Source organism: Melanotaenia boesemani, chromosome 5 (assembly GCF_017639745.1).
Source record: "Melanotaenia boesemani isolate fMelBoe1 chromosome 5, fMelBoe1.pri, whole genome shotgun sequence".
Lineage (NCBI taxonomy): Eukaryota > Metazoa > Chordata > Actinopteri > Atheriniformes > Melanotaeniidae > Melanotaenia > Melanotaenia boesemani.
Genome location: NC_055686.1, coordinates 6,046,410 through 6,167,664, shown reverse-complemented (window position 1 = coordinate 6,167,664; position 121,255 = coordinate 6,046,410). Strand labels below are relative to the sequence as shown.

At 40.0% G+C, this 121,255-nt stretch overlaps 7 protein-coding genes and 1 long non-coding RNA gene across 11 annotated transcripts; 5 read left to right on the top strand and 3 right to left on the bottom strand.

The window, feature by feature from the left end:
* Positions 1–26,673: 26,673 nt before the first annotated feature.
* On the top strand, positions 26,674–29,750 carry LOC121639423 (the record flags this gene model as incomplete). The annotated part of the gene is made up of 4 exons (XM_041984635.1): positions 26,674–26,831; positions 26,940–26,996; positions 29,132–29,179; positions 29,265–29,750. Coding segments are annotated over exons 1-4 (660 nt in total), but the record flags the coding sequence as incomplete, so codon positions are not given.
* Positions 29,751–30,023: 273 nt separating this feature from the next.
* On the top strand, positions 30,024–33,443 carry LOC121639420 (serine protease FAM111A-like). The gene has a single exon (XM_041984629.1). The coding sequence runs from the start codon at positions 30,070–30,072 to the stop codon at positions 31,462–31,464; it is 1,395 nt and encodes a 464-aa protein (XP_041840563.1). The 5' UTR covers positions 30,024–30,069; the 3' UTR covers positions 31,465–33,443.
* A 1,104-nt stretch (positions 33,444–34,547) lies between these two features.
* On the bottom strand, positions 34,548–47,927 carry LOC121639415 (toll-like receptor 2 type-2). 2 transcript variants are annotated; one of them, XR_006010156.1, is made up of 13 exons: positions 47,787–47,927; positions 45,492–45,782; positions 44,014–44,170; positions 43,766–43,915; positions 42,983–43,189; positions 42,788–42,910; positions 40,634–40,784; positions 38,406–38,570; positions 38,157–38,336; positions 37,916–38,056; positions 37,328–37,836; positions 35,225–35,731; positions 34,548–35,111 (listed from the first exon to the last, which is right to left on the bottom strand). XR_006010156.1 is itself a non-coding variant. In XM_041984626.1 (12 exons), exons 2-12 carry the CDS (start codon positions 45,751–45,753, stop codon positions 35,338–35,340), a joined length of 2,439 nt encoding a protein of 812 aa, XP_041840560.1. In that variant the 5' UTR covers positions 45,754–45,782; positions 47,787–47,927; the 3' UTR covers positions 34,548–35,337. The 2 variants fall into 2 exon arrangements, 1 of the variants encoding a protein (XP_041840560.1); XM_041984626.1 differs by having other exon boundaries at positions 34,548–35,731.
* On the top strand, positions 44,253–64,043 carry LOC121639424. Its single transcript, XR_006010157.1, has 3 exons — positions 44,253–44,265; positions 45,789–45,795; positions 63,713–64,043. It is a non-coding gene; the product is annotated as an uncharacterized LOC121639424 (long non-coding RNA).
* Positions 46,750–55,040, top strand: si:dkeyp-75b4.10 (galactose-specific lectin nattectin). Of its 2 annotated transcripts, XM_041984634.1 has the most exons (6): positions 46,750–46,776; positions 52,344–52,666; positions 53,541–53,632; positions 53,720–53,854; positions 54,085–54,190; positions 54,806–55,040. In XM_041984634.1, the coding sequence occupies exons 2-6, from the start codon at positions 52,381–52,383 to the stop codon at positions 54,871–54,873; spliced, it is 687 nt and encodes a 228-aa protein (XP_041840568.1). In that variant the 5' UTR covers positions 46,750–46,776; positions 52,344–52,380; the 3' UTR covers positions 54,874–55,040. The 2 variants fall into 2 exon arrangements, with proteins under 2 accessions (XP_041840568.1, XP_041840567.1); XM_041984633.1 differs by lacking the exon at positions 46,750–46,776 and having other exon boundaries at positions 52,259–52,666.
* fgb (fibrinogen beta chain) lies at positions 57,196–64,043 on the top strand. Its single transcript, XM_041984628.1, has 13 exons — positions 57,196–57,341; positions 58,496–58,525; positions 58,620–58,726; positions 58,919–59,021; positions 60,142–60,210; positions 60,369–60,483; positions 61,046–61,152; positions 61,282–61,396; positions 61,698–61,817; positions 61,893–62,015; positions 62,103–62,197; positions 62,461–62,651; positions 63,447–64,043. Exons 1-13 carry the CDS (start codon positions 57,261–57,263, stop codon positions 63,676–63,678), a joined length of 1,488 nt encoding a protein of 495 aa, XP_041840562.1. The 5' UTR covers positions 57,196–57,260; the 3' UTR covers positions 63,679–64,043.
* Positions 64,044–66,166: 2,123 nt separating this feature from the next.
* On the bottom strand, positions 66,167–68,145 carry LOC121639421 (fibrinogen alpha chain). Of its 2 annotated transcripts, XM_041984632.1 has the most exons (4): positions 67,793–68,145; positions 67,257–67,440; positions 66,811–66,956; positions 66,167–66,728 (listed from the first exon to the last, which is right to left on the bottom strand). In XM_041984632.1, the coding sequence occupies exons 1-4, from the start codon at positions 67,844–67,846 to the stop codon at positions 66,378–66,380; spliced, it is 735 nt and encodes a 244-aa protein (XP_041840566.1). In that variant the 5' UTR covers positions 67,847–68,145; the 3' UTR covers positions 66,167–66,377. The 2 variants fall into 2 exon arrangements, with proteins under 2 accessions (XP_041840566.1, XP_041840565.1); XM_041984631.1 differs by lacking the exon at positions 67,793–68,145 and having other exon boundaries at positions 67,257–67,785.
* Positions 68,146–70,830: 2,685 nt separating this feature from the next.
* Positions 70,831–82,971, bottom strand: fga (fibrinogen alpha chain). The gene is made up of 8 exons (XM_041984627.1): positions 82,857–82,971; positions 82,101–82,199; positions 80,824–81,007; positions 76,470–76,615; positions 75,819–75,917; positions 75,162–75,311; positions 72,448–73,090; positions 70,831–71,872 (listed from the first exon to the last, which is right to left on the bottom strand). The coding sequence occupies exons 1-8, from the start codon at positions 82,905–82,907 to the stop codon at positions 71,163–71,165; spliced, it is 2,082 nt and encodes a 693-aa protein (XP_041840561.1). The 5' UTR covers positions 82,908–82,971; the 3' UTR covers positions 70,831–71,162.
* Between the last annotated feature and the right edge of the window lie 38,284 nt (positions 82,972–121,255).

Genomic DNA, 121,255 nt, shown 5'->3' with positions numbered 1-121,255 from the left:
CATACCATGTCAAACATGGGCCCCCCCCTCTTTTTTTCTTTTTGGGATGCCCCAGGTAGAACGGTCCTTCGGTCGGCTGTAACTCGCATAGATATTTACAATAAAGGCTAGATGTCTCATCCGTGCTGTTGGCCATCTTACCACAGTAAACTCGGGCACTCATAACATTTTTTAAATGGTGCATTTATAAATAACCATAACTTGCTCAATATTATAGTGATTTTCAAAAGGTTTGTTTCATTATAAAAGCCAGAGATGCAGCAATGAACCTAAAACTAAATATTCCATAACAGAGCTTAAACCATGGACTTTCATATGAAAATAAACTGATAGGTTCAATGAATACACATGCACAAGGTATTTACGTTAAATCAATATTTAGGCTACTAAAACTCAGCGTACAGAATGACAACATGATTATACGATATATATATATATATAGACATATATACTGAATTATTACATGTTTAGTTTAAACATGTAATAATTGAAATTCAGAGACACACAAATAACCTAAAAAAACATGGCTTGACTAAAATCCTTTGAACAGGACTGTTTTGTTGAGCTTCTGGTGCATGTTGTTTCTCTGTTAGCTAATTGGAGTCACCTTGACAATGTGGTGCAGCCCTACCTTAAAAACCAGGGACACAACTAATGTCAGCATATGGTGGTGACTGTCTATGTCAGGGCTAGGCAAGTTTGGTCCTAGAGAGCCGCAACTCAGCAGGTTTGTCATGTATCCCTGCTTCAACACACCTGCATCAAATTAAATGGATCTAACAGTCAATCAATTTCTGTACAATGACTCATTAATTTGCCTACCCCTGGTCTGTGTCATACCGTGTATACCAGCTGATGTGTTCCTTGAGCAAAAACACATCCTCCAACCCGATCCTCTTCCGTACAATGTACAGGACCTCCAGCAGTCTGATGGGCTGTGATTGTCTGGAAGTTGCTGATGCCTGGCGAAAGAGCCGCTCTGTTGCTCTGATGAGCCTTACTGTGCCTTCTAAAGGAGAACACAACTATGCTGCACGTTTAAGTAATTTTTTAATGACAAAAGCTGCAATTTGAACATGATCAAGTATCCAGAATTATAGCCACATTATTAACTTTTGTAAGAAACCAAACCATTTGTAAATCTGTCAAAATTTCAGCGAAATAAGAGTATTTATGTTTGTACAGATCACTCACCTTCCCTCACATACCACAGAGGATCCCACATGTTTTAGTAGGAAAGAGGAACGTGACCAAGCTGTGAATCTGAATTTAGAGAGTTACAAGGATTATATTTTCACCATCTACACAATCAATTAACAGATCAAAAATGACCCAAAGGCAGATATTTATATGACCAAAAACACTTTCATGTATCGCGGTTCCTCTGGTTCCCCAGTGTTTGACGCTTATGGCCGGGTCTTCGGTTTACATATTGGCAGCTTTTTCATTCGCTATCCAAAGCCTTAATGTGCTAAACACCATTCAGTGGAAACACCTGCAAATTGCAACTGTACTTTTAGAAGTTTCAGAAGTATCGCTTTTATTTTGTGAAAGACTGTAATGAAAAAGCAGTTTATGAGAGAGACAGTCATAGCTGAGTTATCAGATTCTGGGGAGACAATGGGCATGAGTTGGTATTCTGATTAAATCTTCCTCATGTACAAAATCTATCAGCCAGCATATTATTCCAAGTTATGAAGCAAATAGAGCTGTTAACACACAGAAACTTTTCAGATTTAAGCCTTTTACTTGCTCCACACATTAGAAGCATTCATTGTCAGCTGTAGATGTTTTACAGTCCTTAATTAATAAAGGTGGCATGGTATTTCTAAATATGTTTGCAAATGTTTGAATAGATCTTTGTATCTATGTTTTCCTGGATTCTATGATGGAATTTGGATTTATGCACAACAGAGTAAATCTTGAGTCTTTCTTCAGTTTTAATGTGACCTTGACCCTTTTATAACACCATGCCGCTTTACATTTAGTGTTCTTTCAGTAATTGTTTGTAGTTAATAATTTTAGCTCATGAAAAAGTAATTAACAATAAAAAGAACCAGGAACTCTGACCAACAACTATAAACTGGTGAATGAACTAACCTCATGGTTCCCAAACCTTTTCTGCATGGCCTCCTTCTGGTCATCATCACCTGCCACGTACGGAGAGATGTGTCACGAAATAATCTTTATTAGCTGCTACTTTATTACCTTGTCTTTTTTTTGTAGTTGAAATCTCTGTTGTTGGTTCATCATCGTTTGCCCTTATTTAGTCTTCCTGCCCCCCCATAACTCTGGGTGGGTGGCTGTAGCTCAGGAGGAACAGAGCTGGAAAGTTGTCTTTGGTAAGACACTGAACCCGATTCAGTGAGGACTGGACCATCCAAAGGCACAACAGGGATGTACCGTTACTGTTTTATAAGGGAAAAACTGGCTGTAGACCTGAACCCCATAGCATTAAGCCTGCTTTGTTTATCTTTTTGCCACCTAACATCGTTGACATGCAAGCCACGTGATCAGTGACAAAATGTGAGTATGGTCCATAGATTCTGTGGAAAAATGCTAATCATCTAATGACAGCAAAATCATCTCAAATAGATCTAAAATTATTGCAATTATTAATATCAATTAATCAAACTTTATTTATAAAGCACTTTTCATGCTGGGGCAACACAAAGTGCTTTACATGAAAAACCAATTCATCCATATTAAAACAAAAAGAAACTACATAACAGGAGAAAAAAAAAACAAAAAAAAAAATAAAACAAATTAAAAAGAAATTACAGTTGCACGCAGGAACATGCATATATACACACAAAGCAGATACAACCCCCCCGAACAACCCCCAACCCATATTCGGCACACAACTCTTTGACTTCTTTCTCTGTACTAAAAGTTGTATTAAACACTAAAAGTGATAACCATCTGCCTTGATGTTGCTGCTGTGAGGAAACAATATCATGGGGATCCATCCACACCAGGAGCCAGTCCACCCATGTCCTACAGAGGCCACCATCACGACAACCACCCGATCAGGGCAGACCGGGGTCCACACACAGCCATCAAGCTGCAGTATAGGGCCCCAGCCACCCAGACGCGGGCGATCACCGCAGCAACAACACCAGACTGAGCAGGCAGAACCCCTGGCATGGAGGAGCCCCATGAGGAAAACACTGGAGTAAAAACAAATATTAAATAACCTTAAGAAACAATAAGCTAAGAGTAAGTAAATAAATAAATAAACAAATAAATAAAATAAATACAGTTGAGTAAAATGACATTAAAATAAAATAAGATATAAAATTTAAAAGCTTAAGATCAAATAAAATTTAGTTAAAAGCTAAGCTAAAAAGGTAGGTCTTAAGCCTCTTTTTAAAAACATCAACAATCTCTGCAGCCCTGAGGTCCTCTGGCAGGCCGTTCCACAGACGAGGACCGTAACAACGGAAAGAGGCCTAAGTGTTTATTTTTTTACTTTTTTATTTTTTATTTTTTTCTTCACCTGTCTTGTCCAGCATCGTTGCAAACAGAATGAATGTCTGGCTGCCGTCTGGTGCCGGGCAATTTTACTCTATCAAGCAGGGATTTATACTACATGTATAAAGTCCCTCTTGATGATATGAAAAACTTTATTAAATCAAACTCTTAATGCTGGACTCGACCGGAGGGGACAGAGAGAGAGAGAGAGAAAAGAAAGGAGAGAGAAGAGGGAGGGGAGAGAGAGGGACAGAAAGGGTGTGGGGAGTGCAGGTGGGGACTTCAGACATCATACAAAAGACCATGTAATCCATACTACTTACAACATATATAGCTAAGATCATCCTAGCCAGTAGGTCATTACACAACTAGTTGGTAATAGTAACAATAATAATAATCACAATAATAAAAATAATAATAGTAATAGTAATAATAATAATAATAATAACAGAAATAATAATAAAATTTTAAGAATAATTATAAGAATAGAGAGAAAAGGTATATTGAAGAAAAGAAAAAAAAAATATATGATAATAGATATAAGTGAAACTGCTGTATTCAAGAACACGCGCAGAGAAACCTGTGTGGATGTGCTGGAGGACTCGGCCACACGGCGACGCAGAGACTGTGTCAACATACCGAATGTACGGAGTGGAGACGTTCAGGAAGGAGTGACCATGCAGAGTGATCATGCAGATGCCACCTCACCTGAACAGAGGCCAGAGTCAGGCCAGCGGTCCCGAGACCCAGGCCACCAGCCCCCCCGTAGGCAACAGACCCCAACCGGTCCACAGAGACGACCACTCGCCCGCCCAGGAAGACAGCAGCAGGAGACCCCAGCAGGAGCACCCCCGCGGACACAGGGCACCGGCCCCGGCAGGCCGAGGCCAGCAGTCCCCGACCCCCCCCCCCCCAAGCACCGGCCGCCCGGGACAGACGGGGCAGAGGGCCCGGGCCCAGGAGCGCAGGGACACCCCCCACCCCCACAGGCCGAGGGCCGAGGGCCAGCACGCCACCCGGGGGGACCCGGCCCGCCCAGACGGCCACCGCCAGAGGCCAGCCCCACACCCCAGTGCCCAGCCGCACACCCCGAGAACCAATCCTGCCCCCCCCCCAGACCAACACACACACAAACAATCACACACACACACACTCTCCTTCCACTCCTCCATTCATCCTCCCACGCATACACCATCCTTCCACCATACATTCTCCCACACATACCCCATCCTCCCACACATACATCATCCTTCCACCATTCATCCTCCCACACACACACCATCCTTCCACCATCCATCCTCCCACACACACACCATCCTTCCACCATACATTCTCCCACACATACCCCATCCTCCCACACATACATCATCCTTCCACCATTCATCCTCCCACACATACACCATCCTCCCTCTCATACACCATACATCCACCTTCACATACCCCATCCTCCCACACACACACACACTATCCTTCCACTACCCATCCTCCCACACACACACCATCCTTCCACCATACATTCTCCCACACATACACCATCCTCCCACACATACATCATCCTTCCACCATTCATCCTCCCACACATACACCATCCTCCCTCTCATACACCATACATCCACCTTCACATACCCCATCCTCCCACACACACACACACTATCCTTCCACTACCCATCCTCCCACACATACACCATTCTCCCACACATACACCATCCTCCCTCTTCTACACCATACATCCACCTTCACATACCCCATTCTCCCACACACACACACTATCCTTCCACTACCCATCCTCCCACACATACACCATTCTCCTACACATACACCATCCTCCCTCTCATACACCATCCATCCTCCCACACACACACCATCCTTCCACCATCCATCCTCCCACACATACCCCATCCTCCCACACATACATCATCCTTCCACCATTCATCCTCCCACACATACCCCATCCTCCCACACACACACACACTATCCTTCCACTACCCATCCTCACACCATTCTCCTACCCATACACCATCCTCCCTCACATACACCTTCCTCCCACACAAACACCATCCTTTCACCGTCATCCTCCCACCACCTTATGTCCCGGGGGGACAGCCTCAGCCAGGAGGCGAGGAGACATGAGCCTAACCCTACCTGTGTATGTAGTGAAGAGTGGGGGAGGGGAGGGGTCAGGAGATGTAGGTCCAGAGGGGAGTAGACCTCCCCCCTGGAAGACGACCCGCCAGCGGCTTAGGGCGCCCCCGTCCTCCGCCGGCCCCGAAGGGCGTCACAGGCCCGGAGCAGCCACCCAACCCAGGCACGCCACGAACCCCCCCAGGGGCCAACTACCAGCCCAAGGGGCCACTTTCCTCTTTCTGAGTGGGAGGGGGGCGAGGCGAAGGAAGGGAACCCCAGGCCCACGCCCCCGACAACCGGCCAGGGCGCCCCCCAGAGGACACGTCCTAACCCCTGCAAACACACACACCCTTCTTTTTTTTTTTGTTTTTTTTTTTGTTTTTTTGTTTTTTTTTCCTCCAGCCACTCACACACCTCTATACACAAACACCTCAATACATGCACATACCTCCACCCACACACCTCAGGCACATACCTATAAACACACACACCGGTGCCTCCATACACACACATGGAAGCTTTCATACACACACGCCCACATACACACACACTCATACCCCTCCATACACATATACCACTACACACACACTCACATACATACCTGCATATACACACAAACACCTCCATACATACTCACGCCTCCACCCACACCTTCACTCCTCCACACACACATCGACCTCCACATGCACACACTCACATATACACACCTTCACACACACACACACACACATCCCACATAGACCTCCACACATACACCCGCACACCCCTCACACACACACACATAGACGCACACACCCAGACCTTCATACACACCTACACACACGTACAGCACACACATCCCTCTACACCCACCCACACACACACATACCTACAGACACACACACACACACCCACCTATATACACACACACCCCCACCCAGGTTCTGGGGCTGCGACCAAGCACCAGGGCACGGACCAACCAGCCCCCCCTGCACGGCACATCCGGACGGGCCCAGCCCCCCCCAGCAGCGGCAGACCCCCCACCCCCAGGAGCGGGGGGAGACCCGACGCCCCAGAGCCCGGGGCCCCCACCCGGCCCACCCCGGGCCCGACCGGCCACCCGGCCAGGGGCCGACGGACACCGACCCAGGCACCCCGGCAGCCACCCCCCACCGCCACGAGGCAGTCCCACCCCGGGGCCCACCCAATGCCGCCCTCCCAGATCGGAACCCCCAGCCGACCCAACAGTGGAGCAGCCGAGATCCCCACCTAGGAGACAACCGGAGACCCGAAGCCACCAGGGACCCCCCCACCCACATCCACCGTCATCCCAGCGAAGCCGCAATCCTCCACCTACATTAAGTGATGTAGCCAGTCACAGGGGACCAGAGGGAATGAAAGTCATCTGATTGGTTCCTGGAGGAGGCAGACATTGTCTCAATGCTGATGTGATCTAACAGGAGATTTCTAAACTGCTGGATAGACAAATTATTCTTATCTTTCCAGTTCACAAGAATAGTTTTCTTTGCGATGCATAAGACTACGAGGACCAAGTTTATGGAGTGTATTCCTATGTTGGTGTCACCCAGGTCGCCCAGTAGGCAAAGTGTGGGGTTTGCAGAAAAACTGGTTTTAAACCATTTTGAGAGATCTTCACACACCTTAATCCAGAACCTTTGGACAGGTGTGCAGGACCACAGCGCATGGATGTAGCTATCAGAAGTGTTCTCAGAGCAGTGTGGGCAGATATCTGATGGTGAAAGGCCCATCCTGAACATCCTGTGTCCTGTATAATGAGTTCTATGGAGAATTTTGAATTGTATTAGTTGTATATTTGAATTCTGAGTCATTTTAAACGTGTTTAAACATATTTGTGACCATCTTTTCTGATCAAAGTTATTAGATAAATCATCTTCCTATTTAGAAGTTGGGAGAGATATCCTGTCTTCTAACTTTGCAAGTAATTTATATATTTTTGATAATAATTTTGGAGTATTAAGATTCAAGAATTCTGCTATTCTGACAGGAAGCTGCAAGTCTAACTGTACAGGGGTATACTTCTTATATATAATTGATTTTAGTTGGTGGTACTCTAAGAATTTATTACTGATGATTCCATACTGTGAGATTATTGTGCTGAAAGATACCAAGTTTCCATTTTCTATTATCTGTCCTAACTGTTGTATTCCTTTAGTCTTCCATTGAGTGAAGTTTATCATCTTTTTGTTCTGCAGGATGTCAGGGTTGTTCCAGATGGGTGTAAGTCTACATAGAAAGAGGGAAGATCTGGTTATCTTACAGAATTCCCACCAAGCCATTAAGGAAAAACGGATGTTAAGGCTTTTAAAGCACTTATATGGTTTAATGGTTGAGCTGATGAACGGCAGGTCAGAAATGACTAAGTCCTCACACAAAGCCTGCTCCACATCTAGCCACGGCTCATCCAGATAACTGGGTTTGAGCCACTTGGAGATGTACTGAAGCCTGTTAGCTATAAAGTAGTGATTAAAGTTTGGTAGGTCCAGTCCTCCTCTGTCTTTAGTCTGCTGTAAGGTTTTAAGACTGATACGTGACGGCTTGTTTTTCCAAAGAAACTTGGATATGAAAGAGTCCAGAGATTTAAACCAACTGGTGGAGGGTTTAGTGGGTATCATTGAAAATAAGTAATTAACTTTAGGTAGGATCATCATCTTAATGGTGGCAACTCTCCCCATTAGTGAGATGGGTAAGCGCCTCCACCGTAAGAGATCATCTTCTGTTGTTTTTAGTAGCTGAACATAGTTTAATTTTGTTAAATCTGATAATCTGGGGGAAATATTTATACCTAAATATCTAATGTTTCCTGTCTGTATTTTGATATTAGAGAGTGATGTTTGTGAGTTCTGAAGGAAGAGTAATACATCATCTGCATAAAGACTTATTTTATGTTCTATATTTTTGCCCTGGATTCCTTTAATTTCTATATTTTGTCTAATAGCAGCTGCTAACAGCTCTATGAAAATGGCAAAAAGTGAGGGGGAGAGTGGGCAGCCCTGTCTGGTGCCTCTCTGTAAGCGGAAGCTTGGAGAAGTTTGATTGTTGGTTTTCACACATGCATTTGGGTTATTATATAATATTTTAATCCTCTCTATGAAAGAAGGCCCAAACCCAAATTTGTCTAGTGTTGCAAATAGAAACTTCCAGTTTACCCTGTCGAAGGCTTTTTCTGCATCTAGAGAAATGATTGTGGATTCTAGATTATGTAAAGTAGAGTAATCTATGAGGTTATTTAGTCTACGCATGTTAGTAGATGAATGTCGACCTTTTATAAAAACCTGTCTGGTCCGGATGTATTATAAGAGGGGTTATTTTTTTCTATCCTTCTGGCAAGAGCTTTACTAATTATTTTCAGGTCTACATTTATTAAAGATATGGGACGGTAACTGCATGGAAGTGTGGGGTCTTTGCCTGGTTTTAGCAATAGTGTTATATTAGCTAAGTTCATATTTTGCGGTATTTTTTGTTTTTCCTGTATTTCTAACAACATATTATAAAATGTAGGAGCTAGCGTTGTCCAGAATTCCTTGTAAAATTCTGCTGAGTAACCATCTGGACCCCGGGCTTTATTGTTGGGCATATGTTGGAGAGCTTCGTGGAGTTCATCTACAGTAATAGGTGCATCTAAATTTATTTTATTTTCATTTTTTAGTTTTGGTAGATTAATGTTGTTTAAAAATTGTTCAATATGTTCATCTGTTGGATTAATCTGTGATTCATATAATGTTTTATAGAAGCTTCTAAACGTGTCATTTATCTTGTCTGGGTCATGGCTGATGTTTCTGTCTTGATCTTTAACAGAGGAGATTGTTGTTTTCTCCTTGTTTGTTTTTAGTTGATTTGCTAAAAACTTTCCAGATTTGTTACTATGTTCAAAGTTCTCCAAGCGAAGTCTTTGCACTAAAAATTGTGTTTTTTTATCTATAATTTCTTTAAGTTGCAATTTAGTTTTCCTTATATTATTCATTGTGTGCTCTTCAGGGGAAATGCGGTAAGCCTCCTCCAATGGTTTAATCCTGAGTTCTAATTCTAAAACTCTTGCTGTTTCCTTCTTCTTCTTATGTGAGGAGAAGGAAATTATTTTCCCTCGCATTACTGCTTTTCCTGCTTCCCAAAGGAGACACGCTGAAGTTTCAGGCATGTCATTTTTTTCTATATAAATTGACCATTCTTTTTTAAAATAATCAATAAACTCAGGATCTTTCAATAAAGAGGTGTTAAATCTCCAGCTTTGACCAATCGGTTTATTATTTTTGTTTCTCAGAGTGAATGAAACTGGTGCGTGATCACTGATGCTGATTGGATGTATCTGGGTCTCTGAAATGTCGCCCATTAGTGAGTTACTATTTAAAATATAATCTATTCTAGAGAAGGAGTGGTGAACTGAAGAGAAGAAGGTGTATTCTCTTAGTTTAGGATGGTGAGAGCGCCAAGCATCGCAAAGACCAAAATCCTTCATGTACTGTTTGATAGTTTCTGACGACTGCCAGACTCGATGACTGCCTGATGTGCTGCAGCGATCTTGTTCAGTCAAGACTACATTAAAATCACCAGCTAGCACTATTCTGTTATCTGAATAATTCTGGAGTGTAGCAAACAGGGAGTGGAAAAAGGAGGGATCATCTACATTGGGACCGTACACATTGGTAATACATAATTTGATATTGCAAATAGATAATAAAGTTATCAGAAATCTGCCTTCCGGATCCACTACTGTGCTATCTATGTCAAAATTTAGTCTCTTATTAATAAGAGTAGCTACTCCTCTCTGCCTAGAATTGTAACAAGCTGAGTAAACATGAGGAAACTGAGCTGTTTGAAGAAGATCTATGGTTGAGTTTGTTAGATGAGTCTCTTGTTGTAAGACAATGTCAGCCTGCAGCTCCTGTAATTTATTAAAGATCTTCAACCTCTTCTCCCTGGAACCGGCTCCATGTACATTCCAACAGACAATTTTTAACATGGTTATTGTGAACGGTTTAATGCTTCATGCGTGTTACTGATGCGTGTGTCTTTGTGCGCCCCTCTGCGTGTTCGCGCGTGTTTGCGTGCAGCCTGACTGGCCGTGTTTATCCATGTGTTAAATATCCGTATATGTACCTTAATGCGTGTTCTCTCATACATAAAACGCGAGTGTTTATATGTATCATGTATGGTGCGGCTGTGCGTCCTGACGGTGTTCGACCGGCTGCGTGCGCTGCTGATATTACGAGCTGGATTACAATTAACAGTGAAGGCGTGAAATAGAAAGAGAGTGAAAAGTGAGAGTGGTTGTGTGTAAGAGAAAAACAAAACAGAAAAAAAATACATCGATCTAGGTGTAGAGGCTGTGGTGAGGACGAGCGGTGTGTTCTACTGTCAGTGATCTATAATGGCGAGTTAAGAGTGATCATTGTGAGAGATTGACTTAGAGCACCTGGGATCAGAAGAGCCACGGCGTGATGTTGGGGTCCCGGTAAAGCTGGCCGTCAATAAATAATTTGTCCACTGCGATGACTGCTCGGGATCCTTCCGTGATGAATTTTCGTCTAATCGGGAAAAGGATTCTTCTCCGGTCAAGAATTTCCTTTGGAAACTGGTCGTTTACTCCAAAGTTGGTTCCCCTTAGTTCTCGGCCCTGGCGTTTAACTCTTTCCTTTTGCTTAAAATCCCCGAACTTTGCAACAATAGGCCGCGGTCTTCGGGCTTCGGGCTTCTTTCCTCCCAGACGATGGACTCGGTGAAACTGTATATCATTTGTAACTTCTGCAGGAAGTTTAAGTTTGGTGGATATAAAGCTTCTTATAGTGGCTTCAGGGTCCTCATCCGTCTGTTCTAGGATTCCCATAAACACCAGATTGTCCCGCATACTCCTGGCCTGTAGGTCTATTACCGTTTCTTTCATTTTTCTATTTTCTACTGTGAGTCGGGTCACTCCCTCCGTGAGGGATTTCACCGACTCCCTAAGGTTGACATTCTGTGTCGCTAGCGCCTCCACCTGCTTCTGGCTAAACTCCAGCGATTCTCGGACGGCCTGGAACTCTCGGTGGAGAATCTCCAACAAGCTCAGACGGGCGTCCAAGCTGGAGAGCTTGTTATCTATTGATATTAATACATCCGTTGAGTCTTTGCTCGGAGGAGAGATGGATCCAGGTGATTCTACATCGCGCTGTCGCTTCGCCGCTGAAGAGGTGGACGGAGTCGAAGTTTTGTTTGACTTCCCCATAACTATTAATTCGTAGCACTGATCTATGTAACTGGTCAGGCTAGCCAAATCCTCCCCGCTGTGCTCCAGAGTATCTCCTAATAAGTTCCTTTTTCCTTCTTTAGAAAAAACAATGTTTTTACAGGGTTAGTGAATTGGCGATGGTACAGAATTGAATAAATGAATTTGTTATTTAGCGCCTTGTCTCAGTCTGCCGTCTCTCACTCACCAGTGTCACTTACCTCATGTCGTCACTTACCTGCGACCAGTAGCAGTAGTAGCTGCAGCATTCTGGCCTAAGTGTTTAAATGACAGAGGGTCAAGCTGAACATGATGTGTAATAAATGAAACAGTGGAATAAATATTGGTTGCCATGGTGACTGCTGGCTGTGATAAGGGATGCAGGCTAGCTCCGCAGAATAAATCTCCATGGTCAAAACATATCACACTTTCCACTATCCAGCTTTTGTGGAACTGGATCACAGATGAGTTTATCCAGGATGATCAACACATCCCGGCTTAAATCCTTATCTTGGTTTGTGCTATAAGCCTCGTCTCTGTCCTTTCAGCTAAGGAAAGATTGGCTTTCACCAGTCTACGAGGAAAGATACGATCAAATTTGTGGTCTATGAACACATTCATAAATCTGACAAAGATTTTCATAGAAAACAAATTTAAGAAAAACTGTAAGCAGTTATTGGTGAATGAGACCTGTTGCTTTTTAAAATGTTTTTTACACACTATATTGTCAAACGTGTTGGCTCACAGCATCTCAGTCGACCCTGTAATCCTGCATTAAGTGAGGCGTTTCCTTGTCCAACCTTCTAGTTGCTGCTGTTTTAATATAAAATATGAACATATTGGACACAAGAGTACAAAATGACTGGTAGGGGCACCAGTGCAGGGAGACCCCACCATGGTTGGTTTAGAAGAGACTCGAAACAACTTTTCTCATCATGAATTTTATTTACAGCACAAAGACAGCTGCTCATTATCGGGATGCTGCCATCCGGCTCTGTTTGGGCACAAAATGATCATCTATAGCCACATCGCCCTGAGTGGGTCCGATCTCACCTGATCTTGGAAAACATCCTGATCCAGAAGAACAAAAACAACGAGTAAAATTACTGACTGCTTCTTTTTCTACTAGATGGATTAGTTTTATTTTATCACAGAAACTATACAAATCTCTTCGTAGGCCCATGTTCATTTTACTCAAAGAACAACATCCAACTGTTACTGAACCACTTCATTGTTACCCTGATGAGTTCTGAATTACTTTCATTTTCAGCCAATTACAAGCAAAACTCCCAAAACATCCTGAAACTGATGACCTGAGATGATCATGCTGTTGCATGTAGCTGTGATTAACTCATCAGATCCTGTTTGTGTTTCTTGTCAAAACTGACTCCCTCAGGCTTGGGCTGTGCAGCATATTGAATTTTGATTTCTGCTTGGCTGGAGCGTCAAGAACAACCTACAAGATGTCTCCAAAAATGTCCAAAAGAACAAAATGATGTCCTTTTCTTCTCCTGGTCTTGAGAACAAGAAAAAAGTTCTTGCTTCTTGCAGAGTGTGTAACAGCCTTTAATCTTCTCAATGAGCAGCAGTGCTGTCGTAGGCCCCTCCCCAATCCCAAAGCACTCACAGGAGGCCCAGTGTAGGAGCAAAATAAGTTCCCTGCCATGAAAATCACAATTATTATAATTAATAATGTCCATGTAGACTGTTGACACAAAATGGAAAAAGTTAAAAATGTTCATGTTTGATGGTTATAGTTTATTGTGATATTAGTAAGGAGCAACAGTAATACGGATTATTATTCTTCAATAACTGAGCAGCCGTCAGGTTATTAAAGGTGGTATTGAGATAATTGTCAGCATTGCATTACAGGCAGTGTGGAAGTAACGAGCTGATGGAGAAGATGGTCCAGTTTGATTCATGAGCTACTACACATACTTCATAGATGCACAATAAAAGGAGCGTCGGGCAGAGTCGGGTCTTTGGATCTGATCTCCCTAAACGATTAGACAGAATTCACTTTCTTATTGTTGTTATGTTGTTTGTGGTGAACAGTATTACATTTACAGTAGAGATTTTCATCACTTGAACAACAAAAACCATTAAATTGGATCAGTTTTCATTTGCTGATTTTTGCTGTGAACAAACTTGACTAGTTCCTGCCTGAAATGAAGAGACTCAGTGCATATCTCCCTATGTTTACCAACTGTTGGCCGATCATTGTTGTGTTTGCTCTTCTGCTTTTGGCACATTAACAAGTTCACGTTGCCGTTAGCTCTGTGCTGTCAGCAGTGTTGTGTCTAGTTCTTCTCATGGACGAGTTCAAAGTTCAGTTCATTTAATCTTTTTAGGTTAAAGTGAGAGTGAAAGACTGGATTTGGAAAAGAAAAGAAATTAAAGTGTTGCATCTTACAATGAAATAAATTACACTAGTTTTTAAATTCTGTCACATAAAATAGATCTGCATGTAGATCTTCAATGTAAAAGAAGTTCAGGTTTTGTTAAACAGCATTTTCATTTTACGTCTTTGCTAAAATAAGAAAAAATGCTGCAAAATGTCTTTTCTAATTAGAGGGTAAGCTGATGTTCTGACTAGTTTTTGAAGGGCAAGTAGACACAGGTGGAATATTCCCGTAAATAAGCACAAGCAGACTGATGCACACTGTGTCTGCAGCGCATCTCTTTTTTGTAAAAAAGGTCTACAGTTCATAGTATTCAGTCAGTGTTTAGGTGCCTTCTATTATCTGCTTATCAGTGTTCATTTGTACAAGGTTAGCCATCTCACAGGATGGTTGGATTGTGAGTGACGTCATCTAGCAGAGTAACCCTGAGCCAGCGTCTTCCAGCCAGCCCATTGCTCTCTCCAGGTCACTTTTCACCTGCACTTGTCCTGCTTTTAGAGCAGGAAAGCACCTGCATTTGTTCTGCTCATCACAGGTCACAGAGTGAATGTTTTAGCTGCCTTTGCTCCTAAAAACATTCACTTTGCGGCCTGTATATGATCTGAGCCTTGTCCTACATGGCTGTATCTCTGGCATCTCTTCCTCATAGAGAGATTTGTACTCTGTCAAATTAATAACCGTCACACCAAAACTAGAATCTACCTCTAACTGTAAAGGTTTCCATAAATGATTCCTGTTGGGATATGAAAACCTTCAGCTTTTACAGAGTAAACATGGCTGCATTTCTATCATTGTTCTGTACATCATCTTCCTCTTGACTGGTACAACGTGCGCTCTCAGCTTTTCCTTTCTTACTTGTGAACTACACTCCGCCCCTTTTCTCTTTGGCCGTCCCTGCTGTGTTCTGAATTTGCCCAGTTTTACCACTTTAACACATTTCATGGATGAACTTACAGTCTCCTGCTTTATGAAGCTCATTACTACATCTGTAACTACTAAATGTGCTTATTGTACACCTTTACAGACATTTTTCGACAGTCTGTAGTGATCTTGTCTGTGGGTTAACCAGTTCTAGTTTTACTAGAGCTATAATGATGATGTGCTGTGTAACAATGTTTTTTACTGTATATAATTCTATCTGTTAGTGGTCATGTTTTCCTTTAAGGTTTCATTAATATGATTATTATAAGTAGTGGATTTCTAGTAGCCTGCTATGTGATTAAAGAACATTTCTGTTGATGAGAGTAGATTGTACTGTGGTGTTGACAATACTGATGTGAAGTAAATATACAAACAGATGTCTAGTAAAATAACCAGATCTTCATGTCACTGAACAGAATATATAAACTTCTCCTTATTTAGATTTTCTATCCACTCAGTTATATGATTCTGCTAATAAACGCCTACCATAAGTGCAATAAAACACTCGTCTTGAAGGGGCTCTGTGGACCAGTTTTGTGTCTCTATCAATGTCAAAATGAAACCTATAACCTTACATGTGGCTACACATCTGACTGCCCACAGAGCTAAGCATTACAGCTTTCTGCATCCGTTATCTCATTAGCTTTACTCTTCCCAAGTTTTCAGTTTTCTGCTCCTTCTTCTGCAGGAACTTTGCAAAGGTATAGTCTGCCTTATGCATCCAAAGCTGTCATGCAAGGCATCTCCAGTACTTTATCCTCAGCTCCAGTTATGTTGTAACTGAGCCAACACTGATGTAACTTTCAATAGGTTTGTTACTCTGGCCATACACCTCATGCATTCATTCATTTCTTCTTCTTCATGAACATCCACACAAACTACAAGCAAGCGTACTGCTTCTTCTTTACAATCTGTCAATCATCACATAAAACAATGAGCAGCAACCTGAATGTCCCCATTACAAGCTGTTAGGAAGCTGGAGATAAAAACTGATAAACTTGGACGATATTGTTTCTTTAGATATTAAATTAAAGCTGTGTCTAGTTCAGCTGAATGGCCAAACTAACAATGTAAAGTTATAGAATCCAATGGCAAGAAATCTGAATAAAATCCCACTAAAGGTGCATGGATGGAAGTTATTGTGCATATTGTGAATATTTCTCTCTCCTCACCATCTAGAAGCTGTGAGATTCTCATCCTGCTTTCTGTCTGTTCACCTGATGCTGATATTCATCACATATTGTTCCTTCTGTGTTCACAGCTTTAAATTCATCCTGCTGACTTTTTACCTTTTAGTCAGTAAATCCTGAACATTTCATCCTTCTTTCTCATCAATATTTGATTTAGTTACATGATATTTACAATACATATTCTGTCACTGTGTGAAGAGACTACTGCTGTTAAAATATGTTTATTTAAGCGTTTACAAACCAAAAGTCACTGCATTTTCTTCATATTGCAATACTTTTAAAAGAGAAGTGTTGAATACTCCACTTTTGAATTTGAAACGTGGTTGAGACAAATTACTTTTTTGTTTTTTTCTTCTTTTTTCCCTTCCTTTGGCTTTTCCACTTCCTCCATAATAAAACCCGCCTGTATGAGTCATAGAGGAGAAATGAGTGAGTACAGGATGACACACGCGGTGCTGAGCGCTCATTTGTTCTTCCTCCTCCCGCGCTGCCATTTGAACGTCTTCTTTAGGAAAAAGAAAAACTGTGGATGGATCAGCAGCTTGGTCGTGGCTGTTTTTCTAGCAGCATCTTTTTTTTGCCAAGAAAACACGGTGAGTCATAAACGAATGTTTACTACAGACATTGGGATTAAAAAAAAAACTGGAGCAGAGTAGCCTAGTAATATGTATGATAAACAGTATGTCTCTCATGTCTCGCTGAGGACAGATAAATGTTCCTCTTCAGAGAGGCTGAGAGGGAAAAGTGTATTTTCAGTAAGTCACGTTGGGTTGGAGTGTATGGGTGTTAATGATGTGGAATACCCAGCTAAGAATTGACTGAGTCGCTTAGTGAACTTTATTTGAACGTATCATGGAGGCAGAATGTTTAGAAAACTTTCCGCGTACATTTGCTGAAAGTTGCGCCAACCCTTCGCGGAAGGTTTGGATTACGTGTGCTAGACCAATGTTACCAGTGTTGTGTCATAAAGTGATCTTATGCCAGAAGCTGATTAGATTATGGTAAGCCAAAGGGGCCATAATTGGCCACTTTATTGGTGCGTTTGTAATAAAACGGCTTTCTGCGGCGTTCAATGAACGCGCGTAAAAAGCGCCGTTTTGTCGCACTTTAACGCGCGTTTAAAACGGCGGTTTGTGCAACTAAAAACGCGCGTAAAAGGCGCCATTTTGTTGTTTTATAATAGTCCCTGCCCCTTTTTTGTACAGCCAGTAAAATTGAACCATGATCATCCCATTAGTAAAGAATAAGAGCAGACCACTCCAGTTCATCACTGATCTCTGCTGAAGGATTGTCTGCATTGTTCCAGTAACTATGTGGTCTGCTTGTGTGCTTACATCTCCAGTCATATTCAAATGCACTGCCAGGATACAGATTCAGATATAGATCAAATTTGTTTTATCTTTTCTAAAGAAAGAAAGAGAATTATTTCTTCACAGATGTTGTCATAAATACATTATCAATGAATGAATGAAATGAAAAATACTTTATTAATCCCAAAGGGAAATTCAATATTGTAGTAGTAGTAATTTTTTTTTTTTTTTTTTTTTTTTTTTAAAAAACAATCACATTAATTAATTAAGGGCTTTGTTCTTCAGCCTGATAGCTGCTGGAAGGAAGGATCTTCTGTATCTCTCTGTCTTGCATCGGACTTGAACAAGCCTCCCACTGAACACACTCTGTTGTTTCGTCACTGTTACGGCCCCTGGCCTGTCAGTCCGGTGTTGGAGCATGTCTGCATGATGATGAAGAGTGGATGCAGCTGTGCCTCGCTGAGGAGAAGACGATCTCCACCAGGAGCTGCTCTTCTCCTCCCCTCTCTCCCGCCGGGATTGGTCAACGGCCGTGCTGGGACTTCCTGGAAGGGGCGGAGCTTCAGGCACAAAAGCCGGCAGTCTCCGTCACTCATGGCGACTGTGTTCTTGGGCATGCAGTTCGCCGGCTTGGCTAAGACTATTCTATGTGTATCCCTGTGTGGGTTTGTACTGGCTGGAGTGTTAGAGTTTTGTACTTTGATATTTGGTTTATAGGTGGTTTTTGCATTTTTGTTTATATTGTTGTTGTTAGATAATACCCTCAGTAGGAGGAGGTTTAAGTTGGTTATTGGTAATTATTTGTTTTGTATAATATTACTGTTAAACCTGAGAAAGGACACTTTATGTTGATTTTGTAACCGGACATGGTATATTTTTGTTTGTAGAAATTCCTTTTGTTAGTGTTATTGGAACCCGGTAATTGTACTTTTGTTTATAGGAATTTTGTGTATTGAATAAATACGTTTATTTTATACCATTGTGGACGTCCGGTCCAGTTTTGTTACTGACCCTTATCCCCTGGACAGAAAGGGGTCATAACAAAGTGGGGGCTCGTCCGGGAGCTTAAACAGGTTATTGTGACAGCAATTATCTGTTTAAGCCTCATTTGTGTAATTGGTAGCAGCCGCGTTGATTGTGTGTGTGTGCGCAACAGGTAAGTCTTTTCTTTTTTCCATTCTGCATTGTGTGAGGACTGTGGTAAGTAGAACATGGCAAAGTTTGATATTGAGTGGTTCCGTGAGAACCCATCTTTGGTCCAAATAGAAGTCTGTCGCAAAGACGACTTGGCTGTAATCGCTGATCATTATGACATCCCAAGGCCGAAGCAGATTATTAAAAGGGATCTGAAGGCTTTGGTGGTGGCTGGCCTGGTGGAGAGACGCGTTCTGCCACTGGCAGAGGTTGGTGCTGTGGGTGATCCGGTTGTGCCTGTGGAGGCGGGTCCGTCTGGTGAGGCAGGGCCTTGCAAGCCTGAGAGTGGGGATCAGAGTGGCTCTGATACCCCTGGGGAGGAGGACGCCGGGGGTGATGACAGGCCCGTGACTCCTGTCACCTTGCCCCGGTTTGATCCACTCCTCTCTGACAGTGGCTCAAGTGCCTCTCCGGCTGACGTCCGGGTGAGGGTACGGTTGGCCAGGTTGCAGCTAGAAGCCCACGAGAAAGCCCAACAACGGCAAATGCAGCTAGACATCCGAAGGATGGAAATTGAAGCTGACAAAGCCGTCCGTTTGCGTCGCCTGGAGCTAGAAGCTCAGGCAGCATCTGCCACCAAGCAGAGTCCTGGGAATTGGGTTGGATCCCAGAGCTCTGCCATGTCTTCATTCCCCTTTGATATATCTAAATCTATACCGTTTGTGCCGGCATTTCGGGAGTCAGAAGTGGACAGTTTCTTTCCAGCCTTTGAGCGTATCGCCCTGGCGTTACAGTGGTCCCTCCTCGTACAATGTAGACTGTCTGGGAAAGCTCAGGAGGTGGTGGCAGCACTCCCCCTGTTGGACAGCCAGAGGTATGAAATAGTAAAAGCAGCTGTACTGAAAGCTTATGAGCTTGTGCCTGAAGCTTACAGGCAGAAATTTCGGATGCACAAGAAGGAGTCTGGCCAAACCTATGTGGAGTTCGCCAGCGAAAAGAGGCATTTATTAGATCGCTGGTGTACCTCGTGTGGTGTTGCTACTTTTGAGGCGCTACGGGAGTTGATGTTGTTGGAAGAATTCAAAAGGCAACTACCCGAACGCCTGGTGGTTCATTTAAATGAACAGAGGGTAACTGATTTGGCGTCTGCAGCTGTGATAGCTGATGAATATGATTTAACGCACAAAACAGTATACCAGCCCAATATGAAACCTGTAAAAACAGAAACGCAGAGAACTGTAAAAGGTCGGATGGGAGAAGACCGGGTGTGCTTTTATTGTCTAAAGCCGGGACATTTAATAGCACAATGTCACCGGTATAGAGAGAAAAGGCCTCCCTCTCCTCCCCACCAAAAGAAAATGGGACTCATTCACGGGGTAGGAAACGCACAACAGGTTAGTCACACCCTCGATCCCTGTTTTCAGCCGTTTGTGATGAAAGGAACAGTGTCACTTCCTGGCTGCCTGCATGAAGAACGACCAGTACAGGTAATGCGAGACACGGGGGCTTCCCAGTCTCTTATTTTGGCAGGCACGCTTCCTTTCTCGCAGGAAACAAATGCTGGTTACAGCGTAATCCTGCGAGGGGTGGAAATGGGATACGCGCCTCGACCTGTACACAACGTGCACATAAAAACAGATTTGGTGACGGGAGTGTTCCCTATGGCTGTTTGTTCTGAGCTGCCCATTGATCATGTCTCTGTTCTTTTAGGAAACGACATCGCTGGAGGCAAAGTTGTCCCAGCGTTAGAAGTGCTTGAACATCCGGTGAAGGATAACGTCAAAGAGGCGTGTGTGGTAACCCGTGCTCAGGCCAACAAAAGACGTTCAGACGTTGACGAAATTGAACTGTCTGACAGTTTTCTGTTCTCTCCTTTTTCAGACGGGAAAAGCGAGGCACTACAGGGGAGAAACGCTGGGATGGTGGAGGCGCCTGACGTAAAAGCTCAGACGGTTCCGCCTCCCCCAGCTCCTCCCCGTCTGTCAATCAACCACGAGCGACTGTGTGCGGCGCAGGCAGGGGATCCTACGCTACGCCGGTGCTTTAAAGAAGTGGTGAGTGCTGACAGACTGTCGACTAGTGACCGAGCATTTTATGTGCAAGATGGGGTGTTGATGCGACAGTGGTGTCCGGCTGTAATTCCAGAGGTGGACTGGAATGTGGTGAAACAGGTGGTGATGCCGGCGCCGTTCCGTCTGCAGGTTATGCAACTGGCTCACGATGACCACTGGTCGGGTCATCTTGGGGTAAACAAAACCTATAGAAGAATACTAAAACACTTCTACTGGCCCGGATTGAAAGCAGACGTGGTTAAACATGTCCGCTGCTGTAACATCTGCCAAATAGTTGGTAAGCCAAACCAGAAAATCCCCCGTGCTCCCCTGCACCCAATCCCCGCTGTGTCTGACCCGTTTGAACATTTGATTATGGACTGTGTAGGCCCATTGCCCCGAACCAGATCAGGGAATGTGTTCCTCCTGACGCTAATGTGCTCCGCTACGCGTTATCCGGAAGCCATCCTGTTGCGCCGGATAACGTCACGAGCAGTAACGGCAGCTTTACTAAAATTCTTCTCTGTCTTCGGATTACCACGGGTCATCCAGACAGACCAAGGAAGTAATTTCACGTCACGCATGTTTAACCAGGTTTTAGCGGACCTAAACATTCAGCACGTGACTTCTACCGCTTATCACCCAGAAAGTCAGGGAGCACTCGAACGATGGCACCAGACCGTAAAATCCATGCTTAGAAAGTATTGTAAGACGGAGGGAAGTAACTGGGATGAGGGAATCCCATTTCTCCTGTTTGCGGCCCGAGAGGCTCAACAGGAGTCATTAGGTTTCAGCCCCGCAGAGCTCATTTTCGGGTATGAACTGCGAGGGCCCTTAAAAATATTGAAAGAGAAGTTACTCGAAACTCCAGTGTCCATCAGAGAAAACATCTCTGATTACGTGATTCAGTTCAGGGAGTGGTTAAGACGCTCACGTGAGTTTGCTACGGCTTCATTAAAAACCGTACAGAGTAAAATGAAACGACGTTATGATAAGAAGGCAACAGTTCGTCAGTTCCAGGAGGGAGATAAAGTGTTGGTCTTGCTTCCAGTGACGGGGACAACATTAGAAGTGAAGTTTTCGGGACCCTACGTGGTTAAACAGCGCTTGAATGAAACAAATTATGTCATTGCTACTCCTGACCGTCGTCGTAAGACGCGTGTGTGCCATGTAAACCTTCTGAAGGCTTATGTGTCACTCGACTCGGGGGCATCGACCGAGACCTCACCCCCTGCGCTACCTCCGCCTGCTGAACTACGCTCGGTGCCGTGCGGTGTGGTTGTTGCGCAATCCCATAACCCCGTTGAGCGTGAGTCACGGGGCACGGTTGAAACTAGGATAGCGCCCCGGTTATCAAACACCGAAATGTTAGCTGCGCTTCCGGATGCATTACAGCATCTTTCTAATAAACAGCGCTTAGATCTTCTCACACTCGTCGAGAAATTCCGTGTCCTGTTTAAGGATGTCCCAACGCGCACTAATGTCATCAGCCACGACATAGAGGTCACAGACAGTAGTCCCATTAGGCAGCACCCTTATCGGTGTAATCCTGTGAAACGCCAGATGATGAACTCAGAAACAGATTATCTGTTAGAGAACGGCTTCACAAGGCCCAGCAGGAGTCCGTGGAGTTCTCCGTGCTTGGTGGAAACGAAGCCAGACGGATCTCCACGTTTCATAACAGACTATAGGAAAGTCAATTCAGTTACCGTGAACGACGCATATTCGATACCCCGGGTGGATGATTGTGTGGACACCATAGGTGCCGCCCGGTTCGTTACAAAACTAGATTTATTAAAAGGCTATTGGCAAGTTCCGCTTACAGAACGTGCTTCTGTAATATCTGCATTCGTTACACCAGACCGTTTCTTAGAGTACACAGTCATGCCGTTTGGGTTATGTAACGCCCCTGCTACTTTTCAGCGTTTAGTAAACCGATGTACCGAACTGCACAGCATATCTGGACGACGTTGTGGTGTACACACATACGTGGGAGGAACACATGACCGTTCTGAACACCGTGTTTTCTCGTTTGGCTGACGCGTCACTAACGCTGAACCTGGCAAAATGTGAATTTGGGCAGGTGACTGTTACGTATTTAGGCCGACAGGTGGGACAAGGAGAAGTGCGTCTTTTAGAGGCTAAAGTGGAAGCCGTCTCTCATTTTCCAGTCCCCGAAAACCGAAAGGCACTGCGGCGATTTTTGGGCATGGCGGGTTATTATAGAAACTTTTGTAGGAACTTTGCCACAGTTGTTAGTCCCCTAACTACCCTGATGAGTCCTAAACAGGCTTTCCAGTGGACCCCAGACTGCCAACACGCTTTTGACAGTGTGAAAGCCCTCCTCAGACATGCGCCAGTGTTAGCGGCCCCCGACATGGCAAAACCTTTTAAGCTGGAGATAGGATGTACAATCACAACCAGAGACTGATGCGGTGGGCGCTCATAGTGCAGGAATACAATCTTAAAATACAGCATAAGAAGGGGGTGGACAACCTGATTGCGGATGCCTTATCCCGTGTTTGAGAAAGAGGAAAAGAAAAAAAATAATAAAAGAGAGAAATTTGTACACACTGTGTGAAATGTGTATGAACGTGATTGTGTAATGAACATATTGTGTTTTCCTTCCTGAAAGAAGGGTGTTGACTCGGACGAGGGAGTCCAAGTCTTAAGGGAGGGGGTGTTACGGCCCCTGGCCTGTCAGTCCGGTGTTGGAGCATGTCTGCATGATGATGAAGAGTGGATGCAGCTGTGCCTCGCTGAGGAGATGACGATCTCCACCAGGAGCTGCTCTTCTCCTCCCCTCTCTCCCGCCGGGATTGGTCAACGGCCGTGCTGGGACTTCCTGGAAGGGGCGGAGCTTCAGGCACAAAAGCCGGCAGTCTCCGTCACTCATGGCGACTGTGTTCTTGGGCATGCAGTTCGCCGGCTTGGCTAAGACTATTCTATGTGTATCCCTGTGTGGGTTTGTACTGGCTGGAGTGTTAGAGTTTTTCCTTTTGACAGACGTTTGGTTTAAAGTAAAGACTGCCTGTGATTCTCGGTTTGTACTTTGATATTTGGTTTATAGGTGGTTTTTGCATTTTTGTTTATATTGTTGTTGTTAGATAATACCCTCAGTAGGAGGAGGTTTAAGTTGGTTATTGGTAATTATTTGTTTTGTATAATATTACTGTTAAACCTGAGAAAGGACACTTTATGTTGATTTTGTAACCGGACATGGTATATTTTTGTTTGTAGAAATTCCTTTTGTTAGTGTTATTGGAACCCGGTAATTGTACTTTTGTTTATAGGAATTTTGTGTATTGAATAAATACGTTTATTTTATACCATTGTGGACGTCCGGTCCAGTTTTGTTACTGACCCTTATCCCCTGGACAGAAAGGGGTCATAACAGTCACGGCGTTGTGTAGAGGGTGTGAAGGATCTTCCATTATCTTCGTCAGCTTGTACAGAATTCTTTTTTTGATGATCAACTCCAGCTGCTCCAGAGTTACTCCAAGCACAGAACCAGCTTTCTTGATCAGTTTGTTAATTCTTTTCAAGTCTCTGGTTCTGATGCCGCTGCCCCAGCAGATTGCTGCAAAGCTGATTGCACTTTCAACAACAGACCTGTAGAACATTTGCAACATTTTGGTGCAGACGTTAAAAGATCTCAGCTTCCTTAAGAAGTAGAGTCTGCTCTGACCTTTCTTGTAAATGTACTCAGTGTTGCTTTTCCACTCAAGTCTGTTGTCCAGCTGAACTCCAAGGTACTTGTATTCCTCCACCACCTCCACCTCCTCTCCCATGATGGAAACACTTCTATGTGTGTTCTTGTTCCTCCTGAAGTCAACAATCATCTCCTTTGTTTTCTTGGTATTCAAGATGAGATGATTGTCACCGCACCATTTCACAAACTGACCGACCAGTTCTCTGTACTCTGCTTCTTGTCCATCACTGATACACCCAACAACTGCTGAGTCATCAGAGTATTTCTGCAGATGACAGAACTCAGAGTTGTACTGGAAGTCTGAGGTGTACAGCGTGAATAGAAATGGTGAAAGTACAGTCCCTTGTGGTGTTCCATAATATTACACACACTGAGCACCAACCTATTGATTGCAATGAGACAGACTAAATTAATAATGTCTATATTTAATATTATAGATAATAAAGTGTATTTACTACTATAATTACTATAGTATATTGTACTTAAAGAAGAACATCATAAAAGATCAGATAAAACCTTATTAATCCCACAACAAGTAAATTTGTGTGTTATTAACTCAACTACAGAAAAAGAGGGAGAAAAGCAGATTAAAAAAATAAAAAATACAAATATTAAATACAAATGCAATAGAATGAAAACTATATACCACAGTAACTACCACAGTTAGGAAAGTGTGCTTTTGCAAGTGCTTTAACGGATTAAGTACAACTGCAGATGAAGAGGTGCTGTAATCAGAAACAATATTGTTTAGGTTTCATGTGCCTTATGCGTGTTTATTTAAAGTATGTAAAGTCCAATTAGTTTATTATATGATATATGATATTGACGATATATGAGTTGACTTACAAAGTTAAATTTCCACTTCACATTTTTTAATTGATTACAGTTAATTTCTCGTCAATAAAATGCAGAATCTACATTAAAGTGGTCTGATTTCATTCAGGAGTTACAACATACAAATGACTGGCCAGTAGTTCCTCACACCCACCCACATACCCTTTTCTAAGTGGAATTATTTTAACTCACCAAAAGCTGATCATAGGCCCTTTAATTGTCAATAAAAGAAAAAAAAAAAGAAATATTACACAGGATGCTGTAATAATGACCCTGACACCACCTGCTATAATAATGAACCTGGTACTACTGTTGTAATTATAAGCCTGTTACTGATGCATTTCTGGCTCAGAATCTCGGGAAACACTGTATTATGGTATTTTAGAAATACATGTAAATGTGTCCGATCAGATAATCTGATTACTCCTACTGTAGATAGCTGATTTTGATTTTCAAGTAGATACACTCAGTGTTTTTATACTAAGTATAAAATAAGTATAAAGTATAAATAATAAAAAATAATAAGTTACCTGAGAAATTTAATATTCAAGAAAAATAGATGCTGTTACATACTTAGCTGTAAATGAATTAATAATGAATCAGATTTAACCAAAATCAAATCTAAATAGGCTGTTGTGAATCGAATCGATTCAAGAAATTAGGGACGATACCCAGTTGTAATTTACAGGTGAATGTTATCCACGTTGAAGAATGAAAAGATCTGAATTAGACAATATTTCAGCAACAGAAACTGATTTTGGATGCAGGTGACACAGAAACCAGTTGTGTTTATACGGCAAGAATCTCACCGAGCCTTGATAAGTTACGCGAGAGTAGGGTCACATCAAGCTTCATTGAAATAGAGGACGTATATAACCATCTATCGGCAAGATTTTTGAAATATAATGAATTAAGTACATTCGAGTCGATTCAAATTGATTAACAAATTTTTGAAATCCCAGCCCTATGGAGGACGACAAAAAAAGAAAAGAGACAGGAGATAAGACAAGAATCAAGATAAGACTGCGTTTTAATGGCGGGAGAGAGTTCCCTGTGCAGGTAGGATGAAGATGGATGCCAAGTTAGACGTAGATAGCCGGTGCATCACTGAGAAAATCTGCTAAAGTTACATAGTGCAACTTGTTCAACATGAGTATTTGATTTCCTCCATTTAAACATAAATTTAACAAAGCTTGGTTTAGACCAGCACATTAATCATTCATTTTTCTGTTCCAGAAGACTTCAGCGTGATCCAGTAAAACCATAACATATATTTGGACAATAGAAGGAAAGGTGAGTTATCTGTCCTCAGATAAAATGTTTTAAAAATTACAGCAGCTCATGTTTTATCATCATTTTCTAACTTTTATCATTGCAAGATCAGGTGAAAATGGCTCCTAAAAAGCGAAAAGCTGAAAACATCACACTGGACATCAGAACATTTTATAAGAAGAAAAGTGTAAGTAGCTCAGTTAGTAATGTGGTTCTGTTATTGGTTTAAATTGATCATGTACTAGAATAGCCTGAATTATCTGCTGATTGGTGTGTTTGTGCATCCTTTCATCAGGACATTCCTGTCAGCGGAACACCAAGCACAAAGCCAAGACAGATGACCACTTCTCAGGTGAGCTCTTATGTCACTGGGAAGTCACTGCAGACATCTTTTATGTTTGTTAGTGCCAGTGCAGCTCAGCAGACTCCTATGATGCACAACAACTTTGGTTTAAAGTTTCTCCTCCTCCTTGGATGCTGATCAGCTCGGTCCCTCTCTGGAGTTTGGGCTTGGAGGTGAGCATCTGGTGGCTGGGCCTATGCGCATGGGATCTGATTGGACTTAGCCTGAAGGGTAACATGAGCCCACCTTTCTGTAGGCTAAACGCCTGTGGGAGGGGCTGTAGGAGTTGGGTGCTCTGTGACCTTGGTGGTGGCCTAAGGTGAAGACCCTGGTGATCCAATCCTTTGCTTCAGAAACTAGCTTGAGGAATGTGGAACATCAGCTTTCTGGCAAGGAAGGAGTGCGCAAGGTCCAATGGTTCTGGCTAGGCGTAGTTAGACAAAATTTTAATCTGATTTAAGGAAAAGACAGTACAATTACAGCAGCGCTTAAAGTATTTGATTTTATTTATTCTGTTGACAACTAAAAACAATGTACTGCCCTTTTTTATCAACCTCTGTAAAGCCTTTGACTTAGTGGACCACTCATTGCTAATGTGTAGCCTAGGTGAAGTAGGTGTGGCTCTTGAAACTCTGCTTTTTTGAGAAGCAGACAGAACAAACAGAATATTTCAACAAGTAATACTCTCCAAGGAACATAAGGAGTACCTCAGGGGTCAGTGTTAGGGCCACTCTTTAAAATTAAATTTTCCAAAATGTGTCCAAAGCAAAAATTCATTTATATGCTGATGATGCTGTGATGTATTGCACAGCTCCAACCCCAACCTAGGCACTCACCTTGGTGCATGTTTAATGCAGTTCAGCAAAACTTTACAATTTAAAACTCCTGCTAATTAAATATATAACCAAAGTCATGCTTTTCTCAAATGCCACAACCACGCCACAGAACCTGCCCCTAATTTTCACTTTGGAGGGTTTGCATACAGCACTTGTATCATGTTATTGAGTCCTTGGTTTTTTGATAGACAAATCTCTTTCTTTTACCCCACATATCCAGAAGCTGGTACAAAGGTTGAAACTGAAGCTGGATTTTAATTTCAGCTTAAAACCCTGTGTTTCATTTGAATTTAAAAAATGACTGGTTGCTGCTGCCTTGATGTCAGTCTTATATTATGGCAATTTTCTGTACATGCATGCCTGTTCTTGGATTCTACATGCTCTGAATACTCTGTGTCATAGAGCTTTGAGATTCATCACAAACTCTACATCACTTGCTCATCACTGTCTATTATACAAACATGTTGGTGAACCTCTTTGTCTATATGAAGGTTAAGACACTGGCGTTTTCTTATTTACAAAGCTGTCGCTGGTCTACTACCTTCCTACCTTTCAACTCTTCTCCAGCTGAAGCATTCAGCACCGTATAGTCTTCGCTCGCAGGAGTTATTATTCTAAGTCCCAAGGCTGCAAACTGAGATGGTCAAAAGTTTATATGCTATATTTGTTTATATGCTGCCCCCTTTGGCCAGAACGAATTGCAGAGAGACTTGAAACTTCATGACCTGGGGTCATTGGATCCTTTTAAGAAGCTACAAAAAAGTTAGATCTGATTTGAGATGTTCTGCTTGATTTTAGGAATTTTAAATTGTTATTTATTTCCTAATTTGTACTTTTTTGTTTTTAAACTTTTAGCCAGTTTGAATGTGTTTTGTTGTGTGGTTTTAAAGTTTTTAATTGCTTTGCTGCTGTCTTGGCAGAACACTTTTGAAAAAGAGATTTTAATCTCAATAAGATTCTTAGATGTTATTTTTAAGTGGTTGCTGATCCTTAGATGCATTCTCTGCTTGCTGTGAATAATTTGACCCTTCTTTAACAGACTGACATGGATGTGTCTTTCCACATGATTGTTTAAGGAGAAGCTACTCATTGCATCAGTTGGGGTTAAATAACTTGTTTCCAAGATGGAAAGACTGAAAGACTCACGCAGTAGTTATACAATAGGAGGGTCCTACCTAGTTGCTTAGTTAAATCCAGATGGCAACCTCTTTTTGGCCAGGATGTATATTTCTAAATCTGATAGGAAACCATGAAATGTAACCCATTCTGACAACCTTTCAAGATCTAAATTTGTCCTTTACTTTACAGATGCCTCAAATGAGAGTAAAGGAAGAACAGGAAGCTGGAGTTTTAGTGGTGAGTATATTCTGATACCCAACATGAGCAGTGTTTTTTATTATAGGTATTAATTCTGTAATTTGGCCACTCTGCTTTCCTACAGAATGGACACACACATCTCTTTAAAATGAAGTTTGGCTCAGAAGACCGTACATACAACATTTCCTGTGATCGACCACGAACATTGCTAGAGGCCATAAAATCACATTTAGGGGAGGAATTTAATGAAAAGATTAAGTGTGCTGATGAGAACATCATCATTAAGCGGGGCAAAGGGGATAATTCATCTCTTGTTGCAACACATTTCCCATGTTCTTGTCTTCGTGAAGGTGAGTGTCTGACCATACGTGCATCAACAAAGGTTGTAGAGGCCCAACGCAAAAAAAAATACCAAATCCAAGAAAAAGAGAGGTATACTGTCTTCTACATAGACAAGGAAGGAGGGAAAGATTCCAAATCCAAAGCAAATCAGATTTTTAGATGCAGTTATATTGCTGAGGAATTCAAGTATTTCTGTGTTTATAATAATAATAATAATAATAATGGATTAGATTTATATAGCGCTTTTCAAGGCACCCAAAGCGCTTTACATTGTGTGAATCCATTATTCATCCACTCCTCACTCATACCTGGTGATGGTAAGCTACGTGTGTAGCCACAGCTGCCCTGGGGCAAGCTGACGGAAACGTGGCTGCCAGTCTGCGCCTACGGCCTCTCCGACCATCACCGAACATTCATCCACATTCATACACCAGCGATGCCAACACTGGAGGCAAGGAGGGTTAAGTGTCTTGCCCAAGGACACAACGACAGATGACTGCGGGAGCGGGAATCGAACCGCCGACCTTCCGATCATTGGACGACCTGCTCTACCGCCTGAGCCACTGCCGCCCCATGCGTTGAAAGACATGACGGTGGAGGAAGCGCTGAAACAGGACGGCCGCTTTGTTGATAATCTTACAGGTTTCCAATTGTCTAACAACAGTGAGAACAATGATTTTACCAAATGCACAGAAACTGTCAAAAGACTTCACAGAGGACATTATAAGATATGTTTACCAAAGCAGGGACAATCAAAAGGAAAAAATCCAAAACAACAGACAAGCAATCAGCAACAGACACAGCAGAAAAACCAACATGAATTAAATGATTCTCAATGTACAGCCGTTAATGATTCTCAATGTAGCAGTGAAACAAGAGAAGTCTTAAAACTAGCACGTGAGAACAGTATAAGTCTAAAAATGGCCGCCGAAAAAACAGACATCAAAATCAACCTCAATGAGATCCAAGAACTTCTGCGTCAGCAGTTTCCACAACTGAAGGAACTGATGGAGAAAAGGTTCCCTGGTCAGTCCTTAAAGAAAGCACTGAATCTGCAGAGGGAAAACTTTGGAAAGATCCAACAGGCTTTTAGTGAAGTTCACAGAGTGAGGGAGCTGCTGGACCTCAGCAGGTCTGTTCGTCTGTTGATGGTACATGACAAAGCCTCCTCTCTATCAGTACAGGGCACAGGCTTTGTGCTGTTTGACAACTTCATCCTAACAAATGCCCACTTGTTCGACCCCTGGGCTAAAGACGGAATAGAGAAGTGGTGGGAACATGTTAAGATTTCTGCCGAGTTCAACTTTGAAAACCCTGCTACTGAATCAAGAAAGAATCTTGAAGCCAAGCTGTTTGGTGGTGATCTTGAACTAGATTTTGCCCTACTTGAGCTCGTTCCTGAGAACCTAAACACTGGTCAGGCAATAGAGAAAGATGAAGTACCTCCAGGGCTTCTGAAGAAATTTGGTCCATTGCCCATGGATGGTCATGCCTGTCTTATTGGGCACCCAGCAGGAGGAGTTAAAAAAATGGATCCCACATGTGTTATTAGGAAAGAGGAACGTGACCAAGCTGTCAATCAGAATTTAGACAGTTACAAGGATTATATTTTCACCATCTATGCAATCAATCAACGAATCAAAGATGACCCAAAGGCAGATATTTGTGTTACCTATAACAGTTTCATGTATCACGGTTCCTCTGGTTCCCCAGTGTTTGACGCTTATGGCCGGGTCTTTGGTTTGCATACTGGCGGCTTTTTCTTTGGCTATCCAAAGCCTAATGAGAGCGTGATAGAGTTCGCTTTTCCACTGCTTGCTATATTTGAGAAGCTTGTGAGTTCTCAGGAGAAAAAAGGAAATTATGTGTTTTTGAACAGAGTTCTGGTGGAAGCAGAAGGGAACAGATACCTGGAAAAGATAATAAAATCAGTGGTCGGGCCGAGAGAAAACGAACATGAGGTGCAGGAAAGTGAACCCTAGAGTTGTGCAAAACCTAGATATCCCATTCAGTGGAAACACTTGGAAATCACAATTGTACTTTTTCAAAGTTTTAGTTACTTTTATTCGAAAGACTGTTTATGAAACGCTACTTATGAGAGAGATAATGAAAGCTGAGTTATTGGATTCTGGAGATGATAGTGGGCATGAGTTGGGTATTCAGATCACATCTTCCTCATGTACAAAATCAATCTGCGTGCAGATTATTCCAAATTAGAAAGCGATTAGAGATGTTAACACAGAAACTCTTCAGATTTAAGCCTTTTACATGCTCCACGCATGAGAAGCGAGAGCTTTGTTCCTGTTTTCGAGGTCGTATGAACAAGAATAAAGTTTGGTCAGTTCAAACTCCACCAGAAGCTTTGTCCTCGATGGAGCAGGGATTAATATGGGGGAGGCAGGGGCCTGTTGGTTTCATGCTTTGCCTGTGGCAGGGCAGGGTTGTGCACCCAGCTATTTCCGTGTCTTTATATTCCATGTGTTGTAACAAATTTAGTACTTTCCCACTATATCGATCAGCAGTTAATTAAAACTATCCGTTCAAGCTTTTCACTAAACGCTTTTCTGCATTAGCCACGCCCACCTCAAATGTCCGATGTCCCAATGACGTCAATTTGTCCCCATGGCCTCAAAAACAAGACAAAGTTCTTGCCTCTCATGGAGAATGTAACAGGCTTTAGTCTCTGACACCTGCTGTTTGATTCAGACTTACAAATACAACTTTGTTATCTCAGCTATTCGAAATAGTTCATTTTTTAGTTTATGGACCTTTTAATTGCTTGATTTGAGGCAATGAACTGGATTCCAAAATGTTTTTTGGAAAATGATTTTTGCTGAAGACCTCTAAGGAACCGCTGCTTTAATAAATGATTGTTGCTTTTATTGATCTGATGCTCACATATTGTCACAAATGAGGTTGTTGTGGGACTTTCACTTCTCTGATCTTTTACTCTTTTTAAGTAACACTTTTGAACCATCTTGGTTGTTTCTCTTGTTTTTCCTTTTTTTTTTGTCATTTTACATCAATGACAAATTATAAAAATGCTTTTATCTGGACATAAATCATGAAATATAGGATCAATTTAGTATTGATTGACATGGAAAAGGGTGAAAATGTAAGTCTGTGTTTCATGTTGAAGGGGTCATGAATTATACAAAATTGTTCTCTTGGTTAAAGCAAATATTTACTATGAAGCTCTATGCACTTATCCAAACTCTTTCATTAGTTTGATTCTGTTTATTGCCTTATATTGTTTTTCCCTGACAGGATATTTCAAGAAAACTTTTACCAACCTGGGTTTTAAGTTGGACAGTGATTTTAAATTGGACAGCCAAATTAGAGCTGTAGTTAAGCCAAGCTTTTATCATTTAAGACGGTTGGAAAAGGTAAATCTTTTCTCTACAGGCAGCATTTTTAAATCGTGATACATGCTTTTATTTCATCTTGGTTAGATCTGTAATGGACTTTATGTAGGAGTGAGTAAGTCTGCAGCTGGTGCAGAACGCCACTGCAGGATTTTTAACAGGCACCAATAGAAGAGACCATGTTACCCTGTCCTGGCTTCACTCCACTGGTTTGTTTTAAAAAAAAATTTTATTTGAATTATTTGACAGGGACATTGTATTTGTACATAGTCAGAAAATTTTGCAGCTGATACCAAATCTCTAAATGGCCTCTCCCCGCCTCACCTCTGAGCTTCTTCATCCCTGCTCACCTTCTCGGTCCCTGAGGTCAGCCGACCAGCTGCTCCTGCAGGTACCAGGTCCAGGAGGAAGCTCAGAGGGGACAGGGTCTTCTCTGCTTCACAACTGTGGAATAATCTGCCTTTATACATCAGAGAGGTTCCTTCACTGTACATTTTAAAACTCTTTTTAATACACATTTTTGTTCTTGGGCTTTTAATCCCAGATGTTCTTATGTCTCCTGTTTTTATTTGTACTTTTATAATGATTGTATTTGTGTGCAGCACTTTGTTTCAGCTGTGGTTATTTTAAAGTACTTTATAAATAAAGTTGACATGGTATTTCCAAATGTTTGAATAAATCTTCGTATCTTTGTCTTCCTGGATTCTATGACTGAATTTGGATTTATGCAGACTAGAGTAAATCTTTCTTCGGTTTTAATGTGACCTTGACCCTTTTTTAACAGCATGCTGCTTTATATTTAGTGCTTTTTTTCAGTAATTGTTTGAAGTGAATAATTTGACCAAATGAAAAAGTAATTAACAATGAAAGGAATGAAGAACCATGACAAACATTTATAAACTAGTGGATGGTCTAACCCTGTGGTTCCCAAACCTTTTCTGCATGGCCCTCTTTTTCTTTTGTAGTTGAAACTCTTGTTGTTTGATCATATTTTGGACATTGGTAGTTTGACAAATTTGTCCATGTTTTGCTAGGAGTGTTTTATTTGGCCTCAGCAGAATAAAGACAAAATTAGACTAAAACTTCCTAGAATAATTTCACAGCTACGAGCTCTCTGTTCTGGCTGTAATTTAGTTAACAGCTCCCTCTAGTGGCCATTTTACCACACTACATGCAAAAAGTCAATCATACATGACATTGTTCACACCTAGGCAGATTTTCATTTAAATTAAACTTAATGTGAAAATTAGTGTATGCTGAGGCAATGTGTTAGAACATAAAACATTTTTACTGTTTTGATCCTAAAAGTCCCACATTCAAGATTAGTGGTAGAATTTATTTATTCATCAATGAATGAGCAAATTTAAATTTGCAAACACAACAATAATACAGTTCTTTTAACTGTCTTTTAAGTTTTTTATGTCTCTGATATAAGCGCTCAGCAGCACAGTAGCTTAGATGCTTGTCTCCCATATGATAGTTTAGCTCCACATAATCCAGATCAACTCCATCAGTCACACACCTTAATGAATAAAACCTGTTCAAATCTAAAACCTATAAGAACAAAACAAGTAGAATTTGTTCACCTGAAGAAGACTGAGCTCTAAAATTCCTGAGCACATCTGCTCCAAATAATTCTCACCTGAAATACTGCGTTCACCAAGGGAGCTTAAAATATAAATCACACCAAAAACATGCCATATTTTCAATGCTGAAACTTTATAGACTTAAACAAAGAAAACAAACATTTTGTATCATTGCATGAAGGAAAAGTAAATAAAAACATAATCAGCTGTACACAGATGGTACCACTGTAACCAGGTCATGTTCATGAAGTATTATGTTTGCTTCAATGTCAAGTTATCATCAGTTTGAAAAACATAACTTCTGCACAAAAGTCCATTTATGCTCCACGGCGATGATGGAAACGAAGCATTTCGTCTGTCTCCTCCGTTCTTTACATGTGTAATTTGGTCCACTTTTAGGGCCTTTGCAGATGCGTACCCTGATTAAGAAAACAGTATTTCCCTTAGAAACTGTGGGGCAGTGATGAGCTGTATAGCCAACATGTACCAGAAAAAGAAACAAACAAGAAGAAGGAACTACAAGGTTTTTAATGGTCATACAGACCACTGCCATCTACTGCATGTCTTCTTTTGTGTCTCTTTCTGAGAATTTACATTATCATGATATTTTTCATTGTCTCCATGTTTGTTGTCTGAAGCTGATGTTGGAACTTGTAGATCTGAACTCTGCACTGCCCTCTGGTGGACAGAATAAAAAAAAAATGAAATAAGATTAAAATAACACATTTGGTCCCCAAAAGTGCCTCAAGGGTTAATATGAACTAATTGGATCTGCAGTGGTAGACACCAACCTTCAAATTATCAATTTAATGCATCAACTTATTGAGGACAAAACGATAAATGTGTTCAGTAATGGCAAACTTGTTCCTCTCATTTCCTTCTGATCCTTTCTTTCCTTTTGCTCTCACTTATCTTCTCCTCTCAGAGCATTGCGTAGACTCCTCCAGAACTCCTCCCTCCTCTCCTCCTCCTGAGGCCACTCCAGGTAGGTGGTGGAGCTCATGAGTTTGCGCAGTTTGCAGAAACGTTTTGGGACGTCGTCCTTGGACAGCGGCTCCAAAAGGATCAAGATGGCTGCATCGCCTCCAGCGTCGAAGAGCCAGAAGTGTGAGAAGTCCAGCTCGTAGCGGCACCAGTCGGACTGGACAAAGTTTTCAGAGAGCACGAACACGGTCCGGCGGCTGCGTTCGATGGCGCTCATGATGTTGTCCACGATCCATTGACCAGGAAGGAAGTCCCGCTTGTGGAGACAAAGAGTCAACGGCTGAGGGGATGGTGGATTCCCAGAGTCGGCTTCACTGTAGCAGAATTAACAATGAGCAGATTATATATCCTCCTATTTCCTCTCTTTGTATTCTAGCACAAGAACTGCAGCTAGGGTAGTCGGTTGCTTCTGGGTAGTTCTTAAAAAACAAACGTGAACAAAGTGCATTAATTTTTTTTTCCTTCTAATGAGCCTTTTATAGTGTACATGCATGTATGTAAAATAAAGCGTTTTAAGAATTATCAGCACTCATAGAAGTTTGGCTGCAGAACATCTGATATCAACAGTCACTAAATGTTTAATGCTGCCATTGAAAAGCTTCTTGCAACCGTCTATAGATAGTTGATGCTTTACATTTGGGGAATCAAAAATTCTTTGAGTTATTCAATTGAAAAGAAAAGAAAATCCACAGTAAGCGTTACTTGCTTTGAGGCATCGCTAAATCTGAATAAATATTTTCTGCTAAGTGGTCAAAGTGTACGAGTTGTGTTAACATTTGCAATGAATTTGATTAGAAGTGCAATGGAGAACACTAGAGAAAATAACTGGAAGTCAGTAAAAAATTAAGAATAAAGAGTCAAAAGTTAAATCCATTTAAGTTACCAGAAACAGCAAAATGTCAGTGCTACAGCTTCTTAGTAGAAAGCCACCAGTTAGCTGGTTAGCTAGTTAGCTAATGTTTCATGTTAGCATTTAGATGTAAATCAGTTTGCTTGCTAGTCGTGATGGATGCTAATAAAAGAACATAGTCTAGCCGAGGTTGTAGAGCGGCGGTTTAATTTAGTCTCTCTGACCAAAGTCAAAACATAGACGTTACAAACGATTTTATTTTTTCCTGGTCCTTGGTGTTTCAGATGTTTCTGTACTTTAACACACCTAGGTGAAATGAATGGCTCATTTCAGCAATTCACTAAATCCGAATCAAGTGTGTTGCAGTTGGAAACATCTAAAACGCGCAGGGCAGGGAGTCCCGAAGACCAGGACTGAGAAACAGTGGGGTAAGATGTGGTCTTTACTGCTGTTATTGCAGCCTCCATTTTTTATTCATTGCTTATAACTGAGAAAAAAAGTAAATTGTTTTTTAACTGTTGACCTTCTTCTTGGTGAAACTGACTGGTGATTTCAAGCCTGGTGACTTCACTATGTTAAACTTGTGATGGACAACTATTTAATTTATTTATGCATTAATTTATTTTTTCAAGATTCAAGATTCAAAGATTCAAATATTGACTGGATTATTTATGCCAATCCTCTGTCAAACTATGTTAAATAAGAGTTTGACACTGTGCACTGTTCAAGCCTTGTTTTACAAAGCTTAAACTAATCTAACAGAAGTAAAAAGAAGCAAACTGTGTCATGAAAAGAAGAAAAATTGCATTTTTTTAACTGCACCATTGTATTAAAGACTGAAAACAAAACCCCAGATTAACATACCTATTCTCCTTTACTTCTATGCTCGATGTGTTTTCAGCTTTTTACCAACTTTCAGAGATTTCTATTATTTTTTTTTCTTAACACCATGTCCAAGAAGAACCTGTAAAGGCTTATTATGTCTAAACTTTTTGATAACATTATTTTTCAAGAAACATTCAGTTACTTTTTACAAAATGTATCAAGCTAAAATACTCACCATGGCTCCTCCAGCTCAGGTACCAAAAAGTTTTCCACCCAGCCAGCATCTCTTTCACTGTAGGAAACAAAGGCATCAAAGGACAGCAATGGTTCGCACCCTTCATCATTTCTACGTCGTTGACGGTGTTGGGAGCTTCGCTTAGCCTTGAGCCATGCTAAAGTCATCTTTAGGTACCAGAAGACGTGGAACCGCCACAGCAGGACGCTCACCACAATCCCCACAAACAGTGCACAACCACAGCTCACAGACACAAATAAAACCCGGTGGCACATGATGAGTGTAAGGTGGACTTGGCCCACTTTCTCCCCCTGCAGGCTGAAAGGGGAATCACAGATGTAGCTGTCCTCTCCATCTGTTAACGTCAAGTCACCTCCTCCTTTTAGTTGAGACTGGAAGAAGTTGACGAAATCACAGGAGCAGAAGAACTTGTTCTGACCCACTTGTAGGTTCTCAAGTCGTCCATATGACTGGAGGTCTGACTGGTTGAACATGTTCACGGCGTTTGACTGTGGAAAATAGTGAGTGTCACACTGGGGACCTCAGAGAGGACTGCAAGCAGAAAGGCAAAATGTGATTTTTTCTCACCTGCATGGCTAGCGTCTGCAGATTGGGGAAGAGCTGCCCATCAGGCAACTTCAGAAACTTGTTACCAGAGAGATGGAGCTCTCTCAGTGCCGGTAAGGGCAGAGTGAAGCCTTTGAGATCATTGTTGCTCAGATCCAACACCTGCACATAATGAAGTAAATATGAGTGAATACAATGTATGCATATGATAGGATGATGCTAGGTCATATGGGATGATTTCCTCATGGTCTTATCTCTCTACCTCCAGGGATTTGGGTAAACAGGGTGTGATGGTGGTAAGCTTGGCCCTAGAGATATTGATGTATCGCAGGGTGGAAGGCCATGGGCAGCTGGAAGGCATGGAGGTATAGCCGTTTCTGCTGATGTCCAGGTGGGTCAGTTTGGTGAGCTTGGATACCAGTCTGCTCAACTTGGACAACGACTGGACAGAGGTGGAGAAGCTTTAGAAATCTGAATACAGTGAAACTCTAGATTTAATTGTAGGTTTTACCTTCAGAACATTCCCGCTGATGTTTAAAACTCTGAGTTCCTTCAGTGTTTCATTTTTCTCACAGAGCGACTCTGCAAGAGTCAGGTCAGTCAGCAGGTTGTCCGTAACGTCCAAGTACTGCACGTTCACCAAGAGCTGGGACGATGGACAGGGCATCACATACACCTGAAGATTAAAGTCACAATTATATGAGGCAACTTGTCATTGTGCAGATGCTGGTTACTTACTGTGTTTGTCTCTTTTCTATAGTAAAATTATGTAATCTATGCTTAAAAATGTTTGTTTGAAACTTGTTTATTGTCTCATGAAAATTTTGGTCTACGTCATAGACTGTATATAAAAGATGGACAGAGCCTCTGTGATGTCACCCATAGGTTTCTGAAAAGCAAAAGTGAAGCTTGTTGGCCGGTTCCTACCATCGTCATTTTGGAAGCGTCACGCCTGCCGTCGCTCCCGGAAAACACAAAAATGGGCAAAGTGGCGGAGCTGAGAGGAGGGCTGTGAGCGTGGAGTGGATGATTGACGTCTATCAAACTCCGAGCTCCTTGTTGCTAAGAGCTAACTGAGCCAACTTGGATCTAATGTGAGCTAACCGGCTAATGAAGGCGCATTGTTAGCCGGCTAAAAACCATGTTTGTGCTACAGTCTCCTTTCTTGCTGTGGATATTGGATACCTGTCAATGAAAAGGACACACCTCTAATTATGCCGAATTTGAAGATTAAATAACATCAAAACGGATGAGTTAGAAAAAATTCACCCCCTCACAGTTGTCACGAAGGCAAAGTTGACCTATTAACCCTAAAATGGATTTTTGTACCAGGCTTTAAACATGTTTATTTCTGCTGTGAAGTTGGCCTTTTTTAACATGGGATTTGCTCTGTATCGGAGCCAGCCCCTTGCGGATGAGGGGTGAACTGCAATTTTTTGCACTTCCGCATAGGCTTCATATTTCACTGCTGGAGGTTGCTGCTTGGTCTATGTCATATGTTGATGGAATTCAGGTAAATGACAACAAAAGCGCTCCAAAATTACATTTGAGCAACAAATAAAGGTGTCACCATTAAAATAAAATAAGTTAAAATAAACACTTCACACCTTTGGAGCTCGGGCCTAATAAGAGTCCACAGGCAAGAAACTGAGAGATAGATGAAACCAGATTTAAAAAGGTTACTTCAAAAAACAGTTTGCAAGACTGACATCATTTTTTGACATCGTTTTTCCAAGAAGAGCTGGAAAAACCTCAAAAGTAGCTGGATTTCTGTACAGGGGACTTTGGACAATACCTCAGACAATGTGACATCCAACTGAACACAAAGTCCATAAACAAATAAGTTTCCATCCAGTGACATCTGTCTGGCCAGCCAATGATGGGAGAGTAGAGTCAATAATGACAAGGCCTTTGAGTCATAGTCAGAGGTCATCAGCAAAAACTCAGACCTCACTCTAAAAAGACACCAAAGTTTACAACCCAGGACCAAACCAAATCCTTCTGTTTGATGCAAATGTAATTATCCTATAAACTGATGTTAAAAATATGTAATTCTTGTTTTGCCTTGCATTGGATTAAATTTGGTGGAGAGTTGGCACATAAGCAAAGAAGTCTCATTATAGTTAGCAACTAATGCAGATTAAAGTCTTACAGAATCACAAAGTATTACAAAAAAAAAGAATTACAAAAAACCTAAACACTGTCGCACTGAGAACACACAAATAATATTTGTACACAGAGGATGCAGTTTAAAAACACAGAAGGCTCCGTCCATATTGTGTATGCTTATTTAATGCTGGGTAAAGTCCACTAGGACTCTTAGGGAGCTGGTGAGGTTGCTTGGGCTTCTGGTTTGGATGCTTCCTGGAAGCCTCCCTGGTGAGTTTTTCCAGGCACATCCCACTGGGAGGAGACTCTGCAAAAACCCAGGACACACTGGAGGGACGTTGTCTCTTGGCAGGCCTGGGAACACCTCGGGATCCCTCCAGGGCTTTCTAGCTTCGATGGCTGGCCCCGCAACCCATAAGTGATAATAGTAGCCAGGGTTAGGTCCAAACATGTCTGCTATCTGGGATGTGAAGTGAAAGCTGTTGTTCAAACCTTGAGTTTGGTTGTTTCTGTTTGTTACAGATCATGTTTAAATGTGTCAGTCTTTAGAGGATAAGTTAAACCTTTCTCTCTCTCTCTTTTATTTAGCAAAATAGCAGATTGGTGTTGCAGTGTTTTCTTTGATTTTACCATGGAGTTTATGACGGACACCCTCCTCGGGTAATTCAGTAGAAACTTCAGCTGTAGAAACGAGGTGAACTTGAAGACATCCAGGACCACAATGTTCCGGATGAAGAACTCATCGATGCCTTTGTGGTCAGTCCAGCTAGCTTTTTCCCAACTACCACCAACAAAAGAAAAAAAAAACTGTAACAGCATTCATGCAGCTGTCAATTCACAGGAAAGCTGATCATGTTTGCATTTCAGAATATTTTTACGATAGTTTTAAACAGTGTGAAATAGACTCTGGTTAGCAGTGTTCTATTTGCTTCTACTGTATGACGAAGGTGTTGGAACATTAACCATTTATTGCTTCATTGTTTTCATTCATTTATTCTTCATGTGTCACTTCCTGTTTACACATGACAACTGCTTGGTTAGCTACGACAGACTCCAAGCTAGAATTATTGCACTTGGTTACGATTAGGAAATTTCACAGTTTAGGTCTAGACATTTTCTAGTTTTTTACTTCAACATTTTGTTGGTTGACCTGGTTCTTCATGTTACTTTGTACACACAACTGTTGTAGATATGATATATTTAAAAGTAGGTCAAGATTTCTGCATAAACATGCAACCCATGTCTCATTTGTTTAAAGAAAACAGTCTTGACTAGCCATAATTTCTGGCCTGATTAGTCACAATCCTCTAATATAAGCTCTGATGAAATTTGAAACAGCATGTTGAATGTAAAATGACCACACAGATACAGTATAAGCCATCAACTTTAAAGATTATGTCCCAGAAAAAGATTAACTTTGAGGTTATTAATATCCACAAAATCCCTCTGTCATTTCTAGGTAAGGTACATATGTAATAGTAGTGTATATTTCAGAAAAAATATTTCAATATCTAAACCTCATACTTCATTTAATGAATTACAAAGGAAAGATATGCCCTTTTAAAGGCCTTCAAGAAATGTGTGTCAACAACCTGCTTTGTCACCATGTCTCTTTTTAGCAGCTAGTTTTAGGGTGGTTATCCCCAGTCCTGGTTTTCAAGGGCCTGTGTCCTGCAGGTTTTAGATGTTTGACTACTGCAACACACCTGACTCAAATCAATGGGTAATTTGCAGACTTGTGCAGAGTTTGATGTAAATCCTGAGTCATATGTGTTGCAGCAGGGAAACTTCTACAACCCTTGAGGACTAGGACTGATGAACTGTGTTTAGGGGGTAAAATGAGCCCATAGACTCTGCTCCACCCTTATTTTCCATAGAGTCTGCTTTGTTGAGATTTATCCTACTGCTGTAATCCACCATGAAAATACACATTTGGACAGAAATTACACTAAAGAATCCCAGAAAGACATTTTTTACTTTGTAAGAGAATACCGTACCTTGCCTAAAAGTTCACACTAGCACAAAAAGCTAAACCACACCAGCAATTTTATTCTAGAAAACCTAAACCTCCTTTGTTTGCGATTTCTCTGTAGAGCAGACTAATCTCAAGTGCAACTTGTTGTAAATCATGCATAAAACTGACCCAGGTTATTAAAACACTGCACCAGAGATAGGAATGTAAAAGAAACAAAACAGCCAGCCAGGTGATGGTAGATTAACCAAAATTAGGTTAAGATTTCTCCTCTACATATATGTACCAGCTTAATAGTTAATGGGCTTAATTTTCCTCTCCATTCCTCTGGTTAGTTAACATTTCTAGAGGCTAAAGTTAAGAACTGTTCATTAGACAGACAGTATTTAACTGATGATTTCAAGTTTATCTTTGTTAAGGTAGGTCCAGGTGGTGTACATTGATGCTGCACTTATTCACTAATGGGAAGTAGTGGTTAATTTGAGCTTTTCCAAGGTACATGGAACGCAACATGACTTGAAGTCAAAGTTGGGTGAAACAGAGATGGGGAGGTTGGAGGGGTGCTGGCATCCATGGGTTGATTTGGATGAGCCACACCTAAATTGACCAATCAGAGTTAACCACCAATGTTGATCCAGGAAGTAGTATGTTGTAGCAAGAAGGCACACCATCCTAAAAACCCTTTGTCTTTATAGAAACGATTAGGACCTTTATGATTTATTTCCAACTAATACAGAGTCAGAGGAGTTACAAACGGTGGGTCTAAAAAGAAACTATTGTTGACAGATCATGCAGATGTGCTGGTATCTCACCTGCCCTCGCCTGTCAGAGTGATGTCTTCAAAGTAAAGACGGGAGATTGGTACACCATCCATCACCACCAGAAGGTTGACCACAGACTCATCAGACGCAGATAAGTTACGGAAGGAAATGTCTCTGCAGAGTTTCATCACAGTAAATTAAGTATTTACAGTAAGAAGCCAACATTTCATGAGATAATGGTCAGACCTGATCCTCCTCCTGGCTGACTCTCTGAAGGGCTGAACAGACTCATTCGCGTTCAGATGGAGGTCTTCCAGAGTGAGCGGTGTCTCAGGGTATGACACGTCACTGAGCATCGCTGAGGCCAAGGTGACATTTTTAATGAAAGGACCATGGAGGCTTAAAGTAACATGACCCAGCGGCCAAATGTCAGCCAGCGTACCGGAGTCGTATCTGCAGGGAAAAGAGAGAGATGGAAGCAGGAAGATGTTTAACATTTGAGATCATTGTTTGGTTTATATAGAGGTAGTAATGGCAGTATCGACCTGTCGGCAGGTCGGTGCCGCCTCAATGAACATCAGCTGATTTGTACGTCACACACCGTTTAGTGGCACCTCTGGTGAAGACGGAAGACTACCGTTGAAACATGTCAGGTGTGCTTATAATAAAACTAACATAAGAGCTAAAACAGCTCTCATGTCTGCATGTTGACTGGGATTAAAAGGGTTGAGCTTCTACATGTAGTTCTACAGAAAAAACAAAAAGCTTGGAGTTTAAAGGGTTAATATTGGCTATTTAATAAGTTGTTATGTGTCGACACAACACTGGTTCATGTCTTCAGTTAGGAGCTTTTTTGTTTATTTTGTAATGATTCATATGTGAGTGCTAAGTAAAAAAGCAGCCAATGACCAAAGAAAAGCTGAAAAGCTGGGGAACTGTTATTCAAGACCACTTTAAAAGATCACAACAAAGTCTGGAAGCGAACTATGAAGAACCGAGGGCTGGATGAACACTGAACACAGGTCACACCTGGTCAGGTTATTGGCTTTCACAGTGAGATCCTCCAGCTGGGTGACTCCACTCAGATCTCCTCTCCTCAGCTCCTTCAAATCCGGACCTCCCAACGCCAGGTTCCTCAGTCTGACAAGCTTCTGAAACACTGGAGGAAAACCCAGGTGGCTGAAGAAGACCAAGGGAGAGAAGAAGAAGCTGCATTGAAACACACCTGAACATCAGGTTTAATGTGAGTGTTTCTGCTCAGAGGTCACACTCCTCACCTGTATGGGTTGTTGAGCAGGTTGAGCTGCTGCAGAGCTCCCAGCTTCCTGAACCAGGTATGGTTGAGAGCAGTCAGCAGGTTTTCAGACAGATCCAGCTCCTCCAGGCTCCACAAAGAGTCGAATGCAGACGGATAGATGGTAGAGAGTCTGTTACCTGGAGGAAAGTAGGATCTACATTAAATGCTGCTTTTAGTTTTTTTTAAAATTTTATTTAGCTGCACAAAATGCTGATGTATTGTTAAACTGCTGGTTTAAGATGGGTGGCCGTGTACAGACGAGGGCTGCAACAATCTACATGCATCGATTAATCATTCAGAGAATATCAAAACAACTGCATTCTGTTAAATCAGCATATGATGTAACCACACATCCGTCTCTGGAGTCAAATGACTCAAAATCATGATATGTGGTGGCTCTATTTTCCCTGTGAGTTAATTTATTATGCATAAAATAAAAATGCATAAAATCTATTCTGTGACTGACTGTAAGCCAGTGTAAAGATTTCAAAACTGGTGTGATGTGTTCAGATCTCTTAGTCCTGGTTAAAACTCTAGCAGCAGCGTTTTGGATGAGCTGCAGATGTTTAATGCTCTTTTTAGGAAGTCCTGTTAAAAGACCATTACAGTAATCCAGTCTACTGGAGATGAATGCATGGATGAGTTTCTCTTGGTCTTTCTGGGAGACTAAACTTTTAATGCTGTTGATGTTTCTGAGCTGGTAAAAAGCTTCTTAGTGACAGCTTTGATGTGGCTGCTGAAAGTCAGATCTGAGTCTATCAACACTCCAAGGTTACGAACTTGGTCAGTGATTTTAAGAGCTTGAGTCTCCAGATGTTTGCCAATGCTGACCCTCTTCTCTTTGCTACCAAACAGAGTAATCTCAGTTTTGTCTTCATTTAATTGTAGAAAATTCTCCTTCATCCAGGTGTTTATATGCTCCAGACACTGACACATTAAGTCTATTGGACTGCAGTCATCTGGTGACAGAGACACATAAAGTTGTGTATCATCAGCATAACTTTGATAATTAATGCTATAGCTCTGTAATATTTGACCCAAAGGGAGCATATACAAGTTGAACAGAAGAGGTACAAGGACTGACCCCTGGGGGACTCCACAAGTCATGGCCACTCGCTCAGATTCATAGCTGCCGATCGTAACAAAATAACTCCGGCCTTCTAAATAGGACCTGAACCAGTTAAGGACCGCTCCAGAAAGTCCAACCCAGTTTTCCAGCCTGTGCAACAGGATTCTGTGATCTACAGTGTCAAACGCAGCACTGAGATCCAATAGAACCAGGACTGATACTTGGCCAGAATCAGTATTCAACCTAATGTCATCTAACACTTTGACCAGAGCTGTTTCAGTGCTAATGATCTGCTTCCTGTTTGTCGTCCTGATGTGAATATAAACAGTAAATTAACTTATTTCAGACTTTTTCTTTTTCTTACAAAACTTCCACAAAATCAGCGTTACCATGGAGGTTGAGAGCCTTCAGTTGTGTGTGTCCCGGCAGGTCATTATCGGTCACCACGGCGATGCTGTTGAAGGAGAGATCGAGGCGCAGAGCCTGGCCTGTTACCATGGGAACACGGGTGAATCCAGCGTGGGAGCAGTTACAGGAGAGCTGCAGGTCGCAGCGACTGCAGGACGACCTCCCATCGTCTGTGTTTGACCTCTGACCCCGGCCCAGAGAGAGGAAGGTGAGGAGGAAGAGTAGGGTAGAGGATGACGCCATGCTTCAGTAGCACAGCAGATTTATTACGGCTGCAGAAAGGAAGTGAAAGTGACACAAGGAGGAAGAAGGACGTGATGAAAAGAGGAAGTTTCCTGCAACTTCTACTGCAGCATAATCCCCTCCAGCAGATTTCACATAACTCTTTCCTGAACTTGTGCCTCCAACAGTCAAATCCAGCTGCTAAAAATACCAACACAGACTTTCCTGCCCTCAACCTTTTTACTGGAATTTGGCTTCAGAGTTTTTGCTGCCATTCAACCAAACACCAGCGTTAAAGCTTCATCTTAAAGGCTCTCTGGCTTCCCATTCTCAGAAAGGTCAGAACAAATTCCTGCCAGTGTTGAGCTAAGCCACCAGCTGTTCATACAGATTTATTTCATCCCTGCAGATTAAAGCAGGTCCACTGCAGAGCTTTATGTCACTTTTATTTAAATGCTGATATGATGAACTTGTTGGAAGGACTTTCATGCCTGAAACGTATGGGAAATATTGTGTTAAAATAAGACTACACCAAATTATCTCCAGAATATTAAAAAATGTTCGTCGTGTTTCTGTTGCTGCACTCATGCATTCTTTGACATCTCATCCAGCCGTATTTTATGTGTAACCAGTAAATGTGTGGGCCAGGATCCTGCTGGACTGGTCATATTGGGCTTGGAGACTAATTTTATACTTATTTTCTGAGATCTAACTTCAGATTTCAGATTTCACATTGTTCCACATTTTTTTAGCACACTGGCTAAGCTCTGTGAACAGAAATGAGTCTCCTTATTCTGGATTAAATACTCTGTTTAATACAGAGTTATATTCACTCTAATTTATTTTTGGGAAGTGCTGTTTCTTCCTTATCTTCTCTCTCTTCTTTTCTTTACTTTCTCCTGTGAAGCGTCTGTTTCTCTCTTTGTTTGTTCTACATGTATCGCTATTTTTCTTGTTGCCCGCCTGGATTGGATTATAGCAAGTCTCCTGTGGGCCACATGTGGTCAAGATGTCAGTTTTTGACCTGGACGTGGATTACAGCAGGTATTTTGAAGTGGTCCTAATATGGTACCACTTCTGGCCCTGTGGAGCCAAATGTGGTGATCATGTGTTTTTGCAGCTAGGCTCACATTAAGTCAACGCTGTAAGTCAAAGGCAAGTTTAACAACTTTGTTTTTCTGAATTAATAACTCATAACATGCAGAGATTCCCTGCATCCCGTACCACCTGTAGTCCGTTGTCATCATTTCATTTCTATCTAAAATGTTTTGTGTCCACCAAATTTCTACTCTTGTTATGGATAGTTACATTGCTAGGGTGGGATTGTTCAGAAAGTGTTGCATAACAGGAAAGCCAGACAGGAGTTTTCAGGTGGCACAACGTCATCTAGTCTGGGGAGGCTGGGAATTACGAGACAACTGTAAAAAAGAAAACCATTGTCTACTATTTAAAGTACTGTTTCAATAATCCTTTCAAGAAGTTTTTAGAGGACATAATGATAATTTCAGACATGACAAAAAATAAAAAGAGGAAATTCTGGTTCTGTAAAACAAAAACATTTAATAATTTAACCATGACTGAGTAAAACCAGCGTATGTTGAAGCTGTAAAAACCGTTCATCATCATCTTGCTCGCAGACACAAAGCAGGAAAAATCCAACAGAAAAGACAAAAACATGGACTGAAATTTATAGAAGAGGATTTCCACAAGACAGAAAAGACTAAATGTGAGCTTAAACTGACGCAGACAGGGAGAAAAGAAATGTTCTGAACCCTGAATTGAGACTAGATTTAAATAAAACATCAAATCTAACCTCTTACTGTCCAGCCTTGTGACATTAACTCTTATTCAGTTTTGAGTCTAAGCTGCACTGATTGTTTTATAACCCTTTATTTGCTTTAGTGCTTCCCTTTTTCTTTATATTATATATTCAGACAGCGGAAAAAATCTGCTGCAAGGCTGCTGTAAAAAACACCATCAAAGTTTTCATTTAAAGAGTAAAGAACAGGAAAGTCAATATTTTCTACAAAACTGTATGAATCAAGTTGCCTTACCTGTATTTTCTTACTCCAGATAAAGCAGTTTAAAAAGAAATAAAAAGGACACTGAGCGAGCGGACAGAATGAGACAAAGATGGTTTTATGATTGAACAGAGAGGAAGTGAGAACTCGGGGTGACATCTGGAACGGAGTAAAAAGAGGTAGTGGACATGAAAATTAACTCTGGGGACAAAACCAGTGGGAGGGATGTTGCGTTTACAAAAATGTATCTTAAGGTAATTTTTTTGCATATTTTCAGAACAAAAACTGCTAAATTGATCATTAATTTTTGTCAAAAGAAAACAGTTTCCAATAAAACAACAGATATTGTTTTTGTTATGTTTGTTCAACATTTTATCGAGCTGAAGGGAAGAGGATGGATGTTGTATGATAGTGCGTGTGGTTTCTGTTAAAAAACACGCTGTAACCACCATGTGCACGGGACCGTGACTGAATATCTTTCCCTCAACTTTCAGCTCAGCTGTCTTACAGTAACACTGAGAAGACTTGTCAGATAAACTCACACCCAAACATGGCCTCATGTTGGTTTAATGAGGAAACCAATAATATAATAATAATATAAAACGGGACAAAACTTTTCTTTATCATAACATTATACAGTCACTGACCACATTATCAGGTTCAGCTGTTAGTGGTGGGTGAATCGATCCAAATATCGATCTATGTTAGTGTGATAACATCGATACTTTAAAGCAAGGCTTGAACACGATCAAAATCTTGATAAATAAGATAAATACAGTGTTTTTAGTGGACTCGGTTGTCTGAGTTGTCTGATTGAAATATATTTAGATTTTCATGTTGTGAGTAATAACTTTGTTTATGTGCTAAGTTGTTAGAAATTATTGCATTAATTCCACAGATCAATCTCTGCATTAATAAGATATAGGAATCAACGATAAAGGTCCTTTAGTTACTTCGTATTGATATGATACCAAATCTTTTATCACACACCCCTACCACCTATGTAGCTGCTTATTAACACAGATATCTAATCAGCCAATCACATGGCAACAACTCAACACATGTAGTCATGTAGACATGGTGAAGACGACATGCTGACGTTCAAACAGCATCACAATGAGGAAGAAATAGGATTTAACTGACTTTGAATGTAGCATGGTTGTTGGTCTGAGTTTTGGAGCCAAAAAAGAAACTAAAAGAAACTCAGCTTCAAACAGCTAAGTCAAAAACCTACAACAAAGCCAGAAATCTGAGTGTAGTCATGGACTCAGACTTGACTTTTAACAGTTATATTAAGATAGCTGTGAAGTTGGCTTTCTGTCCCCTAACCCTTTAACATTTTAAAGCCCGACCCAAGAAAAAAATGAGGAGTAAAGTCTAATTTTCTTTATATTATTGTAATATTTATTACTGTTATTGTATGTCAAAATATTTAGTGCATTACCATATTATTATTGTATGCACCAGGGGGCAGAAGACAAGTACCAGATTGTGTTTGACATGGTTTGGATCAAAGTTTTTACCATAGCGTGATGCCAAAAGTCTCAGAAACCGCATGAATCAAGTACGATACATACGGCATTGAAGGATACTTATATGTGGGTTGTGTGAGGCCCAGGCCTCTGAGATGTGTGTGTGTACTTAACTTCCTGTTGTTGAAGCTTCGCATTCAAAACCAGCCACATCCAATCTGATGCCTGATGACTGCTTTGGTTATGAGCCATTAAATCAAACATGCTTATGTTTAAAATGTTCATACATTTGTTTCTGCACATATTTATAAATATAATACTTGAGCAAATGAATGAAACAATATGGTTTTGCATTAATCTTTATCTGTTAATAAAAGATCTCAGACTCTTCAGAGGAACATCTAATTCAGGTTTAAGGCTCCCTGATTCATCCTTTGCTATAAGGGTAGTGAAGGGGACTTAGAGCCTGCAGACACAAGGAGACAACTGGGTACTTCCTGTCCACCAAGACGGTGAATTGTTCCAGGTTTAAACAGAGACTGCTGCGGGTAGAGAATAATTACCGTTCAGGACTCTTAAAGAAAGACTTGGTTTGCAGTAAGACCGTGAGTCAGACGTCTGATGTAGTTTGGTGTATTGACTAAGAAAACTGCTGGCTTTTAGTAAAGTGAGGGTTTCCCTGGATGAACAGGGGTTAGAGTCGGGGCCTTGAAAGTTTCCAGCAACACCCCAGTTTCTATTGCCATTTTCAACTTTTTTATTTTAACTTAGCATTACTACCCCTATTTATTTAAGTTCTAATGTCATTTTCGGTTTATTTATTTATTTGGAGCTTTTTAAATGTCTTACTTCCTTATTTTTATGTCTGTTTTTATTACAAGCTGTTAGTCTGTCTGTCTGGCTCTGCTGCTTCTAGCCTCGGGAGGGAGATAAAGGTTTTTTTTAACCCCTGCAGGAACAGCTGAGAGTCATGTTCCTTCCTTCCTCATTGATGCACAACGTTGCAACTAGGCAATGAAAAAATGTCTTAGAGTTGGGGTGAGGAGTCTGAAATATTAAAAGAATAATAGTTTTGGTAATATAATGGCTTGAAATTATTCAGAAAATGAATAATAATTTTAACCATGTTCCATGAAAATGTGTGCAATAGAGGGCTGAATCTTCCTGAATAGTTATTTCAGTAGATAGATAAAATGCTCAGTGTGGAGTAGTTACCATATATAAATAAATATAAACCTATATCACACTTTACATTTTAGAATGTGCTACTAGGTAGCAGCTCATAGTAGGTCAGATCATGCTTTAATCTGTTTTAAGAATACAGATGACTTTTCTCTTAGACAAACCACCGTCCAGATATGTTTTAAAGAGATTTTTCATGCTGGTTTAGAGACTGATTGGTTTTCAACTGACTTCTCTTTGTACCTAGGACTTCTTCAAAATCTGTTATGAGTATCTGTGGCCTTGCAGAGAAAACCACATGTGCTCCACGCGTGTTCCTCATCTGCTCTGCATGAATATGAACATGTGAATCACATGTGGACCAAATGTTCATGCACATGTGCTTTATATGTTCTCCACAAGTAGAGAATATAAGTGGGAAAATTTTATTTGGATAAGATTAACAAATTTCCTTGATTTTTACAGAGCATGAATAACATTAATTAAAGTTGTTTGACCCCCCCCTCCTTTTTTTTCTTCTTCTTCTTTTTTTTTAGCATTTCCCATATCAGTTATCGGCTAAAATTAGTCTCTGGCATCTTTTGTAGCTGCTTTCTGAAAAACGTATTGTCCCCACCTGATCCTCAGAAGTCTGAACTTACTGAAATATGATCATGCTACGATCAGTCAGCAGATTAAACCAAGTGCAACTTGAGTGAAATGACTCTTTTCAACATAAAAATGGATAAAAAAATAAACCACCCAGAGGACCTTTGGTGCCAGATCGAATTTAAACAGCACAACAAACAATAATATGTTCCTAGTACACAATGTTCCAGAAATAATTGGCCTTGATGTCAAATATTTTAACACGAGATATGCAACTGTACCACACTGTTGTATCATCTGGGTTATTATCTATACACCAGGGGGTGCCATGGTTATTTTTTAATTAAGGGGTAGATTAATTTAAACTTTTTGACATTAGATGGCAGTTTCTCATCATTTACAATTACAGCAATTATTTTCCAAACTTCTTAAAGTAAAAAACTGTTTGAAAAGGAGAACATTTGTTCTAGTTTAGGTCTGATGCTCAATCAGATTTTCTGGATTTTTCAGCTTCTGTTGTCAATGGAAGGTTATATAACATTTTGTAATCCTGCCTTTCTTAAGAAATGTCTCTAACCTCAATTTGCACAATAATGGAGGTTGTAGGAGCAGCTTCACATGAGATAAGAGCAACACTAAACCTGAAAGGTGCAAACAAGTCAGACGCTCCAGAAACCTGAGACACTGAACAATACAGTGAAACTGATATAAATACGTCACCCAGCGTAATCAAAAACTCGTCAATTAAAGTAGGAAATTCTGAAGACTCAATGGGTGGTCATGCAGAAAATAAATTAGGTCAACATAAGACGATATGAGATGAAAAGAATCATTGTTATCATGATATTTGAGCTTAAAGCTCCTGCGTGGTTTTGAAGAATTAAATAAAGCGTCTGCAAGATAAAAGGCAGAGAAGCAGCAAAAACCATCCAGATGAGGCTTCAAGACTTCAGCTGATCTAAAAGAAAGTGAGTTTGTTTTCATGTAGAATTATTCAGTATTATTTTAGATTACATTACATCTGCATTAAATCTGAGCATTTCATCAGATATTCTACATTTGTGGCTGTTAGATTAATTGTAATTTGAGCAAACACACATTAGATTTATGCTCAGGTCATTTCTTTACATATTGTTAACCTCATAGTATAATTACCTAAGACAAATTTGGCTAAATTGTGATATCTGTGTAACTGTGCTCTCCTAATATTGTAGATTAACTGTGCATCATTCCTATAAAACCTTAAAATATGAGTCCAAAGGAATTTTTTCATTAATTTACTTGCTTAGTTCGTTATTAACATGTTAGTTATGCATCTCAACATTTTCTTGGTATTTTTGTGCCATAGAAGTTGACCCTTGTTCATCATCACCATCATCCTCATCATGAAGCTGTTCGGTTTATGCCTGATGCTAGGCACCGTTGTGACCCTGAGTCAAGCAAATCCGATCAACTCCACCCTCACCAGGCACATCGGAGGCATCTGTGAGTTAAAGAGACACAACTGCCCGGACCTGCTCGGGGCCTTCTGCCCACAGTGCGACGACCACGGGAACTTCCTCCCAAAGCAGTGCTCCGGCTCGACCGGTTACTGCTGGTGTGTCGATGTCATCACTGGAGAGGAGATACCCAACACGAGGAGCCGGCCTGGGGTCATGCCTGTCAACTGTGGTAAGGAATTTTTTTAAAATGTTTGCTGGAAAAAGTAGTGAAAGATAACTAAGAAGATCCACTGAAGTTGGGATTTCTGGTGTTCACTTGACATCACTTCCATCCTATTACTTACACGTAAACAAAAAGTCAAGATAGGACATTTTAGACCAGAACATGTGTGGCATAGGGGGTGCTTTTTCACAATGGCTACTCAATAAGAGTACAAATTAGCATATGTAAGAGTAAATAACTCCACAGTGTACTTTTATCTTAATGCCTACTGTTTTGGTATGCTGATGTAAAATGACTTGGAAAACAATGAAAATGTGTTTGCCAGGGCTCTTGCAGTTTTAGATGTTTCTCTGCTGCAGCACAACTGACTAAAATCAATGGCTAATGAAGAAGCTTATGAAGAACTTTTTATTTGTGTGAGGTGTGCTGTAGCAGGGAAACATCCAAAAACTGCAGGACTGTAGCTCACAAGGACCGGAGTGGCAGAATCCCTGGTGCATACAGACATGCTAAAGGTGACATTAAAAAGGAGGATCCTGACATTTCTATGTCCACAGTTCTGTGGAAACAGTGTTCCTGATAACTGGAAAATACTTTGTGTTTGCTTTGTTTTCTAATCATTCAAACCATGAAACTAACTGAGGTCACTTCAGCATTCCTTCATAAAAAGATAAAAAAAGAGACACGGAGAAGAGTAGCTTATGGACCTTGAAAGAACTGAGTCAAATTACACCCGAGTTTCCAGTTATTGCTTTACTTCAAGTGGTTAGAGTTCTTTTCTGTTTGCTTCTGTTATATTGTGGGTAAATCAAAGTTATTTTAGTTTCCCAAAGAAAAGAAAAGAAATATAAAGGTCCATTTGGGTTGACGTGTTTTGCAGAAATGCACGAGCACTGTCCGTATGGCTGGTCCCGCTTCGAAGAGCGGTGTTTCATCTTCGTTGACAACCCGAAGTCGTGGCTTGAAGCTGAGGTGAGTTCTGATGAAGACAACCTTCGATCGCTTGGCTGTTCACACACGAAGTGATGAATAAAACGCTGGAAATCTTGCTGCTTCCAGGTTTTCTGTCAGTTTGATGAGGCCAACCTGGCGTCAATCCACAGTGATGAGGAGAATCACTTTGTCCAGTCTCTGATCCGCGAAAACACCAACAACTTCCCAGAAACATGGATTGGAGGCAATGATGGCATGCATGTACGGAGACGTTTCACGTATTCAGGATATTACCATTTTAATACTGTGTTTTCATTAATATCTGATCAATGAACTTTTTGTATAATTAAATAATAAAATAGTAAAATACACCAAAAGGAATATATTTTGGGGGTACATTTTGTCCTACAACTTTTTATAAAAAGTTCTTCTACGTAACCCACCAGCCAGTGTAACCATGGTTAACTGTTTTTTTATTTGTGTACCTACAGCCTGGTTTCTGGATGTGGTCTGACGGCTCAAAGTTCCACTATGACAACTGGTATAGTGATGACAATGATGAGGAAACTGAACGCTGTCTGAGGATGAATTATCAATGTAAGACAACACAAGCACATACATTTAAAGGTCCCATATTATACATTTTTTCAACAATTTCATATGGGCGTCAACAACATTGTTTTCAAATTGTATTACCACAAATTCAGCCTTGGTCCTTAATTTCACCCATTCCAAATATGGCTCTAGTGAGTTCTAATGAGAACGGGCTCTTTCTGTGTCTGAACCTTTAACCTTTGATTTAAATCACTTTTTTAAACACAATGTTACTGGTCTTTGGATCGTACTATTAACCAAGACCAAAATTGGTAGTGATGATATATGCGTTAGGTGTAAAAGTTGTGGGCCATCCAGAAATTCCTTAAATTCCTTAATTCCTGTCTTTTTTTTTTTTTTTTTTACCATTGTGTATTTCTGTTCTTTTTAAAATGTGTTCTTCAGGAATAGTTGTCCAGGCTTCTTGAAGGACTTTCCAAAGCTCTTCCTTTGATTTATTTATTTATTTATTTTTTGTCTTTAGTTCCATTCTTTGTCAATATGATACCACACTGCTTCAGTAATATCATAGTCTGTGCTAGGACATCAAAAAAGCTATAAATGGAATATACAGAGTCTGATTTTTTTCTGTTGTCTTTCCTCTGTTTTGTTTTGCAGATGGCTTGAAATGGTCCGCTACCCACTGCGACGATGCTCTACCTTTTGTTTGTTCCAAGAGTACCTAAACCCAACCTGATCGTTTGCTAGTTAGTAGGATGCACATGTAGCAGTGCAGCAGATGTAGATCTTTTCTTAGTTCAATGTGATTGATGTGCCAGTCTTTTCTGCAGATCATCATGTTTGTACATGAATACCTTTTATGCTGTTATTAAAATTTCTGGACTGTCTGAAACCACTGTCACGAGAGATCCACTGATCACCCCCTACCATGTTCACGCTGGTTCGACATTCTCATCAACATGCCATTATTACTGAGCTGAGAGGTTTTATAAACATGAGCCAGTTTTAAACAGTATTTGGCAGGTTTTCCAGGTCTTCCAACAGGGAAGAGACACACCCAAGCTCTGTGGAGGGTTTATGTGTCCTGTCTGGCCTGGGAATGCTGTGGCATCCCCAGGAGAAACTGGAAGGCATTACTGAGAAGGAGGTGTCAGATAGCCTTTTAGAAAGTTATCACTTTATTATGCCTTTAAATAGACAGAATATGATGGACAAATGACCAATACACATGATTAGATTGTTGATACATAACAAACAGTCTCTGTTATGTGACACTAACTGGTTAACACACCTACATTACAGCAACACTGGTTCTAATTTCTTTATTTTTTCTCTTTTAAATGAGTCTTTACTCTGGCCAGTTAACATATTGGGACTCATCTGGGTCGTCAAACTTAGATTTCTAAGGACATCAGCTGTTAATTGACTATAATGTGGATAAACCAGCTACATGTTTGGAACATACTGGGGATACACTGGTCAGTTAACATACCTACACTATGGGGACACTGACCATTTCATGAACCTACATTGTGGGGACACACTCATTGAAGCATGGGGGGACACTTGTTTTAATGAACCCAGACTAAGGGGACACAGATCGGTTAACATAAACATATTCGTGGGGCAAACATATATTAAGAGGAGAAAGACCATTAACATGCCTACAGCTGGGGAACATATTAGCCAACATATTATAGAATAGAATAGAATAGAATAGAAGTACTTTATTCATCCCAAGCACATTGTCAGGACACTGGTTGTTTGTGAGGACGTGATTAGTTACCAACACCATAGAAACACTGAGGAGGCAGACTGAGGCCACATTGTGCAGGCAATGAAAACATTAGTATTGTCAGGATTCTGCTTGTTTATTGAATCTATGTCGGCCCATCGGTGGAAACGGGGCGTTATTAGCAAACTTCTCATCACACATAATGCATTCTGCCTGAGTCCTTTCCTGTCCTTTACTAAAGTAAAGCACATGTTCAACTTGCTTTTTATAGGGAAGAATCATCTGCACTGTGTTTCTGACTTAGAAAATACGTTTTAAAATATTGTTGTAATATTTTGATGACCCCCATTTATTCACTTTATACCAGGTTTTAAAAGTTTCTGTGGTTAGGCTCCCAAAATGTTGTTTCCATACCAACAAAGTGTCCACATGATAAAAGAAAAAAAAAAAAAAAAAAATATGAGCGGATACAGTTCAACTTGTCTCTGTGTGGACATGGCCTTAATTTTAACAACTAGAGGCTGTGTATGGTCTGTGGACCCCCTGTGCTCTTTAGTTGGGAACCAGTGGTTTGAGGTGGCTGCTGGTGAAGCAGACGTTAAGTTTTACTGCAAAACTTGGAGCATGCATAAAGTAAATGACACATATTTACTGGTTTAGCAGTATTTACTGTGTGTGTATGTGTGTGTGTAGAGGCTAGTTATTTCATAACAGAGCACTTTGTACCTTGTTGCACTAAAACAAACATTTCACTCTGACGTCCTCATTTCCTGGCACTGATGGAGTGCAGAATTAAAAAAAAAAATAAAAAAAATACTTGTTGTGAAGTCAATTTTAGCAGCAAGTGGGAGCCAATTATTAACTGGCCTAATATGTGGAATAATCTCTTAACTGCATGTCCCAAAAATTTGTCTTCCCAGTGTTTTTGAAGGTGTTTGATTGGAATTCTGTGCACACTTTCTAACTTCACTCAACATTTAGTGAGTTCATGTTGGAATTATTCGTCATCATGAAATTGTGAAAAACAATCCATTTATTTTGAAAAAAATCTCAGACATTAGACATGAAATGTTTCTTTTCTCAGTTTCTCAACATGTTTAGTCAGTGTGAGATTTCCCAACATGTTGCAGCCGACTTTCTAAGCAGAGCTGGTGGTAAATAATTTGTTCATTAAATACTGATTCCTCACTGCTACTGACCTTTTGTAGGTAAAGCTCTGACTCAGGCTGGGTAAACTGTCCCAGCAGCTTCAGCAGATCAATAAAGACGGGGGAGGACGCTGGTTCGGCGAGAGGATAAATACCTCATCAGGCCAGATTTCAGAAACAGAAACAGGAGGCACCATTAGGAAAGCAGGAAAACTCTCGATAGAGGAGGATGAAGACGCTGCTGCTGTTGTACTTGTGCGTGTATGTTAGCTGGGCGCAGGATGTTTTAGATTATGACGACTACGACTCGGTGAGTATGTTACTAAAGATGGCAACAATTCTGCTTAAATATATGAAAATATCTTGCTTTATTGCTCAAAATTTGGACCATATGGAAAGCTATCAGAACTAATTGCATCTTCTGCTTTGAAACATGACAAAAAAGCCTAAAATTGTTCCCAAATTAATGAAATAATAATCAGTAAAACCAATAAAGACACACATATAAGTAAAATTATGATTAACAACCTGCAAATTAAATGTGTTGATTAGAGCACAAAGTCAAAAAAAAAGAAAAAAAGAAAATAAAAACAAATATTACATGGAAACGCTAAAGCAGAAAAAGTGATGTTTAAATAAAAAAAGTACCAACGTTTAAAAGAAAACTGCTCAGGAATGAATATTTTGTAAAAACATTTATCTCAGCTGTTTTTTAAAGTTGTTTGTACCTACAGTAAGAAAGAGTAAATGACTGTAGAATAGAACTGATAAGTCTCCAGATATCACCTCATCTAAAACACTTTACCTTTCCTTGTAATTTCCATTTAGAAATGAAGTTATCTATATTTAGGTACTAGTGACTAGTCAAGAGTTCATAGCACATTGAGAACAAACAATAATTAAAACAAATTTAACACAGCGAAGATTAGCTCAACTGGTTGTACAGAAGCTACAGCTCCTCGGAGCAGCCGGTCCAGGTCCAGGTCTTGGTCTGGGACCCCCCTGCTGCAGGTCATTCCCCGCTCACCCTGACCCCCTTTCCTCTCAGCTACTGCTGAATAAAGGCCACCAGGGCCCATAAATCCTTAAAATAAATAAAACTTTAACATATAATTGTAATTTACATTTTATTGTTGTCTATTTTTGTTTAAAAAAATCTCTTCCATTTAATTATTAAAAAATTCAAAATTAATCAGAGGTTATTATTTTTTTATGTCTATGTATCATGTATTGTAAACACAAATATATATTTACCCCATTTATTTAAATAAACAAACATACATGCATAGCTGTACATCAGGATTTTACCCATTATTTATTTGTTTATGATTATTTATGACTTCATGACCATCTAACATCTTTTACTGCGGGATAAAAACAAATTTTTAAAAAGCAGCAACAAGTAAAAATGACAGATTAGATTCCTATAATACTATTAATAACAGTTTATTTTTTCTCCCACAGGACAAGACATCGCCAGAAAAGAACGGAACTGTACGTACAACAAATTACCATAAATAAATAAAATTATTTCACTTGAAGTTTTTACTAATTTATTAACTTGCTTTCTTTACATGTGTCCCTGCAGACTGAAGGAGCAGGCGTGGATGCTCGTGGTCACCGACCAGTAGTAAAAGGCAGGGAAACGTATACTCCAAGCCGAAACGTCCCTCCCCCCATCAGTGGAGGCAGCAGGTAAAACCACATGATGAAATATTCTGTTATTCGCCTCTTCTACTTAGCTGGAAGTCTAGCTCTGATAACCTGGCTGCAATCTTTGGTTCCTAGTCAGTAAAGTAGAGGGCTGGTGGAATTGAACACAAAAATAAGTCGAGTAAAGAGAATTTAACTACAACATACAAACTGATGAACGTGTCTCTTGTTAAGGTATCGTGGCCGACCCACTCCGGCCCCCGTTGGACGTCTCGTCGAGCAGGAGAAGGTGCAGCAGCCCGAGGCAGGAGGATGCACCCATGCCTCAGATGAGATGGTAAGAAAACACACCAGGAGTGTTTCCACTGTTTTAATGTTCACAAGAAGCTGCTGCTCAAGGGTTTGCAAGTTTCTGCTAAAAAAACAGAAGGCGGGGAGGCTGACTCTCTCTGGAAAAGCTGCACTAGCTTTGTAGAAATTTATAAATATATGTTTTAAATATTGATACATTTTTCACAAAATTAATGTATTTATAAGTCAAGAAACTTCAAAATACCATCAAGAATGCCTTAAAAAAATCTACATTTTTGCCCCTAATGGGCCAAATTTTGGTGTATTGATTACACTCAAACTCATTCAGACAAACTGTTCCTGATCCAAGTCTTATGATAATACACGGTTTCACAAATAAGGGTTCATGTACCTCTTGGTTCTATCATTTCTATCTTTAATAGATGTGTCTTCAGTTTGTATGATGAGATGAGTCAGTTCAGGTGGTCAGGATTACCACACATGTGGAAATGTACACGCATGGACATTTAAATTAACTTCTAGATCTTGAAAAGTTACTCTGATCGTGATGTGAAATACTGGATTTTTTATTCCTGGGATTGAAAGTTTTGTGGATTTGCAGATCCAGTGTGATCAGGAAGTTATGTTGCACATGTAAATACAATAATGTGTTATTATTTTCTTATTAAATATAAACAATATTTATAAAATCTGTTAAAAATATGGGATTAAACTAATGTTTATTGATATACTGAAGCAAGATTTAGTTGAAACTGGCCTTACTTTTTTCCAGAAATCTTGATAACATACATGTATTTATTTATACTAAAGTAAAGGGGTAAAATGGGAATTTTCATTGTTAAAAGGCTTTTATGTTGTTGTTTTACTGGTCCAGCCCACTTGGGATCAAAGTGAGCTGTAGGAACTAAAATTAGTTTTATTGGCTGAAATTGGCTGAAAGATTATTCTACAAGTGCAAAATAATGCCAAGAGTTTTTATTGTGTTGATAAAAACCCTTAAAAACATGAGTCAAGTTGAATTTTAGCTTCTTGTTGGCATTCTGTATGTGAGCAGTGTTTTCTCAGTTGACCCAGAAACGTTTAGCTCAGAAAGGAAAATGTTTTAATGGAGTTGCTTCATCTAGAATCTTCCTCCTTTCTTTCAGGGAGTTTTATGTCCCACTGGCTGTGAGCTGAAGACCATGGCGCTGAAGCAAGAGAGGAACGTTAAGACGGTAAATTCCACAAATTCGTTGCTTAATCTTCCGGAGATTTCTGAGCAAAAGTCGATAAAAAGTTGGTGTAAGCCTTGGTAAATCCCTGGCTCTGCGCCTTGTTGTCCTTCATTCTACAAGGTGAAAGCTGCATCAGTTTGTTTTCATCTATATCTCAGGCCGTTAACAACCTCAAGCCTCAGGTGGAGGACTTGTCCCGTACCTCCAACAACGTCTTTGTCTACGTCAACGGCATGTCGAACTCTCTGAGGGAGCGACAGAGACTCTTTAACGGTGAGAAAAATAGGCTAAATAACTCTGCTTTTCCAGAGTAAGCTTCAAACTCAGGAACCAAAGTTTATCATGTTCCATAATGAAACATTCAGTTGTTCAAAGACTGTGTGAAATAAGTTTTATTGAAACTAAAGCTTTTTACTTTTATTTTTTTTTTTAAACATAGGACATTTTACATAAAATTTTACATTTTACATTAACTGCAAAATACTTTTTTTTAACCTGGTGCTTATTTATGAAATATAATATAAGAGAATCAAATCATCATAAATAAAGGAATGTTAAATTAATTACAAAATATTTTATTATTTAATTTTTTAATTTAGTTTAATCAAAAGTATTTTCAATAAAATAATACTTAAAAAATTGTAGTGGTAAAAATATGAATTTAATGGAGGCTTGTTTGAGATAACCCTTTAAGTGTCTGTTATTAACATCTTTGTCAACTTTGACATTTACATCAATTTTTTCATGAAAATATCAAATTTTTATTCAATAGTAAAACATATTAGCATGAATTATTATGCAACATAACATTGCATTTCTTTATTTTTGATGTCAGACAACAGCAGGGTGGTGACTCAGTACACTGATCAAGTGGATGAGCAACACGCCTACATCAAGGAGACGGTGGACACATTATTTCCTTCCAATATCAGAGTGCTGCAGGTAAACAGGAGCTCGCTCACACACACACACACACACACACAAATAGTTAAATAAAACATTTAATTGGTTGGCTGTGTTTATAAATGCAACCAAAAGGCGGCAACCTAAAGTAAAGTATCCTGGCTGCAGGGTGTTCTGGACAAGATCCAGCTGAAGATTCAGAAGCTGGAGAAGGCCATCCAGGCCCAGAGAGAGGAGTGCAAGAACCCGTGCAAAACCAAGTGCCCCATTCCAGTCGTGTCTGGTGAGTGGAAGTGGTATAACTCGCCACAGGCTCAAAAATGGCTGATTTAAACCAACGTCCTCTGGGGAACAGGCGTGCCTGTGAAAAACATGATTATGGTGAAATAAATTAAAGTATAGTCAGTCGCAAGCATTGAATTGTTTAAAAAAAGAGGAAATCAGTGCAAGTTGATGGCTTTACTACACATTTATTATGGAGACAAAGGTACATATTTACCATGTGTAATCTTACCGGATGTAAACTGAGATCTAAACCCAGAAAATCTTTTTCTTTTCCTTATCTTACATCCTTTGGGATTCAGGTAAAGAGTGTGAGGACATCTTCCGTCGTGGTGGAAAAGACTCCCAGATGTACCTGGTCAGGCCTGATGAGTTCTACCCTCCATACAAGGTCTTCTGTGATCAGACCACCCAGAACGGAGGTAAAACACCACCACCTGTGAACACGTCTTTTGTAGACCTCAGTGTTTCTAAGAGTACTTGTATGTTCTTTCCAGGATGGCTTCTTATCCAGAACAGGCTTGATGGCAGCGTTGACTTTGGCAGACGTTGGGATGCATATCGTCGTGGCTTCGGCAATGTCGCTTTCAATACTGGCAAGGGTCACTGTGAAACCCCTGGTAAGATGTCAAAGATCTCTGTGTTACACTGCTACTTCTGTAATCTGTAGTCAACTAACAGACTTTCCTTCCTCACGCATGTGGCAGGTGAGTACTGGCTGGGCAATGACCGAATCAGCCAGCTGACCAAGATGGGTCCCACTGAGGTTCTCATTGAAATGCAGGACTGGACCGGAGCCAAGGTGACTTTTTAAGACTTCTAACTACTCAATCCATATCTTTAAGTGTTAGATTGTTCATCTGACATAAAACCTGGTCATTGGCTTCAGAAAATTTTCAATTTTATTGTACAAAATAAAAAATTTAAGCCTCCATTTCTTTTGTTAACAAACAATCGAGTAGACCTAGAGAGTCATGAAACAGTCCTTACTGATGGCACCTCTACCACAAGTAGTTACGACTCCAAAACCTTAAAAACTTAATGTTTTGGCTTCTTTTCATTCAGGTCCATGCCCATTACCGCCAATTCACGATCCAATCAGAGTCATCCAACTACGTGCTGGCTGTCGATGGCTACTCTGGTAACGCTGGCAACTGTTTCCTGGAAGGATCCCTGGAGCTCTACGGTGAAAACCGCACCATGACCATTCATAATGGCATGATGTTCAGCACGTATGATCGAGACAACGACAACTGGTAGGTACCCTAAATAAACATCTAGGAGCTGAAGGTGTTCAGAGACAGAAGGATGCTTTAGTTGAATATAAAAATCTTACTAAGTGATTTTAAAGCAATTTCACATAAAATAAGTATTTCCATTTTATGTTACCTTTATCTTCAATCCAGTACTTTATATTTCACCTAATCGCCACAGTACACAGTTTAAGATTAAAACCGTCTTTTCTAGCCTCCTTATTTTCCCCAGTACATATAAAATGCACTTTGATGCCCTGTAATTTAATCTTTACCTTTGTTTCCTGCTGCATTTGAGAAGTTTCATACTGGAGCTGGTTTGAAGTGTGGATGATTTTTCATAAAATTAAATTGAAAATAGGGTCTAAAAACGGAGCCTGTTACAAAGTTATGATATGGAAATCTGGTATGAAGTTCCAGTACAAAGTTACGAAATGAAGTTACAATATTTTGTCATCTTACAAGAATGTACAAAAAAATGTGTCTAAAAAAAACCTCAGTTGACAACAGAGACAAGGTAGATGTGATGTTGAAATGATATACATATATATATATATATATATATATATATATATATATATATATATATATATATATATATATATAATGATATATATTCCTCAACAGGATGCTTTGGGGTTAATAAAATAGTTATATTATAAAAAAATATATTCATGAACACAACTACACCAGTACTTCTAGTTCAATACTTCAAACTCCATTAATGCAAATGTGTACGACTATTGCACAAGATTTTCTGACTACTCACACTTTCCTGTCCATGTTTCCGAATATCAGGACTCCAGGCGATCCCTCTAAGCAATGCTCCAGGGAGGACGGAGGCGGCTGGTGGTACAACCGCTGCCACTCGGCCAATCCCAATGGGCGATACTACATAGGCGGACACTACACACGACATATGTCAAAGCACGGCACAGACGACGGCATGGTCTGGATGAACTGGAAGGGAAGCTGGTATTCGCTCAAGGCCATCAGTATGAAGATCAGGCCTTACTTTCCCTCCAGATAATCACGTCAAAGTTTTAAACACGTAACACAAATAGAATACACCCAAGAGAAGGCATTTGACTTTAATGACTTAAAATCTTCAAACTTGTCTTCCATTGGCTTTTTATTTATTGTCTAGAACTTGTTTGTTGATGGACGTGCAGATTTACAGATAACTAATGCTGAGGCTGGACAAAAGCATTAAATGAACTAAAAAGAGGTGCTATTCAGCATTTTACTTAAAAAAATATTAAGGTTAAAAAGCCAATTAGTTGTGTGGAAAGATGTCATGATCTGTCTTTTTTTGTTACGTGTGACAACTTCAGTGAATCAGGACGAGTTCATGAAACTGTCCTCTGCTACTCAATAAACACATTGAGGAACATATTTTGTTGAGTCGTGTATATCGGTTTATTTATTTATTGTATCTATGGTTCTGATGCAAAATGTAGTTTGAGTAGAAGCAAGTTTTTAAAAGGAAACACTTTCAGACAAAACTGCTGTATTCAAGACTGAAAGTAAACATATTAACAATAAATAACAGTGCAGTGAGAAAACAATGGAGTGTGTTGAGGGAGCGACTTCTTCAGGTTCACTGTAATGATGACTGGTGAAACAGCATAAGCCTGCAGAACTTAAATTATGATTATCAAGACCAATATTGACTCCTAATTACAAAAAAGAAACCAATGTAAAATAAAACAGTTACAATATCAGATTTTCTATTGGAGAATTAATACATTAGTTTGTAATTAAATTTCATAATGATTTCCAGATATATAACATTTTTTTCATGATTTGTAAGTGTCAATACACTACCGTTTAAAAGTTTAGGGTCACTTCCCTATTGAATCCCATGGCAAAGTGACCCCAAACTTTTGAATGGTAGTGTATATTCACGGTGTGTATAATAACTTGAGAAATTTAGCACAAGTAAAATCAAATGTTTAAAAAGTTTCTTGAAGTTCCCATGAAACCACCTGCACAATGATGCCTTTTGCTTCTGCATATTTACGGATTTCCTGTCAAACATTACATAAGCCACGCTTCAACCTCCACTATGACTGGTCACCTCCAGAGGCCTGATCAGACACTGACCATCATTATCTTTAAGCTATGCTGCAATTTGACATCTGATAAAGGATATCAACTCAGTATACAACCTCAAGTACAGGGCAGGTCATGGAGATTTTGGCTGTGTTTGGACCGTCCACTCGTACACTCACCCACTATGAGGCATTCGATATGAACACAGTAGCCAGACATAGACCATTTTAGACACTGCTCCAATAGCACAGTGCTTAATAATTGTGCACCTGATAGACTGGTTGAGAACATGTGATTAACAAATAAAACCTTATGAGACAAGTCTTTGCATATCCACAAGTCTTTTTTAAAGGGGCTCATACAAAGAAAGGAAATGATTGTGTTCTTCTCTCTGACATGTCCATAAAGGTCCATAGAAAGGTACACCACCAGGTAACAGTTTGGACACACTTTTTTTTTAAAGGATTTAGTGGGAAAGTGTGTCCAAAATTGTGACTGCTTTTGAAAGTTGTTTGTTTTAGGGTGCAATATGTGGCATTTTATGAGGTATACCCCCCATAGCAGGTCTGGCCTACTGGTCTGGCCTACTTGTGTCTGACCACAATGACCTGTGTGGCTAGCTCCACAATGAGAGAAGTTTGGGCTGCTAACATTACAGCTTGGCCTGATCTGTTTCATTCCTCTTTAAAAAAAGTCCCTCATTTCTTAATTCTTATATCTTCCTAGAAAAAAAAAATAGTAACATGATAATATTTTTCAACATTTTCATGCTGTAGCTACTTTAAAATCAACTAGAAATAGCAGAGGAAATTCTAGTGCAACAGCAGAGAGAGTGAAGGACAAGCAGTAAAAGCCACACACACACAAAAAAAGACATTAAATAAATCAAAGTTGTGGTTGAGATATGTACATATGAGAAGAATTAATAAATAAAAATTTGCAGCCTTACTAACCTTTTGCTTAAATCTTAAATTAAACTGGGTCATGTGGCGCTAGCTTATTTAGTGCTAAGTAATGTGAGTTACTCTGGTAAAAGCATCTATAGAGGTTATTTTCAACTACAATGTGAAAATCTTGATTAACTTAGTTGATGTGTAGCCCCTAAATACACTCACTGAAAACTAACTAACCACATGACATGGTTCCCCCAAATATCCTAAAACTAATCTAGTGCTAGCATACAGCTAGATTAGCACTGCTATGTAGCTTCTTGCTAACATCAGGTTTATAGTCTTACATAACATTCATAGTTGTACTTGCACAGGGAAAAAATCTAGAAATGTGTGGCCAAATGCCAATGTTTTTAAAGGATGAATAATTAAGAAACTACTTTAAAATTTACTTGAAAATGGTGTCATGATACTGGTGATCCATGCAGGTCTGGAAAGATGTTTCTGTCTTCCTCCTTCAGTGACCTCTCAATCACCTGATTAATATTACGAATGAAAAGCAATTAAATGTCATAACTAAACAAATTGTATTTTAGAGCTACAGTAGCTTTTTTGCTATATCATGTTTACAAATACTTCTCAAACGAACTACATTCCATCTGACCCTGAATGTTTCTGTTTAAATGGAACAAATATGTTTAGTCTGAATTTTTCTTTTAGTCAAAATTATCAAGTTGAAAAATTAAAGTTCTTGTCAAATCTCACACCAACCCTCAGTTTGTTCTCACTCAAGCTCTATCTCTACATTGAGTGCATTCATGTCGGCAGACTCTTCCTTCAGCTCGTCCAGTACTAACTGGTTCAGACCAATGTCCTCAAACTGGGTCAGCAGTTCTCTCTGGACTGTTGGGATTGTCTTATATTCTGCCGACGGCTTCAGACCAACATTCACAGTCTGCAGCTTGATTTGTGGGATGTCTGTAGGAGGTGGATCGATCCTGCTTTTCTGCTTGTGAGCTTTCTCCATAAAGTCCATGTCATCTTGTAGCATCTGGTAGCTTTGATGATCAACGCTGAATGGCAGCACCGACCGGCAAGACCCGCGGCAGTTTCGCAGCTTCATGTCGATTTCCACCTAAACACAGTAAACCACATCTTCAAGGTGTAAGAACCGCAATGTTTTGAAAGAATCATTCTGTGGCACATTTTAACTTCACCTCTGCTCGATACAACTTCTCTATCTGCTTCTTTACGTTGCTGCTCAGCTCCTTTATCTTCTGCTCCAAAGAGGCCGATCGTTTCCGTAGTGCTGTGAGGTTCCTGGCCAGTCCCTCTGCATGCTCCACAAACTTTACCTCAGACACTAAACATAAAATAGAACTTTAATAAATCAGCATTATCTTTATGAACATGTTTAGTCCAGATCCACCCAAACATCTGTGATGAGTCATGTTGTGAAGAAGAAATGACTCTCCCATGGGAAGACTGAGACTGGAAATCCAACACTTGTTTTTAGTCTCATAATTGAGATGAATGAATCTAACTTAGATTACAAGGAAGACTTGTTATTTGTTATTTCTACGGTTTGTGACACACTTATCAAGTTTACTAAGGTTACAGGTGGAACTAAAACTAGACACCCTTTCCCCCCGTAAAACTTAACTATATCTGTTGACAATGACTCTCCGGTTAGAGTTGTAGATGTGTGTCATCACTGACATGGCCTTCTCGGCCACATCTTCGTACATCTTGGCCATTTTACAAATCGTCCACACTTTTCTCTCCACATCACTCTCCATCTGTGAGATCAGACCTTGCAGCCTGCAGCCAGAAGGGCATTTAGAAACCTTTGGAGAACGACACAATGATTGAATCTGATTGCAAACTTTGTTCATTAAAGACTGAAGAACACTAATAAAAACAAAAAAACTTTGTTCAGCTTCCTGGCACTGGGGCAACATCCAGCATTTAAAACGTCAGACATGCTGTGCCTTTAGTGACTGTTTAAAAAGTTGTGCATAAAACAAAGACAAGAAATTTTAAAATAAGTTGCTTTTATATGATCTTAGAGGAATAATTAACAGAATGTAATGTTGCCTATAAGTGTAATGTCATGTGCAACAGGGAACCTTTTCCATCCTGACATGTTATAAATCCAGTGAGCGGCTCCAATTCTGTGTGATATTGTCTACTTCTTACCCAGTCGTCATCTAAACACAAAGGGATGTGTGATTTTGCTGAACACTGCTGCATCCTATAAGACAGGGCTCGACTGGAGGAACGATGGGATTCTGGTTTCTGCTGGTTGAGCCTCACACACACTGTAGAGAAAACAAAAACAGGACTAAGGATGGGTTACCTTCAACTAAGCTCTAAATCAAACAAGATAAATCCAACTAAAACTGAGGGATGTGTTTGTCTTCCCTGTGCTTGTTTTGGATCATTTGAGTGACTTTTGGACAGCTCAAAGTGCATGTTTGCTTTTGTTGTCCAACTCCTTTGGACCTGGTAGCAGGAAAATCTTTAAAAAGCATTACAACACTCCCCTGAATGCTACATCCTAAAAACAGATTGGTCAATATAACCAAAGAATTGATTGAATTTTACCAATGTGGTTGGTAGTTATGTGTCCGACCGATCTTTTGGTTAAAACAATCTAATATTGTAGTGTGTCTCAACCAATCTACATTGATGAAAGGGCGAACCAAAACACTTGACTACACTTGACTTGACTACAGCCAAACAATTGGGCTAGGGAAGTGTACTGTTGGTTACCAATTTCATCGGTTGTTTGGCTAACCAGTTAAATTGGTTGTCCCAAAAACCAATGGGTTGGTCAGTGTCTGATCAATATATTGGCTAATCTAACCAATATTGGCTTAACCAACTAAATTGGTTCTTTTTCTAACCAATCTATTCTTAGAGTGTACAAGAAGCTTGTTTTAGTGCATTTTATCTTCTTTTCTCTGTAAGCCCTCTGCTCCGGAAACTGTATGATTGCTTGGTTTGAGTTGAGACAACTAAACAGAAGATTGGTGCATAAGGAAGAACTCATTCACTTTTTGTGCAGAGCTGTATCAGGTTTCTGAACTTATAAACAATATCTTGTCCTTACCAGGTTGTAAAATTTGGCAAATATAATCTTAGAGTTTATCCGTTACATAACACACCGTGTCACCCTTACTGCTTTCATGCAAAGCTGTGCCAGTGTTGAGGTGTGTGTTAACACAATGTCAAGGAGGAAAGACATCATCAATGATTTCAGAGAAGCACCTGTTGCTGCCCAGCAAACTGGGAAGGATTAAAAGGACCAAACTATTTGGAGTCCATCATTTTACAGAGCGGAAGATTGTTAAGTGGAAAACAATAAAGACAGATGCCAGTCTTACGGGGAGTGGACGTCCAAGCAAGTTCAGTCCAAATTCAGACTTCAATGGACAGAGAAACTGGAAAAAAAAGGCCCCAAGAGCTACAGCACCAGTCAAAAGTTTGGACATGTTTTCTCATTAAATCTAATGGGAAAGTGTGTCCAAATGTTTGACTGGTACTGTACATCGCAGACTCTCCAAGCCTCAGATAGCACGTTAAATGTTAAAGTTCATGACAGTCCAGTTAAAAAAGCATAGCTAGTTTGAAAGGGTTGCAGGGGAAAGCATCCTCTTTTTAAAAACATGGCAGCACAGCGTAAGTTGGCAAAACTGCATCTGAACAAAACACAAGACTTCTGAAACAATGTCAGACCAGACCAAAGTGGAGTGGATAAAAAACAAATCCAGCACATCAGCACAAACATCTTATAGTAGCCGGTAAACACAGTAGTGGAGGGATGATAGTCTGGGCTTTATTTGTAGCCACAGGCCCTGGACACCTTACAGTCAATGAGTGGACGCTGAGGTCTTCTGGGTACCAAAGTATTCTAGAGTCAAAGTGAGGACATCTGTCTGACAGCTAAAACTTGGCTGAAACCGTCTGGTGCAACAGGACGATGATCCCAAACACATCAGCAGATCAAAAAAGAAAAGAACCAAGGTTTTGACATGATCCAGCCAATGTCCAGACCTCAACCTGGATTTCTGTGCAGAAGTACATATAAACCTCAATGAACTGAAGCAACATTGGAAATAGGAGTGCTGGTGAACAGTTTTCCACATACAGCGTCTGCATTTTGCTGCAGTCTCTAATGTGTTTTATGACTTCATGGTTCACGAACATTAAAAGTTATGGACAAGTTTAAACTGTTCAGTAGTGGAAGTGGATTGCATTTTCACACACTTTTGTAGCTCTGTCATAAGTTTTAAAAACAAAATTAATTAAACTGGTTAACTTGTTTACTCTAAATGTCTTGTCTGCTGATGTTTTTCATTCATTTCAAATACAAATTCAGTATAGCAACCTCATACATCCCACCGCATATTAAAAAGTGCTAATTAAATTCTATTATGGCCCCATAAAGGCTCAGGCAGGCCCTGTGTGGAGCAGATGTCTTGAAGAGCTACTTAAGCTCAAGTGATCTCCAACAGCTCTCTTAAACATGACAATGAGTTCACTGTACTCCAATTTACGCCACAGTCACCAGATCTCAATTCAGCCGAGCTTAGATAGCTAACCCTGGTTCTCGAGGCATGCTGTCCTGCAGGTTTAAGAAGTTTTCCTACTACAACACACCAGACACAAATTAATGGATCATTAACAGACTCGTGCAGAGCTTGACATTAAGCTACTGGAGAGCAATTAAATTTGAATAAGGTGTGTTGCAGGAGGGAAACATCTAAAACCTACAGAACAGTGTGCCTGGAGGACCAGGGTTGGAGATCCTTGATAAATAGAGCAGTTTTTGGATGTGGTGGAACGGGAGATTCTCATCGTGGATGTGCAGCTTACAAATCTGCAGCAACTGTGTGATGCTGAGGAATGTTTCCATATTTTGTTCAATCTATTACACCAAGAATTAAAGCAGTTCTGGAGGAAAAAGGGGGTCCACCCCGGTTCTAGAAGGTGGACCTGATAAAGTGGCCTCTGAGTGTAGAAAAGAGACTCAATAAGTTGGAGGTTCTACATAATTGTGTATTTAACCTTTGGAAAATACAAAATTGAGAACTTTTTTTATGTCATGTCTATTTTTATATATTAGATTGTAAGTCTGTGCTAATGCTAAATATTTTAATGTTATTTTAAAAGTAGTATTTTAAAAAAAATATATTAAACTATTGTGAAATGAGAGCAAAACCCACAACAGCTGAAGTGAACACTGAATCTTTATTGATGGAGCAGAGTTCAGTCATTGATCTGTACAGAGTTGAGCAACAGAGAGAACATCAGGTCAATGCAGGAACATCGTGAACAGGTAACACTAACAAACAGGTCAACGACCTTTACACAGTGAGCTGAACAAAAATATAAAAATCAGTAAAAATAGGTTTGTGGTTTGACATTAAAATATGTTCATGCTTTGACATTTTCAAGTCATTTTAGACGTTCCAAACAGCTTAGCAGTAAACAAGGATTTAACTCTTTTTTTGTCATATTTATTTAAGATGTGCATAAGCCTGTGTTTGGCCTTATTTTCTCGTTAAAAGGCAGCTGGTCGGACAAACATCCGAACAGCCTTCAGGCTGTAAGTGGCTGGTTTGTATGTCACCCACACGACTCCGTTCTCAGTCTGGTACGGTGTGTTTGTTTTGGGGTCATATGTGCCTTTGTAATAAATCCCATTTAAGTTTGCAGACTGGCATTTGTTGTACCACCACCCACCTCCGTACACCTCTGCACAGTTCTCCTCCGACTCATCGTTGTCTTTGTCAAAGGTGCTGAATTTCATCCCGTTGTGAGACAAGTCAGACGCCTTCTCAGACTTGGGCATCACCAAAGCATCCCCAGCATCCCCGGTGTACCCGGAGACATGCAGCCGGTACCCGTCCGCTTCCGAGCCCACCCTGACTGTGTACTCAGCAGTGACTACGCCCCCCTCCCAATCCTCCATCTCTACCTTCAGTATTGTCTCACCCTGATTAGTCAACAAGTGGAGGTTCAGGTTGCCCAACCAGAACTCCCCCTTACCCAGAGTATCGACCGAACCAAACCCTTGGCGGTATTCAGCCCAGGTGCGGTTGAAGCCCAGTGTGCCACTTTCTCTCTGCTGGACTAACAACCACCCACCCATTAGCCCCTCCTGCTGACAGTAAACTTCTACCTCCACCTGGGAGTCGGTGCCACCAGGTTTGATCTTAAACAGGCCGTTTGTTTCCCCTTTCAGGTGCTTCTCGTAGGCTTCGACACAATCTGCAAACAGAGGGGCACACCGCAGACCTCCAGTTAGCGTTGACCAGATTTGCTTCAGCTGGTTGAAACTGACACCAGAGATAAAAACTTTTCAACCTAAACTACTTCATTTCCTTCATAACCAACCCATTTACAGCAGTTGGCAGGATTTTATGACACATTTCTTGGTTAAAACAGGGCAGTAGATAAAACGTGCTAGGTGGTTCTGGTGCTACTTGTGTACAGTTGTACACATAAAGTTTAAACATATAAGTCAATGTTGGTTGAGGACTAAACAAAAAGTTCGGGGAACAATAAATGCATTTTTATTGAATATTTTTGAAAAGTAATTTTACATTTGCTCATCTAAATATTCAGTCACAGGAAAATTTATTCCAAAACTTTTCTTGGTTACATTTAGCCAGAATATTTCCACTCTAACACACATGAAGCAAAGAAATAAAGAAAGCTGTATTCACTTTGTATTTTGGTACATAGGGCTAGCTAGCAAGCTAGCTGATGCTAACACATGCTATCTAGCTGACTCTTATCTTCTTTGCTTTGCAGATTTTACTCCAGGTCTGATGTTTTGGTACCTTTTCCTACAAAATCATCCTGCCTCTCGACACGTGTGCTCTTCACACTCCTGGCGTGGAAATCAGGAACGTCATCTTCTGTGTTGTCGGTCAAGAATGCTCCGAGGTCAAGCCCTACGTCCCCGCCAAATGAATCCATAAAACCAGACTTGAAATCTCCCAAGAGGCTTCCCTTTGCATCACCAGTATGAACACTCTTGGTAGATACTGAGGAGGAGGATGAGGAGGAAGAGGAGGAGGAGGAGGATGTGTGGCTGAGGGTGGGGAACAAGGAGCCCAATCCTTTGTTGATGCTCACCGCCTGGCACTCAGGTCCTCCATCAGTCACCTCCTCTACTTTTTCCACTGGTCCATCTTTTGTGTGAACCACTGTCCTCCTGATGCTCTTGGTGCAGCTGACAGTTTTGGTGGACACACGGCTTGAACTGGTAATGCTGGGACCATCAAAGCTTTCAAAAACACCAGTATCGCCACGTCCGCTAAGTTCGGTGATGGACTTTGAGGAAGTTGTAGAAGTGGAGGTGGCTGAAGATGATGCAGGTGAGGATTTGGAAGTTTCGTAGGAAGTACCTGGAACCTTGGAGATGGTTGCTGGAGATGAGCTGGAGCCTTCCTCCTCCAGGATCAACTGGATAGTTTTAACCTGGAAAAAGAAGATTATAGAATAAGTGCAAATAGTTGCCTTATGGTAAAGGTTACAGTATCTCCATTTTTCAAAGATTATTTTTAACAATCAAACAAGATAATGTGAAACTTGTGGTTTTTGGTACCCAGAGACAAACAGTGCTCAAAGAGTCATTCTCCTGCAAGGCCAATGCTGCATTTTACAATTTAAACTAAAGGGATCCAAATCTTTTCCTTTTCTGCATAATCTCTCTAACAAACAGCAACAGCCCCATACTTTTGCTTAGCTCTGACAAGCAAAATGAACTCACTAATTTGGAACTTCATCATTATCTATTTTCAGTTAAGAAGCTAGCATTATGCTAACTCATATTGTTCACTTACTTTAGAGGGTTACCTGGAACACAGATTCCTAAATAAAGCAAAATCTAAAAAGATTGTAAAGTCTACTGATAAGGGTCTTATGCTGCATTGGGGAAAATAAAGTGTATGCTTCCTGCAGGGGAACCGGACATGCACAAGTTCTGCAAATATCTTCAGTTTCAGGGGTGTTAATACTGGGACGCTAATGCATCTTTGTAAGTTTAAAATATTTTAAAGGCAGCAAAGTCAACTTGAATGTGCAGAACTGTTAGGATGTGCAAAAATAAAAATGTTAGTAAAACCAGTGTCCACATTGCTGCCTAACAAACAGCTACAGCTAACATATGTGCAGTTATAAGTGAAATGAGTGGGGCTGCACAGGATGCCATTTTATTGATTGAAAAAGTCACATGCATGGTAAAATGTTTGTTACACTCAACATCTCAAGACATTTTCATTATTTTTATTATGATAAATAAATAAATCTGTTCAATGAAGTATAATTTCCTCAAAATTTTTGAGAAACTGAAAGTAAAGTCCTGCCAATAAATTTTGGTTCCCAGGACGGTTGTTCTTTTCTGCAGGAAACTTTTTTTTAAAGTTTGTTTGGCTGGTAAATATGGAAGTCGAGAGCAGCCATGATAGAAAAATATTTGAACATCATTATTTTAAGATAACGAGTTAACCCTCCGGGGTTCGTGGTCGCATATCAGATTTAAAATGACGCAGCAGCAAGACAGAAAGCTTCCCTTCCAACTTCTTTCAACAATGCAGACCCAAAACTACCTTCCAGTTTTGAAAGTGTGTTTATAGACCGAGTAAAATCTGATTTATGATCAAACAAAATGTACAGCATACATATTATCTTTGCATTTGGAGCAGGAAGAAATGGTAAAAACGGCTGGTTTTAAGGTAAGAAAAAGAAAAAGCTTCATAAAAACCTAATAAACTCTTTCCTACTAGTGGAAAAATGCACCACATCCACCAATCAAAAATAGAGAAAAATATGATAAAGAGATGCATTTGGTTGCTGATGAAGAGAAGAAGTTGGAGTGGCCAAACTCCACAACAAGCTGATTAAAGTGCTGCCTCCTGGTGGACAGGAGGACTAACACACCCTGGAAATGTCCAACCTGTAATGTCCTCTTAAAACATTTTAAATGGCATCTTCTGGTGATAACGGATCATTTTGTAAATAGTTGTACAAAAACTGCCTGAACCATTGCAGCATTTTGATGTAAATAGTTGTTTATAACTGGCTATTAAATTTGTTAAGTTTTAAAATCAACTATTTTTATTTGCATTTTAAGTTAACAAAATGTTTCATCAAACTGGTTTGTGGTCATTTCACACAAGAAAGGTTGTGCTGAAAGGAATTAAAGCAAACAATGTAGGTAAAAAGTTTTAAAGCTCAAATATAAAGGTAAAAATAAAAGTAATTAATAACGGTCAATTAACATTAGACCTTGAGTGTTAACTGTCTTATCTCAAGATCATTTATGTCACTATATCAAAACAACTAAATTTGCTTTAAATTCTAATATCGTATAAACTTTCGTGAACATTTTTGTCACATTAGTTATGAAAATATCAATTTAACCTCAGAAGAAACAAGCTGACGCTACAAGTTTGATGTTTACTGGTAATGAATGTGAAATCAGCAAGAAGCTTAAAAATTAAGATTTGTTTGCAAATGTTAATGCAATCTAAAGAGTTTTATCACTCACCTCAGGGAACATGTCCTCTTTCTGTTTTCCCCCCACGTCCTTAGATTTGAAGACGCTCGCCACAACCACGTCCTTCAACTGCCGGCTCTTCATCACGTACATCGTACCCACCGACTCGATGTTCTGTTGTGGAGTTTCCAGCTGCATCACCTGACAGACACAAAGAAGAAAAACTTCACAAAACCTCATCTTTACATCTTTTTTATGAAAGACATGTTCATCATAAAACTAATGTACCTGCCTTATCTCTAACTTCACTATTTTTCCTTTACATAATGCATTGACAGGCCATTGAAATGTATATTTGTCATTTGAATTGTTGAAAGTAATGTTAAATCCTAAAACAAAATACAGTTTATTTATTTATTTTAAGTGGCCACACATTTGTTAAAATGATATCAAAATCTGGTCAAGCACACTTAGATCTCCTTTAATAAGATTATTTAGGTAAAGCAATGTCTTTACAGGGAAGATTATGTCTTTTTAGCCATTAGTTACATAATTTGCATGATTTTGTTTGTTTTTTTAATGTTTACAATAATGTTTATATGCTGTGGAAATTCAGCTAAATGAGCTGATAATGAGTTTAAAATATTCCACAGTTGTTTTGCAGAAGTTTTTTTTGCCAGTAATTGGATTTAGGATCTAAGTGTTCACCTGTTTATCCAGAGTCACGTAGCTCTCCTTGTCCACGTTGTACTCAACATATCCAGAGCAGGATCCTTTGCAGGAGCGGAGCTTCATGTCAATATCGACCTGACAGAGGAGACAAACAACCAGAAATATGATTCCTGAGCGAAATAGCTGATAAACCAGTTTTACATTAGTATTATCCTGTGTGTAAATCTAAGCATGGTACGTGTTTAACTGCTGTTGTCTTAATTCTGGACGACAGAAATTATGCAATCTTGGTCACACTTATTGAATATTAATCATGAATGTTTACATTTTTTTTTTCTTTTTTTTAATCTGAGTGAAAAAAAGTGAATCAAACACATTTCCACTGGATTAAAGCAGATAAACTGGCTGCATAGTGCAGACTCAAGGCACTGTGCAGCCCACTTGTTCTGCTTGCTCTGATTTAATAGAAGAAGTAGAATATTTGTTGTGGAAATGCACAACAAGAAAAACATAGAATCACTTTCACACATGAGATTTTTCAAGGATATTATGTTGTGAGTTTGCTCGCTGGTTGAGACTGGAAAAAGCTCTGAAGTCATAACCTTATAATCACATAATCCTTGACAGATAAATATATATGTATTTACAGTATGTGAGTGTGTTTTTGTTGCCATCTGCTCTCCGTACCTCCAGCTTCCTCATCTCCACGACCTGGTCTTTGACCCGATCTTTCAGGGCGGACAGGATCCTCATCTGTCTGTCGATCTTCACCTTTATTTCTTGGATTCTCTGACGAAGACTTTGGGCCAGCTCGTAATAGCTGTTGTCATTACCTGATGGGCGGAGACGGGAACATTAGCACGACTCGTGTGTAGCTTTATTCAAATCAGCTTAATACTTCCATTATTTACCTTTGTAATTTTTGAAAAAACAAAACTTTATTCGTAGCCCTAAAATGTTCTGTGTTTTCTCTTTTCTGTATTTATTTATTTACTCAAATGACTTAAATAGCTTGATATTGAAGCAAATGCAGGCTGCATGTAGGTACAACAAAGTTCTGTTTGTTTACAAGAAAAGTCCCTTATAGCCCTAAAATAGTTCATTAATGTCAAACTGACACTAAGTCCTGGAAAACTTTACAACTGTGACACAGAACAAAAACAACAGTATGATCCCGATTAAGATCTATTTATTATCTTTGCTTGGTTGCAACCCATAAAATAGTGGCCGTAGTTTAACACACCTTTTCATTTTAAAGTAAAAACTTTCAGCTTTGATTATTTTCGTCTCTGACTTCTCAACTTTACTAAATATGTATCCCATGAGACCTTGTTGGGTTTCCAATTCACAGCTTTTCTTTCACAGTATTCCCTAAAACATCAACATTTTAAGGCTGAAATTTACACGTATGTACATTACATACATACATTAAAACAAGCATTCCTTAGTACCCCACATGGAAATCTGCGGACCGCGACCACCGGTCGGGGAAGTCGAGAGGAGGAGGACTATGTGTGTACATAAACGAAGGTTGGTGTACAAACTGTGGACTGCTAAAAAGCCACTGCTCTGAGGTGATAGAACTTATGACGGTGAAATGTCGGCCGCACTATCTGCCTCGAGAGTTCACCGCGGTGTTCGTCACCATTGTTTACATCTCACCGGGTGCTAATGCTAACGAAGCGCTACAGGAGCTCCATGACACCATCAGCTCGCTGCAGACTGCGCACCCGGAGGCACTTTACGTGGTTGCGGGAGACTTTAACCACGTGAAACTGACGGACACTCTGCCCAGGTTTTGCCAGCATGTCACCATTCCCACACGAGGGGACAACACTCTGGACTGTGTGTACACAAACATACGTGGTGCATACAGAGCTCTTCCTCGGCCCCATCTTGGCCTCTCTGACCACATCTCCATCCTGCTGGCGCCAGCTTACTGCCCCCTGCTGAGACGGATCAGGCCAACAAAGAAGACTGTCACTGTGTGGCCCAGTGATGCAGCCTCTGTGCTCCAGGACTGCTTCCAGTGCACAGACTGGCAGGTCTTCAGAGAGGCAGCTATGTGTGAGGGAGAGGTGGACCTGGAGGACTACACCTCCTCTGTCCTCGGCTTCATCTCCAAGTGTACTGATGATGTCACCACCACCAGGACAGTTACCTGCTATCCAAACCAGAAACCCTGGTTGAATGCTGAGGTGAGAGCTCTGCTGAAAACCAGGGATGCTGCGTTCAGGGCAGGTGAGGCATCAGCACTGAGAACGGCGAGAAAAGATCTGACGGTGGGTGTCAAGAGGGCCAAAGCCACATACGCTCAGAAGATTCAGGGTCACCTCACCTCCAACGACCCCCGGAGCATGTGGATGGGCATAAAGTGCATCACAGACTACGACACCAAGGGTGCACAATGTCCAAAGGACCCCTCCCTGCCAGACGAACTAAACAGGTTTTACGCTCGCTTTGAGGACCCTGACTCCCCCCCTCCCTGCAATAGACTAACACCACCACCTGGTGACACGCCCCTCTGTGTGTCCACTGCTGATGTGAGAAAGACCCTTAAAGGAATTAACCCCCGCAAAGCTGCTGGCCCAGACAACATCCCAGGGCGTGTACTGAAAGACTGCGCACACCAGCTGGCTGAGGTGCTGACGGACATCTTCAACACCTTACTATCACTGGCATCCGTTCCCACCTGTCTAAAGACTGCAACCATTGTCCCCGTCCCAAAGTGTCCCACAGTGACAGGCCTGAATGACTACCGACCCATAGCCCTGACCCCGGTAGTCATGAAGTGCTTTGAGAGGCTGGTTATGGCCCACATCAAAGACTCCATCAACGTCACAGTGGACCCACATCAGTATGCATACAGAAAGAACCGCTCCACTGATGACGCCATCTCATCAGTGGTCCACACAACCCTCACCCACCTGGAGAGCAGAAACTCATACGCCCGCCTGCTCTTCCTGGACTTCTCCTCTGCCTTCAACACCATCATCCCACAGACACTGGTCCAGAAGCTCTCCACCCTTGGTCTGAGTAACACACTGGGGAACTGGGTCCTGGACTTTCTGACCAACAGACCTCAGACTGTCAGGATCCATAACTCCACCTCCTCCTCCATCACCCTCAGCACCGGCTCTCCTCAGGGCTGTGTGCTGAGCCCCCTCCTGTTCACTCTGCTGACATATGACTGCTCGGCGAGACATCCCAGCTGTCATATAGTGAAGTTTGCAGATGATACAGCGGTTGTGGGACGCATCAACAACAACGATGAGTCGGAATACAGAGAGGAGGTGGAACACCTGGTGCAGTGGTGCAGAGAAAACAACCTCTGCATCAATGTGAAGAAGACCAAGGAGATGGTGGTGGACTTCAGGAAGGATAAGCGCCCTACTCCTCCCCTGCACATCGGAGGAGTAGCTGTGGAGGTGGTCTCCAGCTACAGGTACCTGGGTGTGCACATAACCAAGGACCTCACCTGGAACACCAACACTTCCCAGCTGGTCAGGAAAGCACACCAGCGCCTCTACTTCCTTAGGAAGCTGCGGCGAGCCGGACTAGGGAGCGCTGTCCTGAGGAGCTTCTACCGCTGCGCGGTGGAGAGCGTCCTCTGCACCTGCATCACTGTGTGGCACGGCAACTGCACCGCCGCTGAGAGGAGGGCTCTGCAGAGGGTGGTAAAGGCTGCACAGAGGATTATGGGGAGCAGCCTTCCCACCACCTCAGACCTCTACACAGCACGATGCAGGGGGAGGGCCCTCCGCATCATGAAGGACTCCACCCATCCAGCACATGGATTTTTCCAACCCCTCCCCTCAGGCAGGCGGCTGAGATGCATAAGGAGCAAGACCACCAGGTTCAGGAACAGCTTCTTCCCCGAAGCTGTCAGACTGCTGAACTCTTGCCATGCCTTGTAGACTCCTCCCCACCCTACCCCACCCTTCCCCACCCTACTTCCCCACCTCTGAACACCAGCCCAAACCCTGCTGCCCTGCCCCCATCCCCATCCTAAACTGAATCCACCCCCCCACTCCGACAAACAGACCTGCACTGCAAACACTTTACCCCCCCCAGGGGAGTTCCTGTCCACATGTTTACATGTTTACCTGCTGTCCATATAAGTGCAATATCACTAATATTAATATCAGAAATGTTATACTTTGGACTACCACTACCTCATGCACATACATACTTGCACATATTTATCTAGGCTGCACATGCAAACTGGGCTCTTTAGTGTTTACTGTTATTTTTATTTTTATTTTATTTAAAATTGTGCTGTTTATATTCTATTGTATTTAGCTTATATTCTATTTATATTTAGCCTATATTTCTATTTTTTTTTTTTTTTCTCTTCATGTCTTATTTTATTTCACTTATTGCCCTCCTTCTTATGGCTCAAACCGGGACCTCAGTTCTAATTTCGTACCATAAACATGTAAATGTGAGCTGGTATGACAATAAAGTTCCTTGAATCCTTGAATCCTTGAATTCTGGATACCTTGAAGCAAATTAAATTTACATAAGTGACCTCTGCCAGATGTCTTTTCAGCACCATCAAAATTCGATGACTCATGAAATACATGTTTTCCACACGTGGTTCTGAAATGTGTTTCACATGATGCTCACATATTGTATGTTTTCCATGTTTTTTTGCATGTTGTGTTTTTTTGCATGTGGTATTTCACATGTAAACCACATGTGGTTCTCACATGGTATTTCATGTGTAAGTTACATGTATTTCATTAGTAATGAACATGTGGTTTACGTGTGAATCTCATGTGAAACACGTTATTCACAAATGTGGTTCACACATTTTTTTCATGTTTTTTATATGTGGTTCACATGTGATTCACAGGTGTCACATGTGATTCACACATACGCCACATGAGTTTTTTTATTTACTTAAAAGAGAATTTAAAAAAAAGAAAAAGCTTTGGTCATAGTCATTTCCTTGAATTTACTGTTGCATGTAATCCTGTGTTTGTCCTGCTCCACTTTAAATTCCTGCTAAATTAAATATAGATAGAAAAACACTGACCAGAACTGGCGGTGAGTTTCTCCGTCAGGTAGGTGTAGGTCTGTTTGGAGGCTAGGTCGGTGGTGCGATACTTATTCTTGTACTGATCCAACATGCTGCGGATTTTCTCAACCTTCTTCAGCAGTTCAAAGTCGTTTTTATCCATTATACCTTGGATCCTGCAGCCTGAGGGGCATTTAGAGCCCTGTTGGAGGTCAACAGAGGAGACAGATTCACCACTCTTCAATTATTAACCCACCAAGAACTTCTAAAACCTGAGGGTTTTCTATGAAAATTCAAACCTCCAATCAAAGCAATTTTATTTCTCAGCATTTGAAAAAAATAGAAACATATGCTACATCATGCTCATAAGTGTTCAGAGCACATGTGTAACATAAAGTCTGAATTAGCTCAATTCTAATGAGTCAGCTTGGAGTATAACCCTGACTATGACCGTAAGTATAACTGACCTGAGGAAAGCAAGAGCGGAGGTGTTAGGAGTGGATTAAACAGAGGTAATGCGAGGTGCAAATGTTAGCATATCAAGCTAGCTCACTTACTACCCACAACATTAAGCAGACATAACACCTGTTTAGTAAAAGAAGCATCTTATAGTACATTCGTCTGTAGAATAAAATATTATGTTCATAAGTTCAGTCCAGATGTCCTGCTTTTTAATAAAAGTTAGCTTCAACCAAAATCATGCAAGAGTTTGTTTGCTAATCTCATTCTTAGACAAACACACAGGAAGAAACTAGCACAACCAGTTTCTGGAACAACCAGACATGAAATTTCAGTGGCTTTCACAACTTGGGACATGAGGTTGACCATGTAAATATGGCAGATTTAGCTCTCAGGGCTAATTTTCATCTGTAATCCCATGGCAAATATAAGTGGTTTAGTAAAAAAAAGTAACATTTCTTTCCTCTGTGGAATTAAATACTATGTTCATATGTTCAGTCCTGCTTTTTCATAAAACTCTGAGTTGACGAATGTAAGCATGTTTGACCTTTGTCTTGCTTCTCAGAGAACGTAAGCTACTTTAATGGCTTATATTTGAATAAACATGACTAAACCACTATCATTTCAGTAAGATTTGGGCAAGATTATAAAGGATAAAAGGCTTACATCTATAAATACTTGATGCACAGCTAAGAGAGTGTAGGCAATCTGGACCTAAAATATTTGTATTAAAACACCTCTTGGACAAGGGCCATGTTTTGAAAAAATATATCTAATTTAACTGTTGGTTTCATAAAGAAGAAGGGGAAAGGGATAAAGAAGAAGAAGCTATGTACCCAATCATCATCTGTACAGAAAGGCCACTCCTTCTGAGTGGCACATTTATCAGCTTTGGTGCCATGTTCCACTGGACGAGCTCCTCTGGGGTCGACCATCTGGACAAAGAAACACAGTTTGACTTTGTTAGTTATGTAGTTAGTGTACAAAGGAAACAATGATTGTAAACTTTACATTTAGTTGAATCTGAATCAGTTTTGTGGGTTAAAGTGTGCATTTCAGAGCTCAGCACTGGAATTTGACACTACTTACCATAAAATCTTATTACAAAGACTTGAACATATAATCAGAACTGAGCCTTTCAGCTGGTTGAAGTCATATTTGTCAGATTGATTCAAATTTGTAGATATAAGTCATGGTGTTTTGGTCCTGTCCCTTTTTCTTTATACATTTTTCATCTGGTCAGTAACATTAAGAACTATAACATTTTTTAGATTAGATGAAACCTAGCTTTCCTTTCTTTTTAATTTATCCTTAAATAGTCATTGATTCTGGTTAGTTTTAATCTTATTACGTATTTGTAAATTACTCTGTTATTGCTGACTTTTTATGTTAGTTTTTTTTAGGTCTTTTAAAGTTATGTTAAAGCTTACATAAATTAGCATAATATGAACGTTAAGTCTTAGACCCACCTATGGGAGATGTTCAGAAATACTTTATTAATCCCTTTGGAAATTCCTCAGGGAAATTTGTTTTTTTTGTGGAAAACGTGGCATCTAAGACTGTTGAGTATAAGTTTTCAATAACAGACTGACCTGTGTTAAAGCCACAGCAAGCGTACAGGCGAGTAAAGCGAGGCGCAGCATCTTTCTTCCCGTGGTTCCTGCTCTGTGTGAAGACTTGTCTCTGAATGCCTGGTGGATGCTGCTGGTGGATGTTTTGAAGTGTCCTGCTTGAGTCTGATGAAACTGTGACTCACTGGGAAACGTCGGGTTGGATTAGAGTTGAGCAACAGCTCCTGTTGACACTGATCGATGTGATGGCTGTTTGTTGTACTGGGATAAAGTACACACTGTCAACTCAAACATGCTGCTGTGTCAGTTTAGTTGTTGCAAGATTTACTGGCATTTGATTGTTTTCTGGAAGCAAATAGTGACAAATCTCTCTAAGAAGAAGAATTAGTACTACTAAAACTATGACAAATAAATTAATATGTGTCATGTTGAATTTACATTTCAGAATTAGGAAAATTGGATAAAATTCTAAAATACTTATTATTAATTGTAAATTAATCATTTGTTAAATAACCTCCACAACTAAGTTGTTGGAATAATTATAGAGACATGACAGGCTAGGCTCTTTCTGAACATTTATTTCTTTTTCCTTAAGTTTTAAAAATAATTTTCAGACAGTTTAAAGTACAAAACCTAATTTACTTATTCCTGACTAGACCTCCTTGTACAGGAGGCAGCACGAGAAACAGAAGATGATTGCAGACATCAGGAAGCGGCAATGCTAACATGTAGCATAACAACATGACCGGGAAAAACTCAGCTAAAGGACTCTACAAAGCATCAGTACCCAAACCAGGAACAGTTCCAACCCCAAGCAATTATTTGTAAATGTAAGAATAACATGAGAACATATCTGTCCACTTTAGAACTTTTGCTAATTTCTCTACTTCAAGCAAGCCACACAAACAAGTTGTCACATGAAAGCAGAGACTCTACTGGTTTTGTGGTGAAATGTTGGATTCCAGCTTTAAAAATTCTCTGCTGTGTTCTGCTGACTAACTTTGAAATGAATCATGAAGACTTCACTTCTTTCTGGGTGCTCACGGTGTTTCTAAGGTGAATGTGGAGGCTGTTCCTGGATCCTCCTGACTGACCATTGATAGAGGTGTCCATCAACACTGGCTGATAGATTCCTGAGATATTTACCTGTGGTACACCTCTATTAAAACACCTGGAAACCTGCTCATGTTCACTTTTACCTTCTACTGGAGCACAGTTCCTCCTCAGATATTACTTTACTCATTAACTACTGTACTCATTCCTAGAACGACTTTACTCATTCCTAGAACTACTGTACTCATTCCTAGAACTACTGTACTAATTCCTAGAATGACTTTACTCATTTCTAGAACTACTGTACTCATTCCTAGAACTACTGTACTAATTCCTAGAACTACTTTACTAATTCATAGAACGACTTTACTCATTTCTAGAACTACTGTACTCATTCCTAGAATGACATTACTCATTCCTAGAACTACTGTACTCATTCCTAGAACGACTTCACTCATTCGTAGAACTACTGTACTCATTCCTAGAGCTACTTTACTAATTTCTAGAATGAATTTACTCATTTCTAGAACTACAGTAGTCATTTCAAGAACTACTGTACTCAATACTAGAACTACTGTACTCATTCCTAGAACTACTTTACTCATTCCAAGAACTACTTTACTCATTCCTAGAACTACTGTACTCATTCCTAGAATGACTGTACTCATTCCTAGAACTACTTTACTCATTTCTAGAATGAATTTACTCATTTCTAGAACTACTTTACTCATTCCTATAACTACTGTACTCATTCATAGAATTACTTTAGTCATTCCTAGAACTACTGTACTCATTCCTAGAACTACTTTACTCATTCCTATAACTACTGTATTCATTCATAGAACTACTTTACTCATTCCTATAACTACTGTACTCATTCATAGAATTACTTTAGTCATTCCTAGAACTACTGTACTCATTCCTAGAACTACTTTACTCATTCCTATAACTACTGTATTCATTCATAGAACTACTTTACTCATTCCTATAACTACTGTACTCATTCATAGAATTACTTTACTCATTCCTAGAACTACTGTACTCATTCCTAGAACTACTTTACTCATTCCTAGGACTACTGTACTCATTACTAGAACTACTGTACTCATTCCTAGAACTACTTTACTCATTCCTAGGACTACTTTACTCATTCCTAGGACTACTGTACTCATTCCTAGAACTACTTTACTCATTCCTAGGACTACTGTACTCATTACTAGAACTACTGTACTCATTCCTAGAACTACTTTACTCATTCCTAGGACTACTGTACTCATTACTAGAACTACTGTACTCATTCCTAGAACTACTTTATTAATTCCACGGATGATTTACTCATTGCTAGTATTGCATTACTCATTCCTATGATCGAAGTCATAGGACTACTTTACTAATTTTATGGAAGAAACTCATCCTGTATCTTCCATAAAAAGGAGAAGAAACGAAAAACATTTGCTACTGTTTTCTATTGTTATAATGCAGTTTAGTATCAGTTCAAATAAAACAAGAAACATTTATTTTGTGTTAAACACTAGGGGGCATACTCAGTCCATCAGATGGAACTACAGGCTGATCACCCATGATGCTGAAATGAGGTTTATAAAACCTATGAAACATAGTGGAAAATGTCATATTAATGATAATATGACGAGAACTGCCTTTACTAAAATGCCTGGTACCCCAAACAGTCCAAGAAAATAGAAGCATCTGCCTTAAAGTGAGAAAATATTAGGTTATTATTAAGTGAAATAATTTGTGAAGGTTTAATATTTAAAAGGTTTACAGTAAGAAATCTCAAAACAAATACTAGATATAAAATTGTACTAACCCCTTAATTACCCCCTGAAAGCCTGGAGTAGCCCAGGTAAGACTGGTCTAGTCCAGGTAACCCGTACCATCCAAATAGACTTCTTTTTTTATTTTAGCTGTGGATGATTGTGATATTACAAAACATAAAAAACACAGACAACGTGACAAAAAACACATAAGAGTATGTCATGGGTCCTTTAGGTTGCTTTGAAACGTTTATGGATGTCTTAACTTAACATTATTTATTTTATGTTATTTTATTTCATTTTATTTTGCTGTGGATTGAATGTATTTCTTTTTAAATTAAATTAAATTTAGTCTAATGTATTTACCTATTTCTAAGGTAGTTTTGCATAACCTTGTACTAGATTTAAGGTTCAGATTTTTATTTTTATTTTTTATTTTTTAATGTTTCTCCAGAATCTTTTCAATTATTAATCTACAGAATATTTACATTGGTGTGAGGAAATTTTTCAACCACGTATGCATTATTTGAGTTTTTCAGCCTTTCCATGAAATGCATTACAGATAAAATCAAGATGAATATTGAGTGTGATTGAATGAATAAATGAAGGTTGAACAGCAGACGAGGAAGTTTGTGCTTCACTGACAGAGCGTGATGGACCATTCATAAAGAGTCCCTCAAGTTGTCAAATATTAGAATTATCTTTACTTCCAGGAGATGTGTGGGATTATTTCCTGCGACTGTAACAGAAGTTTTTTTTCTCTTGTCAGAATCGATGTGTGTAGAAGTCCATCGTCTAGCCCTCCATCAGTCCTCAGGAAGCTGTCGGATTCGTTTAACATCTTCTATCTTCTACATGATGATGTGTCTGTGTTTTTAGTTCTGACGATGGGATCCCACTCTGTGTCATGTGGGAGTTACCAGGCTTCTCATCTTCAGTCGAGGAATAAATGCTGACTTATTTGTTAATGATGGCTGGAAAATAAATCAGATTAAGACTCGTAATTTCAGCTAAAGCCTGAAATTTATTTAAAATGCAGCATGAATTACTATTACTGGACATGATTCTGATGTTCTTTTATCAGAGGTTTCACATTAATAATAAAATATCACAAAACAGGTCAAATATTTATAGCATATAAAAATAGTAATAGTACACATATAGTAAAGAAGTTTGGAGTTTTTACCCCTCACTCGCCCTGCGTGACCCATTCCAGTTGCTTTGCATCATATTTTAATCAATTATATGGCAGGAAAGAGTGTCTGAATGTGAAATAAGTGAGTCACTTAATTGAGGCTCAACAAGCAACAACATCAGTAAAAGTCACTTCAAAGCAACTTCAATAATGTCTGTCTTCAAACGAGCTAAATTATCAAAGGACTCGGCCTGTGTGTGTGTTTGTGGGACACCCGTGTGTCTGTGTGCGTGTCAATGACCTGAAACCGGAACAAACGTTCAAGTCCTTTTTTTTCTACCAGTTAATGGACATGAAAGGACTTTTTCTGAGCCTTGAATAAGTCCAAAAATTACACTAAGATTGATTGATAGAAAAATGAATAAAATTATCATACATCAAAGACATATGGAAATTAATTACATATATACATATAGTTATGTATATACATATATGAATCACACACACACACACACACAAACACACATTATATATATATATATATATATATATATATATATATATATATATATATACAGCCATATATATATAATTAAAATAAGGGAAAATTTTTCATTTAGAAATTATAGATATATTAATCTAATATTAATCACTTTCTTATGGTTTTAATTTTATGTTTTCTAATTTCTAATTATAAAATAGTAATTAATTATTTGTACTATAATATTTATGGCCTTCCACTTCCCAGCTGTTAATAAATGTTCCATTTATTCCAGAGAGAAATTAGATCATTTTGCTGTAATGTTGCATGACAACAATCACACCAGCTTTCTTCCTACTTCATCACATTTATAGAAGAAATTATTTTTCCTTACTTGTCCATCAGAAAGCCAAACCTTGTCTGGATGTGGGTTCTCCTATCATGTGTCTCCCTCTAGTGGTATCTGGAGGAGTTGCACCACTGGACGCTACATTGTAAGCTCAATAATGAACACTGTTGGTTTGATTTTACCAATATGAATATTTATGCTAATGTTTACCTTTGCACGCCCATGCTGTGAGGACATGGCATAGTGTGCCAGCATAAATATGTACGTTTCATACGGATATTAACCCTTAATGGGGTTACTGGTTGGGTAGGCAGGTGGGGGGGGGGGGGGGGGGGGGGGGGGGGGGGGGGGGGTTATCTGTGTGAGAGATAATGATGTGTGTGTGTTTTTGTTTTTAATTTGGTTGAGTTACATGCTTGGGTATGTAAAGGCTTTATTTTAATTTGGTGATATTTAGTTGTTATTGTTTTGTAAGGCACTTTGTGCTGCTCTTCTGTATGAAAAGTGTTATTTAAGCAAAAATTTGATTTTGATTGTTTTTTAAACTTTAAAAAAATGATTCAAAGTTATCACCCATGCTATATTATAAACCTGAATTTGGCATAATCACTATGAGGGACACAGATTTTGGACATGTAAGTACTCCACCTGACACCACTTTGTACTCCTTATTTATAAGGTTTTTAACATTTTACATTTAGACAATGGCTCCAGGACAACTTATTAAATATATCACACACCACTCAGTCTGACATTCTGGTCCACCTCTCATCTAACTCATAATTAGCTTTGTGCTAACACAGTCATGCTAAAGGCTCATCACCTGTGTCAAGTCAAAGCAAAATCCTTCTTCCCTCTAAATGACCTTGAAAACATATTCCTGCCGTCACTGCCTCTAGATTGGACTGCTGGAATATTTCATACTTTGGTCTTCATCTTTCCATCACCTGCAGGGAGTCCATGCTGCTGCATGTCTTCTGACAGGTCACATCTTCTGGTTTTAGCAGGTTTTAATTGACTGCCTGTTCATTCTCACAGTGATTTCAAGATTCTTTTGCTTACTTTAAAAGTTATAAACAGTATGGCACCCAGTTATTTAACCAAGCTGTTCCATTTTTATAACCCAAAAGATCACTAAGATCATCCTGTCAGACGCTCTAAGTTCAGCCAAGATCTCGTTTAAAATTCTTTACTTTGTTATAAAGCGGTTGGCCTCTAGTCTGTGGAATAACCTGCCACTCAATATTCATCCTGCGGAGTCCTTACAGACCTTCAAATCCTGTCTGAAAACGTCTTTGTTAACGTTGGCTTTTAATCAAAGTTCAGCTTGAGTGCCATCAGGTTTTTATATTGACTGTCTCTTTGTTTTAGCAACTCTGTTGTGTTTGTTTGCTTTTATGTTTTGTTTTATTGGACTTTGTTTCCATGAATTTGTAAAACTCTGGTAAATCTAGTTTTAATGGAACTATAGAAATAAATGGGACATTAACATTTGAGTGCTCTTTTGTCTCTTTGTTTATTTGTCTGTCTTCTCTGGTGGACCTGTTTGGTGTGTTCATACTTTATTTTGTGTGAAGTGGAATCTCTTTAATGTTTATTGTTTTAATGCTTCTTTGTTTTTTTTACCTGTGAAACTGGGAGTTTGGGTTTGATTCGGAGATGCTGAACTGCAGCTCTGAGGTAGAAGCACTCAGTTATGGTGTTGACTACTTGAGTTATTCATGAAACGATATATATATATATATATATTTACATACATATATACATAAATACATACATATATATATACATACATACATACATACACATATATTATATATATATATATATATATATATATATATATATATATATATATACACATATATATTTAAACATTATTTGTAAATACTATCACCATCATCATTATTATCATCATCATCAGCAGCAGCATGAATACAGTAATATAAAATATGATGAAATTATATAACAGAATTCCAGTTAGTGAATAACTTTAAATTAAAAAAAGCATTTTCAGATATTGATAATCCATCCATTTTCTATACAGCTTGTTTTCATTCAGGGTTGCAGGGTCTGTCAGTCACACTCACCTTCACTCTATGACTCTATGACCAGTTAACATGCATGTCTTTGGACTGTGGGAGGAAGCCAGAGTACCTGGAGAAAAGTATTTGTGTAGTGGTTATTAGCAAGATCAAGGTCCTATTGAAACTTGGTGCTTATTAGCATCTTGGGTGACATAATCACACGTGGACGTCACTAACCATGGGTGTAACTGCACACAGGTGGGATTGAGGGGCACATTTAGAGCCGATCACTCAGATCATATTGTGTCAGTTCAGGACACAAATTAATTTGGCAGTTGGAACAGAATGTGACCTGGGCTCTGCTAAATTTACGCGCCAAGTCTACTTTTGACGCTCCACACACCCAGAATGCATCAATTTTTGCAGTTCAGATAGCGGCAGACAAGAAATCACATACGAAAGCAGTGTACAAGTTTCCAGTATTTTTCAAAATAGAAGCCCCCCTGCAGATTTGCGCTTCAGAACCATGTAAACATTACGTGTTTAACTGGTCAGGGGGTCTAGATGACGAGACGTTTATCCTGGAAGTGGAGAATCATAAGATTATCCACTCCTCTTGTCATTTCATGATCTCGTGGATCCTGCTAGGTGGACTGCATTTGCAGGCACTCCACACCTGACAGGCTCCCGGTGAAAACTGCCGCGCCACGAAGGTCGGAGCAAAACCGTGGTGCAACCGTAATGTGGCACACATGCACCCAGTGTAAAGGAGGAGTTAGATTTGACTCCACCTCACAGGATGTTGAATTGAGTTTAAATTGAAATTACAGGAAGTGTAATTTATTTAATTGCAATTCAAAGAAATTCATTCTTATCACATATCAGTGAGAATGTGATGCTCTCTGAATACAGTTTGATGGGAAACACTGACTAGCTTCATTTCAAAGAAATCAAATGAAACTATGTTTTAATAAATGCTAACATCATGTATTTAAGTACTTCACAGGGCAACGCTGTAGCATCTAATGGTGTGGTTTCCATTTGTTGTGGGAACTGGTTCACCAAAATGAACAAGCACATATTTCCTTTGATGTGTGTTATTTTGCATATTGCTGTAATTATAAAAATCAAAAGTACAAGCCAGTTCTGGCCCTCAGCTTATTTCAAAAGAGTGTAGTCTAAACGAAATGTCCAAAATTTTTGGAAAAGCATTTTAAAGATAGAGCAAGATATTCTGGGAAATTAAGGGCTGTCCTATCATTCTCCATAATTTAAAAGTCCTTAAATTTCCAATGATCTGTTTTAGAGAGTATGTGTTTTATGTTGGCACGTGTAAAAAAAAAAAAAAATAGAATCATAACTGTATGAAATTCATGTTGTGTCGATATATACACTGTAAACTTTGTTGTTAAACATACCTCAGTTATGTATCATAAATATCTTTGATTTTCATAGAATTTCAATTCTACTTCCTGCAATTTGAATTTGAATTGTAATTCCACTTCCTGTTTGCAATCTCAACTCAAACTCAAATTAAATTGGAATTTAAGAGATATTCTCAATTCAGTTCTAATTTTTGTAAAAGCCTTACATCGACTGATGTCATATGATGTGACCTCTAAACAGGCCAGAGTTTGTTCTGGTGTTCCTCAGGACTCTGAACTTGGTCCTGTTCTCATTTCTTTACACATGCTTACATTTGGGTAGTATCATCAGGAAATTAATCAAGTGTGAGGCTATTCTATTGCTCTAATTTTAACCATATGCATTAGTTCTCAAAAGCTTTCTTTTTTTGCAAATGTTTTCTTGTAAACTTTCTGCAAAGAAAAACAGCAGTGTCCTCAATTAGAAGCTTATTTAGCCCCATTTTATACCAGGTAATTTTTACCTCCAGCAACAACCTTCAACAACAACTCTGAGGAGGAAACGGATTAAAAAAACAAAAAACAAACAAACAACAACAACAACAAAAAAAAACGTAGTCTACAAACAAGACATCATACTGAATAGGAAATAAAGTCCACATTTGGAGGTTGGAGGGGTCTGAGGTGGCACTACACACACAACCACTGATGTTTAAAATAACTTCACCTTTAAGACTCAGCTGTGTTGCTGTTTTATGATTGTTTTATACATTACAAACTACTTGATTAGGATCAGGAATACTTCAAAGCTTCCTTTAAAGGAGACCCACATGTAATGTTGCCTTTCATAATGTTCTTTTCCTAAATTACAGCCTCGATCAAACTACTTTCTGTAGAAATCTAACTTCACAACAAGTATCGGTCGATCCTGAGTCTACACACTATGAGTACATTAAAATGATTGAAACGTTTTGCACAAAACACAATAATGTAAAAAGTAAATATAAAATATCTAACATCAACCAGCAGTTGTTCCACTGTGACGTGGAACTGAATGCATTGCTTCTTTTCTGTCTCTGTCTCCTATTACAATTCAACCTCCTGCTCATTCAGTGATTGATGAGTATAAATTGTTTTATTCATGTGAGGAAAATTAGTGCTGTGTGAATAAAATCAATGAGATATTGAATAGTTTCCCTAATCTAAGTGTCTCTGTGTCAATATGCCAGTTAGCTATTAGCCATGTACTAATCACCATACATTGATTGCTACTATCCTGACTGACTGAAGAGATTGATATCGGGAACTATGGTGTTCTCTAAGATCCAGATAACAATCACTCACAAAAAAGCTTATCGGGAGCCCAACAGGCTACATCCATCCATCTATCCTGTCATCCATTATTTATCCATCCATCCATGTCTATAGGAGTCCATCAGAGTCACCAGTCCATCCCAGTCCACTATTCTTGATATTATACTGGAACATCCCAAGTTTATTAATTTACAATTACTCTCAAATGTAAGTCGCTTCGGATAAAAGTGTCTGCTAAATGACTGTATAATAGAAAGAATAGAAAAATTATTTCACATTCATGAGACTGGTCTGATTGTACACAGCGAATGTTAACTGGGCAAACATGCTTGCATCAAAAGTAGATGAATTAATCTCTAGTAACTATTCCGTCTGCATGTGATGCCAAATAAAAACACAAGTAGCCAAAGTGATCAAACAGTGAAACACAGCCAAGCTTATCGTGGTACAAGAGGTACTAAGACCATTGACAAGATTTAATTAGTAGTTGTTTAGATATTTGTAGCCATCTGAGACATCTCTGATTACATGAGTCAGGATGATACTGCATGTCTGTATTTCTCTCAGAAATGTTGGCTTTAATTCTGACCAAGCACATTTCGCAGCATAAACACCAAACAGTTTTACCTCATTTTGGAAAAGAAACCAAATGTCCAGCGTCTCAATTACAGATGTTGTTTTAGTAGCAACCCAAGTTTGTGAGCTCAGTTTTAAAGAAAACTTGCTGATTTAAAACACAGAAAGTTCAGCCAGTCAATCCCTGATGATAGCCTGAGTAATTCATCAAAGCTTCACTCAACTCTAACCAACTCAAATCTGACCAACGCAACACAGTGGACCAGCTTGAGCAACTCTCAAGACGAGCCGTTCCACCTGTACACCAGTCAAACTTTTGGAGAAACAGTCAGAAAATCACATTTCAAAATCAAAAACCAAAAGTTTCCAAATATGCTTAAAAAGATGTTTCTTCCTGGGTAATTAACAGGCTTGTGCAGAACATGACATAACTTTAATCAAGCGTGTAATCAGCAGGCCGACATTTAAAACCTGCAGTACACTGGCCCAAGAGGTCCAGAGTTGGTGATCACTCATACACTATTTACTATAAAGCTTATACTACTATTAAGTCACGTCAGAAAAGATCATGTCTCTTTTCCTGCTGCAACTCTTGCACACGGCTGTGCAGCTGTGCTAAAGGACCGGAGTTTGACATCTCTGCTATAAGGTTTTCAGGGCTGAAAACAATTCACTCTGGTTTGTCTGAATTCAGAAGAAGAAACCTGCAGGTTATTTAGATATTTAAATTTCTTAGATGTGCCGGTAACTTCTGTAACTGATTATTCATGTGTCACTGATCTTCTCAAACATCCAAAATAAATAAGAAATAATACAAAGACATAACCAATAAGTTATAATCCAACAGGATACACATTTCTCATGTTTAGCACAGAGAAAGTTTTCATTCTTCTTTTAAACTAACTAGAATTCAGTATATGTATACTATGCAGGTGGTGGTTCAATATTTCGACATCAATTTTACATCCACTTTTACCACATTGAATCTAAAGCTTCTCTCGAGCCCCTGATGCCCTTACAGAATCACTCAGGTTTCCAAACCCATCTTGCATCATCAATACTTAAATACTGCAAATCAATACTTCACTTACACACATTCTTCAGCATGCGCACACACGTAAGCTGGAGGTCAGCATTTGCACAGAGATTGCTCATCTGCAGTTACGGTGTATAGTCTAGTCAAAACCGGAAGGACTGCAGGACAAACAGGCTTTCTTTTGGGGAAATAGGTTGCAGAGAAGTCGAGTCCCGACTGGAAAGCTGGTCTGTCTTTTGCTCTTAAAGATTTCCATCCCGTCTTTCATACCAGGTTCCACAGGTTCTTTCTGAGCAGGAGGTGCTCATTCTGTCAGAAATCTGTATATGCACCACCACCATCATTACTGCAGGTATTCTGTTGTATTCAAATACAGAAACTAACAGACACCTAAAATATTACAAAGTAAATTAAGCCAGAGCATTTAGAACAGATGCACTAAACACATGACTGAAACAGAAAAGTATACTTTCAAACTTAAACACGGCAGTCACTTATCAGGATCACCTGTTAAACTGCTTGTAAACACAAGTATCTAATCAACCAATCACACGATGGCGACTCAACACAATTAGCAGTTGTCTGGACCAGAATGTTTTGTTGATGTCAGAGGTCAGAGGAGAATGGGCAGACTGGTTGAAGATGATGGAAAGGCAACAGTAACTCAAATAATAATAATAAGCACTGATTCCAACCAAGGTCTGTAGAACAGCATCTCTGAACAAACACCACGTCCAACCTTGAAGCAGATGGGCTACAGCAGCAGAAGACCACACCGGGTGCCTCCTGTCAGCTGAGAACAGGAAACTGAGGCTACAATTCACACACACTCACCAACACTGGACAATAGAAGATGGAGAAACGTTGCTGGTCTGATGAGTCTCCATTTCTGCTCCACATTCAGATGCTAGGCTCAGAATTTGGAGGAAACATCATGAAAACATGGATCCATCCTGCCTTGGATCAACGCTTCAGGCTGCTGTTGGTGTAAGCGTGTGGGAGATATTTTCTTTGCCTACTTTGGACCCCTTAGTCCCAACATGGCCTGGTTTAACGACCACAGCCTACCTGAGTATTGAATGAATGAATGAATGAAAAATACTTTATTAATCCCAAAGGGAAATTCAATATTGTAGTAGTAGTAATTTTTTAGTAAAACAATCACATTAATTAATTAAGGGCTTTGTTCTTCAGCCTGATAGCTGCTGGAAGGAAGGATCTTCTGTATCTCTCTGTCTTGCATCGGACTTGAACAAGCCTCCCACTGAACACACTCTGTTGTTTCGTCACGGCGTTGTGTAGAGGGTGTGAAGGATCTTCCATTATCTTCGTCAGCTTGTACAGAATTCTTTTTTTGATGATCAACTCCAGCGGCTCCAGAGTTACTCCAAGCACAGAACCAGCTTTCTTGATCAGTTTGTTAATTCTTTTCAAGTCTCTGGTTCTGATGCCGCTGCCCCAGCAGATTGCTGCAAAGCTGATTGCACTTTCAACAACAGACCTGTAGAACATTTGCAACATTTTGGTGCAGACGTTAAAAGATCTCAGCTTCCTTAAGAAGTAGAGTCTGCTCTGACCTTTCTTGTAAATGTACTCAGTGTTGCTTTTCCACTCAAGTCTGTTGTCCAGCTGAACTCCAAGGTACTTGTATTCCTCCACCACCTCCACCTCCTCTCCCATGATGGAAACACTTCTATGTGTGTTCTTGTTCCTCCTGAAGTCAACAATCATCTCCTTTGTTTTCTTGGTATTCAAGATGAGATGATTGTCACCGCACCATTTGACAAACTGACCGACCAGTTCTCTGTACTCTGCTTCTTGTCCATCACTGATACACCCAACAACTGCTGAGTCATCAGAGTATTTCTGCAGATGACAGAACTCAGAGTTGTACTGGAAGTCTGAGGTGTACAGCGTGAATAGAAATGGTGAAAGTACAGTCCCTTGTGGTGTTCCAGTGCAGCTGACCACCATCTCAGACACACAACCTTTCAGTCTCACAAACTGTGGTCTGTTTGTGAGGTAGTCGTAAATCCAGGTGGTTGTGGAGGGATCCACCTGGAATTTCTGCAGCTTCTCACAGAGCAGAGCAGGCTGAATCGTATTAAAAGCACTTGAGAAATCAAAGAACATGACCCTCAAAGTGCTGCCTGACTGGTCCAGATGAGAGTGGGCTCTCTGAAGCAGGTATATGATGGCATCTTCAACCCCAAGCCCATTACGGTATGCAAACTGTAATGGGTCCTGAAAGGTGTTCACCTGCTTGCTGAGGTGAGCCAGTAAGAGTCTCTCCAGGACTTTCATGACGTGAGATGTCAGGGCGACTGGTCTGTAGTCTTTTGGTTCAGCTGGTTGTGGTTTTTTAGGCACTGGAACACGGCAGGATGTTTTCCACAGCACCGGGATTCTTCTCTGACTCAGGCTGGTGTTGAACAGGTGCTGGAGAATCGGACATAGCTGTTTTGAGCAGGTCTTGAGAACTCTGGGACTGACACCATCTGGACCTGCAGCCTTGTTCTGGTTCAGTTTCACCAGTTGTTGCATGACTTGGTTACAGGAGACAGACAGAGTGGAGGTGGAGGCAGAGGAGGTTTCAGGAAGTCCTGATGTGGAGGGAGATGAGGTTGTGTCCAGGTCCTTGACTGAGCTGCAGGGTGACAGAGTGGAGGTGTGACAGGAAAGCTGTGGGCTCATGGAGGGTGTGTGGCTAGTTGGGGTTGAAGCAGGAGGTGAGCTAAACCTATTGAAGAACATGTTCAGTTCATTCGCTCTGTCCAGACCTCCATCAGTCTGATCCTCCTTTATCCCGAAGCCAGTGATCTTCTTCATTCCTGACCACACATCCCTCACATTGTTTTTCTGAAGCTTACTTTCCAACTTCTTCCTGTAGTCCTCCTTGCACTTCTTCATTTGCGTTTTAAGTTGTTTTTGTGTGGACTTCAATAACTCCCTGTCTCCATCCCTAAAAGCTTTCTTTTTGATGTTCAGCAGCTTTTTCAGGTCACTGGTGATCCAGGGTTTGTTATTGGGGAAGCACCTCACTGTTCTTGTTGGAACGGTGCTGTCCACACAGAAGTTAATATAATCTGTCACACACTCAGTCAAGGCATTGATGTCATCTCCATGAGGTTCACATAGGACGTTCCAGTCTGTAGCCTCGAAGCATCCTCTCAGAGCATCTTCAGCTTCATTAGACCAGGTTCTAATAGCCTTTCTAATGACTGGTTGTTGCTGAACGATGGGCTTGTAGGAGGAGGAGAGAAGAACTAGGTTATGGTCTGATCTTCCTAAAGGTGGCAGGGCAAAGGAGCTGTATGCATTTTTAATATTTGCATAAAATAAGTCCAACGTTTTGTTTTCTCTGGTGGAGCAGCTGACAAACTGTTGGAAAGTTGGTAGAGTTGCAGAGAGGGAGATGTTGTTAAAATCTCCAGAGATCGCCACAAATGCGTTTGGATGTTGTGTTTGAAGCCTGGCCACTACAGAGTTAATGACATCACAGGCTGCGTCTGGAGCGGTACCAGGTAATATATATACCGCTACCAGAATAACGCATGTGAACTCTCTGGGTAAATAATACGGGCGGAGACTCACAGCTAGCAGTTCAATGTCTCTATTGCAGATTTTCTCTTTAACAGTGACATGTTCAGGATGACACCAGCGCTGGTTTACCAGCACCGCAATTCCACCTCCCTTCAGCTTCCCGCTGAGTTGTTTATTGCGGTCTGCACGGACCGTCCTGAAGCCGTGTACAGACGCATTACAGTCTGGGATGTGTTCATGCAGCCATGTCTCGGTGAAGCACATAATACTGCACTCTCTGTATTCTTTAAGAGACCTGGTTAGCACCTGAAGTTCATCAATTTTGTTAACTAGCGATCTCACGTTTCCCATAACAACCGTTGGAAGAAACGGTTTGAATCGCCACCGTTTTTCTCTCTGCCTCGCTCCTGCCCTGCATCCTCTTCTCTTTCTTTTCAACTCCGTTGGGATTTGAAGTGTTGTTTCACTGATAATCTTGAGTTTGGAGAGTTTTATCAGTTGATCCCGATGGTAAACAAGTCTCGTTGCCATGGAGACTCACAATAACAAGTCTTGCAAAAAGAAAAAATATTCAGAAAAATCTCCCGTATAGCACAGCCTCTGACCAGCGCGAAAAAATCTACCCGAACAGACACAGATTGACAGCTGATGTCTTAAAAAAGACGGCTATATTGCAAAAAAATCATAAGTTAAAAACAGAGCTACTACAATTGCTGCTGCCACCTAGCGGCGCATTCTAGAACCTTTTGATTGTTGCTGACCAAATGCTGACAAAATGCCATTATTACTGACCATGTTCATCCCTTTATGACCACAGTGTGGCATCTTCTGATGCTACTTCCAGCAGGATAATGCACCATGTCACAAAGCTCAGATCATCTCCACCTGCTTTCTAAAACATGACAATGAGTTCATTGGACTCCAACGGCCTCCACAGCCACCAGATCTCAATCCAGTAGAGCAGCTTTAGGGTGTGGTGGAACGGGAGATTCTCATCATGGATGCAGCTGACAAAGCTGCAGCAGCTGTGTGATGTTATCATGTCAATATGGAGGAAAACCTCTATGTTTCCAACACCTTGTTGAACACTAAGAATAAAGGCAGTTCTGAAGGAAAAAAAGGTCCAGCTCGCTACTAAAAGGTGGACCTGATAAAGTGACCATGAGCTAGTTTTCAGCTAAAACTGCATTTCAACTATAGGAACCCATTCCAGTAACTAGGGACTTTTAGAGGGTACATTATTTAAATAAAAAACAAATCAGTCCCCAAAAGGGATGTGGTACTCTTCAAAGTAGCCCATTTACCTCGCAGCCTGCAGCACTGGACACTTGTGGCTGATCAGGCATTTCCAGGCTTTTATGCTAAACTCACAGGAAACAACACTGAGGTTGCATCAGTTTGTCAGGCTAGAGAGGAAGGAGAAGAGACCAGCTACCACCCCACTTCCACTGGAGAGCAGCTCTTTTCTTTGGAAGGTTTCCAAAAACGGCCACAAAGCTAAAGTAGTCTGATCAGATCTGTCATCCCAAGCAAAAGGACAGTCAGAGGTTGATTGCTGTCATGAAAAGAGAATCCAACAATAATCATCTGTATTCATGAATTCCCACTAGTTATTACACTGATGCTCTTTTTTTTTCTTTTTCCTTTGGTTTTTGCAAAAACAACTAATTAGAGACTAATATCAACACTTTCATCCTTGGGACTAAAGATAAATGAGGACATTTTCTTAAATTTGAACAATCACTGTTGTAGACTGCAGGGTTGAACAACACACAAACACACATGTGACCCAATTTGCCTGCGGCAAGGCAGGACACTCCGAGATGACCTAATAAAGCTCAGCCACCATCAAATAGTTTGAGGAAAACGCTTCTAGAAACTTTTAAAAGTCTCCTCTCTGTCTTCCTGTTTTTTTCAGTTTTACCATTAAGGCTCCAACTGGGACTCGAGCCAGAGAAGATGAGTACAAATTGACTTCCTGTCACATGAAAACATGCACACCAACAGTCCTGCATCCCCCTTAATTACATTCTCAAATGGAGGCCAAAAAACACACATACATAATCATGATTCATAAACACACTGATGACACACACTTGGAGAACTTTGGGTTACTGGACATTAAAAATGCATCAGAAACCAATTAGCATCTGTCTGAGGTTCTGTAGGAGGTGGAGAAATGTGAGAGAGGAAGAGGGGAGAAAATGTAGCATGGAAATGAAATGGATGGAAAAAGGTAAGACTGGAGTAATGGACTGGACACTTAATTACTTAATTACTATCTATCTATCTATCTATCTATCTATCTATCTATCTATCTATCTATCTATCTGAGCATCAACCAGATGTTCACTGCTGACAGCTGGAAGGTAATCTCTAAGATGATCTGGACTGACTTTATTGGGACTCTGTTTAGTTTCTGTTGTTGAAATGTAGAAGTTAGATTCAAAGAAAAGACCATCTAAGACCACTAGTTACTGGAAAGGGTTGCTAGTTCATCAGCACCTAAAAATACCACAAAAACATTCATTCATGGCCACTTTATCAGGTCCACCTTACTAGTAGTGGCTTGGACCTCCCTTTTCCTTCAGAATATCTTAATTCTTGGTGTCATAGATTCAACAAGGTGATGGAAACATTCCTCAGAGGTTTTGCTCAATACTGACATGACAGCATCACATAGTTTCTGCAGGTTTGTCGGCTGCATACATGATGAGAATTTCCTGTTCCACCGCATCCCAAAGCTGCTCTACTGGACTGAGATCTGGTGACTGTGGAGGCCGTTGGAGTCCAGTGAACTCATTGTCATGTTCTAGAAAGCAGGTGGATATTTGTATTAGCAAGATATTAAACAGGACTTAACAAAAAAGTTGGTGAAGGAATATGATTGTTTAAATCAAAAACTTGTGTTTGCATGAGGATAAAAGGCAAGTTACCCCAGCATGGAAACCTTCAGTAATAAACACGGAATAGCAAAGCCAGTGTGTGATGGAGGATAACTTAAACATAAGTTACCATAACTTCTATGACCACCAGTTGGCTGTTAAATAACTTCAGAATTCCTATCTTGATACAAATATAACCAGAAAAAAAGCTCTTGCATGTATGTCAGTGTTTTGTCTCCATAACTTTCAGCCAGCTCCTACAACACTTTGCAGAGTCATTATTAAAAGTTATGTTTTTTAAATACTTGTGTGTTTAGAGGTGGCCCAAAATAACATCCTGCCTGGGGAACTTTCCTGCTGTCAAGTTCCAGTGTTGCAAGAGATCATCTCAAGATTCTACAATATGTAAAAACCACAAGAGAAAACTTTCAGCCATGACTCGGAGCACCAGCCGCTACCCTGTAGCATCCAGCAGTCCATATAAATTTTCACCAGTGTTTAACAGCTCATCATGGCTGTCACACTGTGAGCTGCAAACACAGAGGGTTTGGTTTCAGTCTGGTAATGGCCTCATTAGACCACCATATCTATCTGCTGCAGCATTACTGTTCACCTTTAATCCCTTTGTTTTGTTAATAGTTTGGATTTTTGACACATTACAGTGTGAAAATTGGCCCAGTCTGCTGCTAAAAAATGTAGATCATGCATCGCCCAGTGAACCTCAGACTGTACCCAAATCAAGCAAAAATATGAACAAGGTGTGTGTTTATATGTGACAGCAGAGTGTGTAAAAAGACTCAAAGCTTCTCACATACATTCGTTGCCTCGAGGCTTTTCTCAAACAGTGCCATTCTGCTCTGTGCATGACTAACTTTTATTCCTGAGTGAGTCTACTGAGCATGTCTGCATTGAATGTGTGTCTGTGGGAAAGTGTGCATGTCATAAGATAAAAGGATTTGTGGGAAAGCCATTCGGATCGAGTAGGTTTTGTATTTCTGGTTTGAAAAAAATCTTCCCTAACTTCACACATGGCTTTGTTTGATATGAACATGCACCTGCAGGCAGATTTAGAGAAACCTAACACACATGAAACCCAAACACAAGTCCAGTATAGACACACCTTTGGGACATTCCCACAATTCTAATTCTGTACAGCTTGAACTGAGACATGCACAGTTTTCCATTTCCATGTCGTAACAGAGGATTTAATCTGAAGGGATCTTCGTGTTAGTGCCAAGCAGCTGGTGGGTCTGCAGAGATTTCCCCTCATTTTAAAATAATTGTGTCACAAAATAGAGAAATCATTCAATAATTTGGTTCAAAAGGAGATGATACTCATTGTTGTGAGGGTATCTAAAAAAACATCTACATGCAGCAGTAGCAGAAATTAGATAAACAAGAAAAAAAAAACAATTAAAAAAAGAACATCTAATATGTGCATTGTTTTATATACAGTGGGTCCAGGTCACTGTAACAGCAGCCTTTTGCATACATTAATGTAAAACTAGAACCTCTAGTAGTCTAGTAACTCTATGGACTAAAAGCATGGAGCCAAACTGTTCCCCAGGAGGTACTAAACCTCTTTCTGCATAACAACATGCTTCAATGGGTTATTTTACCCATACTTAGCACCAGAGGAGGGCATTCTAGGTACTGTATGAGCAGTTTTCCTGCCCCACCAGACCTTTAGATCAGTCCATCCTCTGGCTACAGCTCTGTACAAAAGTCCTGAACCACCCCTTGATTTCTTTGTTCATTATTTATTTCTTTTTTCATTAAACACAGTTTAATGGGCAGGAAATAGAAGTTATTTTTTAGAAACAAGGTAATTTGTCCTTAAAATATAAGTGGAAACTGGACAAGTGGAGGATAACAGAAGAAGTGTCAGGGTGGGGTAAAAACTACAGATGATCAGGATCTGAAAGTGATGTCCTTAAAAAAAAACCTGAACCTGGACCTGTGAGAAGGTTCTGGACCTTTAGTCGATCCATCTACTCTGTAAATTCTACCATTGGAATCTACAGAATAAATTTAGTCATATAACTTAATTTGAATCTAGTCAGTAAAGCAGCACAACTGAACTTGGTGCAGATTTTCTCACCCCTTACGACAGCTAATTCAGCATCTTCATCCTGTCTCATCTCCTGCTCTGTCCCTTCCTCTCTTCCTCCGATGATGTTATGGTGTCCATATAAAACGACCAGGGTGTTGATATCCAGTTGCTAGTGTGTGATGCAGTGCCGTCTGGGCAGTGCATAATGCTCTGGGCTGGAACTACAAGTTGTAAAGTGGTTTCCAAATATTTTCCAATCATTAAAACAATTAAAAAGTATCTAGTAAGTCTCCAAAAGTATGACTTTAGTTTTAGTTTTTATTCTTTCTCATTGCTATAATTTATTATAGATTTATTGCTATACTTTCATACTTAAATAAAAAGTCAGTGCAACTCATGTCTCCCTTGGTGTAAAGGCAGTCTTATTACTGCTTTATGAACATATGCGAACTGAGCTTTCTGTCCATCTTCTGCATCCTTTCTGTGAGTATTTTGGTCTGTTTTCAGAGAGCTTGTGGATCCCAGATGTGGCAAACTGAGCAGTACTATCAGAAATAGTGGGGGCAGTGTTGCGCAGTATAGCTTACATGCAACAAGCAATAGGAGCAAAAAGAAGAAGCATGTATCTAATGTATTTAATATAATAATAATAATAATAATAATGGATTAGATTTATATATTAATATATTTAAAATAATGGCTGCAGAACAGTCTACCATGCTGCCTCTTTTATGTCTCTTGAGGATGTGGATTATCATAATCTCCACCATCACTATGTTTGCTCTGGTCTGAAATGGACGTCAGAACTCAGACGTGAGCTCTGAACACTGTACTGCCCTCTAGTGGCTGTATTGATTAACAACCATGACAACATAAAGGACACATGGGAGCATGGAAGCAGTTTTTTTCTTGGTTCATGAAGGTATTTGCTTCCCATCCAAATGACTTCTCTGAAGATGTCACCCTCAAATATGAATGATTAAAGTTATCACAAGTAAAAAAAATCTGGTTTTACATCATTAGAAAATGGGCAGGGTTATCCACTTCATAACAAAATAAAGAAAATGTTGAAGTACCAGCACTATATTCAGAAAGTTTTGTCAGTGACCTTGAGCGGCATCAATGTCAAGCACAGCAGAGCTGGAAAAGGTCAGAACTACACATCTTTAAATGTCACCAAAATAAATAAAGACAGTAGTGACCTAGTGGAAACAGAGGTCAGTTTCAAGTCCCCGGTGTTTGCCAACAGAGGTGAACCATTGTGGAGGAGTCCCCTGAGCAAGGCCCCTAACCCCTGAACTGCCCCCTGGGTGCTGAAACATGGCAGCCCACTGCTCTCCAGTAAGCCTAGAGACGGGTAAAATGCAGGGAATGATTTCCCAGTTGGGGTTAATAGAGTAAAAATAATAAAAAGTTGTAAAACTTACATTTGAATAATCCATCATGGATCATTTACTTTTTGTTTTATATTTCTGAGACTTCGACACATTGGGTTAGATTTGGACCTGCTCAGTCATGAGAAGAGATCATTTTCCTCCACCAGTGCTGAGGTCAGAAAGCATTTTCTCTTATGTTGCAGGGGTGGTTGAATTTTTTTACGGTGAACTGTGAGATTTGGCCAGAAGCTCAGGAATTGTGGAGCCAATCAATAAGTTACGTCTTTAAATAAATAGAAGATAATCTTGTGAAATCTAATCTTTTCTCTGAGGTCTGTACAGTTTCACCGTTAATGAATCTAACAATTAAAATGCATTTCTAAATGTTAAAGTTTCACACCAGAGGTTTGGCAATGTTGTATTTTGGGAAAAGTGTTGCTTTGCATGTCAATACAAGAGCAAATGTGCCTAAATGCATTTATTTATGAAAACACAGGAGATTCTCTGGAGCTTATAAATGAAAAAGGGAGCAAGCAGAGTGAAGCTGCTTCATCTGCTGAATACTTAGTTTCTGGTTCGTTGGACTGTGGAATTCTGAGAATCTGATGCACATTTTAATGTTACCACAGCATGTTATTACTAAAACACATTAACCCCTACTGTTGTGTTCAGGTCAACTCTAACTCACAACTAAGCAAATGGGAACTCAAAAATAAATTCTATAAGTTGCAGGATATGACTTTAGGACGATCTTTGTGACAGAAAATCATGGGTACCCTGGATGCTAATGTCTCTGGAAAACAGACATTAGTCCCAGTTTCCACCAACGGGTCTAACTCAGGATGGGATGTTTGGTGTGGTTTAATTATGTTTCGTAGTCGGTAAAGTCATCTGCCGTAACTGGTAGAAGCCAGCTAGTGATAGATGCATCACCTGTGTAATAGTGCAATGTCATAGCAGTGAGATGCCTTCATTGAATTACAAGAAAGAAGAACATGACAGAATCAAAGGAGGAGCACAGATTAATTCAGTGCTCTGACGATCATATTGATGAGACCCCTTATTAAGTCTATTAAATGAGGAGTTATGATGACTCTTTAGTTAAAATAATTGTACTTACTTTAGTTTTACTTCTATACATCTGAGACGAAAGTCCAAACCCATCAATAAAATGGAAAGCCAAAATTCTTCTTGTTATTTAAGTCATCTAAAACACACAAGTACTGCAGGTTTTATCACCAACAGCTACAGTTCTGTTTCCATACACTTCTTACTGGTGTTGTTTTCCTGTAGGTGCTCCTGATTATCCTCTACTTTGTTTCTTAGGCTAAGTTCAGACTGCAGGACATAATGTTCAATTCGGATTTTTTGTGAAATCTGATTTTTTTGAGAGTTCGTTCACATTTCCAGTTAAACGTGTCCCTCATGCGTAGAAGACACGGCGACATCACCGTGACAGTAAACTTTTACGAACTTGATCAGTTTGATTTTGTTGTAAGTTCATGAGATTGTGGAAAATTTTGATTTGACAAATTTCACATAAGTTAGAAGAGATGCTTCATAAAATGTTGGTTTTATTTATATTTGTGTTAAACATGGGTAAACATGGACGGTAACAGCAGAGCGTATGTTGCAATTTTAAACTTATTGTCCAACCGTAGCCAGCACATTTTCAATAAAATCATTTAAGGAGAAGATTACAAACGAGAAGAGCCAGATTTGTGACCATGGCAATTTGTGGAGCAGTGGCAGCAACATCTGTACAGAAAAACGTAAGTATGGAGTCACAGCCAGGAGCGGTGAGAGACTGATGTGAGGCCTTTACAGATAAGAGTTTATAAACAATGTTGTGTATGACGTGTAGGTCCGATTAATGCGACCTGGCCGTTCACACTGAAGTCGCATAGCAAAAGATCAGATAAGTGTCAGATTTAGGACCACATATCCAAGTGGCCTGGGTCTCATTTAAAAAAATCGGATCTGTGTCGTTCAAACTGTTCTGAAAAGATCAGATACAGGTTGCATAGGGGCAAAAAAATCGGAATTGGGTCCATTCAGCCTGCAGTGTGAACGTAGCCTTACAGAGGCTGTGGGATGTTTTCAGGTTTCTTTACAGGTGAAGCAGCTAGTTATCTGATTACCGTTGTTTCCCATTGTTTCTATTTTTCTCTCATTTTACTTCTTTTGTAACTCCTTTCATGCCCTGAAATATGTAGTTTAGCAATAACAAAATTAATAAATAAAAAATGAGTAAATAGGATTATAGCTTAAGTATCAAGGGAAGCTTTATGTCCACAAATTTTAATTTATTTTAATTTCCTTTATATCCATAAATCTCTCCCTTGAGAAAGCATATTTCTTCAGTAAAACATGGCAGCCAGACCATCATTCTGTTTGCGATTATGCTGACAAGATAGAAAAGTCATGCACAAACGTATGAAGCTAAAGCTCAAAGTAGATCATTTCAAATATTTTCAGAGCCAAATGGACTTTTTTTCCTTCCTGGAAAAGAGAACATTGAAAGAATAAAACAATGGCATTGTTTGTTTTAATAATAATAATACAAAAAAGAATTTAAAGTAACATATAAGATTAAATAAATCTAGTTGAGCTTTTTTAACTTATTTCCCAATCAAAGAAATTAGCAGATAGAATTTGTGATCTGCTGACTCTAGAAATCTACTAGCTACAAAGCTAGTGATTAAAAAAAAAGAAAAAAAGAAAAAAGAAAAGTTAAAATGGAGCCCTGGAGATAAGATTGTGGAAACATGTAATGTCCCTTAATAAAAGAAAAAGACTAAAGCACTTTCATGTTCTCCTTCACCAAATATAACCTTTTAAAAATGTCCCAGGTCTTCAAAAGTGCCCTAATTTCCCAGCTTTGCTCAGTGTCATTTCCTTTTAGAAATGTGCTTGCTTTGTAAAAAATGTCCCCCTCAGATGAGTAAAACCATCCAACAGTGGGGGTGAAGGTAATTCAGACATTAAAATTAACCTACTTCTGTCTGATGCTGACGGGGATGTCATGCGTTTGGGAAGAGTTTAATAGTAATGATGCAAATTTTCAAGCCATTCTCGCCCTGATTGTAAATACATTTCTATGTAAACAGGCTCATAGCTTAGCCACAGGAAATGTTCAGGGATCACCAGTTATTTGGTTTTATCCTTTTAACGTCTACAACATTTCACAGCAATACATCCCGGGGTAAGAGAAATATTTTAGATTAAAAGTGGTGAATTGTATGCTCCAGTCCCTAATTAAATTTCTAACATGCAAAATGTGGAAAAGCTGTTGACAACACAGCACCACAGGACGCAAAAACACAACATGAAAAATGCATTTGCTCATTTTGCAAGGCCCTAAATTCACTGAGCATCATGGCGTGGTTGTTCTGATAGTGCATGTTTAACAAGTAAAACAGCTTCCCTGAGGAGAAACGAGGTCCTGGGTTCAGCAGGAAGAACGCAGCCTGTCTCTGTAGATTATCCAAGAATCCTGCTTTTACCAGGCTATGGCTTCGGCTCAGTCTATGGCTTCCCCGGCTTTTATTTTGCTTTGACAGGTTTCTGTCTAAGGACGGAGGAAATATGTTGTTCTTTCACTCCACAGAAATATTCTTTTAAATCATGTTTAAGTTATGACTTCATGCAGCATATGAGTGCAGAACATTCCCCGGGTTCTAACGGTGTATGAACTTGTTATATATCTAAATCAACACGGTTAGATTTTAGGTCACTGCCAGCAGATGGTGTTCAACCACATTTTACAAAAGCATATGCATAACAAAAAGCATCTCAGTGGATTTCCATCTACTAAATAAATACAAAGGAGGGAAATTTTGAGAAAACAGCAGGTAATTCCAGAAAAGGAGACATAAGTAGAATCCACCAAATTAGCAGCTTCAGTGGAAGCTGACATTGTATGAAATAGATGTTTTCATCCAAGCTGGTATTTTCATTGCTTCTGAAGCTCCTGGAGCGACTGTTTATGTTTATTTCAGCCCTGAGGGAAACTTTTCTCATACTTTAGTCATGTGTAAAAATTTCCATGTGGTGTTGTTGACACTTGAGCGTTTTCAACTTCAGCTTTTTGGTTATATATTTAAAAAAGGGAACAGATATGGATGAAAACACAGCTAATACTCATATTAATGAGTAATTGAATTATCTTCATCTTGATCAAAATACCACTGAAGTGAAGCCACAACCCCCCCCCCCTTACCTCTTCTTTGCAGCAGGTGAGTGTACGCCTACAACTCCAAATCTTGGTCCACTTCAAGTGGAACAAAAACAAGGTGAAGGGGTGATAGGTGGCTCTGGTTGGGAGAAACAGCTCACCGCCAGTTGTGGAAGAACTCTGATAAAAATAAAAAAAAAGAAATTATAAAGAAATATGATCAACCTGAGACACTGAGGATCTGATGCAGCTCCATGTTTTACTCTGACATGGTGGAAAGTTGTTCTGCATTAACCAATAGATGAAAGAGTTTTCTTCTTTGTTGTGCATCTCGTCTTCTCCTACAGTAATTATTGAGGCAGTGCTGCCTCTGGTGGAGAGTGGAACACATTTAAAAGGTCTGATTTGTTTGAGTAATGCTCGCTCTGGCAGAATGTTGCCCTCCTCAAGTGAACTAATTCCCCAATCGTACACAGACTAACTGACTATGTTAGTGTGAATGCACCCTTAGTCTCTCCAGTGTGTCCTGGGTCTTTCCCTGGAAAATCTACCCAGGGACAAGAGGCATCCAGGAGGCCTCACAACCAGATGCTCAAGCCACCTCATTTGGCTCCTCAAAAACAATACTGACTGAATGAAAGTATGATAAACTGTGGCCATTGTGCTGCAATCAACAGGAAAGTTCTTTGGACAGTACAAATGCCAGTTATCGTTTTTACAGATAACTTCACAGTTACCTTCACGGCTGAGTTTTATGTTACTGAATGCCCTCGAATATTTAAAAGCCTGCACATCCTCCATGGTATGAACTTTAATTACAGTCAGTTTTTATCACCCTCAAATGGTTTCTCTTCTTGTTAGGAGTGAGTTTTTCCTCTCCACTGTCACTCAATACGTATACGTATACACCCCCCCATGATCTGCAATCCTCTGCACATATACTGATGTATAAAGGATGCACTGAAACAGGTCACACCAAACCACAGAAGCATCCGATATTATCTCCCAAGGATTTTAAAGATACCATAAAGCAAAGACTAAAGAAATCTCAACCTTATGAGGTAGCTCCCCATCATGAGAGACTTGTTACATATCCACTAAAAAACATCCAGTAACTGTGAGACAGGAATCATCTGCATATTGAAGATGAGAAACAGGATCTTGAAGGGCAAGAACAAAAACTGAGAGCTAACAAACTTCTTTACTACTTTAAATTTTCATATTTGCTAATCTAAACAATACCTTACAGGATGAATAACAACCTTGGGACAATTATACACTGACACTAATGTCATTTGGCCTGTTTTAATAACTCCCAACAGTAATTCCACTAAATTAGAAGCAAGAATAATGAAGCACAACAATGCTCCATCCATTTTAGTCATAGTGGCAGAAGGGGACTAAATGTGCTACGTCTGCAGCCTCTTAAGAATGACTGTGGGTTGCTTTTTAATAACATTTTAATGGCATCATCATGAACACATTCACACTTGCTGCTCAGACAGCAAATTAAATGGAATAACAATAGAGTTGCAGCACTTTTCTTGTTGCTGAAAAGTCAATAAGTGGAAAAGATGTCACCTTCCTTAATTAGTAGCGGGAAGATTAAGTACATCCATTAAACATAATAGACAATAAAACACTGCTGCACCATATGTTAGCAGCTACTAGCCAAAAATGAACATGCAGACAAGTTACAAAGAACATCCACATTAAGAGAAAGAAAATTCTGTCAAAAATATAGTTTTTTTTTTGGCACCTAGTTTGACATCCCTTCTTATAACTGAAGAAGATTCATCCTTTGGTGTTTACTAACCCAACTTTAGCTTAAAAATACAACTTAGGAAACTCATGATAACACAGCCATGAAAGAAAAGTTTTCTTGTACTTGCTTTTTAAAGAAAAAATATGTTTGTTTTTTTTTTTTTTTTTTTGTTTTGTTTTATTTTATCAGGAACATCTCTGCAAACAGGAAGTTTGCTCAGACCTGGTTTCCTCTGATTACAGATCAGAAATGATTTGCAAGTCTGGCTCAGAAGATAAAGTCCACAGGCCCACGAAAACAGCAAACTACAAACTTTTAATGGCTTTTACAGTCAGACAGTTAGACCAGATAATGTTGGGATGGGAAAATGTATTTCACCAAGCTGAAGCAGCCCTAAGTAGCTGCTAATCTGGGATCAAAACAAGTTAGCACACACACACACACACACACACACACACACACACACACACTGTTGCCGCCTCTCCCAGCATCTCAGAGTAATTTAGAAAAACAAACAGTAGCAGCTGCAGGGAAATAAAGGCTGGATGAAAGGAGAACGTTAATGATCTCAGTATGTACATCGCATTCACCTCTGTACTGTACCTCTATAGATACAAAGAAACATACAACAGTACCAACCTCATCTCACAGGAATGGCTGAAACATCCACAACGTCCCAACATTTATTTCCATGGTCCACAAAAATCAGGGCAGCAGTAATAATAATATGCAGACCTTAATTAGCAGCTAAAGTTGTGGTGTTTAGTGATGATGAGACAGATCAAGAGTTTATAAGAAAGGCAAGTTTATTTGTTCAGCATATTTCGTGTACAACACAATTTAAAGGGTTCTTAACATAAAACACTAAAAGCATTACAGCAGGAAGCAGCGGGAGCATTAAAATGTAGATGAAAAACAAACTTTAAATAGAAATAAAAGAATTTAAAGACAAAAGGTCTAAAATAGAAAAAGATAAAATGTTGGAAACAGTTCCAGTGTGAGGAATTTACAATCATTTTGACAGAAGGTGGCAAAAAGAAAAGTTTTAACCCTGATTTAAAACTGCTGAGAGTTTCAGCAGACCTGTAGTTTTCTGGGAGTTTGTTACAGATGTGAGGAGCATGAAAGCTGAACGCTGCCTCTCCATGTGTAGTTCTGATTCTGGGAACAGAAAGTAGACCGAAGATCTGAGGACTGGAGTTATATGATCTGCTATCTTGGTCTTAGTGAGGACTGGAGAAGCAGGGTTCTGGACTAACAGCAGACAGTAGTCCAGTCTGGTAAAGATAAATACATGGACAAAGTTTGTCTAAATCCTGCTGAGACATGGGCTCTTTCATCCTCCAGATTTGTACCTTAAGTGATAACAGGCCGACTTCACAGCTGTCTTAATATAACTGCTAAAATTCAGCTCTGAGACTACTCTCAGATTTCTGGCTTGATTGTTGGTTTTAACTTTGCTTTTTGAAGCTGACAACTGACGTTTAATCTTTCTTCCTTAGCTCACAAAACTATTATTTCAGTTTTGTCCACCTTTAAATGAAGGAGATTTTGACACATCTGTTCATTAATTTTGTAAATGCATCTGATCAGTGTTTCAATCGGACTATATATTGTTACCATATATAATATGTTCTTGCCTAAGGACATATATATATATATATATATATATATACATATATATACAGTGACCTAAAGACACAAAGTAGTCCCTGCCTTTTAAATAGGATTTAAACCTCTTAATGAAAGTTCTACCCAGTTTTTCAGCTTGTCTGGTAAGATATTGTCGTCAACTATGTCAAATGCAGCAAATAAAACACTTAATTTGGAGTAACTATAGGTAATTCTGTGCCAGGATGAAGAAAATACTTAACCCAAAGATGATTAGGAACAAAACTTGGGAGAAAACACAATATTAACTGGGTAATGAAAAACAGGACTTAGGACAATCACGATAATAACAGTGTTAGAATCTAACAATGAACAATTAAAACTGAAGAGTATATTTGGTGGGATGGCTGATTAGGTGAACGGACCTACAGTTTCTCAAAATTAACTATAAGCAGAAGGCTGGGTGGGTTTAAGATGTTTCAAAGCTGAAACAAGCTTACATTAATCTAGCCTTCCAGGCAAGATGCCTTCAACTTGGTTGGCTTCTTCTTCTGTACTGACTGTTGTTGCTAAATTTTGCCCCCTGTTCCATCGTATGCTGGTCAATGACCCATCACAGTGTCCAGCAGCTGGTAAGATGGACAAGTAACATAATGTTCAGCTCCACTTTTTGCCCAAGTGTGTTTTACCATTGCAGCATTTCTTCACTCTCTTGAGCTTATTGCTTATGTTGTCACTTTTTAAAAACACAGCATGTAAAACAACACTGACAGCTACATTTTTGCAGCTGCAGGCTATGCACAGCATGGCCGACTGACCAGCCTTTCAGGGTCTGAGCTCACTGTTTTTCAGTCTGAACATGCCAGCTGGGTTAAAATTAGTTTGGGGGAACCTGGTCCAGAGCCCTGCCAGTGTGAAAGGGCTAACACTTATCAAGAGAACAGAAAAAGGTATATGAGGACATCTGAGGGCAATGGCAAGTACAGTACAAGGACTGACTGAAGGCCCATTTATGCTTTATGTTAAAAGCAGATACGCAGACATCTGTCTGTGTCCTTTAAATGTGTAATTTGGTCCATTTTGCGGCATATGGAGTAGTACCACTAGAAATGGTGGGGGCAGTATGGCCGACATGCGACCAGCGAAAGGAGCACAGAAGAAGCCACGATCGATTTAATAACTGTACAGACCACTAGTGTCCACGGTGCTGCCTCTTTTAATGTGTCTTTCTAGTGAAATACATTATCATTATCTCCTCCTTATCATGATGCAGTGAAGCAGCCAATCAGGAAGACTTTGTCCGAGCCTGTGATTGGTTGGAATTGTGGCACAGCGAGCATGTTGACAGAACGGATCAGACGGTTTACTGAGAGCATGTGGACAGAACGATGAGGGACAAGATGAATAAAACAGAGTTTATCCTCATACACCAGACAGAGAGGAGAGAACACACTGTGTGTGCACAGACATCATTTTTGTTTGATTGGATTAAGTTTTTCTTTGGACACAAATAGTTTCTGCCCAAAATGTAACTGATCAACTGTAACAGAAAAAAAATATTTGTCTGCATTTAAAATGAAGCTCTGCTCCTCAGGAATGAAGCAGAATAATAGGGCCAAGGAGCATGGGTCTGAACTGGGACTGGGCCTTCATCCAGCCTGCTGTCATGGAAAAACATGAACTGGTAGAACACACTTAGTACATCTGTCATTCATAGTAATGAATTTTAGTAACAACATACTGTACATCTAATCTGGGAGATTTTGCAGCCAATAAATCTATGAAAAGGGTGTTTTTATATAATACATTATTAAAAATACTATTTTTAATGAAGAATTTATAAAGGAAAAAGGGTAAAAATGTTTGACTGGTATGGATGTTCTTTCGTCATGGTGTTAAACTGCATATTAATGATAATTCTATGCATTTAGCTTTTTGAAAGTTTTAAACAGAGCAGTGGGTGTCTTTGCATTTTCAGAGTTGAGCCTTTGAGGCTCAGCATCCTGCTCAGCAGGGAGCTAAGTCTATAAGTAAAGCTCCCGAGGTTTGGAGTTAATCACATCATCAGCTAGTACTTCGTATATATTGCTTTATTATGCGATTATATTACCTCGACAATGTGGCAGTTAATGTAATTTTATAATTAGTTCTGGTGATCTCCCTGCGGCTAGTGTTCAGCTTTAGTAGTTCAGGTTTTTAAATAGCTGTCTTTGTGCTCACGCAGCAGACATAATCAGCCAAATAAATGATTAGTTTTAGTTGTTATCACCTCCGTAATTATGCTTTTGACTAGCCAAAATGCACCCATGCATATTACCCTTTCTGTTTAATGAAAGCCAGATTAAATTAACTCTAGTTGCGTCATGAATCATGTAAAATTTCTGCAGGATTTTCCTGTGAATTTCAGCCTAAACCATATGGTCATAAAACCAACCAAATACAGCAAACAAATAATGGAAATGAAAAAAAAAATGTGTCATGCAAAAGGTAAATAAGTGAAAAAGGCAGTGACAGTAGATAGAAACCAGGCAAACTCAAGTCTCCCAACACCTGATAGATAAAGGGCACGCAGTGGCCATATCTGTGGCTGACAGGCTTTTTATAGGCTATGCATCAGGTTGTCAACATGTCATCTACAGTAAACTAATCCTACAAACTGCATAGACTAAACTTACTTCACAGGAAGAGCAACGATGAGAAAGATGCAAAGCAAAATGCAAATGGTGATGAATGCATCTAATATTCTTAGAAGTGTAGATTTAGAGACCTTTAGGTCAGGCTGGTTTAACCATAAATATAATTTAAAGCACATTTCAAACACGTTAGGTTGCCCAAAGTGCTTCACAATCTTCAACTCATCTAAAACACAATAAAGTGAAGACTTATAGAGAAATAAAATAAAGCAAAACAATAGAGCAATTAAAACTAGTCAAAAACAACTAAGACGACAATGATTAGGACAGTTAAAGAAGAAAAACGTTTAGGTCAACGTGTGATAAAGCCAGTTGATAAAAATGAGGGATTTAAATGTACCAGTGCCTCTGCAGGTTTTCAGGAACTGAGGGCACATCTGAAGTAAACTTGTTCTCTTTGACATGAACCACTGATATTTCAGGTTCACACCTCGAGGAGATTTATGCCAATAAAAAGTTTGTGAAAATCCAGCCACTCAGATATTCTTTAGCTAAATCATTACAACTGTGCCACTGTAGCCCATCTGTCTGAGCTGGGTGAGTAGATCGTGGTGATTGATATGACTTTTAGGGTGGCTGTAGGCAGTTTGTTTATTTGAGCTGATAATAATTTTTCATTTGGACTTTCTTATCATTTCCTGCCCTACAGAAGGTCATTCATGCCTTCATCCTCTTTCATTTAGTCTCCTGCACGTCCCTCTAAGCCAGTCCAGACACAATCCTTTCACAAACCTCCAGTTCACAGGGAACATGGATGCCAAAAAACTTTTTTTTAAAGTTTTGTATCCCCACAGATGGTTTCCTGGAAGATTTTATAGAGTTCCCTTTTTTAAATTCTTCAGGGTAAGTTTGGTGATATTTCTTTTTTTATGTGTTCAAAGAAAATACCAAGAAATGTTGTTGCATTAAACTTGACATTTAGTATTCCTTTGTGCTTCAGTGCTCCATTGTTCACTGAACTTTAACTCAATCCCACATACACCATCCGTCACAAACCCCCCCAAAAGCAGAAGGTTGGGATTAATATCACTGCTGAAAATGATCGGAACAAATGTTTTGGGAAATTATCTTTAAAAAAAACATGAAGCTAGACGTTTGTGAATCAGTTTAAACATGTGTGTCCTCGGTAGGAACCCTGGTAGTGGTGTTTGAGTACTGAAATCCACAAAATTTCTTTTACAGGAAACATCTACATCTTTTTGTTCATGCATTATTCATGTCCCATTTTGTGACAAACATTTGTCGTCTTCATGGACCCTTTGTTGCTCGATAGCAGCTGATTGACCTTACTAGGACCTGCATCGGGTGGCCATCATGTTTCTGTTACACTTATTGGATGTGTTTGGACCAAACAGTTTCAAAGCTTGACTGAATTCTACAGGGAGTTACCCAAAAGGAACAGATTTAACCCTTTTATGTCGTATTTATGTCCTTTTACGTACAAAAATTGGTACATCAGTTTCTAATATCACTGACCTCATACTCCCATGCGTTCCTTTGGCCTGTAATATACTTGCTGTTAGCAATGTGCCCGCATACATATCATGGCTGCCACGTATTCCTAGTGTTTGTTTGGCATGTAGGCTGCTGGAATTAACACGGGATAATGTGTCGCATGCACCAGTTGCAATATTGACTTGAACGCTAGAGGTGCTCTTGCGAACAAGGGCATGAACATGAGGTCAGAGGCGAACACAATGGCGGATAGTTTTGAAGAAGATATCGGGCCCACTCCACTATGCTCAGCATTCAGTCCAGGCAGCCACACTCTGGGTGATGGCGTGTTTGGACACAGGTACCAACAAAGACTGAAAGTGACTGGAGAGAGCAAGACTAGGAGACAAAACAGTCTGAGGCCTTCTTTCTGCACAGAACCACTTCAGACCAAAGTGACGACCTCGAGGGAGGCTGGGGCAAGGTAGCAGGGTTCCATGGCACCATGTCCTGAAGAGCCACCTTTACTGAAGTAATGTGCATAAACTGTTGGTGGATCTAGTTTGAACATCATCAGAGATGACAGATTTAATCTTTTGGGTTGGTGATCTGCTTGTTTATATTAGTGAGTTGCAGGTCATCATCGAGAGGCACTAGGGCCGCCACTCTGAGCCTAATTGTGGACGTTCAGCTAACAAATCTGCAGCAACTGTGGGATGCTGTCTCTAAAGGAATGTTTCCAAAACCTTGAATCTATGACACCAAGAATTAAGGCCGTTCTAGAGAGAAAAGTGGGTCCAACCCGGAACTGGACTTACTTACTGACCAGATTAAGTGGTCAGTGAGTGTATTTCTGATTTTACTCTGCAGAGAAGCATGTGAAGCATTGTTTTAAGTTTGGATCTGTAGGAAGCTGTTACATCTACACCTACTTAAATAACATAAAAGCCAAGTATGTGGGAGAAGATAAAAGTTATAAGATTTGTAGTCCCAAATCATAGCATCAAATAAAGCTGGAGACACTGCACAGTTGTTCCTGCTTGGCAAACACTGAGCGTAGGCCTGAGAGACACAGAATAAATTAAACATCTTTGGCTTTGGTGTTTATGGAACATCTGTTGACAGCACAACAAATACAGAAGAACAATGCATGCTTTCATTGCTGCAAAATTTATCTTAATATGAATAAACAGTGATTATCTGTCCATGCAGAAAGATAATTACACTTTCGTAAGGTATCCTGAAATGCCAACAAATAACTAGACTTCAGACCAGTAAGAAACATTTTCAAACAAGTTGTGATAAACAAATTACAAGTCCTAAACCTAGTGAAAAACCCTCTGAATCGAATTATTAAAGCTTCTTTTCAGTATTAGTACTTTCTCACTGTGAGAGAAAAAGATGGTAATTCTTCCTAATTGAAAAAAAGTTAATAGTTTTTTTGAAAAGTGGTAAAGCCCCCGTTGAAGGGGCATTAACAACATCACACAACAATCTCTCCAACCACCAAACATGATGAAGTCTTTTAGCCAAAGGCCAGAATAACCAGGATGAAGAGGGAGTTGAACCACCAACCCTCTGCTTTCTGGAGAACATGCTCTACCACCTGAGCCTCTGCCTGCAACTACACCAGTGCGAACCCCTTCATGCAACCACCAAAAAGCTGTAAACCCCTCACCTGCCCCTGTTGAAACCATGCTTGGTTTTATGTTTTCATCAGCTGCTTCTCACCATAAATGATGCATCCTGGCTGATTCCTTTCCTTTGATAAAACCAAAGTTAAGGTAAAACCAACATATAGCCTTACTCTGCCCTGTGGCCTTTCTCATGTGTTTCATTATTAAAAGGGTGAGAAGTTAGTGTTTTCAGGCTCTGAAAACATGGGTTGCATGTGAATGAAACACCAGAACGCTAAAGAAAAGAAACGAAAATGTAAGAGAACAGATCTCAACTCGTGTCTGTGTGGACATGATCTTCATATAAATCACACTGACCCTGAACAGTCTAAGCCTCACGGACCCCCTGTGCTCTTTGCAGGACCCCAGGTTGGGAACCACCGCTCTACACCATGTGCACAGCCACGCTACCAGTTCTTGAATTCTTGTTGAATTTCTCTTGTTTTGGGATCTTTTCTCTCGAAGTGAGAAAAAATACTGAGGTTATTGTATATATATATATAGGTTATTGTACTTGATAACCTTGGCAGCTGCTTAGCTCAGTTGGCAGCACATCCATCTCCCATGTGGGAGACCAGAGATGGAATCCCACAGAGGTGTATATTTACACCGTCCAGTTAGGTCCTTAGGCAAGACCCTTAACGCTACTGCCTACCCACTGCAAGGCGCTTTGGAGAAAAATGTCTTTTAAATGACTGTAATGTAATAACCTTGAAACAACTTTTTTACAGCTAAAGTTGGGTGTGAAAGATACACCATGATCTCAGACAGAGTCTCAGTACGATAATTTAACTTGATATGCATGTAAAATAACCAATTTTGAAGATGTGTTATGTAACTTTCCGACCTTAAAACGCTGTATTCTTACTCGTTTGATAACACACCGACATCTATCATGCACATTTCTGTAGCCGTCGCTGCCCAGCAGCATCCTGAGACTGAACCACACTTTACGTCTTCACCCAGAACGCCGCGTGATGTCGGAGTGGAGTTTCACTTCTCATGCTAGCAAACGGATATAAACACACCTGCCGTATGGCACGTGATTCAGCAAAGAAACATGAGAAGACATTATCAGAGGAAGGAAGGACAAGAAAGAGCGAAAGGGACAGAAAAGTCAGGATACGATACCTGACAGTACAGGTAGGATGCATTAGCTGAACTAGCCGACGATAGGGAGCACATTGCTGGGGAAAATGCAAAAGAAGTGCATCTTTAAGATTACGTATCGAAGAAATAAAAGACAAATTCTCTTAAAACATAATTAATAATCTCACAAATTCCATTCTTGCCAAGTATATCTCTATTAAAACAAGATAAAGACTTTTTGGCTGAAGACTTGGTTAGATCATTGTTGCTGTGATGGATGTCTCTCCTGAGACTCACCAGTGCCGGTATGAACCCTGTGTGAAAACATATCCCCTCCAGGTAGGACTGATGGGGAATTAAAGCATTTAGACTGAACAACAGGGTTGAAAAAACACTGCAACTCTACCTGGTATGAACTGTAGTCTCTAATGTCTGTGGCTAATGTGCCAAATGAAGTGGAAAGAGCCAGAAAGTGAGGTTAATAATTCACATGCAGATAAGAGAAAGGGGGAGTGTATGTATCTGCTGCTGTGTGCATGAGTGTGTTTGACAAGGAATGAATTTCTCATGACTGCTCATATATAATTGTTTTGTTGGAAGTCTGATTATTAATAGTCTGGAGCTGTAACGCTTCACTTCACCTGGTCATCCTGTCACACAGCAGCCAGACATTCAGCTCTGAAACCTGTGATGTTAAAAGCCACACATTTGCATGGATTTACACGATCTGGCCTACATGAACGTGGCAGGAAATTTCATTCATTTGGCATGAATCACACAAAATCTGAATTTCTGATGCATAAACGTTGCCCTGCTCGTGGAGGAATTTGTCACATTTTTGGCGACTGCTGCCTTATTTGATCCGACACGTTGTTTCAGTCAGAACAAACCAGAACTGAAATGTTTTGGAGGAAAAAGACATGTAGCAGCCAAACTGAATTTTAGTCTGGAAGCTACTTGCTGCTTTTAAGATTCTAAAATAGAAAATAGAGTAGAATTTTATAATTTAAGCACAAAAAAATCTTAAACCAATGCATTTACTCTGGATTTACAATAAATGTATACATACACACTCAGTGGTCACTTGTTAGGCCCTCTAGCTCAACTGCTTATTAACACAAATATCTAATCATCCAATCACATGGCAGCGTGTAGACATGATGAAGATGACTTGAGTTCAAACTGAGTATCAGAAAGATGAAGAAAGAGGACCAATGGTGGTCTGAGTATTTACTGGGATTAACACACAACCATCTTCAGGGTTTACAGAGAATGGTCTGAAGAAGAGAAAATATCCAGTGAGCAGCAGTTGTCTGGACCAAAATGTCTTGTTGGTGTCAGAGGTCAGAGGAGAATAGACAGACTGGTTGGAGATGATAGAAAGACAACAGGAAGTCCAGTAAGAACTGGTTCCAACCAAGGTCTGCAGAACAGCATCTCTGAACAAACACCACGTCCAACCTTGAAGCAGATGGGCTACAGCAGCAGAAGACCACACCAGGTGCCTCCTGTCAGCTAAGAACAGGAAACTGAGGCTACAATTCACACACACTCACCAACACTGGACAATAGAAGATGGAGAAACGTTGCTGGTCTGATGAGTCTCCATTTCAGCTCCACATTTAGATGCTAGGCTCAGAATTTGGAGGAAACATCATGAAAACATGGATCCATCCTGCCTCGGATCAATGCTTCAGGCTGCTGCTGGTGTAATGGTGTGGGGGGATATTTTCTTGGCCAACTTTGGGCCCTTTAGTCCCAACCACAGCCTACCTGAGTATTGCTGCTGACCATATCCATCCATTTATGACCTCAGTGTAGCATCTTCTGATGCTACTTCCAGCAGGATAACGCACCATGCCACAAAGCTCAGATCATCTCCACCTGCTTTCTAGAACACGACAATGAGTTCACTGGACTCCAACGTCCTCCACAGTCACCAGATCTCAGTCCAGTAGCTTTGAGATGCGGTGGGACAGGAGATTCTCATCTTGGATGTGGTTTTGAGATTCCTTCAGCTCAACAATTGAAAGATTGAAAACAAGCTAACAGTGGTGTATATATGACGACATAAAAATGTCTCAATAACTTGTGTTACGGCCACCGCTTATTGCTAGCAGCTGCGGCTCATTCTGCCGCTGATTGCCAGTTCTGGAGGCTCTGTCTGGAGTGGCTGGAGCCGGCACACCTCCGTCCCCAACCCTCTGATTGGCTTCACTATGGACCAATCAGGCTGCAGCTTGTTAGAGGCTGAGGCTGAAAAGGCTGCAGCCGAAGCCAGTCAGGAGGTGAAGCTGGAATGGCACACGCCGCGTCCCCTCACCTTATTCACTGTAGTGCATGTTGTAGGAGCGAGACTGGTCAGCGCAGGTAGCCTCATCTCCGAGTGTGGCAGAAAATTGGTATCATGGTTTACTGGGTGTCCGCTGTGCTATTTGGTAGTCTGATTGGTGTTGGACTGTTCGAGTGTGTGCAGCAGGACAAATCCTGCCTGCCTGTGTTCCTAGTGGGGGACGGTAGAACAGTCCGTTTAGTTTGGACTTACCTTTTGTTTTACACTCAGTTTTGGTTTAAGCTATGCTGCTTCCTGGTGTGTATTCTGCCTTCATTACCATTTGTCTTAAGTTGTGTTGGGCTAGATTAGTGTTTGTTTTGTTTGTGACTACGGTCACTTTAGTTTATGGATCTGCTGCTCTTTTGTTTTTTAGTTTCACCGAGTTCCGTATAGTCTTTTGGTTTTCACTCGGTGGTTTTTGGTATAGGTTCTGGTATATTTCTTTCAGCAGGTCCGCTAACCCCAACACTCATTCATTTTGTGTTTTCTTTTTGTTACAGGCTTTACCCTCTGTTCCACACCAGTGCCAATAAAATGTGCTCGGTTTAATTTTACCACCTGTCCTCTACGTGTTTACTTTCTTTGTTACACCCTTCCACATACCCCTAAAAAATTGGGTCGTAACACTTGTGTACATATAATCTTTAAATACTTGATAACATCCTCAGTGATA

Coding starts and splice junctions, on each gene's coding strand:
- LOC121639420 (XM_041984629.1), top strand. CDS start 30,070: ATGACGGTGGAGGAAGCGCTGAAACAGGACGGCCGCTTTGTTGATAAT.
- LOC121639415 (XM_041984626.1), bottom strand. CDS start 45,753: ATGGCGTCATCCTCTACCCTACTCTTCCTCCTCACCTTCCTCTCTCTG. Junction 37,837..37,915: donor TGCAGACGCTAGCCATGCAG/GTGAGAAAAAAT, acceptor TATTTTCCACAG/TCAAACGCCGTGAACATGTT. Junction 35,732..37,327: donor CCTGAGCTGGAGGAGCCATG/GTGAGTATTTTA, acceptor ATTCTGCTACAG/TGAAGCCGACTCTGGGAATC.
- si:dkeyp-75b4.10 (XM_041984634.1), top strand. CDS start 52,381: ATGAAGCTGTTCGGTTTATGCCTGATGCTAGGCACCGTTGTGACCCTG. Junction 52,667..53,540: donor GGTCATGCCTGTCAACTGTG/GTAAGGAATTTT, acceptor CGTGTTTTGCAG/AAATGCACGAGCACTGTCCG. Junction 53,633..53,719: donor AGTCGTGGCTTGAAGCTGAG/GTGAGTTCTGAT, acceptor TGCTGCTTCCAG/GTTTTCTGTCAGTTTGATGA.
- fgb (XM_041984628.1), top strand. CDS start 57,261: ATGAAGACGCTGCTGCTGTTGTACTTGTGCGTGTATGTTAGCTGGGCG. Junction 57,342..58,495: donor ATTATGACGACTACGACTCG/GTGAGTATGTTA, acceptor TTTCTCCCACAG/GACAAGACATCGCCAGAAAA. Junction 61,818..61,892: donor TCAGACCACCCAGAACGGAG/GTAAAACACCAC, acceptor TGTTCTTTCCAG/GATGGCTTCTTATCCAGAAC.
- LOC121639421 (XM_041984631.1), bottom strand. CDS start 67,554: ATGTTGCCCCAGTGCCAGGAAGCTGAACAAAGTTTTTTTGTTTTTATT. Junction 66,957..67,256: donor AGTCATTGTCAACAGATATA/GTTAAGTTTTAC, acceptor TTTTATGTTTAG/TGTCTGAGGTAAAGTTTGTG. Junction 66,729..66,810: donor AGAAGTTGTATCGAGCAGAG/GTGAAGTTAAAA, acceptor TACTGTGTTTAG/GTGGAAATCGACATGAAGCT.
- fga (XM_041984627.1), bottom strand. CDS start 82,907: ATGCTGCGCCTCGCTTTACTCGCCTGTACGCTTGCTGTGGCTTTAACA. Junction 75,918..76,469: donor TGGAGATGAGGAAGCTGGAG/GTACGGAGAGCA, acceptor CTCCTCTGTCAG/GTCGATATTGACATGAAGCT. Junction 75,312..75,818: donor ACGTGACTCTGGATAAACAG/GTGAACACTTAG, acceptor TGTGTCTGTCAG/GTGATGCAGCTGGAAACTCC.